Genomic DNA, 128,054 nt, shown 5'->3' with positions numbered 1-128,054 from the left:
TCTTGATTAATTAACCAACACGTTCCTTTATTTCTACAAATGAAATGATATATTTTTTTAAATCTCCAATTTTTTTTTCTTATACCAAGTACTACTTTTCAAATCACTTAGTGAAATGGCCAAAATTATTTCATATGAGACTCCCATACAACTAGGTAAATGATGTTGTACTTCTCCCCTTCCATTTCTAATATTGATTCTTGGCAAAATTAAGTTTAAAATGTATATTTTATATAATATATATATAAATACATATTTAATATATAAATATAATTTGTATTTAGTATGTAATTAAAATTTAACATAACTTTTATACATTAAATATAAATACACATCTAAAATCCCACCCCATAAATATTATATATTTTACAAATTAAATAGACATATAGACATATAACCCCATCCTATATACATATTTGAATGAAAAATTAAGCTTTCAAAGACAATCATAACTTTCATCTCTGCTGGTAGGAGTCAACACAGGGACCAGCTTTCTAGTGAAGGATATGAAAATTGTATCAAAAGGGACATCTGGGTGACTCAGCTAGTTGAGCATTCAACTCTCAATTTTGGCTCAGGTCATTATCTCAGGGTGAGATCGAACCCCACTTTGGGCTCTGAGCTGAGCATAGAGGCTGCTTAAGATTCTATCTATCTATCTATCTATCTATCTATCTACCTATCTACCTATCTACCTATCTACCTATCTATCTATCTCTCCCTCTACCCCTGCCCCCACTCGTGTTCTGGAGCTCTCACTCCCTCTCTAAAAAAAGAAGAAAGAAAATCGTATCAAAAGACCTAAAATGTTCTTAAGTTTGACCCCCCCAATCCCAATTCTGAAAATTATACAAAGGAGAGAATCATAATAGGACACACACATACAAGAATCAAAACATCCACTGAAGTAATTAGACAGCAAACTTACATGTGCAGCCTCAGTACACTTCCTAATACTGAAGCCCAGAGGCAGACAGACTCGCCTGCCCTGTCACAGGTCTCCCCTCCCAGCGTCTCAGAATAAGAGCCCGCCCTCTGGTAACAGTGGTTCCTGGGAGAAGAAGGTGTGAGCCACCAGCCCAAGCCTTCATTCCAAACATGCCTATTACATACGTCACTGTACTCCAGAAGAAGGCCAGGACTGTTACCGTGGTGGAAGGCACCCTCAGGGGGTGTGAACAAGTGCGCTCTCATAACATGCCATGATACTCATAATATGGAAAACATGGCAACGGTCTACCTGTCCAACAACAGAGCAATGGACAGGTAAACCCTGGTAGATCCATATGATGGGATACTTAAAAGTCACTGAGATTCTTAAGTTCCACATGTGAATGAAGTCATACGGTGTCTATCTTTCTCTGACTGACTTGTTTCACTTAGCGTTATGCCTCTAGATCATCCATGTTGTTGCAAATGGCAAGATCTTATTTTTTTAATGGTCGAATAATAGCCCATTATATATAGAGACCATATCTTCTTTATCCGTTCATCTGTGGATGGACACATGAGTTGCTTCCATATCTTGGCTATGGTAAATATTGCTGCAATAAACATTGGGGTGCATATATCGTTTTGAATTAGTGTTTTCATTTTGTTGGGTAAATACTCAGTAGTGGAATTACTGGCTCATTTGTGGAATTTAAGAAACAAAACAAACGAACAAAGAGAAAAGAGACAAACAAAAAAACCGAGACTCTTAACTATAGAGAACTCGTGGTTACCAGAGGGGAGGCGGGTGGGGGGATGGGTGAAATAGGTGATGGGGATTAAGGAGTGCACTTGTCATGATGAGCACTGGGGGTCGTATGGAAATGTTGAATCACCATATTGTACACCTGACACTAATATAACACTGTATGTTAATTATACTTGAATTTCAAAAGTGAATTAATTTTTTAAAAAAGAAATGTGATGCTCTATTAAAATTAATTTTTTGATGTTTATTTTTATTTTTGAGACAGAGACAGAGAGAGAGACAGCACAATGGGGGTTGGGGTAGAGAAGGTGGGGGACAGAGGATCCGAAGTGTGCTCTGCACTGACAACAGTGAGCCCGATGCAGGGCTTGAACCCATGAGCCACTAGACCATGACCTGAGCCAAAGTAGGATGGTCAATCGACTGAGCCACCAAGGCGTCCCTTAAAATGAATTTTTTTTAAAAGTCCATAAAATTCACATTGAAGATAAATACTTGCAGACATGGAGAGACGTTCACAATGCATTATAATGCCACCCATGCCAGAGTATTATAGTAATTAACTGTGACAGAATTAATGGTCACTGATTTTGTTGGTTTGCTTCTCTGTGGTCTACGTTTTCTTCATTCGATACATAATAATTGAGCAACCAGAAGATGGGGGAAATTATTTTAAACAAACATGAGTTTTTATTTAACAATATATTGGGCAACAAAGGGAAAGGGTGTGTGTGCGTGTGTGTGTGTGTGTGTGTGTGTGTGAGAGAGAGAGAGAGAGAGAGAGAGGACTGTCCCCAACTTTTACAATTAACTGTGTGTTCATTTGTACTGGCAAGGGTGGGGGACAGGCGAGCAGGTTGACATTGGATCTCCTATGACAAGCTGCAATTCCATTTTGAGGAAGTGCTGTAATAAAATGTAGTCTGTGGGTCATTATTGCATAATGCGTAGTGCCCAAGCATGGGTTCGGTTATGGCTTCAGGGATTATAACAAGCGGCTTTTGCGACCTCTACTGCCCATGGCTGGTAAAGCCTAACTTTCTTCAGGGAAGTGGTCAATTTTCAGCATGATGGTTTTTGTGAAGATGCTAGGGAGAGGAGGGAGGATTGCTTTTTGCTGCAATTCCAATTGCAATTGTATTTTCCTTTAACTAGATGTATGAATGACCTATAGCAAGTACATGATTGAGGACCACACTCTGATAAGGACGTGGAACTAAATAGAAAATCCTCTAGCCCCTTCCTACCCAGATCCTACAATACTTTGAAATGACAAAGAATCTTGCTTGGAAGTACAAACGGCTCTGAGATTTATAAGAAGAACAACAACAGCGAGAAAGAAAAAAGAACTGTGGACAAGAAAATAAAAATAGAAACAGAGACAGAATAGAACAAAATGGTTCCAAATTTTATCTTGAACACCAAACATGCAAAACAGCCATGATGTTTTTTTGCAAAGTAAAGTGAATTTGACCAAACATATAAAAATATGTAATAAAAGGACAATAATTCAAACAGTGTAGCTCTGGCTTCAGATCAGGGAGAACATGGGAATGGGATAAAATGCTAAAAAAAAGTTATGTGGGAATTTAGTGAATTATAAAATCATATAATCATCATATTAAATGATGATTTTCAACTCGGCCAAAGAATTACATTATATCCCTATCTCTGGCCCTTATAAGCATATTATCAAAGTCAAAAACTCTTAAGAAAATAACTGGCAGATTTTACTGTGTAAAAATTATAAATGGTCCTACCTCAAAAAAAAAATTAAAGGACATATTGAAATTTTTAAAACATTGAATCATATACACACAGGAGTTAATATACTTGATATATAGTAAGCATTTTTGAATTGATAAAAAAAATAAATAGTACAATTGATAATTGATATATAGACAAAGTACAGAAGCAAGCAAATCACACGTACAGGAAAGCGGCAGACAAAAATATACGAGACCAAAGACAGGAGAACAAGTTCAACATCACTAGTCACTGAAAGAATGCAAACTAGTGTATAACCAAGGTGTAAGCTCTATGAAGTAGGACTCAGAGAATGCGATCAGAAATCAACCCTAGGAGTGCTTGGTTGGCTCAGTCAGAAGCATGCGACTCTTGCTCTCAGGGTTATGAGTTCAAGCCCCACATTGGGTGTAGAGATTACTTAAAAATAAAATCTTCGGGGCAACTGGGTGACTCAGTCGGTTGAGCGGCTGACTCTTGATTTGGGCTCAGGTCATGATCCTAGGGTCGTGCGATCCAGCCCATAAGCATAGTACCTGCTTAAGATTCTCTCTCTCTCTGTCCATCTCCCAGCTTCTCTCTCTAAAATAAAATAAATAATAATAATAAATAATAATAAAGTCTTAAAAAAAACTGATGGGGTGCCTGGTTGGCTCAGTCAGAAGAGCCTATGTCTCTTGATCTCGGGGTCATGAGTTGGAGCCCCACACTGGGTGGAAAGATTACTGAAAATAAATAAACTTAAAAAAAAAAAAAAAGTCAACTTCAGTTTACCTTGCTCCTGCTTATCCAAACTCCAAACCAACTCTTTAAGGCTAGGGGTTTTCTGAATTTTCATATTACTCTCTGATTAAAAAAAAAAAAAGAATAAAAATAAAATAACTCATACTATCACTTCTAGTCACAGAAAGCATTCTGATCTCAGTAACTAAAATGTCTAATACTGTTTAATAGTCACTGATAGGATTTTGGAGTGGTGGGGGGTCCAGAGCTGACAGCCAGAAGAATTCTTGAGGTGTCTTTGATGCAAAAGAGTGATTTTATTAAAGCACAGGGACAGGACCCCTGGGCAGAAAGAGCTGCACTGGGCTTGTGAAGAGAGACCGATTATATACTGTGGAGATGGGAGAGGTAAAGGCAAAAGGGAGGCCTGCAAAGGGGCTTTCATATGCTAAAGAGGATTCTTAAGACGCCAATGGCCTAGCTATTGTCAAGCTAAGGTTGTTTTCCCTTAGTAAGGCATTAACATTAAGACAGGAGGGAGTTGGGGCTCCTGGGTGGCTCAGTCCGACTTCAGCTCAGGTCGTGATCTCGCGGTCTGTGGGTTCGAGCCCCGCATTGGGCTCTGTCCTGACAACTCAGAGCCTGGAGCCTGTTTCAGATTCTGTGTCTCCCTCTGTCTGACCCTCCTCCGTTCATGCTCTGTCTCTCTCTGTCTCAAAAATAAATAAAGGTTAAAAAAAAAATTAAAAAAAGAAAAAAGACAGGAGGGAGTTCCTGGAAGAATGTTATACTTTGTATTTGCCCCAAATATTTGTCAAGGGGCTGCAGGTCTTATAGAAATTTAATTTTACCTGCCATTTCCTTCTTGCCTTTGTCCCCCACATCACTATGGAGGGAAGGGTGATGTTGGGGCTCCAGGAAACTGAGTCTATAGGTTTCTGGAGATTAGGCTATTGATAAGATTGCCTTTTTCTTGTAATTTACTAAGACATTTGTAAACTAATAGAGACTCGTGTCCTGCATGGCTGTGATCTGTATCAGTTAACCTTCTCACCTTTTGGGCACCCAGGAGTACCTGAGGAATGTCACACATGTCCCACCTGGGGGGTGAGGGGTGTGGGGTGTCAGCTTGCCTTATGCTCCCTCATCAGTCACAACCCTGAATTCCATCAAAAGGCAAAGCTGCTCCTCTCCCCTAGTTCAGTCCTGCTCCAGATCAAGTGATTGTAGTAGAAACAACATGGCTGGGGGGGGGGGGGGGGGGGAGGGGTTCTCAATTTCCTTACTTTGTACTTTTACCAATCACGCAGGATCTTTTCTGCCCCTCGTCTCTCACTTCTGTGTCTGACCCCTCTGACATGGCTGACTGGCATAGCACCTGTTATGGGTTGAAGGGTGTCCTCCCCCTTCCCCAACCAAAAAGATGTGTTGGAGCCCTAACCGCCATCCCCCACCTCAGAATGTGACCTTATTAGGAGAAAGTGTCCTTCTTTACATAGATAATCAAGTTAAAACGAGGTCAATAAGGTGGGCCCTAATCCAATACAACTATTGTCTTATAAAAAGGGGAAATTTGGACACAAAGACACACAGAAAGAGAAGAGGATGGGTAGAGAGACAGAGAGAAGATGGCCGTCCACAAGCCCGGGACAGACCCTTCCTCACAGTGCTCAGAAGGAACGGACCCTGCTAACAGCTGGACTTCAGACTTGTGGCCTCCAGAGCTGTGGAGGCAATAAACTTCTGTTGTTTTAAGACCCACAGTTTGGGGTACTTTGTTACAGCAGCCGAGCAAACTCATCCAGCACCCAACAGTGGTTGACTCCGCTCCAGGTATGGTTTAAAGTATACTCTTTCTCTCAGGGGTGCTTTACGGATTCTTCAGAGAAACACACACACACACAAATACCCTACCCTAACTGCTGAGGATATTCGGATGCATGCAAAGTCATCTCTGCTGAACGATTGGCCGGTTGCATATGATGCTTCCCTCAGGCCCTGGACATCCATCATTACTTCTTCCAGCTTCTTTCTCTCTGCTCCTCAGTGGGGTCCTGTTGGACAGGATATAAGAAAACCCTGAACCGACGCACTGCACTGGGGTCCACATCTGGTGAACAAGATATGCACGCCTTTGCCCCATCATCAGTGAAGATGTAATTACTTCCCAACGCAGCCCTCTACTTTGCATCAAACCTCCAAACATAGACTTTTCTCAAACCTGGGGCCAACACCACTCCCCCTCAAACAGCAGGGGGCCATATCAAGCTGAGTGTTTTGGAATGTCTCTCACTAAGCTTGATGGAGCACCCCAATGCCTAGCCATGGGAGAGCGAGAGTGGAACTCACAATATACCAACACTGTCCAAAGAAATCTTTACTGTAATCTCCAGGCTGCACTTGTTTTCTTGATTTTTTCAGTGCTTTTAACAGGCTGCAAGAAAGTGGAGAGCTAAGAATAGTGAAGCCAAATCCTGCCATGTCCTTCATCAATCCTGCCCAAGAGGCCTAGCACCTCACTTGGGAATGTGGGGATTACCACACAGCCTGGGGCCTCAGGCAAAGCTGAGTCAGACACAATCCCGTTTTAACAGCCTATCATAAACATAAACCATTAGACATCATCTCTCACCTTTCATACTGGCAAAGCTCTAAAAGAAAGGTGTACAAGAAAGCTCAGCAAGGGTGTGGATAAACAGGTACTTTGACACATTGTTGCTGAAGGTCAATTTTGCATAATTGTGTGGAGCGAAACGATTTTAAACGAACATTCCCTTTGATCTCATCATTTCTTTTTATGGAATTTGCCGGAAAGAAATACCAAAACAGTACCAACAGGATGTGTACAAAGTTCATTGCAGCATGGCCTATAATAAAAGATTTGTAAATAACTCGGCTGAACGACAATAGGGAATCATTCACGACATAGGTGAAACCATTCACAGGAATACCACAGGTATAGTCTGTGAATGCCAAGACAAAAACAAGAACAGTTGCCATGGTTCCCTCTTCTTGGTCAAACAATTGAGGAGTTGGTCCTTCCTTTGAGCCTGTTGATTTAATCAATGAAAAATGCTGGAAATAGCTCTTCTGTAAAACTTCAGTAGCTTTCCAAGTTGGGATTCAATCTAATTTAGCTTTAAAGCCCTGGAATGTGTGTAGACATACTCATTTTTCTCATGCCAGTAAGGTAGACACTCAATGGAGACATGTTGAATGAATGCTTTCCTGTGCATCATTTCCACCACTATCACCTTTGAAACAGGATTCTAATAAGATAGTCTTTGTGTCAATAAAAACCTCTCGTAAACAGCAAGTCAATATTATTAATTACTGGGGCACCTGGGTGGCTCAGTCGGTTAAGCAGCCGACTTTGGCTCAGGTCATGATCTTGTAGTTTACGGGTTTGAGCCCCGCATCAGGCTCTGTGCTGACAGCTCAGAGCCTGGAGCCTGCTTCCGATTCTGTGTCTCCCTCTCTCTCTGCCCCTCCCCTGCCCATGCTCTGTCTCTCTCTGTCTTTCAAAATTGAATAAATGTTAAAAATAATAATAATATTAATTATTAATATTGTATTAGAATATATTGGTTTTTGTTGTGGAAAAATCTAGGGTACTGATGGGGAGAAGAAAGGCAAAATAAATGTAGAAAAAATTTAAATCTCCTTACAACCTACAGCCCATTGACAAGTCCTTGAGACAGGCAGGGTGACCTTTCTCCAAGAAATCGACTGCCTCAAGGTTACTACTTTGCTATAAGCAAAAAGCAACCTGAGCTTGACATTGGCCTGACCTCCAGGATCCTGTAAGTCTTCTTTAACATATAACAATCCCTTTGGAAACTTCCTTTTTCTCTACTCCCTTCCCCAAGATACGTGTTGGCAATCATCCTCCAAATATATGGCCCACTGATATACATCTGAAGGGTCTCATGACTAATGTTTTCCTGGATAGTAGGAAATAACTTTTTCTTAACAGCAGCTAGCCCCTCAAGATCCTGAAAACCTCGCTTCCAAATTCCTTAGAGACTCACACTACCCCTAACTCCCTCCCAACTTAAAAGTATATAATCAATCACTCCATAATGCCGGTGCAGTTCTTTCTGCCCACAGGTCCTGTCCCTGTGCTTTAATAAAAGCTACTTTTTTACACCAAAAATGTCTCAAGAATTCTTTCTTGACCATTCACTCCCAGACCCCAAAACACCACATCAGTACCATTGCTCTTTTAGAAATGCTCTACACCATATGGAAGCTAAACTGATGAATAAGTGAATACTAAGTAGCCCCTTGAGAAGGTTCTGTGGGCTTCCTGGGACGAGGAAGTTCCATGGTGATTTATTACCTTATGATATTAGTCACTCTGATAAGCAAAAACCTAATCTTTTATTAAAATGAGGTACTGTACACATACATACAGACAACACGCATGTGGGTGTCATTTACGTCAAGAACCAAACCTGGGAGATGAAGAAGGGCATTATATAATCATTACAGGGTCTATCCATCAGGAAGAGCTAACAATTATAAATGTCTATGCGCCGAATACGGGAGCCCCCAAATATATAAAACAATTACTCACAAACATAAGCAACCTTATTGATAAGAATGTGGTAATTGCAGGGGACTTTAACACTCCACTTACAGAAATGGACAGATCATCTAGACCCATGGTCAATAAAGAAACAAGGTCCCTGAATGATACATTGGATCAGATGGGCTTGACAGATATATTTAGAAAATCTGCATCAGAGAGCAAAGAATATACTTTCTTCTCGAGTGCACACGGAACATTCTCCAAGATAGATCACATACTGGGTCACAAAACAGCCCTTCATAAGTATACAAGAATTGAGATCATACCATGCATACTTTCAGACCACAATGCGATGAAGCTTGAAATCAACCACAGGAAAAAGTCTGGAAAACCTCCAAAAGCATGGAGGTTAAAGAACACCCTACTAAAGAATGAATGGGTCAACCAGGCAATTAGAGAAGAAATTAAGAAATATATGGAAACAAATGAAAATGAAAATGCAACAATCCAAACGCTTTGGGATGCAGCGAAGGCAGTCCTGAGAGGAAAATACATTGCAATCCAGGCCTATCTCAAGAAACAAGAAAAATCCCAAATACAAAATTTAACAGCACATCTAAAGGAAATAGAAGCAGAACAGCAAAGGCAGCCTAAACCCAGCAGAAGAAGAGAAATAATAAAGATCAGAGCAGAAATAAACAATATAGAATCTAAAAAAACTGTAGAGCAGATCAATGAAACCAAGAGTTGGTTTTTTGAAAAAATAAACAAAATTGACAAACCTCTAGCCAGGCTTCTCAAAAAGAAAAGGGAGATGACCCAAACAGATAAAATCATGAATGAAAATGGAATTATTACAACCAACCCCTCAGACATACAAGCAATTATCAGGGAATACTATGAAAAACTATATGCCAACAAACTGGACAACCTGGAAGAAATGGTCAAATTCCTAAACGCCCACACACTTCCAAAACTCAAACTGGAGGAAATAGAAAGCTTGAACAGACCCATAACCAGCGAAGAAATTGAATTAGTTATCAAAAATCTCCCAACAAATAAGAGTCCAGGACCAGATGGCTTCCCAGGAGAGTTCTACCAGACGTTTAAAGCAGAGATAATACCTATCCTTCTCAAGCTATTCCAAAAAATAGAAAGCTATTCCAGACTCATTCTATGAAGCCAGTATTACTTTGATTCCTAAACCAGACAGACACCCAGTAAAAAAAGAGAACTACAGGCCAATATCCCTGATGAATATGGATGCAAAAATTCTCAATAAGACACTAGCAAATCAAATTCAACAGCATATAAAAAGAATTATTCACCATGATCAAGTGGGATTCATTCCTGGGATGCAGGGCTGGTTCAACATTTGCAAATCAATCAACGTGATACATCACATTAATAAAAGAAAAGATAAGAACCATATTTACCTGTCAATCGATGCAGAAAACGCATTTGACAAAATTCAGCAACATTTCTTAATAAAAACCCTCGAGAAAGTCGGGATAGAAGGAACATACTTAAACATCATAAAAGCCATTTATGAAAAGCCCACAGCTAACATCATCCTCAGTGGGGAAAAACGGAGAGCTTTATCCCTGAGATCAGGAACACGACAGGGATGTCCACTCTCACCGCTGCTGTTTAACATAGTGTTGGAAGTGCTAGCATCAGCAATCAGACAACAAAAGGAAATCAAAGGCATCAAAATTGGCAAAGATGAAGTCAAGCTCTCACTTTTTGCAGATGACATGACATTATACATGGAAAATCCAATAAACTCCACCAGAAGTCTGCTAGAACTGATACATGAATTTAGCAAAGTTGCAGGATACAAAATCAATGTACAGAAATCAGTTGCATTCTTATACACTAGTAATGAAGCAACAGAAAGACAAATAAAGAAACTGATACCATTCACAATTGCACCAAGAAGCATAAAATACCTAGGGATAAATCTAACCAAAGGTGTAAAAGATCTGTATGCTGAAAACTATAGAAAGCTTATGAAGGAAATTGAAGAAGATATAAAGAAATGGAAAAACATTCCATGCTCATGGATTGGAAGAATAAATATTGTCAAAATGTCAATACTACCCAAAGCTATCTACACATTCAATGCAATCCCAATCAAAATTGCACCAGCATTCTTCTCGAAACTAGAACAAGCAATCCTAAAATTCATACGGAACCACAAAAGGCCCCGAAAAGCCAAAGTAATTTTGAAGAAGAAGACCAAAGCAGGAGGCATCACAATCCCAGACTTTAGCCTCTACTACAAAGCTGTAATCATCAAGACAATATGGTATTGGCACAAAAACAGACACATAGACCAATGGAATAAAATAGAAACCCCACAACTAGACCCACAAACGTAGGCCAACTCATCTTTGACAAAGCAGGAAAGAACATCCAATGGAAAAAAGACAGTTTCTTTAACAAATGGTGCTGGGAGAACTGGACAGCAACATGCAGAAGATTGAAACTAGACCACTTTCTCACACCATTCACAAAAATAAACTCAAAATGGATAAAGGACCTGAATGTGAGACATGAAACCATGAAAACCCTAGAGGAGAAAGCAGGAAAAGACCTCTCTGACCTCAGTCGTAGCAATTTCTTACTTGACACATCCCCAAAGGCAAGGGAATTAAAAGCAAAAATGAACTACTGGGACCTCATGAAGATAAAAAGCTTCTGCACAGCAAAGGAAACAATCAACAAAACTAAAAGGCAACCAACGGAATGGGAAAAGATATTTGCAAATGACATATCAGACAAAGGGCTAGTATCCAAAATCTATAAAGAGCTCACCAAACTCCACACCCGAAAAACAAATAACCCAGTGAAGAAATGGGCAGAAAACATGAATAGACACTTCTCTAAAGAAGACATCCGGATGGCCAAACAGGTACATGAAAAGATGCTCAACATCGCTCCTCATCAGGGAAATACAAATCAAAACCACACTGAGATAGTTACCTCACGCCAGTTAGAGTGGCCAAAATGAACAAATCAGGAGACTATAGATGCTAGCGAGGATGTGGAGAAACGGGAACCCTCTTGCACTGTTGGTGGGAATGCAAATTGGTGCAGCCACTCTGGAAAACAGTGTGGAGGTTCCTCAAAAAATTAAAAATAGACATACCCTATGACCCAGCAATAGCACTGCTAGGAATTTACCCAAGGGATACAGGAGTACTGATGCATAGGGGCACTTGTACCCCAATGTTTATAGCAGCACTCTCAACAATAGCCAAATTGTGGAAAGAGCTTAAATGTCCATCAACTGATGAATGGATAAAGAAATTGTGGTTTATATACACAATGGAGTACTACCTGGCAATGAGAAAGAATGAAATATGGCCCTTTGTAGCAACATGGATGGAACTGGAGAGTGTTATGCTAAGTGAAATAAGCCATACAGAGAAAGACAGATACCATATGGTTTCACTCTTAGGTGGATCCTGAGAAACTTAACAGAAACCCATGGGGGAGAGGAAGAAAAAAAAAAAAGAGGTTAGAGTGGAAGAGAGCCAAAGCATAAGAGACTCTTAAAAACTGAGAACAAACTGAGGGTTGATGGGGGGTGGGAGGGAGGGGAGGGTGGGTGATGGGTATTGAGGAGGGCACCTTTTGGGATGAGCACTGGGTGTTGTATGGAAACCAATTTGACAATAAATTTCATATACTGAAAAAAAAAAAAAAAAAAAAGGACCAAACCTGCGACTAGGCTACAGGTTTCTGTTATCTCTTGATTTTAAAATAAAGATTAGGGGAGCCTGGCTGGCTCAGTCTGTAGAGCATGTGACTCGATCTTGGGGTTGTAAATTCAAGCCCCACGTTGGGTATAGAGATAACTTAAAAATAGAATCTTAAAAAAGTAAAATAAATAAAAAAGTTAGAAAGATTAAAAACTGAGATGCTAGGTAATTTTCATACAGATGGAAAAAATACAAATCCCAATGGATATAGACCTGGATGATCCCAAAACAGTGGCTTGTAGCTATACTCTGCTTTTTAAATTTTCCAAGTGCTCACAGGGCACCGATTCTCAACTTGCTTAGGCATTAGAATCACCCGTGAGGCCTTAGTTCACAATAGGAATTCTTGAACCCCACCTTCAGAGTTTCTGACTTAGTTAAGTAGGGACCAGATATTTACATTTATACAAAGGTCTCAGGGACATCTGATGCAGCTGGTCTGAAGACTAACTTTTGGGAGATTTTAGCAAACCCATTCCAGTAAAAGAACATCAAGGTTTTTACCCCTACTTTGCATCATCCTAGCTGTGTGGCAAATCATTGCATCCCGGAACATCAGTTTCCTACAAACAAATACCATAGAATTATCAGAACAGTGTAAATAAAGAGCTGTGAGAAATGGCAGGACAGAAAATCATTTTTAGGGACCAGAGAAGACCTCACATCCCTCCTCCCATTTCCACAATGCTTTATTTATACTTCTTTTGTGATACCTCAACATTATTATATGCTCATCATATTGTCCCTACATAAATATAAATTCCTAGAGAAATGGATCACTGGTTTTTCTTTGTATCCTCTATTGTACCTGGCACAACTCTTGCAGAGAAAAACAGACATCACTTATAATAGTTACTATTTAAAGGTAAAACTTTGAGCTTTCTAGTTGTTGTTTTTTTTAATTTTTTTAATGTTTATTTATTTTTGAGAGAGAGACAGAGCATGAGTGGGGGAGGAGCAGAGAGAGAGGGAGACAGAATCCGAAGCAGACTCCAGGCTCTGACCTGTCAGCACAGAGCCCAACACGGGGCTCGAACCCACAAACAGTGAGATCATGATCTGAGCAGAAGTGGGATGCTTAACCAACTGAGCCACCCAGGGGGCCCCTACTGTTTAGTTCTTTTAAAATCAATAACGAGGTGGAAGTTGGAGGGCCACCAAAAGACTTCGAGACCAAAGAGGGATTGTACTGACACTTTATTCTCCATCCAAAGCAAAATTACACAATATCCAGCTTGAGATTTTTAAACGCATGAGCACATTCGGATCTCCCACTTTTGGTGGAGGGGAGCAGGCAAGAGATGCCTAGAATCTGACACTGGCTTGGGAGTGGGGGTCAGTAAAAAGCTTTTAGAGCTGCTCTTAAAGGACAGAAATGGTTGGCTGTAATAAAGTCCACTAACTCTTTTGAGACAGCTTCAGTGTGCAGATAATCAAGAAGTGCCTAAGACGGTGGACACAAAAAGTTCTCCCAGTAGCTTTGGAAGCGTTCCAGGTTTTATTTGTTGCCATTTATGAAAATAATCCTTGGGGAAAGACCATACGCAGATTTAGCATGATTTAAATACAACAGACATCAGTCTGAATTTGTTAATCCTATTTGTGCCCTAAGCTTGCGGAAAGATCCTCTCTCATTCTAAATATCAAAAAGCTTCAAACCCATAAAAATGATTTTGCCCAACATCCTCCCAGAATACTTACGCGTTATTTTAACTTGATAATCAAGTTTTGATATTGTCCCGTCACTGGGGTCCCTGGAGTCACACAGACTCCAATTCTGATTGTAGTTTTCCCGCTGTGTGACCGGGGCAAATTAAACCCCACGACCCTCGGGATGAAATCTGCAAATGGGTGTCACGCCTGCCTTATCTCATGGACTCGTTGGGAGGACTCCGCGCAGTGATGAGGTACTGAACGCGACACACTGCAAGCGCCCGCTAAAAGCTCAGGCCACGGTGAATGATCAGTGGCGTTTTCCTAATGCCTCTGAGCGCCCCCCCCCCCCCCCCCCCGCACAAGGGGCTTAATGCAGTGAGCTGGGAGGCGCAACCGGGTGGGTAAAGCCAAGCTTTCTCAGCGCGATACTCGGCCCGGGAAGCCGGACGCCGCCGCCCGCATCCCACGAAAGACCTCGGATTGTAAGGAGACTCCCAGAAGGCGCCGGGGGTTTGGGGCGTGGCTAGCGGATGCCCGAGCGGAACCTAAACCCCGCGGCCCGGTTTCTTCCGCTTCCGCCGGGACTCTCTGCAGAGTGGACCGATGCGAAGGCGACTTCCGGGGCGGCCGTGTCCCGGGAGTCGCCGAGATCGCCGCGGTGAGCCCGGCGCGGCTGGGTGCGCGTGGCCATGTGGCGGGTGCTGGCTCGCGCGGGGGCGCCGCTCCTGAGAACGCAGCTGTCAGGTCAGGAGGCCCCTCGGTCACTCAGAAGACGTCCCCTTCCTCCCCAGCGCCAGTGCGGCACCTCGCCAGCTCCGGGAAGGCTCTGCCGACGGTTACCGAAGCGCTGGGTAGGGGCCGCGCTCCCCCGCCGCGGGGACTCGTGGCGAAGAGCGGCGGCCACCTGGGGCGGGGGTGGGGGGGTCGGCTCCCGGAGACCCCTACTAGCGGGCTTCTTTGGGGAGCCCTGAGCCTGTGAGCCCACGTAGTGGAACCCGCGGCCCACTATCAGGGCACTCCGTTAGGAGTGACCGGTCCAGGTTGTGCCGGGCCCAGGTCTTGTCGCTTTCATCTTTTAATTTGATTTGTCTTTGTAGATTCCTGGGTCGCCCCGCCCGCCAGTGCTGGCCTGAAGACGCTGCTCCCGGTGCCGGCTTTTGAGGGTGAGAGCTTGTGTCAGTTTCGTGTTTTTCTCTGATGGACCCTAGAAGAGGGTAGGTGAAGACGTAGGAGGGTTCTTGTACTTCCTATCTCCATTCACTCAGGCAGTAAACTTGTATCGAGGGCTTACTGTGTGCCAAGTGTTCTGAACACTGGGGATACATCAGAAAAGAGAGAGACCCACAAAGGTCCCTGCTTTTCTGGAGTAGATGTGTCATGGGATGGGTCCCGTATGGCCTACCAACTGGGGCTCATGGTCCACCCTCAGCCATGGCTGATTGGCATCAAATTTGAACTTTTGATGTTCTGTCTAAAGGATGTCACATATATGCAGTCATATAACAACATATGTGAAAAGCATTGGTTTATTAAATACAAACGTTAAGAAAAACCTCAATTGTAAATCTAATTGACCATATCTTTTATTTTTCTTTTAAAGTTTATTTATGTATTTTGAAAGAGAGCGTGCACCAGGGAGGGGCAGAGAGAGGATCCCAAGCAGGCTCCGCGCTGTCACCACAGAGCCGGATGCAGGCTCGAGCTCACAAACAGTGAGATCATGACCTGAGCTGAAATCAAGAGTCAATACTTAACCAACTGAGCCACCCAGGTGTCCCTAATTTACCATATCGCTAATATATTGGAAATCTCAAAAAAAAAAAAAAAAAATCCTTGACCTCTGAGGGCTTTGGCTTCTGCACGTAATTGTTAAACGACTCTCTGCTCTGGAAGTACCTATGGACTTGTAGGTGAGAGAAAGCATCACTAAATTCCTCTGTAGCTGCTTGTAGAAACTGGAGGAGAACGGGCAGTTTCTGTAACCCTAAATAGCCCATTAATAATTTGGTATTTCCTTGAAGGCCCCTGTTTTGTGTTTGACTCCGTGGCAAAGCCATGCTTGTTTTACTATAGACCTGTTTTAAATGACTTAAAAGTTATAATTTTTTTCCTCCCAACTTGTCAGAACGTTTGATAGGAAAGAAGGATGCAGCACGTCTGGCCTGCATTTCAGTCCACCTGCCTTCAGTGCCGCAAGCTGTTGCCCATTGTACGCAGCATACAGGTGTCAGCGTGAAAAGCCCTGTAGAAATAGAGCACAGATCAAAGGATTCCTGGGTTGCAGGTTTCTTAATAAGAACTTGGCAGAGGGGCGCCTGGGTGGCTTAGTCGGTTAAGTGTCCGACTCTTGGTTTCCGCTCAGGTCTTGATAGCCTGATTTCGTGAGTTCAAGCCGCACATTGGGCTCTATGCTGACACCGTGGAGCCTGCTTGGGAGTCTCTCTCTGCCCCTCCCCCGCTCACACTGTCTCTGTCTCTCTCAAAATAAATAAACTTTTTAAAAAATTACAAAAAAAAAGAATGTGGCAGAGCAGGAGAATGTAGATATTTTCATATTCATTGTAGTAAATATTCTTTCCACTACCCCCATTAACATCCAGAGAGGCCATGTAGTATTTTGAAGAAAAAAAAAAAGTCACACGGTCTGACTTTGCTGTTTTCACTGAATGGCTTAGAACAAATTACAAAATGTCTCTAGGCCTCACATTCCCCTTTTATAAAACGGAGCTTTAAAATAGTACCCGCCTAATGTTCTGTTCCATGATCTGGGTGTGTTAATGTGGGTGTGTTTATGCAGTCATTTTGTGATAATTCACTGAGCTGTACACTTTTTATTTGGCCCTTTGATTATGTGTGTTAAACTTGAAAATGTTCAAAATTTTTAAAAAGGGAAGCCCTAAGAAATTCCTAAGCTATAAAATCGCTTTAAAGATTAAATGAGATAGTGCACATAAAGCATTCTACTCCGTGTCTAGCACTTGGAAACATTAAAAAAAAAAAAAAGTTAGCCAGTCTTAAGTCTGTGACATTCTTGATCTCTGTACCTTCCCAGTGGTCTCGCTTCTAGTTTCAGGCAGAGAGTGTGTTTCGTTTGAAGGTTAAAACTGCGCATCTTCAAAGGCTCAGAAGCCTCTCCGTTAAGTCTTGTCATAACCAAAAGATTCCAGTTGACACTGGAAAAAAAAAGCATTGGCAGGAAAAACCCAATATGCTTCTGGAATTACTTTTTAGTGGTAACTTCAAGACTTTCACTTGATTGTTATAAATCTTTCTAGGAAGAAAATGGATCCTTCGAAATGTGTTGTTGTATTTATTCTTGGTTGTGCTCTTTTTAGATGTTTCCATTCCTGAAAAGCCCAAGCTTAGATTTGTTGAGAGGGTTCCACTTGTGCCAAAAGTCAGAAGGGAGCCCAAGAACTTGAGTGACATACGGGGACCTTCTACCGAAGCCACCGAGTTCACAGAAGGCAGTTTCGCAATCTTGGTAAGTGAGCTCAGTGTCAAGTGGATGTAGGATGTAAGTCAGGGATTAGCAAAATCTCGTGCTCTTGGAGTTGTTCTCTTCCTCCACAGGTTTTATTAGAACTGCCACCATTTGCTCTTTACTTATTTTATGTTTATTTTTGAGAGAGAGACAGAGACAGAGCACAAGTGGGGGAGGTGCAGAGAGAGAAAGACAGAATCTGAAGCGGGCTCCAGGCTCTGTCAGTACAGAGCCCGACGCGGGGCTTGAACTCACAAACCATGAGATCAGATCATGACCTAAGCCAAAGTTGGACGCTTAACCGACTGAGCTACCCAGGCACCCCCACCATTTGCTCTTTAAAATGATGTGCACTACCCAGTAAACATTTGAGTTCTCTTTTTTTCGTGTAGAGTGCAGATAGTGTAAAAGCAGGAAAAGGAAGAGGCTACCTATTTGGCCCCTATAATCATACTGTGAAATCTTCTCAGACCTCTGCTAGAAATAAAACTACCCATGACTTAGGATGTGGGACAACTGTTTCCTTACTCAGGTAGCTCCCATGAAGACTTGATGTCAGAAGCTGCACAAATGGGTGTGAACTAGGATTGATTTCCCATCAGGCAGCCAGAGCAGTATTTTACGGTCCTTCCCACAGCCTGCATGAGCAGCCCCGCCAACCTCTCAGAACCTCATGCCCAAGCCCTGTCCCTTACTCTGCTCCAGTCACTCTGGTTTCTGCTCCAACTCCCCAAGCCCCTTACTGTGTCAGGGCCTTCACATACCCCATTCCTCTGCCTGTAACTATTGTCTGTTTTCCCTTGGCCACTTCCTACCATTCTGGCCTCAGCTTTAAGTGTCATCTCCTCAAAGAGGCCTTCCCTGGTTATCCACTGAAATGGGTCCACCCTTATTCTCATTTATTACTGTACCCTAGGCTTTTCCTCCATGGTTCTTACTAGAACTTCTATTTCTATCTTTATGTATATCATTGAAGCCGCAGTTATTAAGAAAGAGCCCGTAAAAGATACCTAAGTCCCCACGTGTTTCTAATTGTTTCATCTACTTTTAGGCACTGGGTGGTGGTTACCTCCACTGGGGCCATTTTGAAATGATGCGCCTGACAATCAACCGCTCTCTGGACCCCAAGAACATGTTTGCTTTATGGAGAGTACCAGCCCCTTTCAAGCCCATCACCCGCAAGGGTATGGGACAGCGCATGGGGGGAGGCAAAGGTGCCATTGATCACTACGTGACTCCCGTGAAGGCTGGCCGTCTCATAGTAGAGATGGGTGGGCGTTGTGAATTCAAAGAGGTACAAGGTTTCCTCGACCAGGTGGCCCACAAGTTGCCCTTCCCAGCAAAGGCTGTGAGCCGTGAGACTCTAGAGAAGATGCGGAAAGATCAAGAGGAAAGGGAACAGAACAACCAAAACCCCTGGACCTTTGAGCGCATAGCCACTGCCAACATGCTGGGGATACGCAAAGTCCTGAGCCCGTATGACTTGGCCCAGAAGGGACGGTACTGGGGCAAGTTCTATATGCCTGAACGTGTGTAGTGAGAGTGGGAGAACTAAGTGTACAAAGGCTGCTGAGAGAAAGAATCTACACTTTTATTCCCATCAGCCTATCCTCCAAGTCTTCGGGTAGCTCTGATATCTAACTGAGGAGCAGTGTATGAGTAAATGAGTTCTGAAAGATTGTACACTATCTGCTGATTTTTTTAAGTGCGTTGTATTTACATCAAATAAAGTTTGAGGATCATCTCAGGAAATAACTTCTCATTGGTCACTCCTAATCCTTAAATGGTCAAGAGGCTGGCCTGTTAGGGGGTCTGGTTCTCCCCAGCTGTAAGATGAATGTCTTCAGGGCTGAAACATCCTTCCATCTCCCACCTCCGTTATAAGTTGGACTTAGTGTCTGTATGGGTTTCCCTGCCGTCTGAAAGTTTTGCTTCATATCGCTTCGCTTTTACCAAAGACCTTCATTAGTAACTGTTTTTTCTCGAACTGGAAGAAATCCGAAGAGGATTTTCACTCTCACAAAATGGTAATTACTTGGCTGTACATTTTTTCAGCTTAGGAACGCTCTACTTTCAGACAGTGGCGAATTCTGTACTACCTGTTACATGCACACGCTTCAGGAGCAAGTTGCTATGATATTTACTAGTTAGAAACATTTTTGGAAAATCAAAGAAAGAAACAGTGGGACACACATTGTTTGATTGAACAGATATTTATTTATGCCCAGCTACCCATCTCTCAATCCTGGAAGGCAAAGGGGGATGTTGGACAATAAGATAAGGAACGTAACCCTTGCCTTTTAACACAAGGACTAATAGAAGTTGAAGTTGGCCTTTCTAGGTCTGAAGTTCTCTGAGGAGGGCCAGTGTTGTGTCCCTGTAGGTTCTAGTACAGTGCACGTGCCACACAGCACTCAAATATGCTGGATGAATAAGGGCCCCGTGTGTTAAATCCCCATGTTGCCACCTCCCTGTCTGTCCTTAACAAGATTCATCTAGTTTTCAGAGCTAGCCGGCAGTTTTCTAACCCCTGTTCCAACTAAAAGAACTACAAATGGATATAAATGGTAAACCACGTGCTTTGGAAAGTGGGTAGAAAACAGCACACTGACTTGAATTGTCAGTTTTTAATCCCACCTTCTTAAAACGTTAAGATCTCCAGCAAAGAAAATAATTTACTGTCAAAGGTACAATATATCTAAATAGTTACATGGTTCTCAAGAGTTGAACACTGTGCTTTTTAATTTATTTTTAGTGACCCTCTTGTAATTACAGTAAAACCTTGGTTTGCGAGCATAATTCATCCCAGAAACATGCTTATAAGCCAAAGCTATATCAAAGCAAATTTCCAGAGCCACTGCCTCAGTTGTGATCATGTGATGTTTGGCATCATGTACTACTCCTATCACAACACGTCGCTCGTTTATCAAGTTAAAATTTATTAGAAATGTTTGCTCATCTTGTGGAACGCAGAACAAGTTTCTTGCAGTCCAAGGTTTTACTGGTACTAAATTGCATTAGAGAACACATCTAAACCTTGAATTGGGACTGGTGTTTGGGACAATTTTATACACACATTGCTGGCCGACTAAATCCGTTTTAGCTAGCAGCACAGAGCACATAAATAATGCAAGTGATAGGCTGCTGTCACCTTTCTGACCTGACACGTCATCTCTGTTACCGTTCACAGAACACGGTGCTGATTGTCGGGAGTTCATAGTATAAACCTTTTTTTTGTTTGGGGTCCACCTTGAGTTACTGAACCCCAATCCTGGGGCCAGCCTATCTTCGCAGAATAAGAGACTGTCCGTGGAACTCCATCACCACCATATAAAAGGACTTTATATGTCACCGAAATAGGAGGCCTGTTGTGCAGAAGTGTGGATCAGCCCATTTCCAGGCATGTGCACACAGCATCTGATACATAACCCGTTGACCACTGATGCCTTAAAAGGTTTCAGAGTAAGACCCAAGGACTCATCCATGAGCTGAAATCAGAGCTTAATTACAGGTAATTAAGTCAACTGATACTTGAACATCTGTAAGTGGCAGGCACTGTGCTAAGCACTGGGGACGCTGCCGTGAGCAAGACCCGTATGGCGCCTATGGTTAGACAACCTTCACTTTAGACAATTAGACCCTGAAGAAGGAAGTAGACGCAGGTTGGTCAAAGGTGAGGCCTAGAAGAACCTGAGGGGCCTGGTGTTGATCAAAGAGAAAATGAGATCCTGATGAGCGGGGAGTGCACCATTTTCTGCCTCTGTGCAGCACTGGCTGTTCTATCTCCCGAATAGGCACCTGTTCTCAGCCCCACAGCCCTTGCCTAACCAGCTGTCCGCCGCTGTGTTCCCTGTTCCTCCAGCCCTGCCCGCCCCTCCCTCCCAGCTCCGTACTGTCTGAAGTCTAGCTTTGCTAACGTGTAATGGGTGGTTGGATGACGCCCTGTGTCATAGGTCTCATCATGGAAAGAGGGGTAGCTGTGAGGAATCTGCAGTGGAGAGGTGATGGCACCACAGAGGTGGAAGAAGGATTAGAAACTCCGGCTGAGGCTCCATTGGTGAGGACTGAAGGAGACAACAGAAACGGAGGGGGAAGAAATTCACAGATTATACACAACAGGATGCTAGAAGCCAGGATCACCAAGTCCTTCCTCAGCGAGTCTGCACTAACTTGTTACTCGGGGTTTACTGGCTGGCTGTCTTCTAAAGAGTTCGGGGTGCTTTTAATGCAAGAACTAACTCTCCTCCAGCCTTTCCCAGACACCACAGCCCAAACCGCTGCAGGGAAGCAACATCCTTCTACGAAGCATCCTGAACACAGCGTTCGTTCTGCTACCAGACCCGGTTTGGAACAGCTTGCCACCTTCTGTCTCCCCATCTACTACCAACCCATTATTCACCCATTTTTCTCCTTACAAAGCATTTCTTTCCTGAGTTTTCTCCAGCCTTTATCTAGTTCAGCACCTCATCCCACCCAGATTTGGGGCACCTGGTGACAAATGACAAAACCCCGAGGACACCAGAGTTTCAAGTAAGTGAGAGTAGGTCTGACCCTCCCCACAGATGGCTCACCTTGTTCAGGCAAATATGCCCCCAATGGTAGAAGCTAAGATGATCGCAAGGATGATACAGCAGATCATGATCATGATCTTCTTCTGCTCGTCCACACAAGGAAAGAAAAAGCATGTGAGCAACAGCGTCCACGTGCAGACACAGCCACAAAAGAAGGGAGACAAAAGCGGATCCGGGCACGGTGGAGGATGAGAAGGGAAAGGAAGATGGATCTGGCTTCTAGAACCCAGGGTGTTAACAGAAGCATTGCTTTCGGGGACAGATTCAAAATTAGATCAACAGCAATCTCCAGGGACGTTTGGTATGTATGTCTCTGCCTTCTAGATCCCATCCCGTCACACCAGAGTTCTCCTGTCTCTTGGAGCCAGATACTCATGACAAGTGAACCAAATTATGGTGGGCAGGGAGCAGCTTAAATCTGAAACTCAAATACAGTTACATTTCATTCATTGAGAGGTAGACCATCTTCAAAACCTGGGACTTTTGGTCCATCTGGTCCAGCACATGGTTGAAAAAGATTTTAACCCCTTTCCAAAGCCTAAACAAAAACCACCACGTGGTGGCACCCGGCCACTGTTTTGCAGGGAAAGAGAGGCAGAACTGTTTCACAATCAATATAAAGTCATTTATTTTTAAATTATCAATAAAATAATCAACTTTACATTAAAAAAAAATACAACAACAACAAAAAACCCCTTCACTTGTATTAAACTAAGCCCCAGGCCTCAACAAAGGCCTGTGATTAGAGCTTGTCTGCCCTAGTTGCTGGAGCCAGTCCCCTGTTCGACTTCATAGCCACGGGCAAGAGGGCATCCCCTTGGCTCTGTCTGAGTGCTGGGCAATGACGGAGTAAGTAAGTAGCCTTTGCAGAGGAAGCCAAGGGGCTGTGCCTGCATTAGGGTGCTCTCCCTATCCTAGAAAGTCAAGGCTGAAATATAAATCAGGGAGACTGGCAGGGACTGGGAATCTAAGGGGCACTGTCACTAGAAAATTACCTGGCTGTTGCTTCCCTCCATGACAAGAACTGGGGGAGACCAAGAACCTGTCAAGCTTGTCAACCTGGTAGTGGACGAATTACTCGGTAGTCCCTGATCTCCCCCAACTGACTCAGCCCTGACAACAGGATCATCCAAAGGCCACATGAATGATCTCAGATTGCTATGGGATATTCTCAGGACAAGCCTCATCAATGCACTGGTGGGAAGAGGTACCAAAACTTGTCACACCTTCTGTCTGCTAAGCAGAATAACTTAACGGGGTCAACTTAGTCCCTATCCCAGAGATCCATGATCGTCCCAGTACTCATCCATAAAACAAGGTTTCTAAATGACACGGGAAGGTATTTCTACTCTGATTCATTTGCAGATAAGCAAATGTCTCTTACCTAATTTTTAGCCTAGCTCAAGGTTATTTTTTTTTTTTTGAGGTTATAATATCCTCCATTTCTAGTTTCCTACTTCCTGAGAGACATGGGCACATATGTATATATATATCTCACACACATGGTTATAAAAATACATCTGGAATACATGAAATGAGTGACTGTATATTCGCACCAGTCTTGATCATTTCCAGAGCCTGAGACTCAAGCACCTGTCCCCGGCCCAATTTTAAGTGCCTGGTTATTTCTGGCCTCAAGGCAATGGCTTCACAAAGCTTCACTCCAATGGAGAACAGCCAGTTTCCGAGAGTTCGATATGGGAAACAAATATCCCATACCCTTAACCTTTACAAATGGTAACCTCATCGTGGATCGTCTAGGATCATCATGGTGCCCCCTTGAGTAAACACGAGAGATTACGACATAAAGATTGAAGTTGGTCACCAAGCTGAACATACTAAGAGCTTAATTTAAGATTGAATTTCAAATAAGTCAGCTTCTAAGACCAAAACGACATCTGCCAGTTCCTCATATTTTCAAGATGTGGGGACAAGAAATTGTAAGGACTGAGATCCTGCCAAGTGGAAGGCTCAAGTCAAGTCTTATTGTTGCCACACTTGGAAGAATCCCTTTGCTTTGTTAAAGATGCCCCCCTAAAAAAATACACTGCAATTTCTGGGAGAATACTCCATGAGGTAGAAAATACAGCACCTTGAGAAGGTTTTGAATAGGCTTTCCAAGGTGCAAGGCATAATTTGACACATTCAGAGGAAAGAAAGAGAAGCTGGGGTGGTTTGCACAGTCCAGGAGAGAAGGCACTTCAGAGTTGGGGCAGGAGAAGGTTTTGAGGAGAACTCAGGGTCACATCAGGTAGATTAGCTTCATCCGGGCTAAACTGTTTGCTGGGTCAGGTCCAAGGACGGTTACAAGGAGACAAGGGGACAGGTCCCACTCTCTCAGGAAGGCCATTCAAACTCCATTCCCGTCTGAAGACAAGGGTGGCCACACCAGGCTGGAGTGAAATTGGGTTCTAAGAGAGGCAGGGGAAGGAGGAGCTGATCAGTGCACAGGATGATGGTGGAGAGCAACATTAAGACTCGGTCACAAACCTAGAAGGTGGAGACGAAAAATCAGACAAAACTGCAAAAAGGAGGGCAATGGTGAAGTCAACGCGAAACCTGAGAAATCCGGTAGACAAACCCCTGAGACGGGACCTGGGACTAAATCTCCTATTGTAAAAGAATCAAAAAGCCGTATTAGGCAAGGGAAAAATAAACCTCTGGGCCTTTTATAATCTTTCACGCAGGCTGTCACATTCCCATCAAAGGACTTGCCAGAGGGAGGCCAAGTCACTCCATGAAAACACCTGTTCTATCTACAGGGCCTTAATTAGCACCTTTCAGATACAAGTTCCAGAACTCGAATCTTCTTCTCCATTACTCCCCTACTCCCCACTTGTCTTACACAGTGAAAAGAACAAAGAGAAATTCAGGGGTCATCGTGGCTGTTCCATCTGAAGAGCTGGGTAGGCTTGGGCGAGTTTCCTAACTTCTCTGAGCTTCAGAGTTTCCCATCTGAAAATGGGGATAATGTTACTATCCTAGAACAGTACCTGGCACACAGTTGGCGAATATAAACATAGGCTGTCTTCCCTCCCTCCTGCCCAGAGACCTCTTGTCCTCAGGCCACATGGATGGGGGGAGGGTGTCCAGACCTAAGCAGCAGCCAGTCCCGACTTTATGGAATACACTATAATAAGCAACCCGACACTGCTCAGCAACGCAGATAAGTCAACTAAACACAATACATGAACTAGTCTCCCCCTTTAAAAAGGATTCATTTACGTTCTCAAGATGAAGTTGACGTTTAGTGCTATAACCATCTCTCTTCAAGATCCTGTGGTCACACCTCACAAGGGGTCTCGAGACCCCTTTGAGACCCACTGAAGCCAAAATAAAGAAGAGGGTCGGCTCTGGGTGCCAACATGGAGGTACGTGTCAGGTATTTAAAAGATTGGTATCTAGTACTTCAGCAACCCAACTTCTCTGAATTCATCAAAGAGAAAATAGAAATGAGAGAAATAGAGGTTTGTCATACTGTTAGTTGTCGCTAATAATAACAAACCTCCAACTTTGGGGAAATAATAACAAATTGAGAGTGTATTCACAATCTTGTGTTGAAAATCAGATTTGCGGAGAGATCTCAGTGATGCGGAATGAGGCATACGATTTTTTAACTGGATCTAAAACCAGAGATAATACGGTCTAAGCCGTGCGAAACCACGTCTGAACGTGTACGTCCCAGAAGGCTATGAGCAATAACACTAAAAGTTCATTCTGTTCACCTTTTCTGTTTTATAGGGTTTGTTTGTTTTTAACAATACATCCTACACTTTATTCGGAAAAATAATATTTAAGAAGTCACAGGAGTGTTAACAGTCCCAACAACGAGATCATTGTTGTTATATCGCCACTATGGACACGAAGCCCTGATTCAGTGGTCAGTTCTATTCTTTCTACCAGACTTTAAAGAAATTAATGTCCTAGACTTTAGACTCACTATCCTCCAAGGCTCTCTGGACTTTGAAGATGACGAAGAATGGATACCTGGTTTTACAAATGAAGCTAAGATGCCGTAGAGAACCTCCCCCCAGGCCCATCGTCAGCTGTGTGTTCACACCTGGCCCTGGCACTTAATATCTCTTCAAGCCTGAGTGTCTTCGTCCGTAAAATATGGGTAACAATAGTACCTTCGTCAGGAGGATGTTACGTGGATTCAAGGACGTGTGTGTAAGGTGTTCAATACATGGTCTGGCACAACTCAACACTCACAAATGTTAACCGCTCTATCATTCAAGATCCAACTGGTCAGTCAGACAAAACCTCGCTGCCCCAAACCCCATTCCAAGGCTTTGTTTACACTGAAAGGCATATGGAAAGCAAAGCCCAACATCCGTGAGAGTCAGCAAGAATTCAGAAGGTAAACCCTGGATCCAGGACACAGATGGCACCCAATTAGGAGCATGCTTGCTGAGCAAAGGGAGCGAAAATGTGCTGCGCGGATGTGCCAGGACAGGTGGTAAGACAAAGAGCTGGGACAGAATCCACAGGAGAGGAAACCAACAGGAGCCCAGCCCAGAAGAGAACTTTTCCCAGGGACCAGAACACCAGGATAGAATTTTAAGGAGACAAAAGAATGCACAGGCATTCGGAAGTTTGAGAGAGCTCAGTGCGTCCAATGACAGCCACAAGGGGCAAGCGGTGCCATGTGAAATCCCAGGCCACTTCCTCAAGAGGGAGCCAATCCAGAGTCCCCGAGAACCTTCCATTTACTTACATTTCAGTGCAGCAGCCACTCAGGCCACCGTTATTTCAGCCCAACGGAAAGTCCAATAATCAACGCTAAAATGCCCAGCAACACAACTACTAGCACAATGATAATTATCAATTTCTGGAGAGAAGGATAAGAGAAACAAAACAAAGCATTATTACAAACAACCCAAAACAGTAATTCATCCAAAACCCAACCCATCTCACCTCTCCGTTGAAAGCATCTTATCAATCCAAATAAGAAGGCTACATCTCTACATAAAGACCTTCTATTAGGATATTTTATATTTCTGAAATTACTTCCTGGCTGGCAAGGCCAGCAGATGGAAATATGGAGCTGCTCTCAGCTCACACTGCAGTCTTGGACATGTGCACAGATAAAAACAACAACAACAACAACAACTGTCTCCAAGCAGCTATAGACCAAGGTATGACGTGACCAGTTTTTCCTTTTCAAGAAGTGTATGTTTTTGAATAGACCTAATTTCAAACTTCCATCCGTCTTTCCCCTAAAGCACATGCCTGCCCATCAGACCTGATCCAGTGACTGGGGATCAGAAAGCATGATTACAGTCCTGTTGTGAGCCAGCCTGGATTCATCATGTAAAATAACTTCCCAGCTCCCTGAATCCTTGCACAAGCAATAGGTAAAGTTGGAAGGAAATCAAAGAACTGAAGACCCAAAGTGTCAGAGCCCAGGAGAAAGAGAAAAGAACAGCCTACAAAGCACAAGCCACCAGAGATGGCTACCACAATGGGCAGAGAAGCTGAGAAGTCCTCAAGCAACAGGGGCACTGGAAGAGGGAGAAATGCACTGGTATGGTGGGAACAGCGTGATTGGAATCTGACTTTGAATCCCACTCTTGTACTTACTAGGTGGCCCAAAGCCAACTATTTAACCTCTGACCCTCAGCTGTTTCATGTGTAAGTAGCAATAATAGGTGCTCCGTAAGAGAGGAGGTAATGTTACATGGCGATCAGCACAGCAGTGGGTTCATGGCAGAGAGAAGGGGGTGGGGGTGGAGCTTGGTTAATGGAGTGGAAGAGGGCAAACAGGTTTCTGAAGAACAGAGGAGTCAAGTGTAACATCTGAAAGGAACAGGAGAAGTCTAGCAGCCACACCGGGGCAACGCGTCCACCCTACAGAATGGCCTCCAAGTATGGGTTCTTGGGTAGAGAGTACGTGAGCCAGATCCATGCAAGAAACACCGGGGGAAGAAGGGCAGCTAGCTACTCTCAGGGAAAGGCTGACGTAGGTGTTGGGAGGAGGCCAGGACACAGAGGGAAGGCACGGGCTCAACGACACGGGTGAGGGTGTGGAGGACCAGAGAGAGGAGAAGCAAGCCAGACCGCTGGGGACTGAGGCGCTCACCCTCCGAGCTTCACTCTGGTACTTGACAGCCTTTTTGGTGTCTGCCACGGCCCGTTCCACAAAGCCCACAGACTGGTCCATGTTGTTCTCGATACGGTCAATCATGGCTCCCTTTCCCCGGATGCAAGAGGTAGGCGGTGGCAGCAGAAACAGAGACAGGGACAGAGAAGAGAGAAAGAGCGAGAGACCGCGAGCAGAATGGACTTTCTTCTCTGAAGGCAGTGGGACAGTCTCACCTTCCGGGCCTGACCCTGGTACTTCACGGCTCTTTTAGTTTCTTCCCGTGCCTTCTCCACATGGTCCACTGTGTGCATGACATTCAGCTCTATGTTATCTAGCATCTCTCCCTGAGAAGAACGGACATGAGTCACGCCCCATAAACCCACCCCAGGACAGTCCTAGCTCACGTCGGGGAGGGAAGCATCCAGAAACCTTCTGTGGGGCACACGTTCACATTTCCCATGGGAAGACCTAGGGGTCTCCGGTCCTTGGTGGTGGTCACTCATTCAAGCAACACTCTGAATGACTCCTGTGGAGCAGGTGCTGCCCAGGACACCTGTAGTACGCCATCTAGATGCCTGGTAACTATGGATCTCACAGATCCCACCCCCGCCATTTTGTTTTCAACTGAGCATGTGAGGAGAGGAACCAAAATGAGAGTATTTGGGGGCATAACTGGGATGCTGGCCTCTTGCTGGTCATGTAGACCTGAGCCGAGTTCATTTGGCCTGAGGCAAGTTTGCTGACTACTGCTGCAGAACAGTGCTGGCAAAAAATAGTTGCTCAGTAAATATCCAAGGTGGGAATGTTTGCTTTCTCCAAGAGATACTCCCGGGCCTCTTAAGTGACAGATATTGGGTTTACCTAAGCTATTTGGTTACATGTTAGATCGACATGGCTATGGAGGGACAGTGGTCTCTGAGCGAGATTCCCAACCATCTCTCAGCTGTTACTTCCCGACAGGGAAGTTCGGTGACTCAGATTAATTCTGGGCATCTTAGGATGGGAACGCCCCTCACCTACCTAGACCTTCCCCAACCCGACCCGTTGCTTTACGGCACTCTGTAAACACAGAAAGGCACTCACCATCACTTGACTCTCAAACCAATTCCTCAGCAAGGCCGCGAGGGGAGAAAAAAGAAGAGTGGGGATGGACGACGCACTTAAGGAATGGTCTCAAAGGCCAGAGGGGGCGGAGGAAAGAAAGGCACCTGGGCCCCGAGCAGGGACCGGCCTTCGAAAACCAGCCAAGCAGTGCCCGGGCTTCAGTTAGGTTTTGCAGCCCTCCCACAAAGGACGCGGGCATCCCTTCCAGGTGGCAGGGCAGCTGGAAGTTATGGTAACACGGCACATCTGGACACTGTGGTCACCAGGACCGGCAGGCACCTGACCATGCGTGGAACCAGCGCCACACGCAGGTGTGACAGGCTGGCAGCCTGAGCAAGGACACCCAGGGACAGAATAAGCCATCAGACCATGAGTGTTCCAAGTCTACCTATGAACATTATTCTCCTGTTGCTTCGTTCATTCCCTTATCTGCTCTTGTTCCTTAGCAAAAAGTGCCAAAATATGGGGGGGTGGGGGGACATACAAAAGAAGACACAAAAATGGACAAAAATTAAACCCTCTGGCAAAGCTAACTTTTCACCGTGAGGTGGCAGAATGACCCTGTCTTCAGTGTCACCAGTGAAACAGTTCATACCCGGAGGCTGTTCTAAGGCACCCTCACCAAGAACCCACATCTCCAGTTAGAAGAGAAAACAGGGGGTGCTGAGGCTGGACCGCATCAAGGCCCCTAGTAAGTTTAAGTGACTGTGAAGCCGAAGGAGCAGCAAGAGTGACGGGGCTGACGGGGCACTCGGGGGGGTGTTCCTAGCCTGGACACTGGGATTCTGTTCCTCCATCATGCGAATTCCCGAGGACTCCCCCACTGCACCCCGGCCAGTGTTCTGGTCCCCCCACTTCTCAGGAGTGCCTGAGCTTCCCTCCCTCGCCCCACGGGGGTGCCCGCTGCCCGGTTACCTGATTCTCCACCAGCATGGCGATGTCCACGAACATGTCATGAAGCTCCTTGATGCTGCTCTCCAGCCTCACGATGTCTTTGTGCCGCCCCTCGATCTCACTGAGGGCTTGCTTCGAAATCTGAGAGTCGATGATCTACAACGGGCCACACAAAGGCCGACTGTCAGCCCGCGCCCTGGCCAGAGGCCCCCGCCCCCCTGCACCTGCAGCCCTGCCCTTGCCAACCGCACGGAGCCCCACAGCAGCCTCCCTCGAGAGGGGCGTGCACCCCAGCTCCTGTACGCTCACCCCAGAAGTGAAGATGGCGGGGTTCCCACTCTCCAACATCTCCTCCAACTCCTCATCTGTGGTCTTTTTGCCGGCTTTAGCACAAAAGAGGTAGAGCGTCAAATGTGAGACCAAAGCACACCACTGCAAAAGTTCCCTGAGAACCAGGAACACGGTGACTTCACTCTGAAGACCATGGCCTCTACAACGCACCCCCGGGAGCCCCTGATCGTCTTGCTTCTGATTTCTCCCCTAATCCAGTCCAGCGCTAGCATTATGGGCAGCTACCTTCCTAAAGCACGTATCTGACCACAGCCCTTCCTAGCTCAGAAAGCTGACCGGCCTGTTCGCTGTGCCTCAGAGGCCCAGGAGCCCGTCCCTGGCCACAAGCCCTCCCTCCTGCACCTAACCCCACACTGCTACTCCCAAGGGTTCCCTCTCCCCAGGCTGGACAACCTGCCACCCCCGCTAAACACACGTGCTTTTCTCGGACCCCTTCCTGGTCCACACCCTTCCTCCACTTAGAGCCGGTGGCACCCTGCAACGCCCTGAGTCCTTGACGGGCACGGCTGTCAGGATCAGTCTATTCCTCGCAGCGCCCGGCACCACACTCTGATCTCATAAATGTTCTTTGCTGTCAAAGAGACGACAAAAAGAGGGGCGCCTGGGTGGCTTGGTCGGTTAAGCGTCCGACTCTTGATTTCGGCTCAGATCATGATCAAACGGTATGGGGGGTTCGAGCCCCACATCAGACTCTACACTGACAGCATGGAGTCTGCTTCGGATTCTTTCTCCTTATCTCCCTGCCCCTCCCCCACTCGTGCTCGCATGCTCTCTCTCTCAAAAATAAACATTAAAAAAGAGAGAGACGACAAAAAGATACCATGAGTCCCTAGGAGACACCACGAATAAATGCTGGCGCCCACAGGGGCCAGAGGACCAAGCCTGACAAGCACCGTGCCACCTTGCCACCCACGACGCTGCCCCAGGGACGCCGGTGCCCCAACGCCTCTCCTGGGCTTGAGTGCAAAATACAGGGCGGCGGGGGGTGGGCAGCCACTGGCGGGGGTGCTGCTGCTCGCTCCCTGGGGTCTCCCGACTTGGGATGGACAGCCAGGTGGCAGGGAAAGGTGAAGGGACATGTGCCAAACACGTACTGATTTCGAGCTGCCGCTGGATTCGCCCTTTGCTGCGTTCACGGAAGTCCACCTGAGCCTCGTTGTATTTGGTCATCACCTCCACAAACTTCCGGGACAGGACGGAGTGCTGTGGGAACCATGCCAAGTGCGGTAAGCCCCCAGGAGCTGAAGGTCGGGGAGCACCCACGGCGGCAGAGCCCACGTGCCCAGCCCCGCGTGGCTGTCTTGGCAGCACCGGACTTGGAATCAGAGGAGCAGGTATAAGGCTCAACGTTCCGCTTTCCTCACTCACACCATCATAAGGGTCCGCCGACCCTTCCAGTTCACCTGCCCTGCTGACCTCGCATGGTAATCATGGGGCCACGGGACAGCCCTGCATCCACACGACTTGCCGCCACCCGGGGTTGCTTCCTAAAGCTGCCAGACTCCCTTCCTGCATCCAACACCTGCCCAAATCCTTGAGTTCTTACCCAACCTGACCTCCCTAACGTCTCCCGCTTCCTGCTCAAAGCATTCGCTCCACAGCACTGGGTGTCTGCGTTCAAATCTTTACCGTAACTTTTATTCCTTGCCCAACTGTCCACATTAAGGCCTACTGGCTTCTCCTGTGCAAAATCACCAGTATTTGTACCCTTTGCAAATGCATACTACCGGCACGCATATTCAGACCAGAATCACTGCAGAAGCCCAGCAAGAGACCCACCGGCCTCTCGCCCCATCCCCACTCTGGTCCAGCTTTCAGGAGGTCCCCGGACTATCTCCTAAGAGACTACAAGCTGAAGCAAATGCACACAGGCTACCTGATCATATCCAGGTTCCCTAGGCAGGTAGGTATTCAGAGGCCTCTGGACCACAGAGCCACATCCTCTATCAAAACCCCGCAGCCACTCGCCCACAACCAGCTTTTCTCTCCAGACGGGCTGTTCTCTCCACGCCAGCCCCTCCTCCCCGCCCCACCACCATCACCACCCCTACTGATACTAACACACCCCTCACTCCCCCCCCCCCCCCCCCCACCCCGGGCCTGTCCACACGCCACTCTTGCCCATCCGAGGCCCAGCTCCTCTGGCTGCCCCCAATTCTCCCCAAGCTCTGAGGACGCTGAGGGCACCACCCATTTCCCTGTGTTCTCACACTGCCCTCCTGCTGGGTCCTAGGTGATAGCTTCCTTGGGCCACCTGAACGTCAGGCCTGTTCTTTAAGGACAAGGATCGTGTCTTCGTGACCACCGAAGAGCCTCAGTCCACACTAGACAACTAACGACCGACCATCTTTATAAAGAAGACCTCAGGGGGCACCTGGGTGGCTCAGTCAGTTGAGCATCTGACTTTGGCTCAGGTCACAATCTCGTGGTTCTTGAGTTCGAGCCCTGCGTCGGGCTCTGTGCTGACAGTTCAGAGCCTGGAGACTGCTTCGGGTTCTGTGTCTCCCTCTCTCTCTGCCCTTCCCCCATTCATGCTCTGTCTCTGTCGCTTAAAAATAAAGATTATACAGAAGACCTCAGTTTCCTCTCCTGTAAAACAGGAGGTACACTAAATCTGAAGCTGTGCCCTGTGGGAGCGAGTCTTGGGAAGATCTTCGGGGGCCTCCTTAGAGAAGCGGTGGGGGGGGGGGGGGGCTCTGGCCCCTCCCCTACTATAGCCCGGGCAGCTCTCCTTCACCAGTTCTTCGAAAGGAGTCCAAATAAGAATTGTACTTTAGGGCACCTGGGTGGCTCAGTCAGTTAAGTGTCCGACTTCAGCTCAGGTCATGATCTCATGGTTCGTGGGTCCGAGCCCTGCCTCGGGCTCTGTGCTGACAGCTCAGAGCCTGCTTAGGATTCTCTCTCTCTCCCTCTCTCTTCAAAATAAACATTTAAAAAAATAAAATAAAGTAAAACAAACTAAAGTAAAATGAAACAAACTAAAGTAAAATAAAACTAAAACAAAACAAAACGAAACAAAACAACAAATAAAATAAAATAAAATAAAATAAAATAAAATAAAATAAAATAAAATAAAATAAAATACGACTCCACAGCTAAGAACAAAAAAATTAAGACCGGACAAGACAAGCATCAGACCAGGGAAAGTCTTACCTGGGATTTCCGAATCCGAAGGTCTGCTGACGACCGCACGTCATCTTCCTCAATGTGCCTCTCCATACCTGCAGGGCAGAGCAAGGCTATGCCAGCAGCACGTTGCCCTCGCCCCCAGGAAGCACGCTGCTCGGTGCCTGGCTCCCCGCGCCTCCTCACACCCAGCGCACCGAGGGGTGCAAGAGACACCTGCGATCTCGAGACGTCAACTCACGTGTGAGCCGCAGGCCTTCAGGCCACGGCCTTGCCTGTACCAGCTCTCGTCTGACTGTATCTCAGCACAGCGGCTCTCAGCAAGAGTCTCTGTCACCGGGAGACTCGGGCTCACATCCTCGCCCCGCCACCCCCTAGCTGCGGGACTCCGGGGAGGCCACGTTCCCTCTCTTAGTGTTCCTGCTCCCTGGTCTGTAGAACGGAGTAAGGACAATGCCTCCCTCACGGCACCCACGTGCGCAGCAAACGAGAATGTGCACCGTGCTTCGCACACTCCCCGGCGACTCCCGGAAGCCGCCCCTAACGACCCCCACCTCCACCCGCGAGGACAAGTGTGTGATTTGTTTAGGGGGGAAGAAATATAAATGCTGCCTCCACCCTCTGACCGACAGTCTGCATTCCCAAACCAACTGGGCGAAAATGCTTTGGGGCCCCAGGGGAACTCCGTCTATGACGACGGCCGCACTGAACGAGGGTCTAAACTGAAGGGGTGGGAGGGGGTGGGAGGGCCGTAGACCTGGCCCCCCAAGAAATGTCTGTAGCCGGAAGAATAAGACGTTCTGCACCTAGACAGCGCGGGCATTACTGTTCACATGTACGTAGGGGCTGGGGAAACGGGACCGGTAAAGTCAAGGGACGAAGTGGGAGCGTGGAGTCTCACGGCAACTCGGCTGCCGGAAGCATACACCAGTTCTGCTCTCTTTCCCTACTGCCCTGGTTCCGAGACGGGCAGAATTTCTGGGGCAGTGCCCAAGCCACAGGCTGAGGGGGGACGGGTGTATCATCAGGACGCGTTTCGGTCCAGGAGAGCCAGGCCCCGCGGGTAAGAGGGGGGCAGTAGCAGGGGCCGGCTTGTTCCCTTCTTACTCTTCAGTTTGTTCCGGACGTTGTTGGCTCTTTTCTTGATCTCGGTCGTGAGCTGCTCTAGGTCGTCCTTGGTTTCTGGGTAAAACAAAGACAGACAGAATCAGTCAGCAAGACTCCTGGCTTTGTGAGCTATTCCAGGCAACAGGGGAGGTGGGAGCTTTCTCAGAGCAGTCTTTATTTACTGTGAGGTGTTCCCCAGTCATCTGTCACTGGAGTCACAGATAGCTTAGTTAAGGGACATTTGCCAGGCACTCTGTCCCAGACCTATAGAATAAAAACACCCAGGGTTGGAGCCCTACAATCTATCTTTTTCACAGGCATTCCCAAGTAATCCTCTGGCACATAAAATTATGAGCTTTCTTTTTGAGGAAATCATCTGGTTTATCATGATGGCTTCAGCTCAAAGGTAGGTGAGGGTTTCATGGGACCTCTGAGGAAAAGGGATTTCAACCAAGGTTCATCGATTTAGGTTCAGACACATATTTATGACATACCTACTATGTGTACGATGCTATTCTAGGATGAATGGAGCAAAGTAAGTATGAGCCATGACTACTCATTGAAGAACCATCCTAGGGGCACCTGGGTGGCTCAGTCAGTTAAGTATCCGACTTTGGCTCAGGTCATGACCTCAGGGTTTGTGAGTTTGAGCCCCATGTCGGGCTCTGCACTGACAGTGTGGAGCCTATTTGGGAGTCTCTGTGTCCCTCCCCTGCTCTCTGCTTTCTCTTTCTCTCTCAAAAATAAACATTGGAAAAAAAAAAAAATCCTTTGGCACCTGCTACAAGCTTAGAACTGAGCTAGATACCCACACATCAGAGAGAAGATATAGATTCTGCCTTCAAGAGGTTCAGGGCCTACTGGGGGACAAGGGACAAATAAATCAGCCGTTCTAATGTGCAGGGTGGAGTAAGGTGTGAGTTCTGGCCAAGGTGTGTTGGTGAAGAGCCTCTAGCACAGTCTGGAGGGATCTGGAAAGGTTTCTAAAGACAGATGATAGTAAGACCGAGTCTTGACGAAGGAGGAAGTGTTCAACAGGCACAAAAGGAGACGAACAGTGGAGTCTCCGGGAGATGGGACCGTATGTAAAAGATGCGAAGAGACAAGAACCATGTGGGGAACAACCGGAGTTGAGTCTGGCTAAAGTGTGGGTGACATGGGGGAGGGTGGCGGGAGAAAAGGGTGCAGAGAAGGGCAGGCTCATGACCGAGACAAGTCCCATGTGCTCTGCTGAAACGTTCCAGCTTTAACCTTCAGGCACCAGAGAGTCACTGAACAGTTCAGAGTGAAATGACAGAGCGTCTGGCTCATTCCTTGTCCTTAAGGAACCTAAAATACAGCCTGGAACCCTACTGGAAAAACGTGAAAAAGTTTGCCGGGCTGGCGGTAACAGACGGGACTCTCGGGATGGGAGGGACTGAAGCGAGCCTGACCCATTCTGGAACAGCTCAGGGAAAGAAGATGGCCTTGATCTGGCAGGATATGGAAGGGGGCTGGGAAACAGTACCCGCAAAGGCACAGCCATGGGACGGAGATGAGGAACGTGAGAAGAAGGAAGCCTCACCACAGGTCACGAGAGGGACTGGATGGGAGGGGGAGGAGCGTTTGGCCACAAGGATTCAGTGGCCCCGGCCGTGAAGAGAAGAGCTGGGCCGGGAGGGAAGGGAAAGAGGACACGACGTGTGCATAGTGTGCAGTGTGGGCCGGACGCTCCCCGCCCCTCCCAGGAGAGAGGAAAACAGGGCTGGCTCAGCCCCAATGCCAAGGGCCATCGCCAGGCAACTCAGCTCCGAGGAAACGCTCACTTGGCTCAGGAATCGGTGCGGACAGGATGATACTGTAGAGTTTCTTAGCCTCCTCCACGTGCTCTGAGATCTTGTCTATGTTGAGCCGAGTCTCCTCGATCTGGAATCAAAAAGACAACGGCCTTTGTTGGGAGAGGAAGAACACAGCCACAATTGAGAGGAAAGCTTAGCAGAGGTCTCGGGGGAAAGCTGCCCACCTTCGGGGCTCATGGGGCAACGTGAGGACTAGAAAGTCTTCTGCCGCCCGGGGAGGGCCCCTGGCATGGCCAGATCAACTAACGTCCAGAGCAGTCACCGAAGACCCACACGCCTTGCTCCCGGAGAGGAGCGCGCTGGCCCCCCTGGGATGGGAGGCTGCAGGCTGGAGTCAAGAAGGGCCAGGAAAACCCATGACGACGAGCCGGAGGACGAGGCCCAACACACATCCCATCAGGCAGACCCGTCAGCCGCCCCCAGGACCAGAAGAGCAGAGAGGGAGGAGGGGGGGGAGGGAAAGGGGAGAAGGAAAGAAAAGCAGTGAACGGAGAGAACGGATGTAGAGAGTGGAGCGGAGAAGAGATGGAGACGGAGAAAGAGACTAAGCACGGCCGCCTCAGGAGACACGGGAGCCCCCCGCGTGTGTGTTCTGCTGGAATGCCTCCTACTAGCTGATTCCCTCAGGTGACCAGCCACAGGCCATTTCTGCACACGGCTGAGGTTCCCGATCATGCACAGGGTCACCACAAAATATTTCCTGTGGCACTTCATTCCCAGAGAGAGCAGGACCACGAGACGCTAACAAGATCACATCACTAAGTGCCACCCCAGCTCCTGCAAGGCATCATGGCCCCTGCTGGTGCGGGAGCACCAGAGAGGCCTCCTCTGTCCACACCCACCAGGTCTAGCCGCCAGGCTTCCAGAAGGTGGGGCCTGTCAGCACTACAGTTAAGAAACCTTGTAAAATACCACCCGGTAGGATCTTAACATCAGCGATACCATAAAATGCAACTTGGCGTGTGCTGTCCAGTATGCTTTTCCTCTGGCAAATAATTCACTCGTTTTTGAAATCCTGGTCATTAATCTCTAGATTAAATAGAAAATGGGAAAAACAAAAGTGGACTTCTCTAACCCTCAAATCAGTGCTTTTGCCAACAGAGCTGTGGACTCTGCCCCTCTACAAATACACCGGTCTTGATGAACTGCAGTTTGAGAGTGGAATCACTTGCTGAAAGATGCAGACTAAGGGGCACCTGGGTGGCTGAGTCAGTTAAGCATCCGACTTCGGCTCGGGTCATGATCTCGCTGTTTGTGGGTTCGAGCCCCGCGTCGGGATCTGTGCTCACAGCTCGGTGCCTGGAGCCTGCTTCGGATTCTGTGTCTCCCTCTCTCTCTCTGCCCCACCCCTGCTCACACTCTGTCTCTCTCAAGAATAAACAAACATTAAAAAAAAAAAAAAAAAAAAGATGTAGAATATAATGTCAATGTAATCGTATCATCGGGGTATAAATCCAAACCCTAGTAGCTACCCACACTTCTGTGAAGCACTTTAACAGCTGGCAAACCACCCATGGTAGCGCGGAGGACCATCATTCACATGAAGAACGTAAAGGTTAAAGAGGTCATAGGTCACAGGTGATGGTTGGGTGGGTGCTCAAACACGGATGTTTGGATGCTGGAGCTCTCCAGACTCCAACTGGGATGCTCTCTGCTTTACATCTAAGACTTGATCTTTTGACTTTCTGTTCTGTTCCACTTCTAGCAGAACCCCAGACCTACCCAGCTCCACAAAGGGCCCATGCTACCACTTGGGAAAGCTGACAGGCTCCAGAGGTGTAGCCACCTCAGAATCAGGCCCTTGGGTAAAGCCAGAAATTGCCACCTTACCCTTCCCTTCATCTCTCACATCAAAACCATGTTCATCAAACCACATTCCCATTTCCATCTCGTGACTGTCTTGCCAAAGGAATTTCACTACATCAAACAGGACTGAGAAAAAAGGCTCTCTAGGATAAAATGCACAAACCACTTTAAAAAGGGTTTAACAGGGGCGCCTGGGTGGTGCAGGTCATGATCCGTGGTTTGTGGGTTCGAGCCCCCCGTCGGGCTCTGTGCTGATGGCTCGGAGCCTGGAGCCTGCTTCCGATATCGTGTCTCCTTCTGTCTCTGCTGCTCCCCCACTCGTGCTCTGTCTCTCAAAATCAAAAAATAAATAACATTTAAAAATAAAAAGGGTTTAACACGTTTTAACGGTTAACAGACTGTAAGTCCTTGGATTTTGCATGTTCACTGAATTCGCTGTCTTAGAAAATATATTCCGGGATATTATTTCATAAAGTGGAAGAGCATCTAGACCTGAATTTTGATCAATGGTAGAAAGACGAGATAGGAAGCTGTCAGCTGCCAGGCCTCAAGTTCAGAGTCACTCCAGACATCTGAAGACTGGGCGGTAGGTGGCCTATCCGACCCTGTGGATGAGAGAGCCAGGCCCTGGCTGCTCCACCCCCAACCTGCCTGTGGGACTTCCCAGCCCGGGGAGCATGGGCACCTGCCCCCACCTCCTCCCTCCTCTACCCAGTGTGCAGCTGGCTGCCGTCTTCCTCAATCCTCCCCAACCCCACCATCTGGAGGCATTTCAGGGACTCTGATTTAGTACTCCAGTAACTTAGCCAATTCCCCAAATAATCACAGCACCCATCTAGGACTCCAGGATGGGCAACTGGCCAATCACAAAGCTTTCTTCTTTTTCTGAACTCCGGGTCTTTGTTTTTCCTTGGAAGCGCTGGTCTTGCTCCAAGGTGACTTTCTGGGTAGTTCATGGTGGCAGCTGCGTGCAATTAATTTCCCGGAGTGCCTTTGCCAGATAACCGAAGAATCATGGCGGGAGGGAGGAACCTAGTATGAGATCTTTTATGAATCTAAAACTCAAGGGCTGTTTGTGTTTCTTTGGGGTTGTTTTAAATATCCTGACATTGCCTTACACAAGGATCTGAACTGATTTAACAAATACACGTGTCAGAAACAAGTTCCTTCAACCGCACTTCTGTGAGGTTGCCAACCACTAGCTCCTTTTCGTGCCTGAGAATACCGCAGCTCATAGGACAGGAACTCCCTCAAGGACGTGCTTCAGAAAGAGGTAGAACCAGGCATCTGTTGGACACCAAACCCTGTCTCGTGAACCAGATATAAAGGCGCAAGGACCACCGATGGGAAGCTCCTCTCTATCTTCTCTCCCGAGTCCCTGCATGCTGAGCCTGTGTCGGGCTAATGCCCACGGTCCACTCCCTGTCTTGTGAGACTGCCTTTCCCTGGGATCACATGCCTTATTCCTTCGTTCTCTAACCAAGGCTCCCTACAAGAGAGCATTATACACCAAGAGCACCCAAGAAACGTTGCTGACTGAGGGAACCAACCGGAAAGTTGTGGTTTTTTAATCACCATGCTCAATTTGCGGCCACTACCTCCTCGGTCAGTGCCCGCTTATTGCAGGTTACATTTTAAAATGTATTTTTCAATGATTTGTCAGTAAGGTGGCCACCCAGGCAGTATAGCTCAGAAAATGTTATAATCAGGGTGCCTGGGAGGCTCTGTCAGTTAATCGTCTGACTCTCGATTTCGGCTCAGGTCATGATCTCTCCTTTCATGGGATTGAGCCCCTCGTCAGGCTCTGCGCTGACAGTGCGGAGTCTGCTTGGGATTCTCTCTCCCTCTCTCTCTCTGCCCCTCCCCAAGCATGCTCTTGTCTCTCTCTCTTTCAGAAAATAAAGGAAGAAAGAAAGAAAGAAAAAGAGAAAGAAGGAAGGAAAGAGAAAGAAAAGAAAAGAAAAGAGAAGGAAGAAAATAAAGGAAAGAGAACAGAAAATAAAAAAGCAAAGGAAGAAAACGTTAGAATCAAACAGGCCAGGGTCAAGTTTCAGCTCCACCTCCCAGCAGTTTTATGACCTTGAACAATCAATCCGCTCACCCCCCACAAGCCCCCAGCCCTGGTTCTTGCATCTGTGAAACTGAGGATTATCATATGTCCCACTTCCTAGAGTTAGAAACCTAGATGTCAGACTAAGTTCCCCCTCCTCCCATGATTCTTTGGTTATCTGGCGAATGCACAAAAGAAAACTAATTGCATGTAGCTGCCACCATGAAACACCCAGAAAGTCACCTTAGAGGAAGACCAGTGCTTCCAAAGAAAAACAAAGACACAGAGTATTTTTGTGGGGATAAGATGAGATAATACGCATCAAGCACTTAACACAAAGTACGTGCACACTAAGTACGCCGATAATGAGAATCCCAGGAAAGCCAGCAAATGCTGCCCGCTTACTATGGGCCAGGTGTGCCGCTGTGCCTTCACAAGCACGTCTCACTTAAGCCCCACAGCAGTCCCCAATGTTAACAACACACCCCATGATGCTGTCAGCAGCCACCCAAGAAGATCAAGTAGGACAGCCAGTCAACCACTCGTTTGGGTGTTGCCTCGGGGAACCAACAATGATTACTACATTATACTACTCACTACTGTCTAACTGAAAGGAGGGAGTTATTTTCAAGGCATTAATGGCTTCTTCCTTCTGGACCTAAGTACCCGGCGGAATCCAATTCGATCACAGAAAGCAAAGAAAGTCCTACTTTGGAGAAGTGGCAGATTACCGAGGGGGAGGGAGGAAGGCTTTGTCCATTCCACTTAAGAATGAGTCTCTGCCTCCCCTAAGCTCCCATATACTTTGTACCTCTAGTTAGACATTAATTAACTCCTGCATATTTATTTATGCGCCACCCCGTTAAGGTGACAAAGTAAAGGGATTGTAAGGGTCAAATGACTCCTCCTTTTCACAATTCATACACCTTGACTGTTCCCCAAAACTAATAGAATCCCGAACAGTCTCTGTGTTACAAGTTCCCAGCCACATCCTTGTTAATTTGTTTGCGTCTTTGCTCTGGAAAACAAATACACACTCTGGCAAGAAAGAAGGGGCAGAGATGTCTCAGTCCAAGCAACAGAAGTCAAGTGCGTCAAGGGTTTTACGGAGACTAGTGACAAAGCAGTGGAACATCCCATTCACGAATGAAAAGCAATGAACGATCTCAGAGTTATACTGACCAGTGAAAACCAGTATTCTCAGACAATAATCTCAAATCCATTAAGTTCATTTGGGCTTTGCATCACTGAAAACTTGGTCGGGAAAACAACAACCTAGCTATCTCGTTATGTCAGCCAAAATAAGAGAACATGGGGAATTCTTTCCACGGGGATGGGAGGGCCAGGAAGCCAAGCAGAGGATGGTGAGGCACTCTGGAAATGACCAAGAGCGGGGTCACCGGGGCCCAAGGCCAGGGCCCCTCTGATCGGAGCCGGACCACACTGGAGTTGCCCAGCAGAACGGGCCCCATGGAGACAGGGTCTACCCAGCAAAAGTTGAGCCCACGGAGAAAACATGTCTGGGGAGGAAAACCAGGGCCTCCTCCCTCCTCCCTCCTCCTAGAGTCTTCCGCCAGCGTGTCCCCTACATCAAACACACCAAAGCCAGCTGGCAAGGGAACATGGGGAATGAGTTCCCTGCAGTCCCGAGCAGAGCACAGGAAGGGTGGGGGACAGGCCTGAGAGCAGACGAGCACGTGACTGGCAAGAGCTTCGTGCTGCCTAACGAAGGAACCCAGACTCACGGAACCAACCAGCCGACCTACCCACCAAACACTCCACCTGAAGAAGGAATGAGAGAGTTCTTAACCTGTTAGATTTGACTCGATGCCTCGCCTTCCATGTGTTGTTCACTTTGAGGGTCTTTGTTCTAACAAAAATCAAGCCTACGCAGAAGGGTCTCTGCTTTCACAGCTGCTCCCCTCCCAGTTCATCTAAGCAGGCACTGCCCCGCCCCCCGAGGCGCCACCACACCTTGACTGCACACTCTCACCTGTCCCAGCCCTGACTCAGTGCCCTCGAGGGCTGGGACCACGTCTCTTTCCTGGCCACGCATGGGGCGCCACTGACTGTAAGGTTGCTGAATGAGTAAATAAATGAATACAAGTAACTTCAGGAGACAAGCATGCTTCATCTACAACGGCAAACCAGTCTCACAGATTTGTTTTTTTAAACACCTCCCCCCCACCCAAAAAACCCCTCAAAAACTTTATAATAGCATTTTCTGAAACGTAACCGTTCATCCTTGCTAATAGAAGTTACAAGTCAGAAAAGGCTCTGTGAAAAAATAAATGCAGAGATGAGCCAGGTAAGCGAGTTTCTTTATTGCAGGACTTCTCAGAGTCTTTAATAAGTAAATGTGCATTTTAAATCCCCAAGGGTGGAAAAGAGTATAAAGCATCTTTCAGTTATATTTGCTCACCGGAGCCTTCTGGCATCTCATATGCCACCGAGGACAGTGCTTTGATGCACCTAATAGCCAGCCCCGGCCCCCACCCTTTCTTGTTAACAGAACTCTGATTTTGCTTGGGCAGCAATGTTGCCGGGCCCAGGCAATGAATCATGATCACTTCTACGCCAATCCTCGCAACCCTGTCCCTTTGCTAAGTGCTCACTTTCCTGGTGTCCCTCCCAGCTAGGAGTGGCCGTGACCATGTGATCTGTTGTTGGTCAATGGGCCACAAGGGGAAGTCAGCTTAGAGCATTTGTGTGGTTTTCCTGCCTGATAAAAGGATTCGGGGACGTCTCTGGCTTCCCCCTTTCGTACTTCATGTGATACGGGTACATGGTGGTGTCATCAGGGGCTGTGGCTCTGGACCTTTCAAAGCCCGGCACAAATTCTTCAATGGCCCTCCCACTGAGAGGGGGTATCTATGTAATGCTCTCTTGAACCTGGCAGGCTTGTGTCTGTTTCGACATCAGAGCACACAAGTGACGTCCCACATGCCTTCCACAGCTGGAATCTCATGTGGGGGCCTTGTGCCTCCACGTGACACCCCGATGATCCTGGGCTGGCCATGCTAAGAAGCCCGAGTCACAGAAACAAGTCAGCATAGGCGCTCCAACTGAGGGTCTCTCCAGAGCTTTTCCCTGAGTCACCAGACGTTTCAATAAAGAACTCTCTATAAGGTTCCAGCGTCCAGCTGCTCAAGTCTTCCCGGCTAAGTCCCCAGAAACCGCGGAGCAAAACTCACCCACCTCCACTGTGCCCTGTGCCCGAATTTCTAGCCCACAGAATCTGTCCTCACTACACAATGGGGGTCTTACAGCCCTCAAGGTTGGAGTGAATCATCATACAGCAGTAGGTCATCAGAACAGACTCCACTCTCAATGCCAAGGGAAAAGCCAAGAGGCTCACAGAGCTGCTGACCTAGAGCCCCACCACCTCCGACCCACCACACCGCGCTAACTGCCGACTTCTTCACACGTGAAATGATTACACACCTTTACCGCTTGTGCCACGGACACTCAAAAGCATCCCTGGATGATACACCCTGCCAGCTGCCAGGGCCCCAGCCAACTGGCTCGTCTTTCCATTTCTGGCCTTTCCTGCCCTCCACGAACTGCCACCAGAATGATTTTCCTACAACACACCCTGATCCCCGCATTTCCTTGCTTAGCACCTTCAAAGCCCGCCCCCCCCCATCTACCCTGCAGCATTTCATAAGCAGCATTTCATAACCATAGAAGCAAAAGAATCATCTGAACGGACTTCCTCAAAATCCAAAAGCCTAAGCCATTGCAGGCCCTCTGCGCTGGGCATGCAGACGTGTGAAAGGCTCCCCAGGTGATTCTGAGAAGCAGGTCTAGGTAGGAACCACTGAGGCTTTCCCTCACCTTACCTCTCCCCGCTCCTCCAGGCAGAATTTAACACTTCCCCTTCTGTGCTCCCAGAGGACCTTATTGACATTGCTATGATCGTGACTTTCTACACACTTCTGTCATCCTCGCCAGATAAAGAGACACCAGAGGGCAAAGGACTCCGCCCCACAGAATGCTGTTCGCCCCAGCACTGAACATGCTGTGTGGAAGACAGTAAACACTTGTGTATTTTGCTGAATGCATGAATCAATATAAACAATAAGCCCCTAATGTTTCTGCCTCGGAAAATTTGTCCTCTCTTCCAAACAGCGCAAAGAAAATACAGGTGGCCACAAACTAGACAATAACCTGAGGTTTATCATTTACTAGACCCCCTGGCTTAATCCTCCAAGGCCTGAAAACCCAAGGGCCAATTCATTCCCATAACAGCCGAGAAGCTAGAAAAGCCATCTGGGTCTTAAACAGCGCAGTGCACATTTTGAAATCATCCTGATCCCGTGACTTCGCCTGCCCCTTGCACACACCTCTCTGACCGGCTTGTGATTCACACAATCAGTCCTCAACAAACAGCCACTGGGACCTGCTTGCTGGAACAAGTCCAAGCAGCAGGTTTTGCCACAAGAGTGCCTTCCCAAGCAGTCTATTTAGTCGTGTTCAGCAGGATGCCCTCAGTGTGTTCCCCAGCTGCATGAAGGGAGAGCCCCCCTCACTTCCCCAAACCCCCAGGCCCTGGCGTGTGCTCTATCCCACTTTCAAGGCTATTTCCAGACCCTATTCCCTAACACATCAGGAACAGAACAGTGATGACAGCTAACACTGACTGGAGACATACTGTGCCAGGTACATCCGTGTACTTTCTCGATTTATCTTCATAATAAATACCCAGCAGGTAACACTGCTATTCCTGTCTTAGAGGGAGCTGGGGTTCAGAGTAGTGAAACAGCTCTTCCAAAGTTATACTGCTGGTAATGGCAGAGCTGACATCAGGACCAGAACTCGTGGGTGCCCAGAGCTTGGGTGGCCTCTTTCTGTGCCCATGGCCTCTTGCCTCTCTGTGACATTATTACCCTCCTGGGGCTCCGTCACATGGAAAGCAGGGCAGTAACATTTACCTAAGCCGACACTGAGCACTTTCCGAGTGTCGGCTCCTTTACTCCCCAACACATCTGTGAGCTGAAGATGCTACTCCCCATATCACAGATAAGCTCACGGAGACCGAGGGGAGTCAAGGAATGTGCCCAAGTTCACAGCTAGTGGCAGACAAGAAGCTCCATTTCAAAGATGATGCTCTTTCCACCCCACCATGCAGTCCTCTTCTCCACCCCAAATGTGATAGGGTTTGGGATTTTTTCCCCTTAATGACAGAAAAGCATCTGACAAAGAAGCAAAGAAAAACAAAAAAACAAAAAACAAATAGCCCTTGAGGTCTTAAGGCTCCAAAAATAACTATCCAGCCAGCACTTTTCTGTTTAAAAACGCTTTCCAGGGGCACTTGGGCGGCTCAGTTAAGTGTCGACTCTTGACTTTGGCTCAGGTCATGATCTCACAGCTCATGCACGGGTGCAGAGAGCCTGCTTGGGATTCTCTCTCCCTCTGCCCTCCCCATCACACATACTCATGCTCGCTCACTCTCTCTCTCTCAAAATAAATTTAAAAACATGCTTTCCAGATGTGTGATCCTCGTGTTATCTCCACAACAACCTTGAAAGGTTAGTACTAACATTCCCAGTTTGCAGAGCAAGAATTAGAGGCCCAGATGGGGTAAATGACTTAACCAAAGCCAACCGCTATTAAATGCATGGGGATGAATTGAGAGCATGTCCTGGAGGCACATCACCTTCCCACTTGGCAGGGGATACTGCCCTTCGGAGACCCTCCTGCTGGGTTAGGAGAAGAGGCAGAAGATCGTAATTGGTGAAGCTGCCTTATCTTAGGGAAGAAGTCCCTTAACGTATCTGGTCATCTAAGGCAAGATCGGAGGGCAAGTGACAGTGGCATCCAACAACTCCTGAAGTCCTCCCCACCACTGAGAAGACGTTCTCTTTCCATGATCCACACCTGGAACAAGCTCTGGCCTCACAAAACTCCGCGCTCTTCGGTCTCACCACGACTTCTTGGCCAAAAGGACGGACCCACCCACGAAGAGCGTGGGGAACCGTGGAGTGTTGTTCACAGCCAAATTCCCACTCAGGCCCACACGTACGCCAGTCCGCTCCTACACCGGCTACCCACTCCACCAGAGGAGCTGCCATGAACCGCCAGGCCCCGCAAGCTAGAGCGTGACTTTCCACATCCACAATCTAGAGACGGGAAGTGCCCCATTCCTCCTGCAGAAACAATATAGCGCCTCTTGTCTTCTTTCCAAAAAAAAATAAAAAGCCTAAATAAAAAACCACAGTATGATGGCAGAAACTTCCATGACTGAACTCTTCATGCTTTTGTTCTGGTCTGGAGAATCCCTCACCAGGCACAGACACGTCAGATGCTATACTGAATGCTTTATAAACATTATTCCATTTAATCCTTGTAATAACCCTAAGGATTACGTTATCACTCCCAATTTGCAGATAAGGAAACCAAGCATGTGAAGGAACATTGGCAAGATCACCAGCTGGTCAGAAGCAGAGCAGAGATTTGAATCCCACCGCTCACCATCTGCCATAGTCTCTCCCAAGAAGGACCTTCGAGATCAAAGATTATGTGAATCTGTAGACAGGAGCAACCCATCTTTGCCCCTGTTGAACGTGAAAAAAATAAACTGGTGGTTTCTTAGTTTCCCAGTTTCCACTAGAATTAAGTCAAAGGGCCTGAATTTTGGGAAACAACAAATCTGATCAATCTGAATCACAAGCTTAAAGATGTATTTTTTTTTTCACACATGGCTGTGACCCCATGGTTGATTCAGTATTGAAATTATGTAACTTAGGCAAGAAAGATGATCATTAAAATGCTGTCATGCAGCATAAGACTTCAAAAGCATCTCATTAATTACATATCATTTACCTTCTGCTGACTTTCTCAAGAAGATTAAAAATCCAAACCCTCCCAATTACATATTGAAGAGAAATCTCCCAGTAACTTCTGGGTCTGGCCGCCTCACCCCAGGAAAAGACCGACTTTCCTCTGCTACACCTGAATGAGCCGAGTTTTATTCTTTACACAGGAAGCTGTGTTTCCTTATGTACATTCAGAAAAAAGCACAGGAAGGTCGCCTACCTCAGAAAAGAACTCATCCATGAAAGCCGTGTTGTCAATGGCAACCTCGACCTCGTCGGCATCATCATCCTGTGTCAGCTGCTTCTGTGAGAGACAAAAAGGAACGGGGTGAGGCTAAAAACACAAGAAACAGCTAACAGAACTTGAAGGCTCACCAGAAGCTACATCTATACTAGACATTATACAGACATAATCTCCTTTAAAACTCAGAACAGCCCTGCAATATACCGGACTCCATCACACTGTATTTAAACCCGAGCTGCACCGTTTACTGACTTCTAGCAGGCGGTGGGGGAAGGAAGGGAGGGATGGGCAAGCTACTAACATCACTGTGCCAGGTTTCCCTATCTGTAAAATGCTGGCATGCACTATGTACTTCGGGGGTGGTGAAAGAAATGAGACGAGGAAGTTAAAACATGTTTGCATGGTGCCTGGCATACTGCGATTACTCAATAAATGCTAGGTGTTATTGTTATTGTTGTTGCTGGAGGTGGGGGTGGGGGTCCGCAGTGGTACTGGTGACATTATTACAACTCATTCCTTTTGGAGAACCTAAAACAGAGAGGTTGAACAACTTGGCCAAAGTCACACAGCAAAAATGTAGAGACAGGCAGATTCTAGCCTGTCTTTTGGATTTGGGCCCCATGTTCCTAATCCCTTCTCCAAAATGTTCAAATGTGTGATCCACCCTACCAGACATCTCTATCAGAATAGTTTCTAGCCTTGGGGCACCTGGATGGCTCAGTCCGTCAAGCGTCCGACTTCGGCTCACGTCATGATCTCATGGTTCGTGGGTTCAAGCCCCGCACCGGGGTCTGTGCTCAGACAGCTCAGAGCCTGGAGCCTGCTTCGGATTCTGTGTCTCCCTCTCTCTCTGCCCCTCCCCCACTTGCACTCTGTCTCTCCCTCTCAAAAATAAATAAACATTAAAACAAAACAAAACAAAGAGAACAGTTTCTAGCCTCAATTCCTCCAAAGCACTAGCTTCCAATCCTCAGGGTAGGAACAAAGGTTTTCCTGTTTTCATTAACCACCTACTGCAAAAAAAAAAAAAAAAAAAAAAAACAGTACTGTGTGTCATCCCCTGTCAGAGCTCATGTTTATAAGGAAAAGGAAGCTCTCCCTTCGGCCCCCAGCAACCCCTGGGGACCCCAGCTTTCTTGATCTCATTCCACTTCCTCTACAGAATCACAAAACGGCTATCTAAAGGAAGTGCTTCCATCCCCACCCAGCATCCAGGGCCCGAGCCGTGTCTACACTCTCCCCATCACTGCGCCGCATGCTGACCAGTTTCTAAGCTCAGAGGGAGAACTGGTTCTTGCCAGTCGAGGTGGGGAGGGGAAAAGCTGCTACACCTGCCTCTTCACAACCTGTGGTAGACAACAGCCCTCTCAAACACTCATAACCCCACGGGCGATGAAAGCCACCAGGGCCCTCTCCTCTTTACCCGCTACCAACCCCTCAACCTTCAACAGATGATGGCATTACTGGGAATTCCCAGTGAAATCTGGGACGCTCCAGGGTGGCTCGTCGGTTAAGCGTCTGACTTACGCTCAGGTCATGATCTCACAGCTCGTGAGTTCAAGCCCTGTGTCGGGGGTGCTGACAGCTCAGAGCCTGGAGCCTGCTTCAGATTCTGTGTCTCCCTCTCTCTCTGCCCCTCTCCTGATTGCACTCTGTCTCTCTCTTTCAAAAACAAATAGAAAGAAAGAAAGAAAGAAAGAAAGAAAGAAAGAAAGAAAGAAAGAAAGAAAGAAAGAAAGAAAGAAAGAAGAAAGAAATCTGGGACTCTCCAAACATCTGCGGAGTCTGTTTTGACTGGCTCCGCCATCATCTCATTCTCTGGCTTGTCTGGAACCTTCGGCAACCCAAGCTTAACAGTCAGGAGCTTAACTTCTTCAAAGGAGTTGAACTTGATGGCAGTGCCACAGCGCCCAAACTCATCTTCCTAAAAAATCATTCCTTCTGTTCTCCTGGGATTAAAAGTCCCAATGCCCAACAGAGCACATAGGGACCATTAAGGTCTGGCCCTGCCCGTGTTCCTCTCCTCATGATACACTCTCTAGACCAGGCACTTGGAACTCCCCACTTTTCCTGGACAGACCATCTTTCATGAAGGACTTCTTCCTGAAATGCATTTGCCCAGCCGGAAAAATTTTACTTAGCCTTTAAATTCAATCTTGGGGGCGCCTGGGTGGCTCAGTCAGTTGAGCCTCTGACTTGATTTCGGCTCAGGTCATGATCCCAGGGTTGTGGGATTAAGCTCCGTGTAGGGCTCTGCACTAGGATTCTCATTCTCTCATTCTCTCTCTCTCTCCCTTCCCACCTCTAAAAAATAAAAATAAAAATAAATATAATTAAATTCAATCTCAAACCATCTTCTCTGTCGGCCTTCCCTGACACTCCTCATGTAAAATTTAAAACCTTCCTAAGCAGGGCACCTGGGTTGCCCAGTTGTTTGGGCGTCACTTTGGCTCAGGTCATGATCTTGTGGTGGTGGGTTTGAGCCCCACGTCGGGCTCTGTGCTGACAGCTCAGAGCCTGGAGCCTATTTCAGATGCTGTCTCTCTCTCTCTTTCTGACCCTCCCCCACTCATGCTCTGTCTCTCTCTCAAAAATAAACCTTTAAAAAATTAAAAAAAAACAAACAAACTTCTAAGCTCCCGATGCATCTTGTGCAGACCTTCCATAGCATCCAACACAGCCTACTGTTAATTATCCCTTTATTTATCAGTCTTTCCCTACTGGCTATAAACCCTGGAGGGTCAGGGCTGCCTTATCTATTATAACAGATACTCTGAGCGTACGTGCCTGCCCAGAAAGCCTTCCGTGGTGTAGATAACCTTCCCAGAATCATCTGGGGAAGGTGAAGGGGGTCAATCATGAGCCAACCTCCCTGAGGAATTTGAATTGCAAAGCAAACAGAGATCTCTGCCAGTTTCTCAAAGAGTACCGTCACTTCTCTCTTCCTAAGCCTTCCCAACAGGTTCCACAACTGTTCCCAGCACTCTCCCAACAAACTCAAACAGTATTATTCTAATGTTTTTAGAAAATTCATTTCACTGGAATTGGCTTTTCTCACTTGCACTTAAAATTACTTGTACGTGTCATTCATTCATTCATTCATTCACTCATTCATGCATTCCACATGTACACTGAGCACTTACCATGTGCTAGATATGTAAGAAAAATTTAACCAATTTTAGCTGAATGAAAACCCAGCCCCCACAGGGACTGCAGCCTGGATTCAGCCAGCAGTTCCTAAAGTTGAGATAAAATGCTCCTATTATCACTATCGTCAATACTTGGGCCTCTTAGTAGCCTCCAGAGAGCTCCATCTCCCAGCAAGGATCTCTGTGACCCTCACTGGAAAACAGGAGCCCAGCCCTCCTCTGGGAAGGTGAGCTAACAAGTATTCGTCCCAACTCCTCTCTCCAGAGGTCTTCTAGAGACCCACATTGAAGGGAGATACCATGTGAGTAACGTGTGTGTGAGTACACACCCATGAGTGTCAACATGGGATGGAAGGAAGTAGGATGAGTCTACCATCTTAGGATGGACCAAGGGAAGTTTCTGGAAGCTGGGAACAACTGTGTCCTGGAGCATGGGAGGCAGGCACCTAGCTCTCTGTCATGACATAAATTTCTGAGACGCCCGGAATTTGTACAGGGATCCCCCACATCCAAGACATCACCTTTTGGCTTTGGGCAGGGCAGCCTCATCCACCTCCAGTTGAGAAAAAGTGTGAACTAGGAAAAGAGAAGTCTTTGGTAACCCACAACCTAGGTCTGAAACCTTTGGTTACCAATTACGGGCTGTGAGAATCTCAACCAAGTCTTTTATTGCTCCGAGTTTTTTATCTGTGAATGGTAATAACACCACTCACCTTACAACTCTTACGGGCACTGGAAGACATCACACATGGAAGGTTTCTAGCACAATCCTGAGCACACACCAGTGGCTCGTAAATGTCAGTTTCCCCATCACCTTGCTGTAAAGATGTGACGGCTAAAAGAGTGACTTCTCTTCTGAGGAAGTCCTCGCACTAAAGGCTACGTCAGTAAGGTCAGCCACAGAGCATGATGATGATCTGGGTTCCGTAAACTGCTCCATCACATACTGGTCACCAAGCCTTACACAACTGGTTTAACATCTCTGAGCCTCAATTTCCCTATCCACAAAATAGATAGAATAGCGTCTACCAATGCTTTTGTGAGGACGGAATAATATTTTAAAGTTCCTTATGCAACGAATAGCACATAGTTACAACAACTCAATAAAAGGGGCCGTACATAAGATCTAGCCAACTTCTCTACAGCTTTAACCTGGATATAAGTACCTTTAAGCAGGAAAGGGGGAAAAAAAGAAGAAAAACAAAAAAACAAAAACAAACAAACAAAAAAGGTACGGGACTTTTAGAGTTAAATGCAACCTTACAGATTCCACCATCAAATTCTGTCACTGAGAGAGGGGCAAATCAAGGCCCACAGCCAAACAATGAGTTACTGATGGCCAGGAGTAGAACCCAGGTTTCTTGATTTCCATCTTCCCACGCACAGTCTTTCCCACTGTGCTGTGCTGTTTCCAAAAATATAACATCACAACATCAATTACAACAGCACAAGCTTTAGTCCAGTGAGAGAGTCCAAGGAAGAAGCCACCATCATGGGTGATCCGGAGTCAGGGGACATTGGAACTTCCAACCAGCTTCTCCAAAAGGGGGTCTAACTGATCCCGGGGAAACCCCCTGTCCCTTCTGACACAGCCAGGCTCTCTCAGGCTGAGGCCTCAGGAGTCCCAAGGCCAAGGAAAGCACACAGCGTCCTTTATCTTGGGCCCGCATGACGGAGCACAGCTGAGAAAAGAACTTGGGCATCTTTATCAGAGAATCAAGGCGTGTGGTAATAGGAACGTTGCAGTAGCTACATCGGCCGCAGAAGGAACAGTGAGAACCACGAGTTCAGCCGCTCACTTCCTCTCCCCCACCCCCAGCCCCATGATGCCTCTCCCACCAGGAGACGGGACGTGGGACAGCGGGCAGCACTGACACAGAGCCGTGTATCTAGCACCCATCCCTGCCTCTCAAATGTGCCCCACAGTCCCGTGAGGGCTGCCAGGACCATGACCTCCTCTCTGCAGAGTGGGGAGCGCTCAGGGGCCCGGCACGCAGCACGAAGGGGCTTTTGCTTCCTCTTACTCAGCATTCACTGCCTTTCTCTCAACTGCCTTCTCCAGCGTTCTCCGTCTATCTGATGTGGGTCCCTTCCGTTAGCTTCTTGAATAAAAGCATTTGCCACCCATAGAGCCCCTACCAGAGGCTGGGTGGCCACAACACCCTAGAGGTTATCCAAGGGCTCCCAGCCACTGGTTGGCAGAGTCTGGGCTCAAACTTCGCTTGTCTGTCCTAAGCCCTCGTTACCCCCCTGCACCTTCCCAAAGCAGTCCATCCCGAGGGTGACCAGGAGCCAAGGAGAGCAGCAGCCCAGCCCTGCGGAAAGCTGGGCACTTGTCTGCACTAAGCCTGGGCTTTCTCGCCAAGTAAGGAGCTTAGCTTTCCAGTGCAGCTTTGTGGAACCCCAGGACACTTCAGATGAGCCTCAGAAACCGGCCAGGGAAGCCAGGGAGGGGGGAGGCAGGCAGGTGGGCCCTTCCCCACTCTTAAATCTGTGTAGCTTCCCTTCTGTCTGCTTTATACACTGGGGCTGAATGTAACACTTCATTTGAAGAAAGTCCTGTTGTCAACAGAGCAAAGAAAAGAAGAAAAAAGGAAGTAAGCAAGCAAGCAAACCAGCAAGCAAACCAGCAAGCTTAGCTAACCAAGAAACCACTGCTGTAAACAAATGGATGCCTTCTCAAGAAGAGGGGAAGGGGGGCGCCTGGGTGGCTCAGTCGGTTGAGTGTCCCACTTCAGCTCAGGACATGACCTCGCAGTTGTCAGTTCGAGCCCCACATCGGGCTCACTGCTGTCAGCCTGTCAGCAGGGAACCCGCTTTGGATCCTCTGTCCCCCTCTCTCTGTGCCTCGCCCACTTACACTCTCTCAAAAACAAACAAACATTAAAAAAAAGAGAGAGAGAGAGAGAAATGCCACTGCTCCTTTTCCAGGTACAAACTTTCATTTTCATTTTATTTATTTTATAAAAATAAGTCACGGGGATGAAAGGTATGGCATAGGGAATACAGTCACCAGGGTAATTCCGTCGTGTGGTGACACCGTGGTGAGCGCTGCATAACACAGGCTTGTCAAACCACCGTGTCCTACGCCTGAAACTGGTGTAACGTTGTGCGCCCACTATACTTCCGTTAGAGATTTTAAGACAAACAACCTGCTGCAGTCTAAGTTTAAATCACCGGCAATTCCTCGAGGATCCTACAAATCAGAGCAGCAAGACAGAAGGACGGGACAAAGGAAGGAAAAGGGAGCCATCGCGGATGACGATGACGCCCATTTACTCCTCGGGGGTCCCCGGACAAGACGGAAGGCCCCGGAGCTCTCGGGAACGTTCTGGGGTGAGGGAAAGGCACCAGCAAGCAGTCTGGGCTGCGAAGGGACATCTGGTCCTTAACGGCCGGCAGCAGGAGTATTAAAGGATTGTGGCTGGCGGAGGCGGGGCCCTCGTGGCACAAGCAGGTGAGCACGAGTCTGTGCCCCTCCTCCACATGGGAACAGCTCTCTGCTCGAGGCGCATGCGCCTCTTCATAAACCCAGACTTTCCCCCAATGAATTCAAAGAGACAGCCGTGTGCCCTTCCTCCTCCCTGCTGCCCTCTCCCCGACCTGCCTCCCTCTGCAGCGAGGGTCTGCGGATTCCCAGAGACAACAAACACTACGGCTTACGAGGGTTCCAAGCGCGCGCGCGCACACACACACACACACACACGCACACACGCCGGTGACACACTGCCCAACGTCTGGTTTTTCCAGTCCCTCTTCTTCAATTAAAGAGCCACAGATTCTGAGTAAGCAGCTCTCAACAAGTACTCGGCATTCTCTGCTCCCCACTTAAAGAGTGTGCCTACCCTTCTCTTGACCCGCCCCCCCCCCCCCCCCCCCCGTCTCCCTCCCACACTGTCCTCTCTCCCTGTGAAACAAGGGGACACTTTCCTTTTCCCAAGCAGGCTCGACGCTCCACACAGAGCTTGATCTCTCACGAGTCTGGGATCATGACCTGAACCAAAATCCAGAGTTGGACACTCAACTGACTGAGCCACCCAGGTGCCCCCATTCTGACTTCTTTTTAACTCAAGAGCTAGTTAGAAAGGCATTTTCAATTTCCAAGGCAGGTAAGGAGGGCTACCTCCTCTGGGAGGGCTATTATTGTATTGTTAATTTTATTATGCCATCATCAGGGAACATAGCCTACTGGACTTAATATTCTGTGCAACTGGACGCTTCTTTGTATCATTATACACGGTCAGTATTTTTTAATCTTCCACGTGTGTTTGAAGACACTTTGCATTCTGTTCGTTGCATAGAAAAATCATCAAACTTCATCCCCAGGTGCCATGTTAATTCCTACCTGTTTTTGCTTCTCAGGACCTGAGCTAGGTCTGAGAAGGAACAGCAAAAAGGGATGGAAGTTTATGGAAAGAAAAGGAGGAGGGAGGGGTGCCTGTGTGGCTCAGTTGGTTAAGGGTCTGACTTTTGATTTCGGCTCTGGTCGTGACCCCAGGATTGTGGGATTCTCTGTCCCCCTCTCTCTCTCCTTCCCCCTTCCCTCTCTCTCTCTCTCTCTCTCTCTTTCTCTCTCAAAATAAATAACTTAAAAAAAAAGAAAAAAGAAAAACAGGAGGGAAAAAAACATCCTCTATGTAGATGTTGTCTACACAGGTGAGGAATCTGAGGTAGGGAGATTAACTCACCCAGAATCACATGGCTAATATGGAACAAAGATAGGATGGAACCACACCTGGTCCAACCCACCGAGTTCGCAGTGCATTCACTTAGAGAGATGGTAGGGTCTTGTAACCAACCGCCATACCCACACATTCTCCTTCCCACTACAAGGTCCAATCCATTCGCTCATTCATTCACCCAACAGTATTTACTGAACAACCAGCATTTATTTGCCACTAGAGATGCAGAGACCAAAGTCAGCAGCCCCTGCTCTCCAGGACCTCACTGTCTCCGATGGGAGGCACACAGGTCATTACAACCCCACATGGTGAGTGAGGACAGCACTTAAGACAAGAAGACCGGGTGCCCAACCTCCCTGAATCCAAGGCAGAGCCTGGGGAGGATGGAAGCATATATAATAATGTGTGCAAAGGTGACTCCTTGGGGAAATTTTGAAAGATGAATGAAATTACCCAAAGGATACCTCCGGGAAGGCCACTGGAATAAGAAGACCACACCTTTTTCCTGCTTTCTCTCTCATACCAGGAGCCAAAGACATTGAAAGAGTATCTTCTGCTTCCTCCTGGAGAGTTCATTGGGCTTCTGTTCTTTAGTGATAAGACTTCTTACTGGCCCACGATTTCTTTCTGGAACATTGTTCCTCCCCTACTCCAGCTTTCTGCGCTCTTTTCGGACTTCCTCTCCGTCTCAACCCCACCACTCGATACCCCACAGCCTCCAGTTCTCAGGGACGAGGCATGGAGGGACTAATAACCTCTTCTTCTCTACTCGTCTCTGCTTCCTTTCAGCCCCTGTGCCCAAGCCCCCTCCCATCACGATCCTTCTAGAAAATACTTCACTATGTATTAGGTAACATCTATTGAGCACTCCACAGGAGCTGAGGATTCTTCCGGGACATGCACTTTATACGTACCATTTAATCTCTACAGTCTTCTGGGGACCCTCCCCATCTTACAGCTGAGAAAATTAAGGCATAAGGATGTCAAGCAACCTGCTCAAGATGGGACAGACGGTGCGTGCCGGAGCTGGGAGAGCCCGGGCAGCCGGCTGCTGAGCCCTTGCTGTCTACCACCCCGGAGGGATGCCTCCAACGGCAGCCGCACGCCAGCGGCTGCACTGGCCACTGGAAACACACTTCCAAAGCATGAAAACACACGAGCTGAACAAACGGACAAGGTCATGGAAACAAGGAACACCTGAGAAGCGGACACAGGCCAGGGCAGGCTAAGAAAGCAAGACACCTAACTGCAACGGGGTTTCCTGGATGGGACCCCAGATCAGGAAAAGGGCCGTTCATGGGAAAATGAGTGGAATCCAAATCAAGTCTGGAGTTCAGAGAATAGGAACGTGCCAACATCAGGATCATTAAAGCATCCCTCGGTTGTGACAAACGTACCATCATAATGGAAGGTGTCAACAAGGGAGGAAACCAGGTGGGGGTGGACAGGAACTCCCTGTGCTGCCTTTGTGGCTTTTCTGTAAGTCTAAAATTCGTCCAAAATCAAAAAGATGTGTTCCACTGATCTCCTTTAGGTTGAACTGCATTTACAGCAGCCCTCCTGTCCGGCAGGGGGACGTTGCCGTGGAAACGGCCCAATGCCAGAAAGCAGGCTGGCCTTCAGCAGGTTGCTGAAGAGGCCGGATATTAAAGCAGCTGCAGATAAGGTCCCTCAGGGACTACAGAATCTCCAAGTAAGCTCATCTGCAGAACGTCCCCATTTGCTCACTGGACAGTGTGGTTTGCGGCCTTCCCCACCGTGAGCCGGGCCGTGGAAGTGCAGGGGGAACGAGGCCTGCGTGATCTGTGCTCCCTCACACAGCAGACAAGGATGGGGCAGCCGGCTTCTGAAACCCTGGGCCGCTGCTGTCACACATCAACCAAGATAAACAGTTTGTGGAGTGGTAAATGCTGTCAGCTCAAGGTCTGGGGGCTTCCCTGTGGTGGTGACACTGGAACAGAGTGTTGAGAGACTCCTAAGATTTGGGGGCACCTGGGTGTCCCAGTCAGTTAAGCGTCCAGCTCTTGGTTTCAGCTCAGGTCATGATCTCATGGTTTGTGACTGCAAGCCCCGTGTCGGGCTCTGTGCTGACAGCATGGAGCCTGCTTGGGATTCTCTCTCTCTCTCTCTCTCTCTCTCTCTCTCTCTGCACCTCCCCTGCTCACTCACTCTTTCTTTCTCTCAAAAATAAATACATAAATAAACAAACTTTTAAAAAAAATTTTAAAAAGAAAGATGTTATTAGATTTTGCCAGAGGAAAAATGGGGTGGCTAGATTTTCACCATGGCACCCACATCTTCTCCTTCATTGTCTTTCTGAACGGGGCAATCCTCCATGATGTAGTGGGCTAAGGGTTTAGGAATAGCTAGGAGCCTTGGAATTCAGCCACCCTTGTCCTTGAAGATGGAACCAGTGACCTCTGGCATCATTAGCAAATTCACAGGCTCTCGGAGTAAATGCTGCCCAACTCCACCCCACGGGGAATAGAGAGGGAAGAGTAAGTCCCAACGATGGAAAAGGGATGTAGGAGGGCCAAGCTGTCGATTAGTCAATAATCAGTTGGATAAACATTTACTAGATAACTACCATGCAGAGTTCGGGGCACTGGGGCCCCAGAGGAATACCCTTTCTGTCACTGCATCGGGCTGTGTGCATTGTAGATGGGCAGACAATCAAATAAAGTGCAGGGAGATATAAAAAAAAAAAAAAAAAAAAAAGCAAGACAGACATGTTCGATCTTGATCCCAACTTTTCCCAGCTGGGGATCTCCATCAAATCTGAGCCTCGATTTCCTTACCTGTGAAATGGGAATAATGTAAAACAGCACCTTGCCTTGCGTGGTTGAAGGGATTAGAGACAACGAATGCAAGGCACCTAACACAGGTCCCATCAAATAGTATGTAGCTGCTCAATAAATGATCAGTTTTACTGCAGTTGATGACACAGTGACAACAAGGAATAGAACCATCACTCTTTTTTTTTTTAAGATTTTATTTTTAAGTAATCGCTACACCCAATGTGAGGCTTGAACTCACAACCCCAAGATAAAGAGTCACAAGCTCTACAGACTGAGCCAGCCACGTGTCCCCAGAATCATCGATCTTAAGGACAATAGAACTTAAGGAGACAAAGAGTCTAACTCTTGAAAAAACAAAGGAAGGTGGTTTCAAGCCTACTCCATGGTGACAAAAACCCCATGAACCTAACAGCAGAAAGGTATTTGCTGCAAAGCGATATACAGCCCTTTATGCACAGCTGGAATGAGGGAGAATACTCTAGGCTGCAGTCAGGGAGGTAAGTGGAAAGAATGCGTTTTGGAAGATGGGTAGGAATTTTGACAGTAGGAGAAGGGAGAGAGAGCACCCTGGCTTCTGCCAGGCCCCGGTCTCCCCCCTCACTCACAGGAACAAAAATAAAACTAATCCCCTTCCCTCGTCCAAGCGTTTTCTCTTCTGGCCTCAGCCTGATGAGTCCATAATCCCTGCTCAATCCCCTGTTAACTCATCTCGGCCTGGCCTCCCAGTCTGCTCCAGCTAAATCGCTCTCCCGGGGGTGAATCCTCCCAGGAAGAAATCACAGACCAGTGAGAAATCTTATCACTAAAGTACAGAATCTCAATGAAAAGGGTCTTAAGTTGAATCTCAGTGAAGAGATTCTCAAGTCAGGATGTTAAGATTTGGTTAGGATCCAAAGCACCTGACACATAGCAGGGGCCAATATCTATGCAGTAAATGAATTGAGCTTTAAGGGGAAGTACAGCCCCATGATTCTGAGGGGTTATACTCTGATCCCACAGAGATCCAGACTGTCAAAAGCAGCAGGAAGCCAAGGAGCCCTTCAGGATGCAGCAAGAGACAAGACAGAACAGAATGAATAAAAAGTTACTCTGGCCTTTTAGAGTCCCAGGTGGTTGATTTCATTCATGCATCCCTATTAGCACTTGCCTTGGAGGGGCCGGTGTACCCCAAGTTCTTTCTAGTCCTCCGTACACCAACTCCAGGGGGTCCAAAGTTCTTGCCCTCTTTTCCCTACCCTACATCACTGGCTTCTCTGCTATCATTATCTACCTTTAATTTGCGAGTTGTTTCATACATGACCATTTACTCTCTAAGACCAGAACCTTGTGTAGTAATTCTGCATAACATGCTATCCAGCAGGAAGAGGTCAGAAAGGAGGATCAGCACACCCAGCACAGGAAAGTCCCAAAGCACTTATCGTGGTGAAATAGTGGAGCACTCGCCAATGAGACAGTGGCTGAGAAAATCCAGGATCCCTGCCTCTCAGGAGACTCTATGTGCCTTGAAGAGATCAGACGTGATCTTAACCTGAGCTCAAGCATCACTTCTGGGAAACACCCTGCACCCCCTAGTGTCTTGTCCCCAGAGGCCAGTCGACAGGGTCTTCCCACAGTAGCTTCTAACACAAGGATGGTATCATCATTTTCCGTTTCTTGTGTGTCTCCCTCTCTGACTGTGAACTTCTAAGGTCCAGGAATAGGTGGTAATCACCATTATAACCCGGCACCTAAGGCGGGGCTTGGGCCATAGTAGGTGCTCTGTCAATGTTTGCTGAATGAAAAGAGAGCCGGGCAAGAGGTCTCTGGATGGGAATTGTGTGGACTCAGTAGATCCAAAGTTCAGCTAGTGAGAAATCAGCTTGTGAGATGGGCTGGGGGTGGACCCTGTGCATTCCTGGTATGCCTGTCCTACCCCCTGAAGAAGCAGGCTGCTGAGGAGGCCTACCAGGAGGAGCAATGCAAGAGATGAGTCAGGTCTTGTGACCATGGCCTTGGGAAGGTGTGCCCCTTCAGTGTGGATACTGCTCCCGGCAGGTCAAGTTGGGGGAACGCACATGCACAATGGTGGGTGATTATCTTGGATTATTTCATTCAACCTCCACAATGGCTCTATGGGGAAGGTACGATGACCCACTTTACAGGTGCAACTCTGAGACCTTGGTCCTGGAAACCCAAGAGCCTCATGGTGCCTAACACAGGTTCACACACAACAAAGCATTTTAGAGAACCATGTATCAGCAAGGTGGATGAGGGCCTGAAATCAGTTTGCCTCTCCACCCTCAGAGAGCTGCTCAAACTCCCCACAAGCTTCCTGCCTCACCCCAGGCTTAAGAGTTCCCAACCTCTCCGGCCACCCCAGTCCGTCCCTGGGCAGCTCTGACTACTGAGAATGCTTTCACGCAGAGAATCCTTATCTTGACCCGTCAACTTCACATCTACTCCTGATGCCCACACAGAGGAAGGCTAATCTCCTGCACATGACCGCCCTCCCCCAGTTATCACCTCGCCTCCCCCAAAGGTTTAGAAAGATGCCACAGAGGAGATTACACAGGCTGTTCAGTGTGAAATGGTTTCATGCGGGGTAACCAATGTTTTTTATTGATGAAAGTGATCAGAGGGATGGTTATCTTGTTGCAGTGAAGGCATCTCTCACCCAGAGGTGGGGGGTGGGGGGGTGGACTAGAAACCAAAACCTATACAAACGTGAACAATGGTCCAGGGGAAAACATCAGTATTGCCAAGAGAGGGTTCTGAGATGAACCAAACTTCTTGTTTTACAAAAGGGGAACAGAGAAGCAGAAGGGGTACAAAGGAACACAGCTATTAAGTGGCAAGGCAACAATCAGAACCTTTGAACCTGCAGCCTGGTCCTCTTTGCTGGGCACCACCAGCCATGCCCCTGCTCCAAAACCTGTGATTTCAGAACAGCACCCCACAAGTGTCCAGTCCCCAGTGTGACTTTTCCCTTCCCCAGAGGTAAAGCCCCGCCCGGACGCTCGGGGAAGCCAGGGGACTTGCTTGGCTTTCCTGGCAAACTGAATTGATGCTCAGAACTCAAGAGTTCTTTGCTATTTGTTGACCGTGGGCTTGAAAGGGGCGGTGGGCTATCTTCCTCTGGAAATGGGTTTCCTAACACAAGGAAGGGAGTCGCCTGGGCCTGCCGTTCAGTTCCGCACTGTTTTATGATTGCTGGGAAGATCTTCAAAACCACACTCCTCTTTCCTTTCCAGCGAGCCTCAGGGAAAGAGTATGGTGGAGAGCGTCAGGAGCCTGGGTTCCTCTCCGGGCTGTGCCCTGACCGGCCCTGGGAACCACGACACCCCCCTCCTACCCAAGCTGAGCTCTACTTGCCTCTTGTATAAAAAACAGGGGCAATAAAACCTGCCCTGTCTGTAAAGGCGATATTATGAAGCTTCAATGACAAAGAGCGGGCAGGAGGCAGGGAGGCTCCCTCCCCGGCTCCCTCCCGGGCTCCCTCCCCAACTCCCTCCCCCACCCCTCCCCCACCCCATCTGTAGCTGCCCTTTTTCTTCTCTCACTTCCCCATCACCCTCACCTCCTCTGCAGCATTATGACCCAGAGCAGGTGAAAGGAGCACAAAGGTCTTACCCAGGATAAGGGAAAAGAAAAGCGACTGTAACAGCATCTCAGCAGTGCCTTGAACAAGGCCTGTATTTTTGCCCGAGGAGCTTTTACAGCTATCAGCACATTTACCACCTATTCATCCCACACGTACCCTGCATCATGCAAAGGGCTCTGTGTGCTCTTGCTTTCAGTCCTTACAACCACACACTTCACAGACCTGAAAACTTAGGCTCAGAGGTGGAGGGACAGCCAGCAATCGGTGTAGCCAGGAGGCAACCCCAGTTCTATCCGTTCCCAAGCTTCCCAAACTTTCACGTGTTCTTGCATCCCCTGGGGAGATTCGAGAGCAATCAGACTGATTTTGTGGGTGCAGGCAGGGGCTGAAGCCTCGCAATTCTCACAAGCTCCCAAGAAGAGGGACTGCTTTGCGTCTACCAAAGGCTACATTTAAACTTCCATATAGACAGAGCCTGTGTCCCCCAATCCCCAGGGCTGAGCACCGGGCCTGCCCCATAGAATGTACTCGGTAATTATTTGTTACTTGAGTCAATGACTCAAAAACCCAAGCTTTAACCATCCTCTATATCAAGTCCCATTATGTCATTTGATCTCATAGCAAATCTCTAAGGGATGATCATTCCCGTTTGACAGACAAGGAAACACAGGCTCAAAAGACTAAGTAGCTCGGGGTTTTACGGCTTTTGTGCAGTAGGACTGGAGGCGGTCTACCTTCATTCAGATCCTTTGCCCTGACCACAGCTGTCCGGAGGATGAGGGAGAAATTAATAATTATAGACCTCAGGGTGGGGAGGTGCTGGGCCCATCCTGGCACGTGACCAGCTCACAGCTCAGGAGGTCACCCAGGGGCTCTGAGCAGGTCCTGGGGGAGGGGCTGCCGTACTCGGCGCCCCCTCCCCGCCCCCCAAGGGAGACAAGGAGGGTAGGAGGAGGCTGATCCTGGGCATATTGCCAGGTAGCAGGCTGGTAGAGGTGACCCCTGACCTCACAGAGAACTCCTCTGGACTTAAAGAACCCCCAACCGCAGACCCCAGCTCCGAACTGAAACTGTCCAGCTTGGGGGGAGGGGAGGGAGGCATCCAAGGAAATCACAACCCAGGGATGAATCACTGGCACCTGACCCCAAAGCGGAGCGGCGGGGGTGGGGAAGGGGCGCGGATGCGGCGGGAACTCCGGGGACGCAGGCCTGGCGCGGGGTCCCCCTCTAGCCCGGATTTGGGGAACATAGAGAAGGCCCTCTCCCGCGCAGCTGCTGCCCCCGGCCCAACAGTTCCCGGGTGCGGCGGGACTCACGGCCTTCAGCTGCTCCAGTCGGTCCTTCATCCTGCTGCCCAGGCGCCCGGAGGCAGGTGAGCGCGTCCCAGGTGAGCGCGTCCCAGGTGAGCGGCCGGAAGTGGCGGGCGGCCCGCCGGCCGGCCGGGTCGGGGCGAAGGAGCTGGAGGGGCAGGCGGAGGCGGGCGGCGGCCGCGGGCTAGGAGGAGCGTCCGAGGCCACGGGAGGCTCCGCCGCGCCGCCCCCTGCGGCCCCGCCGGCGCCGCGCTCTCCAAATCCGGCTCCCGGGCCGGCGCCGGCGCGCAGCGCAGATCCGCCCGGCGGGCCCGCCCCTCACCTGCGCCGCGCCCCGCGCTCCTCCTTAAAGGGCCCTCCGCTCGGGCGGCTCTGGCTCCGGCGCGGGGGGAGGCCGGGGAAGTCCAGGGAGAAGGGCGGGCCCGAGGGAGACCCCCTCCTTTTCCCCCGACGGCCGCTCGCGGCCTGCACCGGGCTGTGTCGGGCCCGGCCGCACACTGTCCCGGGGACCGAGAACGCTGTGCGCCTAGCAGGTGGGAGGGAGAGCCAGGTGTCCCTCTCCCCCCACCCCCCCCCCCGCAACCGAGGAAGGGCGCTCCAAGGGACGGAGCTGGCCGTCCGGGGGACTGCGGGATACCGCTGGGGGCGCGCGTTCTTTCCTGGAGGAAATAACCGGGGGTGCGGCGGGGCGGCGGCGAAGACTCTGGATTTGACACTGGTCGCAATCGCGACCCCTCCGAGAAATGGAAGCAGTCCAACGTTGGAGGCAGCACCTGCCGCTAATAATCTGTACAACTTTGGGGGTTGCGATTTCTCTAGGGGACTCCGTTTCCGGAGGGGTCTGGTTCGCACCGCACAGAACCGGGGTGTTAAGATCGAGATGTCTGTGTCACGAACTGTTTGTCAAGCTGAAGCGGTCTTCGTTCCTACGAGGTGTGGACTGCCAGGTGGGATGGGTCTACCAAAAAGGTGGGCGGGGTCTTTGCGCCGCCCCTTCCCTCCCTTTCTTCCCTCTTCCCCGTTCATCTTCCTCCTTGGGAACCACCGACCTATCCAGCAGAGGGCGGCGCTCAGTAAGTGGGAGTGGCAGTCCGAAGACTGAATTCTCAAGTCACGACAAGAATGTGCTCTGTGTATTCAGGTTAAAAGGCTGTAAATATTTTCGTAATTCTAACAGAACTTTGCCCTCCTCTGCGCTCTTAGTGCGTGCTCCAGGCTGACTTCATCTCCTCCCATAAAGATACGGTCGTAAGCGGTCGGGCTGGATGAACTCTTTCTCGTCCCTGATCCTCCTTTGGGCTACACTTCCTTTCCACCCCGGACGCTCCCTAGGTGGGTTCCCGACGTTAGTAAAGGAAGGCTTCTGCTCCCCCTGGTGGTCCTAAATGGAAAAGGTGAGTAAATCGCACACCGTATCTCCCCTTCCCTTAACAAATTTTTGTTAGTGAGCATACATTAGCTGGGTCCCCCTCCTCAGGAAAAGAGAGTCTCCTGAGGGAAACAGAGATGTGAACAACTCTTTACATTAAAGTCTGGAAAGAGCCATAGGAGTCTGGTATAAGGATCAAGGATGGCCACACCACCTGCCTGAACACATCCAGGGATGGAACATCCAAGACCTCCTGGTTAAAGAGAATTGTTTTCAAAAAGAAAAAAATCATGACTCTCAGACAACTATAAAGTGAACACACATCAAAGATTTTATTTGACTCATTAATTAATGAGGGAACGAGTAAAGTGTGTAAAACCTGTTTACAGAAGGACCCAAAAAACAGACACTTACACAGGCCATCGGGAATGCTGAAATGAATATGTTAAATGCAAAACCGACTTCCAGGGGTGGGAGGAGATCAATGGCACCTCAATCAGATTTTGTTTGCATCTCCATGGAAAAGAACTATTTGCATTACTAGCAGTTTTCTACGATCTACAGAATTGTAAAATAGTTACAGGACCATAGGAGGCACAGACCATTAATAAAAACAGATAACCCAGTGCTCCTTTGGGCAGCACATATACTGCCCAAATATACATATACGATATAGAGATTAGCAAATATACATATACGATATAGAGATTAGCAAATATACATATACGATATAGAGATTAGCATGGCCCCTGCACAAGATGACACACAAATTCATGAAGCTTCCAAATTTCCACCCCCCCCCCCCCCCGCATTGGGCTCTCTGCTGTCAGCACAGAGCCCACTTCAGATCCTCTCCCCTTCTCTCTCTGCCCTTCCCCCACTTGTGCTCTATCTCTCAAAATAAATAAACATACATAAATAAATGCAGATAATCCAGAAAGGCCTACCACACCATCTGACACCCAGTAAGCTTTTTTTTTTCCATTTTAACTGTTTCACAATTTTTCCAGACACTCTCAAGAAAGCATCTTTCCCGATTGAACAGTTCCAACTGTTTTAAAAAAAAAAATTTTTTTTTTTTTTTTTGCTCTACAAAACAAAAATTTCCCTCCCTATAATTTCCACCACTGTTTATTGTTCCTTGCCTTTGCCCAAACATTAAGAAGTGTAATCTGTCCTTCACAAGATGGGCTTTCCATGAAGGGAGAGTTGCTATGGGGCTGGAGAATGATTGCTGATATATGTAGCCGGGAGGCCCGAGTTGTAGGCAGAGTTTCTGCCACAAAACTTAACACTTAACACCACACAACCTGTTTTCTCATCTGTGAAATAAGGAGGTTGATCAAAACTTGTGGTTCCCAACCTTTCCAAGATCAAGAGTATCCTATAGGCTTTGTTTTCATTGATGGATCTCTTGTTTTAAAAGATTTCATATCCTTCACAAAATATATTTACTGGGGAATCAGAAATTTGGATTCCTCAAACTCAGACGCAGAGAACAGAGTGGTGGTTGCCAGAGGTGGGGGGGTAGGGGGTGGGGAGCAACATGGTGAAGGAGGTCAAAAGATACACACTTCTAGTTATAAGTCCTGGGGGTGTAACATAGATCATGGTGACTAGAGTTAACAAGAATGTACTGTGCATTTGAAAGTCACTAAGATGATAGACTTAAAACTTCTCATCACAGAAAAAAAAAAAATTGTAACTATGTGAGGTGATAGATGTTAACTAAACTTACTGTGGTGATCATTCTTGCTGTCTCTATATATCTCAAGTCATTATGCTGTAACCTTAAACTAATACCATGTCACGTGTTAATTATATCTCAGTAAAACTTGGAAACCAAAAAGAAATTTGATTTCCTATGAGATGATTCCAAGAAAAAATACAATAACCTTTTGGTTAGCCTAGGGAGCCATAACAGAAATGACTGTATCATTTCCCTTAAACTTTTTAAAAATGTTGAAAATAGGGCAAAGAGCCCTCTCAACTGCAGGAAGGTACTTAGAGGCATCAAGCTTTCTTTAAAACTTTTGTTAGGCATGAACCCCATTTTGTTTATTTTCTGGTAGCATATTACTATTTGCTCTTCCCTGACAGGCAGAAGTTTGAATTCCACCTGCTAGTTGTATACAAGAAATGAAAAAGTTGGGGCACCTGGGTGGCTCAGTCTCTTAACTGTTGGACTTCAGCTCAGGTCATGATCTCGCACTCCGTGAGTTCGAGCCCCACATCAGGCTCTGTGCTGACAGCTCAGAGCACAGAGCCTGCTTCGGATTCTGTGTCTCCCTCTCTCTCTCCCTTCCCCAACTTGTGCTCTGTCTCTCTCTCTCTCTCAAAAATCAATAAATGTTAAAAAATTAAAAAAAAAATGAAATGAAAAAGTCAAGTAACTGGAATATGGTACCTGGGGAAGGGGAGTTCAGGGGCTGGTGAAAAAGACTCTTGATGTTGAGCCCAAGTGGACTCTAGGGTCTCCACGTAGGTGTGGACGGGGACTTGAGGTTCCAGGCTTAGTCGGAGCCCCAACTGATGTATTTTTATTCTTCTGCCCCACGGGGGAATTTTGTTTCCCATCTGCTGTGTTTTGGTGTAGCTGTTTCCCCGTTAAACAAACAGAGCCCAAATCCACTCAAGTGTTTGCATTTTGGCTATGTGTAAAACCAGCCGACACTCAGTTTCACCTCTACAGACCAACCAAAGGCTCCTGGCGTTTGGCAACTCCGCTTCCTTCTCTCTCCTCCCTCCGAGCCTACTTCGTTCCCATCGGAGGAAGGGAGTGGGCCTTACCCCTTCTGGACCTCCAGAGCCCACTGCATGACAGGTGACGCCTCTCCATAGGGCAGCTCATGACATGGCAGCTGGTTTCCATCAGAACAGGCAGGCGAGAGGGAGAGATGGAAGCCAAAGCACTTTTGAACCTAATCTCAGCTGTGACGTCATTTAGGCTGTATCTGTTCATTGGAAGTTACTCACTGGGTGCAGCCCACGCTCACGGTGAGGGGATGACACGGTAGAATGAAGACTGGCAGTCCTCTCAATGGCTACCTAGTACATAGTTCAGATCCCAAATCAATGCCAGAGTTAGGCTGCGTCACTTTCTCAGAGCTCTCTTCTCCCCCATGCTCGTCCGGGACACCGCTGGTACATTCTCCAGGCCTCAGAGTAAAAGTTTCCCCCTCCAGGATGGAGTTAAGTGTCCCTCAAACATGCCTCTGGTGACACCCTGCGCTTTATCGTAGCCCCTACCACGCTATGAATTACCTGGCCACTGGTCTGCCTCGCACGCCTTCTGTAAGCTCTGAGGACAGCAGCCTCGTCTTTTGTCTTCACTGATGTGGACCCAGAGCCAGGCACAGGGCCGCAAATGTATCAGGCGTTCGGTTAAGGTTTACCAAATTTAGTAAGCGAATCTTCTTATAACGTGCCTCCATTACGTCTTTCTTCTGACGGAAACTCATCAGTAGCTTCTCATTACAACGAGTAGGGAGGACAGACTCTTCTTGGAGTGGTATTCAGGCCTTTGCCCAATCTGGCCCCGGGCCCCATGCCCTCCATGACATGCACAGCCCCTCATTAGCCTCACCGAATGCCCACCTCCTCTCTGAGCCAGATGCACCAAGGATTTCCCACCTACCTCTGCCTAATAGGCCCTTAATCCTTTTCACGTCTAACAGATCCGTGCTCCTGCTTCAAAACCCAAACCTCACGTGGCCCCGTGGCCCCTCTGCCTGCCTCTGCACAACTTGTTCAGACCTCTTTTTAAAGCACACCCTGGCTCCGTTGTTAAGCGTCCGACTTCGGCTCAGGTCATGATCTTGTGGTTTGCGAGTTCAAGCCCCACAACAGGTTCTGCACTGGCAGTCTGGAGCCTGCTTGTGATTCATTCTCTCTCTCTCTCTCTCTCTCTCTCTCTCTGCCCTTCCCCCACTCGCACATGCACACTCTCTCTCAAATAAACTTAAATAAATAAAGCAATAAAGCACGTCCTGTCTTGTCTTGTGCCTAGCTGCTTATCCATCTGTGTCCCTGGCTAGCCCATGAGCTTAAGAGCAACAAACCAATGTTATTCACCTCCCAGGGCTACTACGAAGTAGGTAGAATGCAAATATTTGGAGAACAAACCAAAGAATAGTTGGCTACTAACCCACAGGCTCCCTGGGGATCCCCCTCTCTTCTCTCTGAGGAAGAAGGAAGATGCTTCCTGAATCCTACCTCTTAAAAGTCCAACCGCAACTCCACGTGTTCTGGAGAATGAGTTCTGTGTCACTGAATTGAGGGTTTAAAATAACATCGTTTTTTTTATCTCACAAAGATGTCTTCTAGCACATCGTTCAGATGTTTTCCTAGCACGAACCTCCCTGTGCCATACACCTATGCCTCTAATTTGACAATATAAACTATTTGAACCTTATAAACTTGCTTTCCTGTTTATACGAAGTCTTCAATCCCTGGAGCCCTAAAGCCCAAAGTGCTACTAAGAAGAAGTTGGTGAAAGACGCCTCCTCCATAGAGGACTGCTGTTGCTTTGAGCTGCAGAAGGCCCATTTGGGGGCACCTGGGTGGCTCAGTCGGTTAAGCAGCCGACTCTGGCTCAGGTCATGATCTCACGGCTCGTGAGTTCGAGCCCCGCGTTGAGCCCCATGTTGGGCTCTGTGCTGATGGCTTGGAGCCTGGAGCCCGCTTCGGATTCTGTGTCTCCCTTTCTCCCTGCCCCTCCCCTGCTCGCACTCTGTCTCTCTCTCTCTCTGTCTCAAAAATAAATAAACGTTAAAATAAATAAATAAATAAATAAATAAATAAATAAATAAAGTAAAATGTTTATAACTAAAAAAAATAAATAAATAAGCCATCTAGCATATTTCTCCGTTCGGATGTTATTTTTTTTTTCAGCAGGCTCCATGCTATACCGACTGAGCCAGCCAGGTGCCCCTCCATTTGGATATTAGACTAACCATGCTGAATCTTTCATCGTACTTTCAGAGTTTTTCTCCACCCCACCCCCAAGATCTCACAATAATTCAGGGAAGTAGAGTAGGTATTATTCCCCTCGTTTATTATGAAATTAAGTACAGAAAAATGAAGGAATCTCCCCCAAACTCCCATAGTACAGTGACAACATGCTGAGATAGCAGCACCATCCCCGTCATATCCCACATTCTGCCCATTCCGACTGTGTGACCTTGAACACGTGACTTAAATTCCCCATGTGTCAGTTTCCTTATCTGTAAGCAGAGATAAAAATAACACCAGTCTCATGGGTTTTGTGACGATATATGGGCTAATATATGGTAAACATTAATTCCCTTCTGCAATCACTTTAAAAGAAGCCCACTAACCTAGGACAACTCCCCTTGTTCCCTCAAGAAGCATGGGGAATCGAAAAGTGCCTGGAGTATTTCTGTCGCTAGTGAAACGACCCTCTTGGTACTGAGTCAGCAACAGCTAAGGCAGCTTCTTCCAAAGTTACGTTCAACAGGATAAGAGGTTTCATAAGATACCCCAAGGAACAGAAGACTTTAGTGGTGACAGAGCTCGGAAAACAGAGAAACATATCCTCATCTTAGAATCATGGCGGCACGTTTGCACATTATAGGCACAGAGCGAACCTGTAGTAATGGGTTGGGGTTTGATTGGTACAGTAGTCTTCATGCTTCCTTGACCACATAAAGTTTATTTCTCCCAAACACCTATGATTCAACAAGACTAGTGTCCTGCAAGTAACACTGACCTTGTAGAATATTGTGGTAGAACACAGCAGGAGGGACAGCAAGTGTCTGTAAGTGAACCAAACAAGGTCCTTTCAGGTTCTTGTCTTCAAAGGAAGACGGGAACATTTCAGTTCCTTGTAAGATAAATTTGGGGTCATGGTTTCTGCCTTTTAAGCCTGTGATACATTTTCAGGAAAAAAAGAAAAAATGTAGCAGAGTGTTTATGCCTTTCCAGATAAGGAAACAGAGGCACAAAGAGTTCGTTCTCTGTTCTTCTGTCCTTACCATTCCCCCCTTCAGAAATGCCCTCCCTGCTCCTCTTTGCACAGATCTGGACACCTGCATGGTGCAGGTCAAATGCCACCTCCCTCGTCAAACTTGTCTTGATTCCCTTCGCTGTCCCTCCTCTGGAAGCTCATAGCGTTGTATCACTTGCCCTTGGGCTATCATGGTTTGTGTTCTTTTTTTTTTTTTTCCTTAAGTTTATTTTGAGGGCGGGGGTGGGAGGGCAGTGAGAGAATCTCAAGCAGGCTCCATGCTGTCAGCTTGGAGTCCAATGCAGGGCTCAGTCCCACAAACCGTGAGATCATGACCTGAGCTGAAACCAAGAGTCGGTGGCTTAACTGACTGAGCCACCCAGGCGGCCCTGGTTTGTGCTCTTCAAAGCCACTAGACTTAACTTCACCTTTCCACAGGTAGGTACACAGTAGAGTTCAATAAATAGTTGTTCGCTGCCTTCTTAAATGTTGCTGAATGAATAAATCACTCACTTTTTTTTTTTTGGCAGGCTCCACACCCAACCGGGGGGCTTGAACTGACGACCCAGAGATCAAGAGTTGCACCGCTCCACCGACTGAGCCAGTCAGGCACCCCAATAAATCACTCGCTATTCAACAAGGAGAGGAATAAATGAGCTTCCCTCACCCTATAAAAAGACAGTAAACCATCTATGTTCTGATGCCATTACCCTGAGGCGGATCGTCCTGAAACAATCACCCTCCTGTTCACAGCCGCTTTAGGGGCCCTTCCCCTCATTGTGTCCAGCCAGTGTTTGTCTTCACAGAACTAGCTTTGCTCTACCTGAACCCATTACCCCCCTGCTACCTAGAGAGGCTCAATTAAAAAAGCAATCTTTCTGGGGCACCCGGATGGCTCAGTCAGGTGAGGGTCCAACTTCAGCCAGGTCACGATCTCGCGGTCCGTGAGTTCGAGCCCCGCGTCGGGCTCTGGGCTGATGGCTCAGAGCCTGGAGCCTGTTTCCGATTCTGTGTCTCCCTCTCTCGCTGCCCCTCCCCTGTTCATGCTGTGTCTCTCTCTGTCCCAAAAATAAATAAACGTTGAAAAAAAAAAATTAAAAAAAAAAAAAAAAAAGCAATCTTTCTGGGGCACCCGGATGGCTCAGTCAGGTGAGGGTCCAACTCTTGATTTTGGCTCAGGTCATGATCCCAGGGTCATGGGATCGAGCCCCAAACTGGGCTCTGCACTGAGCATGAAACCTGCTTAAGAGTCTTTCTCTGTGCTCCTCCCCCGCTTGCTCATGTGCATATTGTGTATACTTACTGCCTTCATCCACCCTTAAGAAAGTACCACAGACTGGGTGGCTTTATAAACAACAGAAATTTCTTTCTCAGAGTTCTGCAGGCTGGAAGCCTGAGGTCAATGTTGGGTGAGGAACCTCCTCCCGGTCACAGATTTCTTGTAACCTCACATGGTGGAACAGGCCAGGGAGCTCTGTGGGGTTTCTTTTATAAAAGTATAATCTTGGGGCGCCTGGGTGGCGCAGTCGGTTAAGCGTCCGACTTCAGCCAGGTCACGATCTCGCGGTCCGTGAGTTCGAGCCCCGCGTCGGGCTCTGTGCTGACGGCTCAGAGCCTGGAGCCTGTTTCCGATTCTGTGTCTCCCTCTCTCTCTGCCCCTCCCCCGTTCATGCTTTGTCTCTCTCTGTCCCAAAAATAAATAAACGTTGAAAAAAAAAATTTTTTTTTAAATATATAATCTTGTTCATGAGGTGGGTGGTGTTGGGGCTGGGTGTGGGGGGCGGGGAACACAAATATTCAGACCATAGAAGCCAGGGACAGATAGAAATGTGCGATATGTGAGTGTGAGTGTGTGTATGTGTGTTGTCTGAAACCCACAGCGGGAGGAGCCCCTGTGGGCATGGGGAGAGTGAGTTAGATGCAGACTAAGAGCTAATACAGAGTCAGAGACTGAGATGGAGACAGATTCGCTCTGGGTGTAAAGGTAAGGAAATAGAGCGTTTAAACTCCAGCGCTTTCCCCGTCACCTTTCCCTGGAAGAGAACTGAGGATGAAAGGGAATTCAACAAGGCACAAACTCGGCATTCGCACTGCTGCCATAAGGAGAAAGTGGCTCCGATGTTCCCAGGCGGATGTGCATCCTTTCCTTGGCTCTACCCCCGCTACCCCCGCCCACATGAGCAACCTGTGGGCCTGCAAAGAGCCCGAGAACTGGACACCGACTTTACGTGTAGTGGTGACCGTAAGTAAGAACGACATTCCTGCCATATCTCCCTTTAAAAGCCACTAAGTAGTTTCACGTCATGTATCTCATTACATACAAAACCACCCCAGAATTTAAGTCGGGTGGGACATTTTAATCCCCATTTTAGAGATGAAGGATCTGAGGCTGAGGAAAGAAAAATGACTTTTCAAAAATAATATAACCGAGAAGAAGGAACAGCATAAAACCGGTGACCTCTTAGCCCCCATCTCCTTGTCTTTCAGAAGGCATACTCATTTGTGTCTTCCCAGCAGTGTTGTAGAGGAACATCCAGAGCGTTCACCGTGTTCAGGACAACAGGAACCTCATCATTGTTCTCTTCAAAGCATCCATAAGCTCTCTGTTTCTCATGCTGTAGATCAAGGGGTTCAGCACAGGGGTGATGAAGGTATAAACCACAGACACTACCTGGCCTCTCTCTGGAGAGTACCTGGAGCTGGGGCACAAGTAGATGAGGCTTCCACATCCGTACTGGAGCAGGACCACAGTCAGGTGGGAGGAGCAGGTGGAGAAGGCCTTGTGCCTCCCCTCTGCCGAGCGGATCTTCAGGATGGCGGCCATGATGAAAACGTAGGAGAGGGCGATAAGCAGGAAGGGGATGGTGAGGACGGTGAGGCTGACCACCAACAGGGTGGCCTCATGGACCCACGTATCTGCACAGGCCAGTCTCATGACAGGGAGGACATCGCAGTAGAACAGGCTGATTTCTTGGCTGCGGCAGAAGGGGAGGCGGAAGATGAGCACAGTCAGCTGCATGGCCAAGATGAACCCCAGCGCCAGAGACCCCAGGGCCAGCTGGACGCACAACCGCCAGCTCATCATGAGGGTGTAACGCAAAGGGTGGCAGATGGCCACAAACCTGTCATAGGCCATGACAGCTAGTAGAATGCAGTCAGCGCTGCCCAGGAAGATGAAGAAGAACATCTGGGCACCACAGCCAGGCAGGGAGATGAGGGCTCTCTCTGCGGACAGGACGCTGGCCAGAGTCAGAGGGGCAATGGTGGAAGAGTAGCAGATCTCCAGAGCTGCCAAGCTGGCCAGGAAGAAGTACATGGGGGTGTGCAAAGAATGGTTGCTCCAGATGATGAGAGAAATGGAGCCGTTGCCGCCGATGCTGACCAGGTACATGACGAGGAAGGCCACGAAAATCAGCATCTGCACCTCGGGGAGTTTGGAGAAGGGGCGGAAGTGGAAGTGAATCATCCCAGTCTGATTTGTACCCTCCATGTAGTCAACAAGCTGGGCCTGTGGATGGCGCGGTGCTGCCCCCCTGAGGAGAGAATGAAGGCAGGACGCAGAGCTCCTGCCGGGTGACCCATTCAATCCTTGGCCTCTCCCTTCCTTGATCTCCTCAACCCCAAAGGTCTTCACCTCCTGCCTAAACTCATCAACTTGCTTTTAAATCAGACTTCTTGTTGTAATCACCCAGAAGTAGTTCACCACAGAAATATTTTTTTTAATTGTGGTAAAATATACATGCATAATATTTCTAAGTTTAGCCTCACGTAAGTATATGATTCAGGGGCATTAAATACATCCACCATGTTGGGTAAACATCACCTCTATCCATAACCAAACTTTTTTAAATCATCCCAACAAAAACTCTGTACCCATTAAACAATAACTCCCCATATGTCATCCTCCCAAACTCCAGTCACTTCTACCCTGATTTCTGTCTCTATGAGTTTGCCCATTCTAGGAACCTCATACAAGTGGAATCATATGGTATTTGTCCTTCTGTGTCTGGATTATTTCACTCAGCATAATGCTTTCAAGGTCCAGCCATGTGGTCGCACATGTCAAATTTCCTTTATTTTTTACGGCTGAATAGTATACCATTGTGTGTAAATACCACATTTTGCTCATCCATTCATCTGTTCACAGACACTTGGATTGTTTCCACCTTTTGTCTATTGTGAACAATGCTGCCGTAAACATAGGTGTGTAAGTATCTGTTCAAGTCAGCACTGAAATCTTAAATCACACAGTACCATACTCAGACCACAAATTCCTCTGTGCCCTCATCCCTTGCCTGGTTCTCAACAGTGCAGCCTCTGGGTTTGGACCATCTAGGTTCTAATCCCTGATCTGCCATTGACCAGGAGTATGACCTAGAGCAACTTGATGAAGCTTTCTGCTTCAATTTCTATATCTATAAAGATGACAATAGGACAGAACTCTTAGGATTGTTGTGAGAAGTAAATGTGTCTGGCCCCTAGTGAACTCTCCATGAGTGTGAGCAATAATCAGGAACACTTCTCTTCTTCTCCCTCTTCAAGACCACTTTGATGCCTCCAGTTCCCCCAAATAAGCCTCCTTTGGGCTTTACTCCCTTCCTCACCAAACCAAGACCTATGGTTCATACCTTCCATTAGCTTTTGCCAATATTATCCCCATCCATGGCTCCTTGGCCTTTTGTCAACCCTGTTGTTACCTTCTGTAATATCCAACATACCTATTCCAGGTCGACCACGACTAAAGATTACAAAATCCTGCTGAGTGGGGCCACAACAAAGGGGCATTATCAACCCAGTACTGACCCCCATCCTCTAAAGAGCTCCTTCTTCTGGTCCCCTCCAAAACTAGTGCAAATTTCCCTGGTCTCTTCAAGTCTCCTCTTCTGCTACCTCCTTCCTCACTAGCAGTGGATGACCCAGCCTCCCAGAAAAAAAATTACAGAAGCTACTTGGAAGCAATTGTCACTAGTGCTGGATCTACAACATAGGATCTATAACACATCCATAACACATTCCCTCCATCTGACATCACCCTCTAATGGTTCCCTAGCTCCTTCCCATCATGACTATTTCCTACTCTTTAGCCCAGGCAACCCAGTTTCCATCTTACTACCTGAAACCACTCTAATGAAGTTCACCAATGACTTCCAAGTCATTGAATCCAACAGCTACTTTGGACTTGAAGCTGCCAGCTACTCCCTACTCCTTGAAATTTCCCACCCATAGCCTCTGTAATGCTATTCTGCCCAGACTCCCTTCCTACCTCTCTAGACACTTTTCCATCTTTTTTCCACTTTTCTGCTTTTCCATTTCCATCATTTTAGAGATTACTCTTCCTCTTAGTGATTTGCAAAAGGAAGGTTTTCCTGGCTATTCTAGGTCTGCTCCCCAGATCGACTCTCCACCCTGCTCTGCCCCATGGGAGGCTAGTCACTAAGGACTGCATTAGTCAGTCACCCTCCTCCTGTGGTTTCTGGTTGGGTTTGGCTGATGAAAGCTACTGACAGGAGAATGAAAAGTAGCATAAAGAGCAGTAGGGTATTTATCTTCCCCTCTCCCAACACACACACACACACACACACACACACACACACAACCCATATTACATCTCCTGCAGAAACATAAAACTGACAGTTTGCCTTTCTTCCAATGATTAAGCAACTCACAATGCCACAGTAAGAAGGGGGGACCACTTTGCACCCTGAGTTAAACCAAAACAGATCAGCCTGACTGGTTTATGGATGCCCAAAAGAATGTATTTTTTGTTTATTTTTGCTATGCTGACGTCTGAAGATGTGTCATGATCTTTGAAAATATAATAATCATGTAAGAATGTTGTTTTCCACTATACAGAGAATAATACAACCTTACATTCTTGCTGGCTTACAGTTTTACCCTTTGAGTATTTGTTAGGTTTTTGTGTCTTACAAGCCAGTCTTTTCAAAGTCTGACTCCCTGCATGCTTTGGAAGTAACGTGTTTTCCTTTCCTAAATGCATCTGCCCCTGCATGGGTCATCTGTTTGGCACAGCCTCATGTCCGGTAGGAGGGCTAGAAGATGGCTGGAATCATGGTAGGAAATTTTTCATCTGGAACTTTCTGAGAGTTTTATTCCTTGAAAATGCTAATTCCTTTTCCGGAACAACATTAAGAGCACATGCCTGGGGCACGTGGGTGGCTCAGTCAGTTGAGCATCTGACTTTGGCTCAGGTCCTGATCTCGTGGTCTGTGAGAGCCCGGCGTCGGGCTCTGTGCTGACAGTTCAGACCCTGGAGCCTGCTTCGGGTTCTGTGTCTCCCTCTCTATCTCTGTCCCTCCCCCGCTCATGTTCTGTCTCTTTCTGTCTCAAAAATAAATAAATGTTTAAAAAAACATTAAAAAAAAAAGAGCACACGCTTGCCTGCCTTTCTCTCTATGCAGAGTGAGAATGGACAGCACATCCTCTACCCCAAATATTTGATTTCTGTGAATTAAACACTAATGGGACAAACAGTTATAAGAAAAAGAACTACTATCTATAACCAGGGATCTCACCATTCCCTGCATGATGTGTTTGCCTCTGTGTTCACATGTATATTTCCGTCCCCTCCTTGGACTCTAAGCCCCAAGGGGGCAAGGGACAATTGGGTCCCATTTTTTACTAATGCCCAGGACCTAGTACAGTGTCAGGCACTATGTAATGCTGTATTGACATGAACCCTGGAGATTTACTGAGGCTCTATCAATGCTGGTGACTGATACTTAGTACTTTTGAAGTAGAAATAGGAATCTTCATTTTAGCACTCTGATACTAAAGAGGTGTATCCTTTCTGGAGAGATAATCAGTGTTTTCAAGAAGTAATTTAAGATGTCACATGCGTTGGAGGTGCCTGTGTGGCTCAGTCGGTTGAGCATCTGACTCTTGATTTCGGTTCAGATCATGATCTCATGGTTCATGGGATTGAGCCCCATTTCGGACTCTGTGCTGACAGTGCAGAGCCTGCTTGGGATTCTCTGTCTCCCTCTCTCTCTGTACCACCCCCAGTGTTGCTTGCACACTCTTTTTCAAAATAAATAAATAAACATCAAAAAAAAAAAAAAAAAAAGATGTCCTATGCACTGAATCAGTACTCTCAACATTAAAGGATCTACCCTAAGGAAATAGCCTGGAATATGGAGCCAAACGCACAAAGATGTGTGCAGTATGCCTTAATAATTTTTTATAAGGAGACAAAACAAATGCTTAACAAAAAGTAATGTTTTGGGGCACCTGGGTGGTTCAGTTGGTTGAACATCTGACTTCAGCTCAGGTCATGATCTAGCAGTTCATGGGTTTGAACCCCACATCAGGCTCACTGCTGTCAGCACAGAGCCTGCTTCGGATCCTGTCTCCCTCTCTTTCTGCCGCTCCCCCACTCATGTTCTCTCTCTCTCGCTCAAAAATAAATCAACACTTACAAAAATAATGTTTGAGTCCCTTGACATATACTCATATGATGAACTATTACATTGCCATTAAAATTGTTATAATGAAGAGGTTTAATAAGATGAGAAGACGCTTATAACATTAAATGAAGAAAACAAAGAGGCAAGACTATGCATCGCATGAACAAATTATGCGACCAATATAAAGGAGGACAGTAAACTCTTAGTGTTTTTGAGAGAAATGGGTGATTACTGTTTTCTTCATGCTTTTCTCCACTTTTCAAATTTCCTTCCAAAAATGTGTGTTTATTTTTTCAATTACAAAAGTTTCATTGATTTTTAGAATTCTCGTTTGAGAGGCAAGGAAACAGAAGTTCCCTAGCACACCCCTAGTTATACACACAGTCATTGTTGGAACCAGGATTAACATCTAGATACAGGCTGGGTTTATTGTTGTGAACCTCCCTCCTTTCCTTCTTTCCTTCCTCCCTTCTTTCTTTTCCTTTCCTCCTTTCTTTTCCTTTCTTTTCCTCCTTTCCTTCCCCTCTCTTTTTTCCTTTATCCTCATCTCTTCTTAAAGCCAACCCCTTAGATTTAGCTCATCATTCTAGTCCATCAAGATCTTATGGAGAATTTCAATTCTTTACTCCAGTGAGTAATCAATTTTGCTCCCGCTGTCATCTACAAATTTAATGAACATGTTTCACAAAGCTATAACTAACTGGGCAATAGACATAGCTCCTGGAGACCACATCTCTTAAGCATACTACCTCCCATATCCCTCAAAGTTTTCTTCAGAACACCAATAGGTTTTCAGAGAAGTTTAAAAGTAAAAGGTTCTCTGTGTGGAATGTCTTAAAAACTAGAGTGAATTCCACTGCAATACGCAATCACCTTGATTACAGAAGGGATGTTCAACACTCCTTGGATAAGGAATTCTCATTTTCATTCCTTAGACTCAAGTGAATTCACAACCCATTCCCCAGACCCCTGGCCAGACACACACATTTCTCTCTTAATAAAATATATGTCATCCTACTTGACTATTAAAGTTACATAATTCATGCTTCCCTTTTCATCTTAGCTGCTAGGAAGCCAAAAACTAAGTTTTATATTCAACTGCTTATCATTCCTCATCTCTATTTCTCTCTTGTCTTCTGTACTGTGCAAGTTGATTTTGATCTTGCTGTAACTAGGGTTTGATCGCAAGGCACTCTATTTTTAGGAGCCTACAAAGCATGATAAATCTATTATACAAACAAAACGATTATTCTTGCCTTTTGTGTCTTCATCCAAGGTGTTGACGAGTGAATGAGAAATCTCTCCACTCTTCGCTCCCAAACTTGCTCCTCCTCTGGGGTCCCCTCAGTGGTACAAAGATGACAATCCTGTGGGCTTGGTCATAGTTAAATGTTCTCTTTCATTGTCTGCTTTCTTCTGCCTTTGCTGCTGCCTAATGCCTTGCTACTTGAAGGTTGGATCAGAGAATCCCAACTCTCTTCTCACCCAGGAAATACAAACTCTCAATAATGTTGCATCTTCTTTGATGAGTCTCTTGGTACCAGTACTGCTTCCAAAGACTTGGCAAACATCCACAGAGAGAGCCTTTCCTCTTCCATAAAGACCTTTGCATACTCCTCTGCCTTCTTCCCTTACAGAGTGTAACTAACAGGACTATTCATGCATTCACTCAATCAACAAGGATTTACTGAGCATCTACTATCAACCAGGCATTGACTGTGTCACCTGGAAACTGAGTAGATTACACAATATTTTCTGGGTGTCCCATCAAAGCACGGACTCCTCCTACAAAGGAGGGTGGATAACTTCTCACCACTCTTAGGCAATCTAGGAAATCAGTCACATTTTAAGGGAGAGGCAGACTCTTCTCTCACTCTCGGTGGTGGACTGGTTCAGAGACTTGTTTGTTGTTAGAATATTTGGCATAAACACTGTCACTTCATTCACTCCAGGAAATTGTACAAATGTTCCCATCTAATTGTAACTTCACCCCCAGAAAGCCCCTCACAGGATCAGGGAATCCCAAGGTCAGTAGGGTTCATTGGTCCATTTCCCAGGGTCTAGACCATACAACAAACAACTCATCAACCTGGTCTTGCATCTACCCTCCTTACCTTCTGCCTGGAGAGACTGGCAACCACATCATTCCCTGAGGCTGAGTGAAGGCCACAGTGGAATCCCCTTCTTAATAATCTTGGGAACCGTGAAGACTGACTCTGAAAAACCACCCAGCACCGAGGGGAGCACACATCCAGACGCTGTTAAGCCTTCCCTGCTGCCTCTTCTCGAGGGAAAAGCATAGGACTCTAGCCCTTGCAGAGACAGAATTCTGGGTTGTCTCTCTCAGCTCTCAGTTCTTCTCATCTTCTTTCTGGAGATTTCCCTGCCAGTGTCGGTTCAGTAAAGCCCCAAGAGGCTAACTTGGGTTTTCACTTGACCATCCCCTGTAGGTTAATGAACACAAATAGGAGTTGTTTGGAGACGTGATAATCCAAACTGGTTTAACTGCTACTAGACTGAGCTATATTCTAATTATTGCTTAATTTTTACTCTCCAAGTTTGAGAGCGTTTAAAAGATACACAATTCTTCCCCTGCTCATGCTCTGTCCCTCTCCGTCTCTCGAAAATAAATAAATGTTAAAAAAAATAACAAGTAAAAGATACACAATTCTAATTAATCCAGGTAGAGATTAATATCTTGTGCACCTAAACAAATTCCAGGAATCTTTCAGAGCTCAGCCAGGTGTCATCTGTTAAATGAAGCCATGTTCTGATATGCACACCTTCCCCCACCCTCCTCCACAAAGGGAAAGTTTACTCCCTGCTCCAGGCTCTGTGGTGGCTTTGTCCCCACCCCCAATTACAGCACTTATCTCTCTGTATTGTTTTTTAATTTTTTTTAACATTTATTTACTTTTGAGAGACAGAGAGAGAGTGTGAGTGGGGAGGGACAGAGAGAGAGGGAGACACAGAATCTAAAGCAGGCTCCAGGCTCTGAGCTGTCAGCACAGAGCCCGACGCGGGGCTCGAACCCATGAACTTCGAGATTGTGACCTGAGCTGAAGTCGAACACTTAGCCGACTGAGCCACCCAGGTGCCCCAATGTTTTTCTTCAGTTAAATTCAACTCACTCACTTTTTGTTACCTATCCACATGTACTATGCCAGTTCTATCTTGTAATCTCTCATTTTCATTCATGTGTCACCTAAAATTTTCATTTCAAGAATCAGTAACTGAAAATTCAGAGAACATTGCTAAAAATGAAGACCTACGGGGCTCCTGGGTGGTTCAGTCCATTAAGCATCCAACTCTCGACTTTGGCTCAGGTCATAATCTCATGGTTCATGAGTTTGAGTTTGAGCCCCATGTTGGGCTCTGCACTAACAGCTAGGAGACTGCTTGGGATTCTCTCTCTCTCTCTCTCTCTCTCTCTCTCTCAAAATAAATAAATAAACTTAAAAAAAATGAAGACTACAGGGGTGTGTATGTGTGTGAGAGAGAGAACTTGGCAGGAAGTTGTCAAAGCAATCTAGAAAGAAAAATGCAAAACAGTTCCTGAAAAGCAGTCACCAACCATTTGAAAGCCTAACTGACCTGGAACATGTTTCAGGAAGGATAAGTGGGCAGGTGTCAGCTTTGGATCCTTCTTCTAGAATAAGACTCCAGGGAGTTTGGGAGAGAAAGCGACTGCATCCAAGGAGGCCATGAAGTGATTTCTATGACCAATGCACCTTTTTCCAGATGGTCTCTTCACATTCCCCAGTGAGTCACTGAGTGCATCCAGCTGACCCCAACATCCAATCTGGTTCTCCCACATGCAACAGCAAACCACATTGGACATAGTTGGCAAATGTGCTATGTTTCCATGAGATGAGGGGGCTCAGTGAATTTTGCTGTTGATAGAAGAGGTCTTGACCTTCACCTTGACCTACATCTCACCTCTCCAGAAAGAGAAACCAGAGAGACGCTGCGGCAAATGCTGTGTGGTCCCGAAGATCATTTTCCTAAGAGCAAAGACCGGAAGTGGTGGGCTCTGTATTTCACTACAAATCAAGTCATTAGGTTTTACTATGCTTTCTTGAAGGTTTTTAATTTCTAAGTCAAACTTACCTGAGTAATAATCATATCTTAAAATATACATAAAAGGATTTGTGTCCAGTAACGTCCATGAGTGAACAGGTTGCATTTTCAATATGCTCGTGAGTTTTACTTTCACACAGCCTGGCTTCTGTCACAACAGACTCACTTTATTCACAGCCAAGCCACCATTCTATCTGGTATGTTGTTGGTCTTTTACAGAAGCATTTCCTTAAGAGCTTTCCCAGAAAATTATCTTCATCAGGTTAAGTTAATTAGGTGTGAGGGAAAGAAAGAAAGAAAAGGAAGAAGAAAGAAAGAAAGAAAGAAAGAAAGAAAGAAAGAAAGAAAGGGAAAGGAGGAAGAAGAAAGAAAGAAAGAAAGAAAGAAAGAAAGAAAGAAAGAAAGAAAGAAAGAAAGAAAAGGAAAGGAGGAAGAAATAAAGAAAAGAACAAAAGAAAGGAAGAAAGAAAGAAAGAAAGAGAAGGAAAGGAAAGGAGGAAGGAAGGAAGGAAGGAAGGAAGGAAGGAAGGAAGGAAGGAAGGAAGGAAGAGTGATAGTTGTTTGGGGAAGCCCCAGTCATACTGTCACCCTGTCCATCCATTTATTCACCCTCTTCTTCACTGACACTCCTGTCCAGTCCTTATTCTAAGCACTATGATGAGAGAGGAGGCTGGCTAGGTAGTCAGGGCCGATCCAGGGCTTCCTCACCAGCATCTCCTAAAAAGAGAGGAATGTGCACTGATGAGCATCCCCCGGCTGAGAGGGCCATGGAGACAGTCATCTCTCCACTCCTTCCTCTTTGCTTTGGAGCTTCCTGTCCTTCAGATCATGCCTCTACTGGTTTGGGGAATATTTCTGGTTTCCTGAACCAGCACGTTCTTACCGTAAGTCTTCTTCCCGCATCAGTCACCTCTTGACTCCTTATGCTATAGATCAAGGGGTTTAGCACTGGTGCAAAAAGGGTGTAGACAACAGACACTGCCCGGCCCTCTTCTGGAGAGGAACTGGAGCTGGGGTGAAGGTAGATAAGGGTGCAACATCCAAACTGCAGGAGAACCACGATGAGGTGGGAGGAACAGGTGGAGAAAGCCCGGCACTTTCCCTCAGCTGAATTCATCCTCAGGATGGTGGCCACAATGTAGCCGTAGGAGAGGCAGATCAGGAGGAAGGGGACAGCCACCGCGGCCACACCGATGGCATAGAGAGCTGCCTCGTGCATGCGGGTGTCCACACAGGCCAGGCGCATGACGGCAGGCATGTCACAGAAGAAGCAGAAGATTTCATTGCGGCCACAGAATGGAAGGTGGCAGATCGGAACGGTCAAAGGCAGTGACAACAGGGATCCCAGGCCCAAAGAACCTAAAGTCATCTGCCCACAGAGCCGCCACCTCATGATGACGTGGTAATGCACTGTGTGGCAGATTGCCATGTACCTGTCGTAGGCCATGACAGCAAGCAAGACACAGTCAGACCCTCCAAGAAGAATGAAGGGGAACATCTAGGCCCCACAGCCAGGGAGAGAGATGAGCATGTGCCCCGTGGAAAGGATGCCAGCCAGAGTCAGGGGAGCAATGTTGGTGGGGTAGCCAATTGCCAGCACGGCCAGTGCGAAGAGGAAGAAGTACGTCGGGGTGTAGGGGGAGTGATCTCGCCAGACTGGGAGCCCAGCGGTGATGTTTCCAATGAGACTTCCTAAGTATGACACCACGAAGGCCACAAATGGGAGGGGAGCCACTGCTGGGTCTGTTGAGAAGGGGTGGACGTGAAAGTAGACCACTCCCATCTGGGTTTCCTCTTCCGTCAGACCTGGAACAAGGAAAGAAGTCATGGGAAAAGTGACTCTCCTGTGTCCTTGAGCCTGGAACAGGCCCAGCCATGTTAAAAACACAGTCTGCAGTCACTGAGTACTTATCCTCGGGGCTTCCTTGGGAGTTCGGTTAATGTTATCTCGCCTCCCCACTGCTTACCCTGCTCGCTGCATGACCTTGGAGAAGTGATAGACTTCAGCCCACTCATTCTAAATTTCTTTTGAATGGGGAGGGGTGGAGAGAGAAGAGAGAGAGAATCTCAAGCAGGCTCTACGCCTGCTGGATGTGGGGCTGGATCTCGCAACTGTGATATCATGACCTGAGCTGAAATTAAGAGTCAGGTGCTTGACCAACTGAGCCACAGAGGTGCCCCTAGCCCAGTCATTTTAAACGTGGGGAGAGTATAATGCCTGGCTCGGGAGCATGGTGAAAATTAGCGGAGATTCTGTGTCTGAAAGTGCCAAGCCCGACAACAGGCACGCAGTAGGTTCTCAATGGGGTTTCCTGTTTTCCTTCTTTCCTTGATCTTCATTTCTTTTTTTTTAAACATTTTTAAATTTCTTAAAAATGTTTATTCATTTTTGAGAGACAGAGAGAGACTGAGCGTGAGTGGGGGAGGGGCAGAGAGAGAGGGAGACACAGAATCCGAGGCAGGTTCCAGGCTCTGAGCTGTCAGCACAGAGCCCGACGTGGGGCTCGAACCCACAGATCATGAGATCGTGACCTGAGCTGAAGCCGGATGCTTAATCAACTGAGCCACCCAGGTGCCCCTTTTTTAAACATTTTTTAAAGTTTAGTTATTTTGAGAGAGAGAGAGAGAGAGAGAGAGAAGCAGAGAGAGTGTGAGAAAGAGAGAATCCCAAGCAGGTTCTGCGCTGTCAGCACAGAGCCCAACATGGGGCTAGAATCCATGAATGGTGAGATCATGACCTGAGCCTAAATCAAGAGTCAGACCCTTAACCAAATGAGCTACCCAGGTGCCCCTTTCCTGTTTGCTTTAAAGCGAGTACTCCTGATCATTCGCATGCCTCTTTAGTACTACGATTATCCAGTTACCACAACATCTTAAAAATACATTTATACGAAGAGCATGCGATACCCGTATCGAGCCCAGAAAGCAGGCAATACAGGTGTTTCCGTCAGCCGTTACACACGTGGACGTAGAAGACCAGAGAAGTTAAACATAGCTCATGCTGCTACCCTCCCCAGTCCCCAAACTCAGGATTTTGTTATCGTATTTTTTTCTTCAACACTCAACAAGCCAATTGTTTTGTTTTGTTTTGTTCTGTCTGCCAAACATGGACCCGACTCTTATTTTGCCTTCTTTCATTTCTCCACCGCCATCTGCATTTTCATGGTGTCTATCCTGGATCAACCCCTCTGAAACACTTTTTAAATTGTATTACTCCACATTGACTCTAAACTTAGCAAGTAAAAGAACCTCAGTTTTGTCAATTGCACCTCAGTGAAGCTGAAGGAAAAAAAAGTAAAAGAACCTCTTATTCTTGTAGTATCACACACAATTATTACAGTCCAGGTCACAAGATATTTTTATAAGTAAAACTAACACGACTCACGGGGTGGGGTTGGAAGGTCAGGAAATCCCTTGATGAACATGCCCTACTGGCCCATCTCGTCACCCACATCTTTTTTTTTTTTTTTTTTAGTTTATTTCTTTATTTTGAGAGATAGAGAGAGAGTGTGAGTGAGGGAGAGGCAGAGAGAGAGGGAGAGAGAATCCCAAGCAAGCTCTGCACTGTCAGCACAGAGCCCCATCTGGGGCTCAAACTCACAAACCATGAGATCATGGCCTGAGCCAAAAATCAAGAGTCAGATGCTCAACCAACTGAGCCACCCAGGCACCCCCACACACACTTTTTTTTTCTTCCTTTTTTTTTTTTCCACATCCTTTGATCTAAGTCGCTAGGTCCTTATGCACATGACCCTTACATTGTATTGAGTTTTAATTTACTTCAAGATAGACATGCATGATGTTTATGGAATTTTCAATGACATTCAAATGGCCAAAACTACAAGAGAGCTCCTTGCATTGATCTTCTTGGGGGATCCTGAGGCCAGGCCAGGTCAAAAATTCTGCTAAACTACAGGGGTAGGGCAAATTATTTTTGTTGTTGAACAAGTGAGCCAAGTTTTAGTACTACATTTTCTTTGGGTTTGGATTTTAATAATGATCCTCAGTGCTGCTAAAGTTGTAGAGAAATGAGCACTGCCAAAGTCGCCGGTGGAGGAGTAAAAGGTTCAACACTTTGGGAAAATAATATTTTTCTTTTCAGTAGACTTCATGCCCAGCGCGAAGCCGAATGTGGGTCTTGAACTCACAACCCTGAGATCAAGATCTGAGCTCAGATGCACAGCTGGACTCTCAACTAATTTAGCCACCCAAGCGTCCACAAAATAATATTTTTAAATTCTTGTATTTTGTCAAAATACAGACCATTTCCCAAGCTGGGTAATGCATACCTAAGTATTCATTATACTATCCTCTTAATTCATGTAGGTTTGAAATTTTCCAAATAAAAAAAAAGAGCATTTGAATTTAGGTTGAGTTATTCCACTTCAGGACTCTAAAGTTAGAATATTAATCTAAAATATAACAACCATAACAACAGTAAGTTTTATACATAAGACAAAAATCACAGTGTAATCTTTTTTCAACGTTTTTTTTTTTTATTATTTATTTTTGGGACAGAGAGAGACAGAGCATGAACAGGGGAGGGGCAGAGAGAGAGGGAGACACAGAATTGGAAACAGGTTCCAGGCTCTGAGCCATCAGCCCAGAGCCTGACGCGGGGCTCGAACTCACGGACCGCGAGATCGTGACCTGGCTGAAGTCGGAAGCTTAACCGACTGCGCCACCCAGGCGCCCCCACAGTGTAATCTTAATAGGAAACAATGAAAACAACTTCATACAGAACACTAAATTCAGCTGATGAAGTACTATGCAATTGTTTATATTTATGAAGACAATGTAACAATGTGAAAATATTTGTGATATAACACGACACACAAAATGGGATTTTAAAAGTTACAATCTCTACACCAACACACACACACACACACACACACACACACACACACAAATCCAGTCTTTGAGTGATGAGCCTGAAAGATATTTTTCCCATTCTGTATTTTCCAATACCCTTTAACAAACATCAAACTCTTATAATTTTAATTACAAGCTTGTAACATGATAAAAGGAGAGACAAGCAGTGTGGTACTCAAACTGCGGAGTATAATATTTTGCAAATTTTCAGAGCAAAGTAACCAATTTATACAGAGCCTTTCCTTAAGAAAAATATTTGGGGGCGCCTGGGTAGCTCAGTAGGTTGAGCATCCGTCTTCAGCTCAGGTTGTGATCTCACGGTTTGTGGGTTTGAGCCCCGTGTGGAGCTCTATGATGACAGCTCAGCGCCTGGAGCCTGCTTCGGATTCTGTGTTTCCCTCAATCTCTGCCCCTCCCCTGCTCACACTCTGTCTCTCTCTCTCTCAAATATAAATAAAACATCAACAACAACAACAAACAGAAAATAAAAAGAAGAAGGAAAGCAAGAAAGCAAGAAAGCAAGAAAGCAAGAAAGCAAGAAAGCAAGAAAGAAAGAAAGAAAGAAAAGAAAGAAAAAAAAATATTTGTCCTGGGGCACCTGGGTGGCTCAGTCGGTTAAGTGTCCAACTCTTGGTTTTGGTTTTCGGCTCAGGTCATGATCTCACAGTTTTGTGAGTTCGAGCCCTAAGTTGGCTCCGCACTGCCAGCACGGAGCTTGCTTGGGATTCTTTCTCTCTCCCTCTCTCACTTCCCCTCCCCAACTCGCTCTGTTTTTCTTAAATAAATAAATAAACTTAAAAAAAAAAAGAAAAGTATTTGTCTCATCACAATTGCCACCATGTAAGAAAAGTGTCATTACATGAATGCACGTAGTCCTTCATCCATGTAATTTATGGTCAATCCCACACACACTGCCCCCCCCCGCCCCCGCCAGAATGGAAGCCAAGGAAGTTTGTCTGGCCAAGACTGCCAGCTTTCCTTGAATGCCTATGCAGAACAGCCCCTGTACATCAACCGTTGTAGGGAAGCAGCCCCACCGAAGCCACCAAGCCACGAAAGAGCACCATAGCCCCCGCGGGGTATGGAAACTTTCCATGATATGGAGACTTGAAACTGGTTCTTTGCACTCGGTGCATAGACGACACATCCCCTTCACTCTACATCGTTCACTGTTGAGTTATTTGTGTACATGTCTCTGTCCCCCTGGCTACCCAACACACTTGTAGCTTTCATATTTTGTTTGTACACACACACGCGCACACACACACACACACACACACGATTTGCCAATGGCAAATGCAACTCAACTTTTTAAAAATAGTTCAGCCAGCCTGACGAAAGCCAAATATCCTGAATCACAGCAGGGAAAACTGGAAAGAAGAATAAGACTAAAATACCAGCCAACACGTACGGAGTGCCTGCGGATGGCTCCTGCGTGACAAATAATAATAATCAACATTTCTTGGGTGTCAGGTACTATTCTTAGCACTTTATGACAAGTAACTCGTTTACTTCTTGTAATAAACTTATGAGGTAGGTGCTAATTGTTTTGTTTTGTTTTTTTTTAGCTAGGTGCTATTCTGACCTTATTTTACAGATGAGGAAATCAAAGTGCGGATTTCAACCCAAAGGCTGAAGGTTGCACACGCTTAGCCACTGCTCTGTGTGCATCTCCCCACATCTGTCACCTTTGCATGGTGAATATATATGTGAACTTGTGGGAGAATAATGATTTACTGTATTCCATCTATAGGAGACAGCCCATCATTTACTAATTGGGAATCTTAAAAAAAAAAAAAACAAACTCAGGTACTTAATACACCTGCTGCTGGGAACTAATTCTAAAGAAGCAAGTCAAAGGAATAAAAAAGCATTCATATAAAGCTATTTGTAGCGGTATTGTTTCTGTACCTAAAAGAAAAAAGCAGGGGCGCCTGGGCAGCTCTGAAGGTTAAGTATCCGTCTGACTTCAGCTCAGGTCATGATCTCACGGCTCGTGAGTTCGAGACCCGAGTGGGGCTCTGTGCTGACAGCTTGGAGCCTGGAGCCTGCTTCAGATTCTGTGTCTCCCACTCTCTCTGCCCTTCCCCCGCTCATGCTCTCTTTCTCAAAAATAGATAAACTTTAAAAAAATAAAATAAAATGAAAAAGCAACAAATCACACAGCCCACAAGGAACTAAAACATCCAGGTGTGTGAATTCTGTGGATTAGAAGGCCTTTGCTGAGAATAGAGAAGACAGTGTTAAAAAATGGGAAGTGTGAGTTGAGGGCTGTCGTTGGAAATATAAACAAAGAAGGCTAAGTACCCTACCCACCACAATCACAACACTGTGAAACTTTATAACCGGACCAAAGCCATAAGACACCATAGACAGCTGGGGTACCTGGGCGGCTCAGTTGGTTAAGCATCCGACTTCAGCTCAGGTCATGATGTCATGGTTCGTGACTTCGAGTCCCACATCAGGTTTTCTGTTGTCAGCTCAGAGCCTGGAGCCTACTTTGGATCCTGTGTCTCCTCTCCTGTTCTCTCTGCCCCTCCCCTGCTTGTGCTCTGTCTCTCTCTCTCTCAAAAAATAAATAAATAAACATTAAAAAAAGAGAGAGACCAGAGACAGTTATAAATATGTGCTGTTAGCAGAAATATGTTTGCATGGTTTTCGCAAATTTTTTGTACATTGTCTAATCGCCTAAATTTTTTTCAAAGTGTTTTCTAAATAAAAAGGAGGGAACCCATCACCAGAGAGGCTTTTTCTTTTTTTTTTTTAATTTTTTTTTTCTCAACGTTTTTATTTATTTTTGGGACAGAGAGAGACAGAGCATGAACGGGGGAGGGGCAGAGAGAGAGGGAGACACAGAATCGGAAGCAGGCTCCAGGCTCTGAGCCATCAGCCCAGAGCCCGATGCGGGGCTCGAACCCACGGACCGCGAGATCGTGACCTGGCTGAAGTCAGACGCCTAACCGACTGCGCCACCCAGGCGCCCCTGGAGAGGCTTTTTCTAAACAAAAGCCAAAACCTACCTCAGGCGGGTTGAAAATCACTGGGAGGGTAAGTTAGCAGAGGGATCTTAAAGCATTTATTTCCTTCAGAGCTTGCAAACATTCCACATCATTCAGATGCCAGGGAGGCCGAACTGCCAGAGTCCCCCCAAAACCTCTCCTGAGGGATGCCAGAGCCTGATGTTAACCACGTCCTGTCCTCCCTTCACAGGAGTCCTCACTGAGTCCATGTAGCTGACATTTATTTATTGAGCACCTGCCTACTCTGGTCCCAGACACTGATGCGGGAAGGGGAGATAGAGCCGTGAACAGGAGAGGAAACGTCCTTGACCTGATGAAGTTTATATCCTCGCGAGAAAGAACAGACGAGAAACGAGAAAAAAAAAATTAATCATGTAATTTCAGAGAATGATAAGTGCATGTGGAAGTTACAGCAGAGCGGTGGGGTGGGGGTGGGCAACTTCCACTAAAGGAGTCGAGGAAGACCCGTCTGGGGAAGTGACATGAATGGAGGCCTGAAAGCGTAAACGAGAAAAGCAGGTGCAAGATCATTACCTTCTAGAAATCTGCTGTATGACATCATGCCTATAGTTAATGATACTATATTGTACACTAAATAGATAAAGGGGATTTGAAGTACAAACCTCCAGTTATAAAATAAATAAGTCACAGGGTTGTAAGCACGGCATGAGGATTATAGTCCATAAGATTGTGATAACTTTCTAGGGTGACAGATGGTAACTACACTTATCACAGTGAGTATTCTGCAGTGCATATAATTGCCGAATCATTGTGTGGTATACCTGAAACCAATGTAATATAAGTCACCTTTAATTCAATTAAAATTTTTTAAAATTGGTTGAGGATTATTTATTTTTGAGAGAGAGAGAGTACGCACGCATGAGCAGGGAAGGGGCAGAGAGAGAGACAGGGAGACGCAGAATCTGAAGCAGGCTCCAGGCTCTGAGCTGTCAGCACAGAGTCAAACGTGGGGCTCAAACTCACGAACTGTGAAATCATGACCTGAGCGGGAGTCAGAGACTTAACCCACGGAGCCACCCAGGTGCCCCCAAATTGTTTAAATCACACAAAAAATTTTATTTTTTTAAGTTTTTTTTTTTATTTTGAGAGAGAAAGAGAGAGAGAGAGAGAACAAGCAGGGAGGAGCAGAGAGAGAGGGAGAGAGAGAATCCCAAGTAGGCTCAGCACTGTCAGCACAGAGCCTGATGGGGGGCTCGAGCCCACAAACTGTGAGATCATTACCTGAGCTGAAATCAAGAGTTGGGGGCTCAACTGACTGAGCCACCCAGGCGCCCCCACAAAAAAATCTTTCAAAGGGTAGATTTCATGTTAAATATTCTTATCACAATAAAAAGTAAAATAAAATAATTTTTACAAGGCCGCTGGAATATGTCAAAATAAACAGTAGGGAAAGAGCATTCTGGGGAGAAGCATTAGCACATGCAAGGGTCCTGAGGCAGGGATTTTACGACTGGTTTAGTAAACCACGAGAATAGCAATGTGGATGGAGGGGTGGAAAGGAGTCAGTGATGGGGAAAAAGGAAAGAGGACGTCAGAGGAAGGGGGCCACAAATCACGCAGGGTTGAGGGCCACAGTTAGAAGTCTGGATTCCATTGTAAGTGTTACGGGAAACCACTGGAGCTTTTAAGGAGAGATATACGCTGGCCCTTGTATTGGCACAAGGTCACTCAGCTCTGATGCAGAGAACATAGTAGAAAGAAGAGAAGAGGCAGGGAGATGGTCAGGAGGCTGGATCTGCCATGGAATGACTAGTGGCCCCAGAATCAAACTCACCCAGCTCCTTACGTGCACCCCTCTTTCTTCCTCCCCTCAAAGCTCAATTATATGGAGGTCTGTCTAGATGTGAGAAAAAAATACGTGGCTCTCCTCTCCAACAGTTTACTTTATCTGACCGGCTTTGTAAAGAATAAGTAGCCTGGAAATTTCCTACTGCCCTCTGGATTCCCATGGCTTGTCAAAGTAGAAACCCAAAGGAAATTTGACCTGGAAGAGATATTAATAGAGCTGACGGTTACTGGATACTTACTACGGGCAGATTTTCTGCTGAGGACGTCACACGTGTTATCACCCACGATTACCTCCATTTCACAGATGATGAAACTGGGGCTTCCAGAGCAAATAATTTGACCAAAATTAGGTATCTTAAAAGAGGGATCACTAGGGGTGCCTGGGTGGCGCAGTCGGTTAAGCGTCCGACTTCAGCCAGGTCACGATCTCGCGGTCCGTGAGTTCGAGCCCCGCGTCAGGCTCTGGGCTGATGGCTCAGAGCCTGGAGCCTGTTTCCGATTCTGTGTCTCCCTCTCTCTCTGCCCCTCCCCCGTTCATGCTCTGTCTCTCTCTGTCCCAAAAATAAATAAACGTTGAAAAAAAAAAAAAAAAAGAGGGATCACTAGGAATACAACCAATTTGAAGGACTTCAAAGCTACACCCTAGACCACGTGTTGGCAATAAATACACTGGTGTTCAAAGTATGATACAGGGATCAGCAGAATCAGCATCAGCTGGGAGCCTGATCCAAGTACAGACTCTCAGGTCCCACCCCAGACCACTACACGTATAGAAGTTCTAAATTAAGAATTCCTTGCAGTTTCCAGGGGTAAAATCATACCATCTGAGACCAATTATTTTATTTTCTGGTCTTGCTGCATTATTTAGAACCTCCAAAGTGTTGATTAACCATGGTGATACTCAGAGTCCCGTCTAGCACCTGACACCTTGTGAACATGGTTTACTTAATCCACCACTTATAATGCTACCCGCTGTGAGATTTCAGTACAGATTTTCATAGGAAGTGGCAGCCTCTGTGGCACGAGTTGGCAAGCGTTTTCTGTGAAGTCGCAGGGAGCATCTGTTTGAGGCGTTGTGGGCCATGCGGCGGCCTCTGTCACAACTGCTCAATTTTGCTGGGGCCACACGAAAGCAGCAGAGACAACAGGGAGAGGAATAAAGATGGCTGTGCGCCAATAAAACATCATTTACAAAACCCAGCAGCCCACGGATATGACCTATAGACCCTACTTTGACGATCCCTGCTTAGGGACAGCATAGGTTTGAATTTTGAGCCGTCGCTTGCTAGTTACATGACCTTGGATAAGTTACTCAACATCTTGGTCCTCAGTTTCCTTATCTGAAAAATGAGGATAATAATGGCACCTCCTTCATGATGTAACTGTGCACAGTGATACCTGTGATGTACTTAGAAGAGTTGCCTACGTCAGAAATGGCATTTGGGGCACCTGGTGGCTCAGTCGGTTAAGCGTCTGACTTCAGCTCAGGTCACGATCTCCCGGTTCATGAGTTTGAGCCCCGCGTTAGACTCTGTGTTGACAGCTTGGAGCCTGGAGCCTGCTTGGGATTCTTTCCCTCACTCTCTGCCCCTCCTCTGCTCACACTCTGTCTCTCAAAAACAAATAAACGTTAAAAAAAAATTAAAAAAAATAAAAATAAAATAGCATTCAGTGATGTGAGCACAAAAGCAGAAATCTTCCCTGATTTATCTGCCATGGTACTCCCAGTTTCTGGCACACAATAAGCACTCAGTAAATATTTACAGAATAGATAAAAATTAACTATAATATATTTCAGCAGTTTATTTCTATTCCCATTTCACTCAGAGGTTTTATAAAGAATCTCTGCTGAGGGGCACCTGGGTGGGTCAATCGGTTAAGTGTTCAACTCTTGATGTCGGCTCAGGTCATGATCTCACCATTCATGGGATCAAGCCCTGTGTCAGTCTCCATGCTGACAGCACAGAGCCTGCTTGGGATCCTCTCCCTCTCTCTCTCTAGCACCTCCCTCACTCATGCACTCTCTCTCTCCCTCCTCCCTCTCTCTCAAAATAAATAAATAAACTTAAAAAAAAGAATCTCTGTTGAAATACATCAAATAACTTCCCAGTAGCTCTGCACATAAATTTATTATTTGCCATTTCTATTGAACGTAAAACTGGAAGTCCTAGCCAGAGTAATTAGGCAAGAGAAAGAAGAAAAGGCTGCCATTTGTGACAACACGGATGAACCTAGAGATTTTGCTAAGTGAAATAAGCCAAACAGAGAAAAACAAATGCCGAATCATAACACTTATATGTAGACTCTAAACTACATTGAACTCACAGAAACCCAGTAGAGGGTGGTTACCAAGGGTTGGGGAGTGTGGGAAATGGGGAGATGCTGGCCAAAGCTTCCAGTTATAAGATGCATAGGTTCTGGAGACCCACGGTACAACATGGTGAGTACAGCTAATAATAATGCATTGTATATGTGAACTTTTCTAAGCAAGTGGATATGAAGTATTCTCACCACAAACAGAAAAAAGTGACTCTAAGGGGTGATGGATACATGAATTGGCTTGATTGTAGTTTTCATTTCACAAGATATACCTGTCTAAAAACATCCCGTTATATACCTCAAATATATACAACTTTTATTGTTCAATTTTAGCTGGGACATAAAATATTAGGGATAGCTATCTGGAAGTCAGGATGAATAAAATCAGTAGCTCTCAACATTCTCTGCACCACATGAATTTTACAGTGTTTTCTCCATGAACCCCACCGTCATGATTTTAAAGCTAAGAAAGGGTTAGGTAACATGATAAACACTGCACGTGCATTATCTCATCCAATCTCCGCAACCACTCTATGAGCGAGAAGCAGTACTATCATTCCCACTTTGCAGGTGAGGTAAGTAAGGCTTAGAAAGTTTAACTCACTTACCCAAAGGCACACATCCAGCCCTTGGCTGAGCCAAAGTTTGAATCCAAATCTATCTGAATTTAGACCTACTCTTTGAACCATTCTTATATATATTGCCTCCAAACCCCATGTTTTAAAAATTACTACCTACCTAACTCTGTCTTCTAAATAAACAAAAACACAAGTAATAATAATAACAGTAATAATAATAATAATATAAAATTATCCCGGGAAAATGTATGACATGTTAGGCCTTTTGAAATATTAAAATTACCTTAGAAACTCCATTAGTAATCTTTCTTAATGTTTATTTATTTTTGAGAGAGAGAGAGAGAGAGAGAAAGACAGAGAGAGACAGAGTGTGAGAGGGAGAGGGAGACACAGAATCTGAAATAGGCTCCAGTCTCCAAGCTGTCAGCACAGAGCTTGATGTGGGACTTGAACCCACGGACCATGAGATCGTGACCTGAGCCAAACTCTGATGCTTAACCGACTGAGCCACCCAGGCACTCCCTCCATTAATAATCTTGAAGGCCTTTTGAGATATGGGGATTAGAGATGGAACCATTAAATGTCCTCTAAAATCCCTTCTCATTCCACAATGTCATAAATGACCTTTAAAAAAAGAGCTCTATGGACCTCAAGCTGTATTACAAAGCTGTAATCATCAAGACAGTATGGTACTGGCACAAGAACAGACATTCAGATCAATGGAACAGAATAGAGAACCCAGAAATGGAGCCACAAACGTATGGCCAACCAATCTTTGACAAAGCAGGAAAGAATATTCAGTGGAATAAAGACAGTCTCTTCAGCAAGGGGTTTTGGGAAAACTGGACAGCGACATGCAGAAGAATGAACCTGGACCACTTTCTTACACCATACACACAAATACACTCAAAATGGATGAAAGACCTAAATTTAAAACAGGAAGCCATCAAAATCCTCGAGGAGAAAGCAGGCAAAAACCTCTTTGACCTTGGCCACAGCAATTTCTTACTCAACACATCTCCAGAGGCAAGGGAAACAAAAGCAAAAGTGAACTATTGGGACCTCATCAAAATAAAAAGCTTCTGCACAGCGAAGGAAACAATCAGCAAAACTAAAAGGCAACTGACGGAATGGGAGAAGATATTTGCAAATGACATATCAGATAAAGGGTTAGTATCCAAAATCTATAAAGAACTTATCCAACTCAACACCCAAAAAACAAATAATCCAGTGAAGAAATGGGCAAAAGACACTTCTCCAAAGAAGACATCCAGATGACCAACCGACACATGAAAAAATGCTCCACATCACTCATCCTCAGGTAAATATAAATCAAAACCACAATGAGATACCACCTCATACCTGTCTGGATGGCTAACATTAACAACTCAGGCAACAACAGACATTGGCAAGGATGCAGAGAAAGAGGATCTCTTTTGCACTGCTGGTGGGAATGCAAACTGGTGCAGCCACTCTGGAAAACAGTATGGAGCTTCCTCAAAAAATTAAAAATAGAACTACCCTACAACCCATCAATTGCACTACTATGTATTTATCCAAGGGATACAGGTATGCTGTTTCAAAGGAGCATATGCATCCCAATGTTTATAGTAGCACTATCAACAACAGCCAAAGTATGGAAAGAGCCCAGATGTCTATTGATGGGTGAATGAATAAAGAAGATGTGGTATACGAGGCACCTGGGTGGCTCAGTTGGTTAAGAAGATGTATATATATACATGTTCTATACATGTTCTACACACACACACACACACATATATATATATATATATACACACACACAATGGAGTATTACTCAACAATCAAAAAGAATGAAGTGTTGCCACTTGCAACTACGTGGATGGAACTAGAGGGTATTATGCTAAGTGAAATTAGTCAGAGAAACACAAATATCATGTGACTTCACTCATATGAGGACTTTAAGATACGAAACAGATGAACATAAGGGAAGGGAAGCAAAAATAAATAAAAACAGGGAGGGGGACAAAACATAAGAGACTCTTAAATATGGAGAACAAACAGAGGGTTGCTGGAGGGGTTGTGGGAGGGGAGGATGGGCTAAATGGGTAAAGGACATTAAGGAATCTACCCCTGAAATCATTGTTGCACTATATACTAACTTGGATGTAAATTAAAAAAATAAATTAAATAAAAATAAAAAATAAAAATAAATAAAAAAAGAACTCTAGATGGTCCTTCATTTCTCCAGGGGACACTGAAAGAAAACCATGTCTTTGGATGAATTTGAATGAAGCATCATTATTCATTAATCTCAACAAATATTACTGAGAGACTAAGGTCAGGATTTGAATGGTTCAACACCCAAGTAGATGGTGAGTAGAGGCTCTGGTTTTAGATATGTGAAACAGGAGATACTCATCAGTGATGCAATAGAGATGTCAAGTAGACAGTGAATATACAAGTCTGGAGTTCAGGGGTGAGGTTGGCTGGAAATAACACATTTGAGAGTCATCAGCCTGTTGTCTGTATTTAAAGCCTAAAGAAACTGAACCATTTGCAAAAAAATAAATAAATAAATAAGAAAAGAGGACCTAGGACCAAGACCCACCTCGAGGGGAAGTTAGGGAAAGAGAAGAAGCCAGCAAAATAGACTAAGAAGTAAAATCAGAAATATAAAGGGGTGCCTGGGTGCTCAGTCTGTTGAGCGTCCAACTTCTGGCTCCAGTCATGATCTCACAGTTGGTGGGTTCAAGCCCTGCATCAGGCTTCCTGCTGTCAGCACAGAGCCTCCTTTGGGTCCTCCGTCCCCCTCCCTCTTGGCCCCAGCCCCCTTGCACTCTCTCACACAAAAATAAAAAAATAAACATTAAAAAAAAAAAAAAAAAAGCAGGATTGCCTGGGTGGCTCAGTCGGTTAAGCATCCAACTTTGGGTCAGGTCATGCTCTCACAGTTCTTAAGTTCAAGCCCCAAGTCTGGCTCTGTGCCGACAGCTTGGAAGCTTGCAGCCTGCTTCTAATTCTGTGTCTCCTTCTCTCTCTGCCCCTCTCCCGCTCATTCTCTCTCTGTCTCTCTCTCTCAAAAATAAATAAATATTTAAAAATTTTAAAGCAAAAAAGCTATTTTTAAAAATCAGAACTATAGGGGCGCCTGGGTGGCGCAGTCGGTTAAGCGTCCGACTTCAGCCAGGTCACGATCTCGCGGTCCGTGAGTTCGAGCCCCGCGTCGGGCTCTGGGCTGATGGCTCAGAGCCTGGAGCCTGTTTCTGATTCTGTGTCTCCCTCTCTCTCTGCCCCTCCCCCGTTCATGCTCTGTCTCTCTCTGTCCCAAAAATAAATAAACGTTAAAAAAAATTTTTTTTACATAAAAAAAAAATCAGAACTATAAAGTAAAATTAGGAGAAATTACTTTTCCAGAAGCAAAGAGAGCAGAGGATATTGCAAAATATGCCCTCCCCACTAAAAAAAAGAAAAGAAAAGAAAATGCTGCATGTAGAAGTGATCTTTTTAAAAACATGATTTCAAGGTAAATCAAGTGAAAATAATAATTTTTCTTTCCCCAACTGACTTCATCATTGAACTTATCAACAAGTTACTAAAAGATGACCCTCAGGGAAGATGTACCAGTGGAATAATCCTGATGCAATTTTAATTTTTAAGGAACACTGCATTTAATCTTGTTGCTTTCTGCTTCCCAGGCACACCTCAGTCATCTCAGGGGACCGAGAATGTCGCTTTAGCCAGATTAGTTATGAATGTCCTTACTGGATGATAATTTCGAGTCTGAATGTCAGGGGAACTTCAAAGGTAAGTTTTAGACTACAGAGATGTAAGTAAAGCCCAGACGTTACTTTATACAAAGAAGAAAAAGGCAGGGTAGAACATACCTTCAGGCTAAGAGTTGATCAGATAGGAATCAGGTTGAGTTTGAGAAGTGTTTTAACCTAGTGTCCTGAATCAGTCAGATCTATGAATCTAGAAGTGATCAGCATACCTGCCTGGGGATCCTCTGAGGACAGAAAGACCTAGGGGCAGATTCCTGGGGTTCTCAGTGTTTGGCAAAGGATCCAAGTAAATCTGCAATGGCTTACAGTCCACATGAGTCCAGCATAAGGTAAGAATCTCCTCCCAGACTCCAGATTTGAGAAGATTAGGAAAATCCCTAGCTTGTAAAAGCCAAGCCTTGTGGTAGACACTGGCCAGGGAAGAGAAGCTAAGGACAGAGCCTTTCAGAGAAAGGGTCAAAGTCCAGTTCCTAAGAAGAACCAATGTTTTACACACGACAGTTTCAGGGGAACTCAAGAATACATACCGTAAAATCCATGCTCTTCAAATTGCTGAGTGGCAAGAAGGAGCTTCTGTCCAAAAAGATCAAGGGATCATACTCTAGATCAGATTAAGAGTTCACCGCTAATTAGCACTGAAACATACAGATGTCAGTACTTTTAAGGCTTCCTCTGGTTTAAAAAAATCCATCACTCCAAACTTCAAACTTACAGAAGCCGAAAAATTAGGAAACATTCATTTCTATTATTAAAGGAATTACAAGGAGGATCCGTCACATTGAGAATCCCCTTATGCATTAAAAGGTAATTCTAATTACATGCATTTTTCAAAAGACATTATTGCACAGAGATATGCCTGTGTGCCCGGCATGTTATCCTTTCATGAGAATACTTAAGTGAATTTGACTTTTACTATTTTTACTGCTCTCATTCAATTTTGAACTCTTTGAACTCTGACCTCTCTCACTCTCTACACGTTTCCTCCTTTTCCCAGACACCTGAGCTATGCCTTACATAAAGTAGAGCCTTAACAAACGTTTTTTAAAGGGTTTATTAAGGTAAATATTGTTGATTAATTTTTTTTCAACGTTTTTTATTTATTTTTGGGACAGAGAGAGACAGAGCATGAACGGGGGAGGGGCAGAGAGAGAGGGAGACACAGAATCGGAAACAGGCTCCAGGCTCTGAGCCATCAGCCCAGAGCCTGACGCGGGGCTCGAACTCGCGGACCGCGAGATCGTGACCTGGCTGAAGTCGGACGCTTAACCGACTGCGCCACCCAGGCGCCCCTAAATATTGTTGATTAAATGGGTAGTGGGTGAAGAGGAAGAAAAGGAGGAGCAAAAAGGAAAAGAGAGAGATTACAAATTAGAGGACTGAGCATTGACTTGTAATAAACTGAGGAAGTCTTGTGACACATCACTTTCCAGTGAAATAGTTCTGTTGACAGTGGACAATTGGAATTTAAAAATTTGGGGGCACCTGGGTGGTTCAGTCGGTTAAGCATCCAAGTCTTGATTTTGGCTCAGGTTGTGATCTCATGGTCATGAGACTGAGTCCCACATTGCTATCAGCATGGAGCCTGCTTGGGATTCTCTCTCTCCCTCTCTCTTCCCCTCCCCTGCTTGTGATTTCTCTCTCTCTCTCTCTCTCTTTCTCAAAATAAATAAACTTTAAAAAATTAAAAATTTTGTCTCTCTAGGACACATAACATTCAGCCTTACACATATAGTGCTTTGCTCAGTGATGTACAGTTCCATTTTCTTTTTTATTTTTAAAGGTTATTTATTTATTGTGTGTGTGAGAGAGAGAGGGGGAGAGTATGGGGAGGGGCAGAGAGAGAGAGGGAGAGAATCCCAAGAATGCTCTGCACTGTTAACACAAAGCCCAATTCGGGGCTCGATCTCACGGACCGTGAGATCATGACCTAAGCCTAAATCAAGGGTTGGTCACTTAACCTACTGAGCCACCCAGGCGCCCCTGTACAGTTTACTTGAATGGTAGAAGCTTAGACTTGCTTCCAGATTGACCTAAGAATTAAGTGCTACTTTGCCATTTAACAACTGAGCAAGTTCATCAAACCCAGAAGCCTGAATTTCTTCATCTAAAAAGTTTGTACAATAAAGGTATCTGTTGAATATTCACTGAAGGACCACTTAAGTGAAATGATCCCTGAAAAATGATTAGCACAGTGTATGAGTGCCCAATAAATGTTGCCCATTGGTATGCAGTAGGAGAATAACTTTTGGTTAAATACCTGAATATATCCTTTGACATATTCAAAATATGCTTGTAAAAGTATTATGTTGAATCATGTGAAATTGCCTAAATGCTACCATTATTGGTTTTCAGAAACAAATTCCGTATGATTCAACATATTTGAGTAAAATAATGCCACATTGGCATTTCTTCTTTCCAGATGCTGCTGCCAGAAAATTCTCACAAAAGACTCTTCCAGAGTAGAGTCTCTTTAGGTATCTAATCTCTTGAGATATATAAATGGATATGAAATCTGAATTTCATTTTATGAATGATACTTATGACTTTATAAGTTCATATATGAAATTCACATATATTCAGACATACAGAAAATGTTATTCAATAATGTCTTGTAAGGACAAATATATCTTTTGTTTGGTACATCTGACATTGGGACATTTTCTTTGAATCATTACGAATAGATCTTCCAGCTGGTATGAGTATCTCCAGAAACCACGAACACTATGCTTCAAACAGGGTTTTTGTCCTGTGAATGGTGGTTATAACATTGTTCTTCCTTCTCTGTTCATCCTACGATCAAAACTCCCAAGTTAAGAGTTCATCTTCCTCTGTAGGTGAGTCCAACTTTGTGCTAAGAGATATGCCAATGTAGGTCAAATAGGCCAGATAAACCTGAAGTCAAGAAATTTTATATAAGCTATCTTTTAATAGTAACAACTAATTTCTGAGACAGTGGCCACTGCTCATTCTATTCAAAGAGGAATTATGCAATATAAGGTGACATAGGAAACTAGAAATGGAACCAGAGGTGTGTAAAAGATTTCCCAAAAAAATATTAGATACACCTGCCAGGCATTCTGCCCAGCAATTTAAATCTTTCTCAGTCTCAAGATAGATAATGGAAGGAATCAATGAATCAGTATACTTTATACACTGCCATGCATCCCAGTAGGTTCTTTTATGGACATTGTTCCATTTTCACCTCACAACATTCTTGTAAAAAAGTGAGGTGTTATTCTGAGCAAATGGAATTCTCTCTCTTAGAGAGAGCAAGTGACTTAGCAAGATCACAAAACTATTAATTAGAAAGCTGGAATTTGAATGCACGTCATTCAATTCCAGCATAGCCTTCTCTGTAACATATTTCTTGGAAGGATCATCTCCCCCAAATTATATGCTTGTTTTATATACGCATTTTCCTAAGTTCTAGTTGTCTAACCAAAGAGGCAGTTTACTGACTTAGTGAAAAGACCACCTTTTAACTAACTTTTCAGCCCTTATTTTAAATGTTGCCTACAATTTTAATTGAGGGAAACTGAGAAGGGGGGGGATGCAAAAGTGTTTTAAACACAACAAGAATAAGGGGAAATCTGGCCAACAGTCTTGTCCCTATGACTGCACAGAACAGATGACATCCCAATCATCTTTGCATCCCCTGCAGTGCCTTGCATGTTTAAATGATGAATTAAAAAATGCTTGGACAAGTTGAGCAATCTCTTTGGAAGAGACGGACCAGATAATGTGCCAGAGCTCTGATTCTGTGGGCATCTGTGACCTTTTATGGCCACTAATCAACCCGGACAGGAATTACATGAAGGACAATTCGTGGAGAACTCATGGAGCCATGTTCTTCATTGTCGGATGGTAAACAGTCTCAGGAGATGATAAACCATCTTTCCAAAGACTAGCTATCCCCTGAGTGTTTTCTCTGAGCCTCACTTATCTTAGAAAATGGTGACTACTTCTTGAGTTGTTTTCTTTTGAATAATAAGGGAGGAGACTTTCCAAATCAAGACTGTATATTTGGGAAGTCTGGAAAATTATTTTTCATTGGGTAATAGCCAATCTATGGTCTAAATCAGTACATCTAAAGCTTTTCTATTTAAGTACTAATTAATTAGCATGAGAGACAATTTATATTCGTAAGGACTTGGCGAGCAGCCACAAGTAATAAATCTCCTGGAAATCTTGTTTTTAATCTCCCAAAATTCATGCAGATCTTCCTTCTATGTATACTATCTCCACTTTTTTTTACATGAAACAATTTTGCAAAAATTTTCAAGGTAAAATTGACCTTTTAAGAAAGCTGCACCATCTTGATTCTGGGACTTGATTTTTGTCCTGGACATAGCTTTGTACCCTGTAGATTGTAGAATATACACATTTTTTTTTAAGTTTGTTTATTTGTTTTTGAGAGAGAAAAAGCATGAGTAGGGAAGGGACGGGGCAGGGTGGGGAGAGAGAGAATCCCAAGCAGGTTCCATGCTGCCAGCACAGAACCCGACACAGGGCTCAAACCCACAAACTGTGAGATAGTGACCTGAGCTGAAATCAAGAGTCAGACGCTAAACTGACTGAGCCACCCAGGCACCCGGAATATGGTTTCGGAAGCATGCATAGATGCAAATAACAACCACTATCCCTCAGGATTTATATAAAGAATAGTCAGTAAACTTTCAGTTATTTATTTGCACGATGTGCAACATTTGGTTCAATATTTTGGCATCATATAGAAGGAGTATCTGAAAGAAATACCAAGACCATCTTTTGAAATGTGTCTACTTGGTTTCTTCTTTGCAATAACGAAAGCACTTCATATAAGCTACAATTCATATAGCTTCCAGATAGAACCTAACTTACATCTTTATCTTGTCACAATGAAGAGACTACCATGGGTGGGGAAATTTGCAGAAAGAAATGAAGAGAATAGTTAGATAGGACACTGGATAATGTGGCACTTGGATTTCTTATTCAGAACCCTGGATTTCATAGTATTTCTCTATGTTTGATTTCCTTTTCCCTTTTCTAGACCTTGTAATGAAATGAAGCCAATGCAGCCTATTCATTGCATTTAGACTCAAGTGCTTTGAGGAGATTAGGTGGATTTATGCCCAAGACTTCCTGTGCCCAAGGAGGTGGTAACTGAAAAAACAAATGAACAGAAGGCACCATTTGGAATTTCCATCTCTAGTGTCCTTCTTATGAATTGAGTTATTCATTTGTATTCACCTGAATAGGTTTGGTTCAATACAAAGCTACTGTGTTGGTTTTGGGACTAGACTCTTAGCCACCAGAAGACAGGATATTAAAACTTCAGGCTCCTATGAAGACCCTTTGGACATCACTCAGGACTCCGGGGCCTGGGCCACAGAAGACCTTCTCTTTGTTTCCATGTTGTCTCTCGTGAAGGATGAATTAAACCACTCTCCTCCGTCTTCGCCCAAACATCATAGTTTTTAACCAAATCCTTTCTCCCTGCTCCTTATAAGAGAAAGAAAGGAGATTCTTTTTGTTACATTGTTACGGGCAGCATTTACTAAATAAAACAATAGTCTAGATTGTAATTATGCTTTTCAAATCTGAAAATACTGTAATCTAACATTTTTGTTCTCAGATCTTAGGTGCTCTTTTTACCATTGACCATCTAGAGTTCTACCTATGGATGAAAATATAATCAAATAACAAAGCCATTTAGGAAATATAAAGTATAGAAGGAGGCAGTATGGTATGAACCAAAATCAAGCACGAGACTTTTGTGGTCAAATAGACCGTATTCAAATCCTTCCTCTCTCACTTTCTACCTGCGTGACTTCAAAACATGTCTTAACCTCTTTAAGCCTCTGTCTTCATCTGTAAAATGGGATGATAATAGTACAGGCCTCTTAAAATGGCTTTGTGGACTTAAGTGAACTAATACACCTAAATCATTTTCCACCATGCCTACCACTTAACATGGAATAAATGACAATTTGTCATAAGACGCATCCTCTGTCCTCAGGGAACATAGAATATAATTTGTAATAGGATATAATAAAAGACAGTGTACTAGCACTAAAATCATTAACACTCAGAGAAACACAGAATTTCAGGGAAAGGAGAGAGGGATTTTTTTTTAACTGGAGTGACCTAGGAAGATCATGAAAAGAAGAACATGACTTAGAATTTGAAAGTTGAACAGGATTTGGATTAGGCAAAAGAGAGATGATGAGATTTCTAACTGGAAGGAGAACAGAAGTATGTGAAGCACAAAGAAGAATGATGGTGAAGAGGCCAATGAGTAGACTCCATAGTACATGACAGGGATAATTGAGGCCATGGTGGGATTAGCCTAAAACAGTCAAGTCCAAGAGACACTGGAATCATCAGCAGAGGAGCATGAAGGTCATTTAGGCAATGGGAAGGCACTGAAAATAACTAAGTAGGTGGGCAATGTGATAATGGAGAACAGGATGGATGATAACGGGAAGAGGAAGGAAAATGGGAGATTAGATAGGAGGCTATCACAAGAACCCAAATGTAAGATAACAATGGATAGAAATGACTGGGGCAGTAGAAAAGGACCAAAGCAATAGATATGAGAAATTTTTGAAGGACAAACTATCAGCATTTAGGAACAAATTGAATAAAGGAGAGAAAGCAGCCTGAATCAATGTTTCTAGGTGTCGAGCTAAATTACAGTGTGTGCTGTAATATCACAGCACACCAGGACCACAATTCTCTTTAAATTATAACCTACATCCAATTAAACTTTCCTAAAACGTTTTTGCTTTGAGTTTCCCATGATGAGTTAATACCCTATTTTATCCATTTTGTAACTTTGAACTTTAAGCTGACTTTACTCATTCATTCATTCAGTAAATACTTCTTGGAAAGCTTCCTGTATCGGGCATGGTGCTAGGCACCAGAATCAAAGCAAAGAGCATCAAAATCGCCACCATGGAGGATTTCTCAGTCCTCCTCTTCAGGGTAGAGGAGGAAATGAGGGGAGTGGCATATGTGTAAATTATAATATTCCACGATTTGCTCTGAAATGAAAGGGTGCCCATAACCACTGAGGTACCTCAGAAAGCGCTCTAACATTAAACAGGGGAATGTGACTGCGTCACATTAAATGTGAGGTACCTAGAGACACATGTCATCTTTCCTTTTTCTAGATCCAGCACACTACCCATGGAGGAAATAAATAAAACTGCAAAGATACAATTCTTCTTTCGTCCATTCTCAGCTGACCCTAAGGTACAAGTAGGGATTTTTGTGGCCTTCCTGACGATGTACCTGATCAGCCTCAGCGGAAACACCACAATTGCAGTCATTGTCCAGATCAACCACTCCCTCCACATCCCCATGTACTTTTTCCTGGTGAACCTGGCAGTTCTAGAAATCTTCTATACATCTTCCATTGCCCCACTGGCCTTGGCGAACCTTCTTTCAATGGGCAGGACTCCTGTTTCCATCCCTGGCTGTGGGACCCAAATGTTTTTCTTTGTCTTCCTGGGTGGAGCTGATTGTGTCCTGCTTGCGGTCATGGCTTATGACCGGTTTGTAGCAATCTGTTACCCTCTACGATACACCCACGTCATGAGCTGGCCCTTGTGTGTGGAGCTGGTGGTAGGGTCCCTGGTGCTGGGGTTCCTGCTGTCGCTGCCACTGACTATTTTGATCTTCCGTCTCCCATTCTGCAACAACAATGAGATCTACCACTTCTACTGTGACATGCCTGCTGTCATGCGCCTGGCCTGTGCGGACACACACATTCACAAGACTGCCCTGTACATCGTCAGCTTCATCGTCCTAAGCGTCCCACTCTCATTAATCTCCATCTCCTACGTCTTCATCGTGGCAGCCATTTTACGGATCCGGTCAACAGAAGGGCGCCACCGAGCCTTCTCCACCTGCTCCTCGCACATCTTAGTGGTCCTCCTGCAGTATGGCTGCACCAGCTTTATATACTTGTCTCCCAGTTCCAGCTACTCTCCTGAGTTGGGCCGGGTGGTGTCCGTGGTCTACACCTTCATCACTCCCATTTTAAACCCTTTGATCTACAGTATGCGGAACAAGGAACTGAAAGATGCCCTACAGAAGGCACTGAGGAAGTTCTAGGTAGGATGATCCCATGACTTGTCAAAATTGGACACTTGAGGGCAAAACGGGATGCTATTAATAATTATGCTGTGACAGCATGCATGAGCCAAGAATGTCCTCGCAGACTGAGATATGGCCCACTATTCTAGGATCACCAGAGGAGAAGAATACTACTGTGTAATTGAAATAAAGCTGTGTCATGGAGGGCAGCATGTCCTGGGCATTGATGGAAGAACATCAACATTTATTGGACTTTATATACTAGGCACTTTACATGGGTTATCTCACTTAGCCCATAGTAAGTACCACTGTCCTCATTTTTTTAGAAAAGGAAACCAAAATGGCTAACAAAAGACATACCCAGGATGAGAACACAGGTATTTAAAAAATCTAAAGACAGGCCGCCTGGCTGAGTGGCTCAGTTGGTTGAGCCTCTGACTCTCGACTTCAGCTCAGGTCATGATCCCAGGGTCATGGGATTGAGCCCTGCATCGGGCTCCATGCTGAGCATAGAGCCTGCTTCAGATTCTCTCTTTCTCCCTCTGCTCCTTTCCCCTGCTTCTACTCTCTCTCTCTCTCTAAAAAATTAAAAATTAAAAAAAATTGTTAATAGAAATCTAAAGACTAAGCTATCTTCACACAATATTGGCCAAGCAGGCCCTGAATGAAAAAAAAAAAAAAAAAAAAAAAAAGAGAAGAGAAAAGAAAAGAAAAGAAAAGAAAAGAAAAGAAAAGAAAAGAAAAGAAAAGAAAAAGAGGAGGTTTTGCAGTTGGCCAAAGGAAGGGGGACTTTTTTTTTAATATGGTTTTGTTGTATTAACCAAAAAGAAAACTCATAACTCTCATAACTTTTAAAGAGCACCCCAGCAATCAAAAGGATAGTAATGAAGGAAAATGCTACTTAATTTAATAAGTGAAAATATGGGAAAGGGAGAAAGTGAGCCTCGTTGAATCTCGGACTCCACCAGAATCCCTTCTATAGCATCTCAGTGTTCCAGACTCTGCTTGAGCTTCCAAGGAGAGAGATCATTAACTTGTAAGACACCACATTCTTGTTGGAAAACTTGTTTGTTACAGTACCACACATTCGTTTGAGCTAAAGTCCATCTACAAACAACTTCTTCCCACTGATCCTGTTTTTACCCTCTAGAGCTTTCTTCTCCTTGACAGTTCTTCTAAGTATTAGGATGGATTTTGTGTCTTCTTTTAAGTCTTTAGCTCTCTTCTCTGTAGAGCAAATACTCCATCAGTTTTCTTTCCAGGAGATCATATTTGTATGCTCTCACACCAGTCACCTTCTAATTTTCCCTTGTTCCATGTCCTTCTACAAATTTTCACCCAGAAATGAACACAATCCACTGAGAATATTTTGTTCTGTGGAACTGTTATTTTCCATGACCTGTGAACTATGTTTCTATCAATTGCTCTTGATCACTGTAACCTCTCATAAATTTGGTATCAAATAAAATCTCCATATTGTTTCATATGCCTTTCAATACTGCCTGACCACAATTTATTTTACTAACATATGTGTAGGACTTCTCATTTAACACTAATATATTGATTTTTTTATTGGTTTAGTCCAAGAGATCCAAACTACCAAAGTTATCTTCAGGAATTATATTATTCATCTAGTTTTATGTCATGGTCAAAATTACAATTATATTTCATTTCCTTTGTCGAAATCATTAACCAATATCTAGAATAGAACATGATAAATAAGCACCTATGGTAGTCCTCCTCTTTGGGAATTGTTGTCCAACTGGATAGAAATATGCTCAGTTAATACCATCAGTGGCACATTGTCACAGTTATGACCCTCCTAGTGGATCTCCCCTCCCTGAATCCATGCCCCTGAGAGGCCCTCGTACCCCTATGGCTATGTGACTTGCTTTAGCCAATGGGACATCAGCAAATATATCGCAAACAGAGGCTTACACTTGCCCTTTGATGTCTGTCTTCCCTTTCTGCCCTGAACCTGACACATGAAGAAGTCAGGGCTAGGATGACACCCAGAGATAAGCCACCAAGGAGGTTCCCTAGACCAACCCCAGTGGATCCACCAGATGACTGCAGTCATGTTATTGGACCCCACCAGAAGAACTGCCCAGCTGAACTTGCTTAAAATGCTGACCCACAGAAATATGGGCAAATAAAACGATTGATAAATTTTAAGTCGTTGAGTTTGAAATGATATATTTTGCATCAAAAAATAACCAATTCAGGGACATCTGTATGGCTCAGTTGGTTGAGTGTCCAACTCTTGATCTCGACTCAGGTCATGATCTCACAGATTGAGATCAAGCCTTGCATCAGGCTCTACTGACAGCACACAGCCTGCTTGGGATTCTCTCTCTCTCCCTCTCTCTGCCCTCCCCCACTTACACTCTTCTCCCTCTCTCAAAATAAATTAAAAAAATTTTTTTAAATTCTTAAAAAAAAATAACCAATTCACCATCAGGTCTATAATAAACTATATCTTCAAGAAAGATATGGGAAGCCTATCAAATCTCTTCATACAATCAAAATACACTACAGCACTGGTATAAATCTAAACATTTAGATGCCTTATGTTAAAAATGAAGTGCATTTGGCATGATTTATCTTGGGTCACTGCATATGGGCCTTTACATCACCAGGCTTTTCACACCTACAGATTATCTAATCAATCATGCATTTCCAGAATTTTACTAGGGATTCGCAATGAGATGGTTATCTTATTGTTTTGAAATCCACTGGTATTTCATAAATTTTTTTTTATTTCTGTAGCTTCATCTGAATGGGAAAAGAAACATTTCAGTAGTTGTGAGTGCCTTGGGGATGGAGAATATGCCTTTAATCTTGAATTCCCAGCATCTAGTAGAGTGGATAGCATTAGACTCAGCTGATTTACTATCAAGAGATAAATTACATCTAGGGAGGGTGGTTACCGCTCATAAAAACTGTATGTTCTTTATACAAAGGGATTGTGTTCTAGCCTTTTTCTACCATTTGTATCCTTCACTGCCCCTTCACAGTGATGGTACTCCATAAATATTTGTGGAATTGAACAGGACTTCTTTTGGAGATCTTTTTTTTCTGGTTTTCAGATTTTTTTTTAATTTTATTTATTTTTGAGACAGAGAGAGACAGAGCATGAGCAGGGGAGGGGCAGAGAGAGAGGGAGACACAGAATTTGAAGCAGGCTCCAGGCTCTGAGCTGTCAGCACAGAGCCCGATGTGGGGCTCGAACTCACGGACTGTGAGATCATGACCTGAGCTGAAGTCAGACGCTTAACTGACTGAGCCACCCAGGCGCCCCTCTGGTTTTCAGATTTTTTAAAATGTTACTGATAAATGCACATTCTTTTTTTATGTTTATTTTGAGAGAGAGAGAGAGAGAGAGAGAGAGAGAGAGAATGCACACACAAGCAGGGAAGAGACAGAGAGAGAGAGAGGAAGAGAATCCCAAGCAGGCTCCACACTGTCAGCACAGAGCCCAATGCAGAGCTCAGTCCCATGGACCATGAGATCATGACCTGAGCTGAAATCAAGAGCTGGACAACTGAGCTACCCAGGTGCACTTATACATTCTTATTATAAACTTTTTTGAAACATTTATTGCTAATACTTATTTTTGAGTGCCTTATTTGATTCTATATCTATAAATCCTATATTCCCTAAGACTTGCAGATAATAAAAAATAAAAATGGGAACTACAAAATACCCATCTGAGAGAAGTAAGTAGAAATTATTATTGCCTATTAAAAGAAGATCATGGGGCACCTGAGTGGCTCAGTCAGTTGAACGTCTGACTCTTGATTTCGGCTCAGGACATGATCTCACAGTTCATGAGTTTGAACCCTGCATGGGGCTCTATGCTGGCAGTGCAGAGCCTGCTTGGGATTCTCTCTCTCTCTCTCTCTCTCTCAAAATAAATAAATAAACTTAAAAAAAAAAGAAGATCATATATTTTGCTATATTTAACCCAGTTTTAGCAAGGGTATTTTTAAACTTTCATCACTCATAGAAAATTTTGAGAATCTATAACTTTCACTTGCTGTAGAGTGGATGGTATTGATGCATATCCTCTTTATTCCAATAAAGAGCCAAATGGACAGGCATCCTTTGCAATTACACCTGGAAGAAAATCCCAAACAGACCCTCATTTTTCTTGTCATCCTTTTACAGTGTTGCACTGTTCAGAACAGAGGAAGGAGGGTAATGAAGAAATGTTGAGTCACAAGACACTAGAAAACATGGGGATAGTGCTGACAGAGGAAAGCAGGATATCTGAGGAACCTGTGGGGCCATGAAAAGATGAGAGGAGTCAGGAGTTATCACAATGGGCAGCAGGGAGTGGATGGGGCACCAGATCATCTACCATGCTTCTCTGGAAGGAGGATCATGGGACTGAGATCCAGGAAACATGGAGACATGGTTCTAGGAGCTATAAACTGGGAAAGTCACTTTCATCCTGCAAGCTTTGGTCTCAGTATCTAGAAAATGAAAGGATTAAACTAGTTAATACTAGGATATCTACAAGCACTAACTTTGATTCCTTAATTTTCCCACTTTCTGTTCATGTCTATCAATACTCAGGCCATTTCTGCTCATTTTGGACAGGCCACTTTCCTACCCCAATGGTAATCGATTTTTAGCTGCTTCTCAATCAGCATGTGAAAATGAACAATGTGGGCATGACCAAATGGGACAGCAGTTAACCCTTGTCTTCTCCCAAGCAGGACAGAAAGTCTGAATGCTGGGATTCTGTGGGCCTCTGACTTGGAAAACATACCCTCCCAAATGTGGTTTCAAAACTCAGACGTTGCCATGTGACTTTCTTATTATTTAAAAGAAATGAGTGATCGCTTCACGGCACGTGTGCTAAAATGGAACAATACTGAGATGGGTAAGGAGCCGGCACAAGGATGGTGTGCAAATTCATGAAGAGTTCCAGAGTTTTACAAATAAAAGACTGAACTCATAGATACAGAGAACATATTAGTTGTTGCCAGAGGTAGAGGATGGGGATGGGCAAAATGGGTGAAGGGGGTCAAAAGGTACAACCTTCCACTTATGAAATAAATAAATCTTGGGGATGTAGTGTGCAACGTGGCGACCATAGTTAACAATACTGTGTTGTACATTTGATAGTCGCTAAGAGACAAGATCTGAAAAGGTCCCATCCCAAGAAAAAAAATTGTAACCATGGTGACGGATGTTAACTAGGCTTGTTGTGGTGATCATTTTGCAATACATACAAATATCAAATATTATGTTGTACACCTGACACTAATATGACATTATATGTCAATTATATCTCAATAAAAAATAAATATGTAAAAAAAATAAAATAAAAGATATGAGCATGATAGCAGTAGGACAGCAGATAACTGGCTACATTGTGTGTGTGTGTGTGTGTGTGTGTGTGTGTGTGTGTGTGTGTGTGTTAATTATAAACTACAAACTTGAATCTTGTGTTTGACTAGTGTGGGACAACTTTCTGATCTTTAATTTGCCAATCCAGTTAGACAGCCCTCCTAACCAGTGTATGGCCATTCAAAGTCAGTGTGCAGCTAATGGAGAATGTGGCAACATGGTATACACACAGTCTGTTTCAACCACCATCTGGTGAGTCTTCACATAGTTCAGGACCTAAAAAGCTAAAAACTCCCAGACTCTCTAGCAACGTAGGATGATGTATTTAGTTTCCACCAATCAGATGCACTCCCTCAAGAAATGAATTAAGACTGAATAACCCAGGAGCACCTGGGTGGCTCAGTGAGTCTTCACATAGTTCAGGACCTAAAAAGCTAAAAACTCCCAGACTCTCTAGCAACGTAGGATGATGTATTTAGTTTCCACCAATCAGATGCACTCCCTCAAGAAATGAATTAAGACTGAATAACCCAGGAGCACCTGGGTGGCTCAGTGAGTCTTCACATAGTTCAGGACCTAAAAAGCTAAAAACTCCCAGACTCTCTAGCAACGTAGGATGATGTATTTAGTTTCCACCAATCAGATGCACTCCCTCAAGAAATGAATTAAGACTGAATAACCCAGGAGCACCTGGGTGGCTCAGTAGGTTGAGCATCTAACTCTTAATTTCAGCTCAAGTCATGATCTCATGATTCGTGAGATCAGGCCCCAAGTCGGACTCTGTGTGGATAGTATGGAGCCCGCCTGGGATTCTCTCTCTCCCTCTCTCTCTCTGCCCCTCCTCTGCTCGTGCTCTTTCCCCAAAATAAATAAATAAGCATAAAAAAAATACCTAAGTGGTATACCACCATTCTTTTCTAGGACATATCTTTTATTTATTCTTTTTAATTTTTTTATGTTTTATTTATTTTTGAGAGAGAGAGAGGTGGGGGGAAAGGGCAGAGAGAGGGAGACACAGAATTTGAAGCTCTGAGCTGTCAGCACTGAGTCCGATATGGGGCTTGAACCCACAAACTGAGATCATGGCCTGAGACGAAGTCAGATGCTCAACCAACTGAGCCACCCAGACACCCCTGACATATCTTTAAAAGAGATGTGTTTTGTGTTGAGCTGTTCTGCTCAGCAACACTTCACCTAAAATGGGTTTCCTGACCACCACCACCCCACACACCAGGACAAGTGACCACACTGTCCCCCTCGTTCTTTTTGTACTTTGTGTATAACTCCATCACAACATCTGTAACCCCATAGCACCCTTATTTCTCTTCCTCAAGTACACTGTGACCTCTTTGGAGGAAGAAACTATCTCTATTCCCTTGGTGCCTAGAAATCCCAAAAATATTGAATAAATTTATTAATCATTAATTTACAGTCATCCTTTCAGGGCCAGCTAAGTCTTTGCCTCCACTGTGAAGCTTTATGTGACTCTTCTTGTCCCTCCCTCCTTCATGATAACATCCCTTTCAAAGGTCAGTCTCACATTGGACCTGACTCACATTTCACGTCCTTGTGTTTTATCTCCCAAGTCAGATGCTGACCTCATTGATGGCAGACACTATGCCCCTTATGTCTTCTAATATCTCACAAGACTTGCCACAGTGAATGGGTGGCACTCAAAAAAAATTATCTGGAGGAGCACCTGGGTGGCTCAGTCAGTTAAGTGTCCAACTTCAGCTCAGGTCATGATCTCAAGGTTCATGAATTCAAGCCCTAAATCAGGCTCTCTGCATTGACAGCATGGAGGCAGCTTCAGATCCTCTGTCTCCCTCTCTCTCTACCTCTCCTCTGCTCTCTCTCTCCCTCTCTCTCTCAAAAATAAATAAATAAACATTTGTTTTAATTATATGGAGAACTACAGGGTAAATAGCCTATTGGAAGAAACTGAACACACCAATCAAAGCACAGAAATACTCCAAAGACTAACACAGACCATGTAAATACTGTCCTCAGTGGATGACTAAGGACATCCACCACTGCTTTTCATGAAACATGTGGGATCACACAGTACACCCAGAGCCTACCATTCAACTATTCTTTCATGACTGACGTTTCAGATTTCCCAGCCTCTGTGTCCTGTCCTTGCTTTCAGGGATCCCAGGAAGGGGGAAGCCACCAGCTGTGCACAAAGATGTTCTTTGACCTTGGTAGTTAGGTCCTTCTGCTTCAGTGACCTCTCGGTAAAGAAAGTCTGAGTCTCCTTTGGTATACGTCTGTGATCATTTGCATTTCTTCCAGTTGACTTAATTAAGAGATGAAAAGAAGTGACGAACTTTCCAACAGGAACAAATGTATGTCAGCACCCTTACTTACCCACCTTCCAAGAAGAAACTCCAGGCTATTCTTTCTATTGTAAGAAAGAAAGAAAAAAAGAAAGAAAGAAAGAAAAAAAGAAGGAAAGAAAGAAAGAAAGAAAGAAAGAAAGAAAGAAAGAAAGAAAGAAAGAAAGAAAGAAAGAAAGAAAGAAAGAAAGAAAGAAAGAAAGAAAGAAAGAAAGAGGAAGAAAGAAAGAAAAAAGAGAGAAAGAAAGAAGGAAGGAAAAAGGAAAATGGGGAGAGGGAGAGAGAAATGGAGCCTGGATATCAAGGTGCTTCCCCTATTACCTCTCTTTAGAGAAAGCATGAAGTATGATTTATAATGTAATGTAATGAGTTAGTTCTGCTCCAGTTGCAATGATCCTTCGAGTCTTGGGAAGACCTGTCAATAATTCTTCCCTTCATTCATTCCATGGCTGTTTACTGAACATCTGCTATGTGTGGCAACCTGCAACATAGTGGGAATGCAACAGTGAGTGAGCAGAGAAGATCTTTGCCCTCGTGAAGTTTACAATCTAATGGGAGAGACAGCCAGTAAACAAAAAAGATCATGACAGACTGCAGTCATTGCTATGAAGGCAGTAGCCATGGTAACACAATAGGAAGTAACTGGGGAATATGTACATTAGGTAAGACTGAATGTGTGCACTCAATTTCCCCCGTTGTTAACATTACTATAGTACATCTGTGGTAACTCAATAACCAACATTGACACCTTATTACTAACTAAAGCTCATGCTTTATTCGGATTGCCTTATTTTTTCTTTACATCATGTCCTTTTTTCTGTTCAAGGATTCCATCAAGGATACCATACTACATTCAACCATCATGTCTCTTTAGGTCCTTCTTGGCTGTGAGTTTCTTACACTTTCCTTATTTTTGATAACCATGGCAGTTTGAGACGTCCTGGTCAGGTATTTTGTAGAATGTCCTTCAAATTGAATTTGATGCTTAGACAAGGAGTTATGGGGTTTTTTTAAAGAAAGACACAAAGTGTCATTCTCATCACATCACATCAAGGGTACATACTATCAACATGACTTCGCTATTGATGTTGACTTCCATCTCGTGGCAGGGATAGTATTGGTCAGGTTTCTCCACTATAAACTTACTCTCCGTTCTCCCTTTCCATACTGTATTCTTTGGAAGGCAGTCACCACAGTCAGCCCACACGTAAAGAGTAGGGAGTCATGCTCCCCCAACTGTGCGGGAGTATCCACATAAATTATTTGGAATTGTATCATATGGGAGATTTGTCTACGTATTTTACATATTTGTACCATTTTACATATTACATATTTATGCCAGCATACAATCAGGAATAGATTATAATTCATTGCTGCGTTTTTAAGACTATGAATATTTTTATTTACTACAGATAAGAGACAAAAGATGAGAGAAATGAAGGAATGGAGCAGTGGAGAAAGATAGGAAGCAAGCAAAGAGAAGAAATGAATAATCATCATAAGACTTACTTTTCTTGGCTCAGTCTTTTAAACATACATCTACTGTGTAAAGACACTGAGAAGATATTTGCAAAAAATTTAAAAAAGATTTAAAAATAAACAAACATGCAATTCAGAAAAGAGAGGTGGCTCAAAATCTGGATCAGGAATTCAGGCACCGAGTACCTCCCACCTCTCTTCTAATTTCATCCCATGCCCACCATCAGGGAGTATATGAGATCTTGGAACCTAAAGATGGAAAAGACATGTTGTTCTCTCTAAGTAGCTCACAGTCTAGAAGGGGCAGCAAACATACTAACAAACCACCACGATCTGATGCAACAAAGGCTAACAGTGATATACGTGCTGTGAGGGACTTGGGGGGAATGGATTACAACCTGGGGTAAAGGACCCAGCCTTCCCAGTGTGGCACTGGAGCATGTGAGGAGGTGAGCTACAATTTCCTAGGATAAGAACTGGAGAAGAACACCAGGACTGCCACGAGGAGCTAATAGAATTATTTTACCATTAGGAAAGATAGCATATATATTTTTCCAAGGTATCAAGAATCTGAAGATTAAATTAATCAAGATACTATGGCTTTGTAAGACATGAGAAAGAGGAAAAAGAAACTAAAACTGTGCATTCTGAAACATGAGTTGCGCCAATGCACGAAACAAGAAAATATCTCTAAACCCCAGTATTTGGGAACTGGTATCCTTTATTGAGATGTGTGCTGAGTCTTTCTTTCCTGTTATTATCTGAGTTCTCTTTGCTAGAGTTAATTTAACACAAACTCAACTTTATTCTTGAGTGTGATGATTATGCCTTAAGGTCACACAGTGTCATTTGAGAATTATTCGACCATGCCCACATGCATATCCCTAAAGGTCCTAACTTCATTTATTAAGGCCCAGGGTATTGAATCTGGGGACCAGATAATAACCAAGCTGAAGCCCTGGTCTCCTGACAAATCTCTTGCTCCAAGTGTCAACATTCAAAACTCCAACTTCCATTTCTGGTTCTTGTCCAGGTTTTAAAGCCAATTATTTCTTTTTTTCCCTTATTTTTTTTTCAATACCCATGGGCTTTGATTATTTTGTTTACCAGTTTCCTTCATTAAGATGGGTAAAAACAGACAATGCTATACTTCCAGATGACTTACCTTTTGAACGTCAGAGTCCTTGCTGTATAAAACACTTTTTCATGTATAAAGCTATTCTAAGAATATTACCATGTTTATCGTTTTAACAGAATCCCTACTAAACTGACATAATCTACAATTGTGAGATTGAGAAATAGAGCATGAAGACAGTTAAGGCATTTGCCCTGGTCGCCCAGCTAGTAAGGGACAGAAGCAACACTTGCACTTAAATATTCTGATTAAGTCCAGCCCACTGCAACTTAAATGTTCTGATTAAGCCCAGCTCACACTGAAGGCACATAAAAGTTCCCAGACTAAACTGCATGGATATACTGCATGGCTCTAAATAGGAAACTCCATGATCTACTTTGTCATTGGCTTTATGAAACCTTGGCTTCCACATTGTAATGGGTCCATTTCCTCTCACCAAATCTGTACATAGTACAGAATATCCGCCTGGGGAGACAGTTAAACAAATCAACCTAATGACTGCAAGCAAATGCAGGCATTATGCCTTCTGTGAAAAATTACTTTTCAGTTCCAAAGTTTTATATGAGTCATTTTGCCACCAATTATTTGTGATATATTGAGGACCCTTAAAGATCATCCAACACAACCTCCTAATTTTTGCAAAAAAAAAAAAAGTAGGAAGGACACTAGGAAGGTTATCACGCCAGTAGTGGAAACACCGGACCTAGAACCCAGACCAACCTGGTTCTCAGCCAAGTACTCTCTCTGATGGACCACATGGAACTAAAGAATGCAAAATTTCCTGGGGCACTTGGGTGACTCAGTCAGTCAAGTGTCTGACCTTGGCTCAGGTCAGGATCTCCCAGTTCTCAGTTCTTCGTGAGTTCAAGTCTCACATCAGGCTCTCTGTTGTCAGATCCAAGTCAAGCCTGCTTTGGATCCTCTGTTCCCCTTTCTCTCTGCACCTCCCCTGCTCATGCTCACTCTCTCAAAAATAAATGAACATTAAAAAAAAAAAAAAAAGAATACAACAGTTTCCCACAGCCTGCTGTCTAGAACACACTATTATGGTTATCAACCTTCATGTTCTAGCTAGGAATTTGGTCTCAGAAATAATAATATTTTTCTTTTTTTTTTTCTTTTAGAGAGAGAGAGAGAGAAAGCATGCATGACTAGGGGAGAGGAGAGGGCGGGAGGAGGGGGGGGGTGGATCTTAAGCAGGCTCCACACTCAGCCCCTGAAGCGGGGCTTGATCCCACAACCCTGGGATCGTGACCTGAGCCAAAGTCAAGAGTCAGATGCTCAACTGACTGAGTCACTCAGGCACCACTAATATTTTTCAATTGTATAGTGAATTTCCACTTACAGAATATCTTTACATGTACTTGATCCTCAAGACCAAAATGTTCCCAGTTTGTCATTATATTACCTTCGTTTGGCAAATGAAGAGCTCACCAGAGTTTGAGTGATTTGCCCACAGTCTTCTGATGGCAAGCATGCTGCTCTTTTTAATTTTTTATGCTTTCTTTTCAGTAAACTAATAATAGGGCTATCAGGGAAGACTGCACATCCAAACAAGTTCATCTGACTTGCCCAGCAACCTAAGTTCATGCTTAAATTTAAGTGTGACCTTATTGTCATTATAAAAGTCATCCAGAGTTATTACAGACAGTGTTTAAATGGATAAAAATAAAATGTTCTTTAAAAAAATCAACTGTATTCCCAGCACTAAACAACAACTGTCATTAACATTTTGTTAAATTTCCATTTGGTCTCTTGTACAGCGTATCTGTAACATATTTGTAATTATACATTATCTTTTTTCACTAAAAGTCATATTCATTTCCTATGTCCTTTTGTAGATATAGTTTTTGATAAGATTTTTTATAAGATTCTAACATGTTCTTTTTTTTTTATTTAGGAGACTGTTTTTGTCTTTTTCCTTTGTTCATTTGTTTCTTAAATTCCACATATAAGTGAAAACATATGGTATTTGTCTTTCTCTGACTGACTTATAGTTAGCATTATACCCTCTCAATCCATTCATGTTGTTGCAAATGGCAAGATTTCATTCTTCTTTATGGCTGAGTACTATTCCATTGTATATACACCACATCTTCTTTATCCATTCATTTATTGAAGGACACTCAGGCTGCTTTCATAATTTGGCAATTGTATATAATGCTGCAATAAACATAGGGGTGCATATATCTTTTTGAATTAGTCTTTTCATATTCTTTGGGTAAATACCCAGTAGTGGAATTACTGGATGATATGTTAATTTTAATTTTTTGAGGAACTTCCCTGCGATTTTCCAGAGTGGCTGCTCCGGTTTGCATTCCCACCAAGATACACAAGATTTCCTTTTTCTCTACATCCTGGACAAGACTTGTTTCTTATTTCTGATTTTAGCCATTCTGACAGGTATGAGGTGATATCTCATTGCAGTTTTGATTTGCATTTGCCTGATGACGAGTGATGTTGAGCATCTTTTCATGTGTCTTTTGGCTGTCTGTATGTTTTCTTTGGGGAAATGTCTGTTCATGTCTTCTGCTCATTTTTAATTGTGTGTGTGTGTGTGTGTGTGTGTGTGTGTGTATGTGTGTGTTGAGCTGTATAAGTTCTTTATATTTTGGATACTAACCCCTTATGGGATATGTCATTTGCAAATATCTTCTCCCATTCAGTAGGTTGCCTTTTTGTTTTGTTGATTGTTTCCTTTTCTGTGCAGAAAAGTTTTTTATTTTGATGTAGTCCCAATAGTTTATTTTTGCCTTTGTTTCCCTTGCCTTAGGAGACATATCTAGAAAAATGCTAACTACAGCCAATGTCAGAGAAATTACTGCCTATGCTCTCTTCTAGGATTTTTATTTCTATCATGTTCTTAAAAATTATTTGTTCAAGGGATTGTGGCTGTGTTTTTTTAAAAAATTATCTCAGAGATAGGTCCTAAAGTGTATGATATCCAGGAGGTAAAATATTCCAATCAAGAAGGTGAATGGAAATATAAATGAAAGAAAGGTAGCTAGGTCAATAATTGTTGAAGCTGAATAACAGATATACATGGGGGTTCACTGTACTGTTCTAGATACTTTGGTATTTTGACATTATCCACAATACCAAGTTTTTTAAAAAAGAAAAACATCTCATCATGTGACTGCAATAGTGTGGTAGGTTCAGACTGTTGTTTCCAATTCTTTCCTCTCTCCCTCTGCCACATAACCTTGCAGTAGCAGAGTAAATTGGCTGGCTCCATTGACATTGGCCTTGGTCACATGACTCTCTCTGACCAATGAAATTTTAGTGGGCATGATAGTGCATAGATTTCAGACCTGATTGCCTAGTTTGACTAATCTCCTCACCTTCCTGTATCACAGTGGGAACAGCATGCCCCAGGAAGCAGTTGACCCTTCAATCCCAAAACAAGACATGTGTGGTGGACCTGAACACAGTCTAAAGCCTGGATCCACACTTAGCCAACCTGCAGCCCGAAGCAGAGCTGTCACAGCTGACACACAATCCCTGTATAAACAAGTAAAACTACAAGACAATAATTAAAAACTTGTAAGTCACTAGGTTTGGGATTCATTTGTTATACGACATTTTTGCAGCAATAGCTATTTAATACAGAGAGTCAAACAATCCCCCCCAAAATTGAACATTTTAGATATTTCCAGTTTTTCAATAATACAAATAAAGGACTTTTTTTTGGACATAAAGCTTCTCTACTACTTCGGATCATTAAATTCAGTTATAATGGTATGATGCTGTTTATATAGGGAGACTGAACCGTTTTATTTGTGGATATTTTTCTAAAAAGGAAAATTATGAAAAGAATTAAAACAAACTCATTCTTTATTTCTTGATATCAGAAAGACTGTAAATACAGTTTTTGTTTTCTCTCTTGACATTCAAAAAGATCCTTTCCTATTTTTCCAGGGCTTGGTAAAACTGGTTACTCTGTTACCTTTCTTGGGTTCTGTCTGTTTCTGTGCAAATCCCAAAGACCATAAAATTACAGTAGGAACATCCAGTGTTAAGGCGGTGGGCTTCATTGCAAATAAAAAGGCTTTTAGTTTGATTTTCTAGAGATTGCTCCATCTTTATGTATATACCCTGCATGTTCAGTTCACCAAGATTGTAAATGAAGCATTGAATCCCATTGGTAAATCCATTATTCACCTGGAAAACTCAGGAATAGGTGGCCAACCACAAAATGAGCCAAAAGGCATTAGAGTATCTATGAGCAATGGAATCCAGTGTCCAATGTGGCAATAACTTGTGAGGAACAACTGAAGGAAAAATTCTGGGGCTTCTTCTGAGTCATCATTCTGATGAGAATTCCCATTGTTCTGATGAAAATTCCAACCATGTTTTGTTATTGTAGCCAAAACAAGGAGGGAGCAAAAGTAGGGAGAGAGGGAGGAGAAGAAAGGGAAAGAGGCAGAGGGAGGGCAAAGCAAATAAAGAGGAGTTCTTGTTGTTCCTGGAGGCCAGGAAAATTACGTATTTTTTTTTTAATAGCTAACACAATAGTTGCTACAGAAAGAGAAGAAAAAAGAAATGAGCTAACACACAATTGCTAGACAAAAATGTGAAGTCACAGAGGATCCTGGCTAGCTTCTCAGTTATTCCAATTAATCGTATGCACTTGAAACCAAGTTAGCTCCACTGCCATGCTACTTTATGACAGTGAGCCTCAAAGTGCAGGTCCCAGGACCAGGAGCATCCGCATCTACGAACCCATTACAAAGGCAGATTCTCAGGCCCTACCCCAGATCCAGGTAACCAGAAGTAGGAGAAGGTGGGGTCCAGCAATCTGAGTTTTTAACAAGCCTTCCATGTGATTCCAATACGTAATAAAGCTTAAGATCCACTGCTCTAGAAAGTAGTCCAGTTGGGAAGGGATCAACATTTCACAGTGGTCCCCAAATCTTTACCATCTATTCTCCACCCTCGTTCTCTATAGGATACTAGAGTTGACAGGATTACTATCAACACTGGTCTCAGTAATTTCTCTGGTTGTTGGATTCAACGTGTTGGAAACTCTTTTACCACAACCACCACTCCCTTTTTATGTTGTGATTTCAATGTCAGTTCCATTTTCAAAGCCTCTGATGTGATATTCAGATATGTTCCACATGTGTTCTACCCAGTGGCCAGTCTGGCACTTGGAAAGTGGTTTATCTCTTAGTTCTGCTCTCAAAGTCTTTAGTATGCTGTTTGGAATCCTTTCCACCCATTTCTGACTCAGGGGTGAGCCCAGGAATTCATAAACAACTTTATCAGGTCACTTTCCAGAGCTCCTCCCTCTGCAAAATCTGCCTGGTACTTTCCAGTTCCCTGTGTTCTTCTATTTGGTCAGAAGGCTGAGGCTTTATTTACCTACTCTGAAGGGAGTTTCTCTGGGCTGCACCCAGGTCTGAGCCCAAATAGCAGGAACACAGGAGAGAAAAAACCCAACAGGGGTTCACCCTACCTTTTAGAGACAACAAGTTCTTTGACTGGAGACAAAGGTAACTTCACCCTGAGTTTTAGGTGCCTGTGGGTCTCATTGCTGCCATTGTCACCAGCAGGAGATCCCTTTCTCAGTCTGAACTAGATGGTTCCTCTTAGAGCCTTTTCTATCCATGCCAATGCCCACTTCTGGGTTTCAGGCTGCCTTGAGTCCAGGCCAGGAGGTGCAGGAGAAGGAACAGAAAGAGGCAAACCAACTACCAGTTCAATTGTACTTCTAATTCTGGCCTTCTTTCCCAAACTACTTATAACTATTTGCTTTTCAGAGACCTCAATTGGCTGTTCCTTGCTTTCTGTCCATGTTTTAGAGCTGCATTCAGTGGGAGGGACAGGATAGATTATGCTGACTCCATTTTACCCAGAGCCAGAACCAGTGAAGATATTCCTTTTTTATAGAACTAAAAGCTCTCTTTCCATAACTTCTTCTTGCTGGTGTTTGTTTTACATCCTGGGATCTCATAAAATAAAGCTTTTGTTGTTGTTGTTGTTGTTGTTCTCCTAAAGGTCCCTGTATCTTCAAGTTTCCTGTTCTCAAAGCTAAAATAAAAAGGGTAGAGGTTTTATAGAGTTTATATTTCTTATATTCTGGTAAATAAACTCTAGCCACATATTGACTTGGTAGATACAACTTGTGGAGTTTCCAAGTTCAGTTGCTTTTTTTAATCTCCTTTGGAAGTCAAAAAATAGACTTGCACGAAGTTTCTTCTGTATCATGAGATATATCAGGATTGGCAGGATGCTTACATTTGGAGATACTCTTAGCCAGTCCCCCCAAAATGTGTCTTATTTTGGTTCAGAGATGAACTCCAGGGCCATCTATGGTGGCCTCAGTCTTCACCTAAGTTCTGCAACAGCTGTTCCCTGGTCCCTGGTCTCCTGGAGAAAAACATAGTATTCATTCTTTATGGCTTTTGGCAATTCTACAGTAGCCTAAACTTTTCTTTCTCCTGGCAGCTTCAGTGGTTCTGGGCTCCAGGGAGTCTAATTCTTAACACTGATCTGTCCAATTTGCCTAAAACATAGTTACTTTCCAATTTTTAGGTTGTTCTAATCCTTACTATACTGTGACACGTTCATCTTTGTCTCTTCTACAGCATTTATACCTGGTGTTCCAAGATTTTCCAATTGTCTCTTACGCTTTCATTAACTAATGCCTTTTTCCTGGGAGTTTCTTTTAAAATCTCTTGTCTCACTAAGAAGAGTCTTCATTCTGTTTCAAAATTCTCCTTTGGGGACAGTTCCTGTAGGATCCTTTTTATTGTTTCCTCTTCTCAGGTCAATTGCAAACGTAAATGCTAATACATCTGGCACAAAGAAAACACTCAAAACAAATCCTTGTTGAACAAAAATTGATTATGAGTCCCATGAATGAGCAAGGCTTTCCAGCCTAAAGTATTCTTCTCATATCACCAGATCTTTGATGTCTCATCATTTATGTGCCCAAGAAGATTGATTTAAGTTAACAAATATCTGTTGAGTAACTAGCTACATGTGTAGAATTCTTAAAAAATAAATTTACCAGAGGTGTCTGGGTGGCCCAACTGGTTGAGTGTCCAGCTTCGGCTCAGGTCGTGATCTCACAGCTCATGAGTTCGAGTCCCGTGTCAGGCTCTGTGCTGACAGCTCAGAGTCTGGAGCCTGCTTTTGATCCTGTGTCTCCCTCTCTCTCTGCCCTTCTCCTGCTCACAGTCTGTCTCTTTCTCTCAAAAATAAAATAAAAACATTTTAAAAAATTAAAAAAAGAATAAAAAATAAATAAATTCACCAACTGGTACAGCCACTCTGGAAAACAGTGTGGAGTCTCCTCAAAAAATTAAAAATTATCCTATAACCCAGCAATTGCACTACTAGGAATTTATCCAAAGGATACAAAAACGCTGATTTGAAGGAGCACATGCATCCCAATGTTACTAGCAGCATTATCAACAATAGCTAAAGTATGGAAAGAGCCCAAATGTTCATCAGCTGATGAATGGATTAAGAAGATATATATACACACACACAATGGAATACTACTCAGTGATGTAAAAGAATGAAATCTTGCCATTTGCAACAATGTGGATGGAACTGGAGGGTATTATGCTAAGTGAAATAAGTCAGTCAGAGAAAGACAGATATCATATCATTTCACTCATATGCGGAATTTGAGAAACTTAACAGATGAACATAGGGGAAGGGAAGGAAAAGTAAGATAAAAGCAGAGAGAGAGGCAAATCATGAGAGACCCTTAAATACAGAGAACAAACTGGGGGTTGATGGGGGTGGGGAGTTAAATGGGTGATGGGCATTATGAAGGGCACTTTTCCGGATGAGCACTGGGTGTCATATGTAAGAGATCAATCACTGGGTTCTACTCCCGAAGCCCAGACTACGCTGTATGTTAACTAACTTGAAAATAAAAATAATAATAATAAATAAATAAAAATAAATTCACCATTTTATCTGCCCTTAATCAGATATGTAGTCTAATAATTTTTTAAATACACAATTACCTATAAGACAATATCATAAACAAGGTTTCCATAAAGAACTAAGAAAGTTTAAAGAGCCTGTTCCTAAAGATGCTGTTAGGAGAAGATTCATGGAGAAAATACTTCTTTAAGTAGAATTTTAGGAAAGGTTGGAGTTTGACAGCAAGATGTCTAGTACAGTGACATAAGATGAGCAGAGGCACAGAGGTGGGAAATGGTCTGATTAGCATTCACAGTAAAATTGAGATACTGCTGGAAAACCTAATGGAATTTAAGAAGAAAAAAATGTCCAGAGAGAAGGTCATGAATGGCAAACAGGGATTTTGTTTTCAAACAATAGTATAAAGTGGGCCACAAAGCAGAAAAATAACATGAACAGTTTTTAATATATAATAAATCAAGGCACCTGGGTGGCTCAGTCAGTTAAGTGACCAACTTTGGCTGAGATCATGATCTCACAGTTTGTGGGTTGGAGTCCCACATTGGGCTCCAAGCTGACAGTGTGGAGCCTGCTTGGGATTCTCTCTCTCTGTCCCTCCCCTGTGTACTCTCTCTCTCAAAAATAAATAAGATTTATATATATATATATATATATATATATATATATACATTCATATATATTCATATATGTTATATATATGAATATATATAATATATAAAATAAATCAAAACATGGAGAGATTTCATATTGGACAATTAGAGACACTTTTTTAATTATTTTTCTTTTTTTCTTTAAAAAAATTTTTTAATGTTTATTTTTGAGAGAGAGAGAGAGAGAGAGAGAGAGAGAGAGAGAGACTGCAAGAGGGGGAGGGGCAGAGAGAGAGGGAGACACAGAATCCAAAGCAGGCTCCAGGCTCCGAGCTGTCAGCATACAGCCCCATGTGGGGCTTGAACTCATGAACCACGAGATCATGACCTCAGCCGAAGTCAGATGCTTAACCTACTGAGTCACCCAGGCACCCCAAGACAATGTTTTTTAAGGACCTACCATATAACAGACATTGTGCCATAAGCATTATGTAGACATTAGCTTTTTTTTGTCTGCCAAAAAGAGCTTAATCTAGATACAAATAATTTGAGTGAATAAGACACATGACAGTGGTATCGATTTGTATAGAATACATAACAGATTGAAACAGAAGATCCTCTAGAACATTCTAGACCATTTTATTGTGAACAAAGTAGCAAAATTCACTTTTGATGCCAGTGAGCTTTTTAAAAAAAAATTTTTTTAATGCTTATTTATTTTTGAGAGAGAGAGAGAGAGAGAGCACTAGCAAGGGAGGGGCAGACAGAGAGGGAGACACAGAATCGGAAGCAAGCTCCAGGCTCTGCGCTGTCAGCATGGAGCCCAATGCAGGACTTGAACTCACAAACCGCGAGATCATGACCTGAGCTGAAGTAGGACGCTTCACCAACTGAGCCACACAGGAACCCCACCAGTGAGGTTTCATATCATCCAAGAGATATACAACAGTTCTTCAATCCAAACAAAACCCTAAAACAAATTTAAGACATATTTACCAAGTATAAATTTGGAGCTATTGTCAAATATAGAATAGAAAAGTTAAGTTTGCTGTCATGCATACAAAAACAGAGCACACTATGCGCTTTAGAAAACTGCTGATTAGAGAGCCTGGGTGGCTCAGTCAGTTAAGCATCTGACTCTTGATTTTACTCAGGTTGTGATCTCACAGTTCGTGAGTTTGAGCTCGTCATAGAACCTGCGTGGGATTCTCCCTCCCCTGCTCTCTCTCAAAATAAATAAACATTAAAAAAATTTAACTAACTTGAATTTAAATAAATTTTTTAGAGAAGAAACAAAATTGCTGATGATAGAAAAAAGGATACAGTTTCTAGAATGCAAGCCAAAGATATACTTTAGAAAATATCTTTTAAATTCACTTTTCCAAGTTATAATCTGGCATAATATTTTATATAAATTAAACTTTTAAGCAATATAATGCGGGCACCAATATTCATTGTACATAATGCCCTTGGAAACAAAGAGAACAATAAATTGCTTAAAACAAAAAAAAAAGCAACCAGTGACATTTACAAAATATATATATATATATATATATATATATATATATATATATATATATTGATGCCAAGTATATTTTTCAGTCTTTGAACATGATGGCAACTTCTCCAACCCAGATAATTAAAAGAAAAAGAAAACAAAACAAAACAAAACAAAACAAAACAAAACAAAAGAAACCAGGAGGAACATTCATTTCAACTGAATTGTGAATCCCCCAATCAGCTCATCTCTTATCTAAAGTGTACTTTCAAATCAGCTTATTGTTTTTCTCTATTGAAAACAGTAATATTATCTTTCAAAGAAAGGTTTAACTACTAAGAGAATTTTGTGGTCTTTTCAGTATCCTAGCTGACATGAGTAATTTAAAGAATTATGAAGAAAGTGAGCTACTGTAGTCATATGTAAAACTTTATTGTTGAAATTGAGTGATGGACACGATACGGAATGTGCTGTTGATATAAACTCAGGGAATGAAGACTTAAAAACCTTAAATGGGGTGCCTGAGTGGCTCAGTTGGTCAAGCCTTCCATTCTTGGTTTCGGCTCAGGTCAGGATCTCACAGTTTATGAGTCTGAGTCCCAAGTGGGGCCCTGCACTGACAATGGAGACCCTCTGCAGCCCTCCCCCAAACCCCCCCTCTCAAAATAAATAAATAAACTAAAAAAAAAAAAAAAAACTATACAAGGGCACCTGGGTGGCTCAGTCGGTTAAGTGTCCAACTTCAGCTCAGGTCAGATCTTGCAGTTCATGAGCCCCACGTCGGGCTCTGTGCTGACAGCTCAGAGCCTGGAGCCTGCTTCGGATTCTGTGTCTCCCTCTCTCTCTGCCCCTCCCCCACTTGTGTTCAGTCTGTCTGTCTGTCTCTCTCTCAAAAATAAATAAAAAACATTTTAAGAACTACACACACACACAAAAAAAACCCACCTTAAATAGTCTTCTAAGCTCTGGAACGAGATTCCTGTTTTAATTGTACAATATATTTACACTAATAATTTACTAGGCACATTTTCAAATACTATCTATTTCTCAGGATTTTTTAACTCTCATTTTTAAATTTGCCAATATCAGTTGCTAGTGGAGAACATAGCTTCCCAAAGTGAATATTTATGAAAAACTTAAGCTCAACAATGGCATGAGAAACATGACCATCAAATCTAACGATGGCTTCTATAAAAAAAAAAGATATTAGAACTAGGTAGGCTCAAAATACTCATAAAAATTTCACCTCCATGAAAGCAAGATGTATGCATATTTTGTAAGAAATTATTAAGGGGCGCCTGGGTGGCGCAGTCGGTTAAGCGTCCGACTTCAGC

General features: G+C 44.9%; 5 protein-coding genes and 1 long non-coding RNA gene across 8 annotated transcripts; 2 read left to right on the top strand and 4 right to left on the bottom strand.

Annotated features, from left to right (window-relative positions):
- Nucleotides 1–14,713: 14,713 nt before the first annotated feature.
- On the top strand, nucleotides 14,714–19,367 carry MRPL16 (mitochondrial ribosomal protein L16). The gene is made up of 4 exons (XM_045485352.1): nucleotides 14,714–14,872; nucleotides 15,226–15,291; nucleotides 17,464–17,612; nucleotides 18,664–19,367. The coding sequence occupies exons 1-4, from the start codon at nucleotides 14,818–14,820 to the stop codon at nucleotides 19,147–19,149; spliced, it is 756 nt and encodes a 251-aa protein (XP_045341308.1). The 5' UTR covers nucleotides 14,714–14,817; the 3' UTR covers nucleotides 19,150–19,367.
- A 3,419-nt stretch (nucleotides 19,368–22,786) lies between these two features.
- STX3 (syntaxin 3) lies at nucleotides 22,787–63,372 on the bottom strand. 3 transcript variants are annotated; one of them, XM_045485351.1, is made up of 11 exons: nucleotides 63,132–63,372; nucleotides 47,583–47,666; nucleotides 36,656–36,755; nucleotides 34,851–34,925; nucleotides 33,771–33,838; nucleotides 31,712–31,820; nucleotides 30,576–30,649; nucleotides 30,288–30,422; nucleotides 28,502–28,612; nucleotides 26,901–27,014; nucleotides 24,481–24,594 (listed from the first exon to the last, which is right to left on the bottom strand). In XM_045485351.1, exons 1-10 carry the CDS (start codon nucleotides 63,159–63,161, stop codon nucleotides 26,931–26,933), a joined length of 870 nt encoding a protein of 289 aa, XP_045341307.1. In that variant the 5' UTR covers nucleotides 63,162–63,372; the 3' UTR covers nucleotides 24,481–24,594; nucleotides 26,901–26,930. The 3 variants fall into 3 exon arrangements, with proteins under 3 accessions (XP_045341304.1, XP_045341307.1, XP_045341306.1); XM_045485350.1 differs by having other exon boundaries at nucleotides 24,560–24,673; XM_045485348.1 differs by lacking the exon at nucleotides 26,901–27,014 and having other exon boundaries at nucleotides 22,787–24,594.
- Nucleotides 63,373–72,190: 8,818 nt separating this feature from the next.
- Nucleotides 72,191–76,685, bottom strand: LOC123601743 (olfactory receptor 10V1-like). The gene has a single exon (XM_045485347.1). It carries the CDS (start codon nucleotides 73,950–73,952, stop codon nucleotides 73,014–73,016), a length of 939 nt encoding a protein of 312 aa, XP_045341303.1. The 5' UTR covers nucleotides 73,953–76,685; the 3' UTR covers nucleotides 72,191–73,013.
- Nucleotides 76,686–77,903: 1,218 nt separating this feature from the next.
- Nucleotides 77,904–82,309, bottom strand: LOC123601742. Its single transcript, XR_006714248.1, has 2 exons — nucleotides 81,481–82,309; nucleotides 77,904–80,330 (listed from the first exon to the last, which is right to left on the bottom strand). It is a non-coding gene; the product is annotated as an uncharacterized LOC123601742 (long non-coding RNA).
- A 242-nt stretch (nucleotides 82,310–82,551) lies between these two features.
- LOC123601741 (olfactory receptor 10V1-like) lies at nucleotides 82,552–84,337 on the bottom strand. Its single transcript, XM_045485346.1, is given in 1 exon segment — nucleotides 82,552–84,337. A coding segment is annotated over 1 exon segment (1,002 nt). The 5' UTR covers nucleotides 83,795–84,337; the 3' UTR covers nucleotides 82,552–82,792.
- An 18,893-nt stretch (nucleotides 84,338–103,230) lies between these two features.
- Nucleotides 103,231–107,457, top strand: LOC123601740 (olfactory receptor 10V1). Its single transcript, XM_045485345.1, has one exon. The coding sequence runs from the start codon at nucleotides 105,499–105,501 to the stop codon at nucleotides 106,426–106,428; it is 930 nt and encodes a 309-aa protein (XP_045341301.1). The 5' UTR covers nucleotides 103,231–105,498; the 3' UTR covers nucleotides 106,429–107,457.
- Nucleotides 107,458–128,054: the final 20,597 nt, after the last annotated feature.

Source organism: Leopardus geoffroyi, chromosome D1 (genome assembly GCF_018350155.1).
Source record: "Leopardus geoffroyi isolate Oge1 chromosome D1, O.geoffroyi_Oge1_pat1.0, whole genome shotgun sequence".
Classification (NCBI taxonomy): domain Eukaryota; kingdom Metazoa; phylum Chordata; class Mammalia; order Carnivora; family Felidae; genus Leopardus; species Leopardus geoffroyi.
This window is presented reverse-complemented; position numbering and strand designations above follow the sequence as displayed.

Bases quoted from the DNA above. Each gene is read 5' to 3' on its own strand.
- MRPL16 (XM_045485352.1), top strand. From the start codon at position 14,818: ATGTGGCGGGTGCTGGCTCGCGCGGGGGCGCCGCTCCTGAGAACGCAG. The intron at 14,873-15,225 runs GTCAGGAGGCCC...TTGTCTTTGTAG, and splicing joins CCTGAGAACGCAGCTGTCAG to ATTCCTGGGTCGCCCCGCCC. The intron at 15,292-17,463 runs GTGAGAGCTTGT...TGCTCTTTTTAG, and splicing joins CCCGGTGCCGGCTTTTGAGG to ATGTTTCCATTCCTGAAAAG.
- STX3 (XM_045485348.1), bottom strand. From the start codon at position 63,161: ATGAAGGACCGACTGGAGCAGCTGAAGGCC. The intron at 34,926-36,655 runs GTGAGCGTTTCC...TGTTTTACCCAG, and splicing joins CGCACCGATTCCTGAGCCAA to AAACCAAGGACGACCTAGAG. The intron at 30,650-31,711 runs GTACGTGTTTGG...TTTGTGCTAAAG, and splicing joins CCAGCGGCAGCTCGAAATCA to CCGGCAAAAAGACCACAGAT.
- LOC123601743 (XM_045485347.1), bottom strand. From the start codon at position 73,952: ATGGAGGGTACAAATCAGACTGGGATGATTCACTTCCACTTCCGCCCC.
- LOC123601740 (XM_045485345.1), top strand. From the start codon at position 105,499: ATGGAGGAAATAAATAAAACTGCAAAGATACAATTCTTCTTTCGTCCA.